Raw genomic sequence first — 116,399 nt, 5'->3', positions numbered from 1 at the left:
TCTAAAGAAATGTTCAACACATGAGTACACCATGGAAACTACTGGTATAAACTATAAATGTAATCTCAGCCTTTTTGTCTCAAATGACCTGATAATAACAGGACCTTCCTTTTTTTTATGAAAAATTGAGGACCTTTTTTTTTAAAAATTAAAAATTGAGGACTTCTTTTCTTCTTTTTTTTAAAAAAAAGAAGAAAGAAGTCCTCAATTTTTAATTTGGCACTTAAATACGGTGGAAAATGGTCTGGAATAGTCCCTGGTCAATATGGCCAATCTACATTTTATGATTACTTTTTTGATTGAGCCAAAACTCCCATTCCTTAAAAGGAACTTTGGTGGAACAATAGCAGTTTAACCGGTTCCTGATATCACAATTAACACATTTGCAAGGACAAATGTAAAATAATTTGTTGAATGAACCAAGTTAGCACTGAATTGTAGATGAATTTCTCTTTTCACCAACATATTTTCTCAATCGTTTTGTATCAGTGACCAATTTATCCTAGCTTTTCAGAATGCCTTTATATAATATCGTTGCTCTGTCCTTGACCATATGTTTACCAAATCATCAGCTACTATCTTATTTACATCTCTGATTGATGGTTCTTCAGAGTCTTAAGATTGTGAGAAAATCTTAGCGTGTCTGATGTATAGATAATGCTTAAAGACTTCTGCTTTTGTTGGTAATTGACTTTCTGAAAATTTACAGGGTTGGCCAAATACTAAGTGTTCTGTGTCACTCTTGGTTATGATGAGCTTTTTCTTCAAGTTCATTATGGAATCTAAAAAGAATAAAAATAAAAAATCATTCGTAATCCACATTTACAAAAAATAAATTTAAAAAAGCCATTTCTCTTGTGAATGCTAATATAAAGTGCCAACAAATTAATACACAAACATTCAAACAATTCTACAATGTGTTAATCTTTAACATTAACAATCAAAACATATTTAAAGTATGCGTATTTCAATATTAATATTGCAATATGCATTCAGAACATATATGTATGTATTTTTTGCCAACTAGTGACACTTGCCAACTCAAATGCTAAATGTGCCAACTCAAATGCTTATATGACTGTCATAACTTTGGGGAGGGTGGGATACCCCTTACACCCCTGTTCAGGACGCCCTGATTATCGAAAAGATTATAGAAAAGCGCTATTTAAAAAGTTTAAACAAAAGTTGCCCCCCTGAGATGTTAAAGAAAGCTCGAATTTTCATTGTTTTATTTTTATTTTTATATTATAACTTTTTGCTATAATATGAAAATAATTATACCATCCCAATATATAGATAGATAGATATAGTTATATTCAGTGACCAAATTCATAAATGTTTTATCTCAAAATAAAAATTCTTAATTCCTTTAAACTTTATGTTGAGCATTCTGGATACTATTAATAGTTTAGTTATATCATACTGATATAACTAAACTTTTTTTATACTTGAAATGTATAGAACCCCCCTCCCCCTCCCCCCCCTCCCCCCACACACACACACACAATTTTTCTCAAAGTCTTAAAAAAGCAGACTTTAAATAGTTTTTTTTCTGAAATTTAAATTTTATATTATATTATTGTTATTTTAGATAAAATGATGTTACTAAAATTTTATGTTATTTAAACAATCTTTTTTTAGCCTCAAAGTATTATACAAAAAAGATGTTGGAGTTCGATGCATGCATATATTGCTCGGTTTATACAGTACAGTCAACAAAAGGTTTGATTAACTCCGTAAATTTTTATCATGCTACATTTTGTTATGAAAAAGGGATTTCAATTTTAAATATATGGCTAAGTGAGACCAATATATGACTGAGTGAGATCAATATTCAGTATGGTTTAAGATTGTAAGCATAAGCTGAAATAAAAGTTTTTATTTTTGTATAGAGTGAGAAAGTTGGCTTTCAAAAACCTCAAGAGCTTAATCGTTCTTCTAGACCTGGTTTCCATGCTTTTCAAGCAGTTGGACCTTCGATTCATGGCAGTCCATCCATTTCACATGGAAATCCATCCATCTCTTATGGAAACGGGGGACATTTCAAACAGTTTTTACCAGACTCTTCATATTGTAACAACGCTTCTCCACATTTAACCGGTAAAATTGAGTTATTGAAATATTTCGTAAATATTTTATCATAAGGTTTTTCTTCATTGTTAATTTTCTATTTTAGGTACAAAGCAACACATGAAACAAGTGGACTACTACACTAAAATGTTACAACGTGATAACCGTTCATTATCTCCGATAACAAATGACAATCACTTTTTTGCTAACAAAATGTCTCATAATCCTCATAATAACCAACCAACTCATTCCGAAGTTGATACAAATTTTGATCCTATTACTTCACCTTATAGAGATCCAATCTTTAAGGGGATTTCTGGCTCCTTAAATACAAAACCATACATGAGAGATATTGAAAGGTTTGATAGCAAATATCGTATTGATCGACATTCAGCTTTATTGAAAGAAACAGATAGATTTCGTTTAGATTTTAGGAATACTCCTCACGATAATACACGTAACCCTTCTAATGCGTTATTCTTAGAAATGATGAGAGATAGCGGTTCGTTTTATAGTCACGACTTTCAACCTCCAAGAGGCCATTTATCACCACCTAGAGGATTACTTCGGACAGTTGATCCTGTTTATGAAAAATCTTTTATAGATATGGACCAAGAATGTTTGCTACCTAGAAAAGAAAAAGATAATTTTCGTATATCACATAATTCCTATTCTTCTATACCTGTAACCTCAACAAGTACGACTTTGACATCATTGAGGTGAAATCTACTTGCCTTGTAAATCTTGTTGTATATTTTATGAACTTATATCTTCAATAAAATACTTTTTTACGCTGTGTGGATTGTAGCAGTAAAACGGTAAAAGTGTAACATGTAGCATATTTATATTAACTTTAAGTTTAAATGTATATAATATATTAAACAGTCATTTAGATACTATTTTTATTTCTTGGGAAAAATTTTTATTTTTGTGTTACATAGTTTTTATATTTAGACATTTCTTATAGTTTATGTTCTTTGAATGTAATTCTCATTATATTTAGACATTCTTATGGTTCCTTGAATATAACAATTATTTCAGAAAAAGTATTTTCATTGTTTAGTTTTGGTCAAACAACTTATTAATTTATATTAAAACTTAAAACTTTAAATTTGAAATTTAAGGGGTATACGAGTTTAAGATGTAATCTTCAGGCTCGCATTAACATAGAATGAAAAAGATTGATCATAATCATAGAATGAAAAGGATTGCATAAATGTTCAAAAAATCAGGTTTCCATAAATTGAGTAAACATAAAATGTAAAAACTTGCATTGCAATAAATATTACTTTAGCATCTGATTCCGTCTCACAATTTTTGTCTGCAAAAACAAGATATACTTTTCTTCAAAGGCGAATACACCATCGACGATTTTAACAGCTTTTCACCATTAAAAAAACTTTTTTGTCTCATCTTTGGTTGTGATTGTATTACCGGGATATTTTACTCCTTTATTATTATTATAAATCGGCGTCAAATTTTGAATTGCAAAAAAAAAAATTTTCCCATACTAGGAAAACACTTTTATGTTAGATCATTATCCAAAATCTTTTAAAGAAATAAAAGGAACATTTAGTGCGATAAATAACGCACTCCTTTTTTTCATTCGTAATAAAACGTCCATTTTGTATTTTTTATGCTATCAAACACTATTTTTATACTATCAAGTAGTTTTTTTAACCAAACTATTAAAGTTAACATGTTTTGTGTAAACAATACACGTTTTCAAAGTATTAAAAAGTTATACAAACCTAAGTTGAATATTAATCTTCTAAAAGAATCAATGACATAATAAATTGTTTTACTTCATAAAAGATTGGGAGGCATTAAGGTTGGATGGTATTAAGATTTACTAATTCTTATTTCAATTAGATATCAACATTTCAATGCCTAAAAAAAAGCTGTTCTTAGCCTTACAAATCATGACATTTTTAGCTGAGAATCTTTACCTTTTCTTCCTCATTAATTTTGCTAATGGTGAAACATTTTACGGTTTTGATTGGTATTTTATGAGTTATTGCACCGTCTGCAGACTATTCGTTTTAGATGTTTCTCAATTCACCACCAGCATGGAACGTTTTTAACGGAAGTTATTTTGGAATATTAGAACTATTGAAAGAGTATAATTGTTTTTTGGCATTTTATTTTAATTTCGTTATCACACAGGAAAAAACTTACGTAAAGTTACTTTACGTTTTTTGTCTTAAATCGGTGCGGATATTATGAATTATCTTTCCCAAATTTTATGACAACTTTATGATTTAGAGTTTTTTAGGTGTAAGTTTGATTTACTTTCATTTATCCTTGGGATAAAAATGGGAAAATTGGAAACATTAAAAAGAAGTCTTTAGTTTCAGAAAAAATTTTTTTCATTGAATTCATTAATGTGCATAAAATATTTATTCCGAAAGTTTTCATTATATAAAAAATGTTTTTTTATTATAAAGGTCACTCCCTTTATCATTAGCTTAAAAGAAAAATATGTGATCACATTTCCTTTTTTCAAGGTTCAAGAGTTTTAATAATCTCAAAATAAAACCAGGCTGCAATATCTTTATGAAGAATTAAGTATAACCAAGATCTATAAGTTGTTTAAAATCAAGTTGCAAATGATATTAATTGATTTTTTTATAATTATCATATGAATCTTATTGCAACTTGAAATAAAAGTATTACGTCATTATATAATTCATTAAATAAGAATTAACAAAAGCATTTAAAAGCAAAATTTTAGTAATTCTTATCTAATAAATTATATAATGGCGTAATGCTTTTTTTATATGTTGTGCCTATGAATTTATTTTATTATATTGACGGAATTAGTAGATATTAGATATATACACATACAAGGGTGATCAAAATGGGTGGGTAGGTGGGTGTGGGGAGGGAGTGCTTTTTTTTTCTGAAAGCAGTCGGTACTTCTCAAGGATACGCCCCTCATTTTTTACTAGAATTGCCCCTGGACACATGTGTGTAGAGTATATTTACCACTAATATGAATATTTTTACTAATATTGTTTTTTTTTCCATTGCATTTCACCTAAATTATTTTATATAACCACTAATCATAAGATATATTGAAATATAAATAATATTTATTCGTTATTGTATTTACCCATAAAACTCATGATTTTTATTCAGATCATCGGCACGGCAGTTTCAAATTGATACTTATTGGAACTTTATTCTGAGCATGCGCAGTCAACACTTGTAAAACTAGAGAAAATTTTAGGTTATTTCAATTATTTCTTTCTGAAGCTCAGCTACTCCAACTTGATTTTACTTATGTTTGATATTTCAAAATTTTTCTTAACCGAAGCGATTTAATTCAGAGATAACTGATAAAACCTTGTTTTATAAATTTTGTTGTTGCAAATAGGATTTTCAAGGAAAACTTATAAATTAAACGGTAAAAAATTGTTCTTAAAATTTCATATTTTTTAAGCATCTATGTTATAATAAAACGAATTTTCTGTATCTGAAAGTAAATATTTTTATTTTCATCAGTTTATTGTACTTTCTTTAAACTTAATTGTAGAGACCGATTATTTTTTTTTTGGGGATAATTTTTAATTTATCTTACACAATGTTATATTTAGATATTTTATAAACATGGACTATTTAACCAAGTTAAGTCTCATTTGCAGAATATGTGGAGAATATATAAGGAAAGACTCAGTTGATGTGTGTAAATATTCTGAAAGAATCGAAAATTCATTTTATATAAACATCAACATTGATACTAAAAATGTTTATCCACAAAAAATGTGTAGGAAGTGCTATATCATTATGAGGAACATTGAAAAAGGTTCTAGCACCAGTGTTAAAGTAGTTGAATGGCCATTACCATGTGCAGACAAATGTTCCTGTTTCTCTAAAGATTCTGGTAGGAAAGTTAAAAAATGTAAACCTGGTCGGCCATGTATAATAGAAAGAAATCAGAAAAGATGGACCAGGCCAATCATTAATAGCTTAATTGCTAGTATACCAGAACAAACTTTGCGTTTAAATGCAATTGATATTGATCCTGTATCAAATCCCCATTTAGACTTATGTATATGCAATTTGTGCAACAACATTATGTATAAGCCACTAATACTAAAAGAGTGTCATCATTCTTTTTGCTCAGTGTGTATATTTAAGGAGATTGAAGGAAAGCTGGAAACAGAAACAAAATGCTTTATTTGTAATCAACACATTCCATTATTTACAATTGTAAATTCTGTTAATGTAACACAGTTGATAGAGCGCATTATTTTAGGTTGCAATAAGCAATGTAAATTAAAATTTGCGGTTAAAGACAATGAGCTTAAAAAATTGCACGAAGAAATTTGTATTGGTGATCAATTATTACTGACTCCGATTAGCAAAAAAAATAATGTTGGACTTGATACAACTCTAGCTGATGTATTTTTATTAAAAGACAATGATGCTATACCACAGATTGTTGAAGATGCTGCATTACATGTAACAAAGCAAAAGCTAGTTATCTCTGAATCAAACTTTATTGCATTTCCTTCCGGAGGACCTAGGGTAGGCGTATTTTTAATATATAGCAAAATAAAATAAACTGTATTATGTTTTGTTGTAATTAATAAAATATAATTTGATTTCACTTTTCTTTCTAGCCTTTGTACTTTACTTCCAACTTGATGGCATACAAAGAGGGCTCAGATGTTAGTAAAAGGACAATTAATAAAAGACATCAAGCTGTTTTAAATTCTTTAAATGTGACCTCTGGTATGCCCAGCACAACAAAAATTCAGCAAACCTCTGCTATTTTAAATTCATTCGAAGTAAAAGATCAAGTTAAAATATTGAAGATGTCAGACATACCTTTATCAGTTATAAGTGCTAAAGAAATGATAAGTATGAAAGCTCATATGGGAATTACATATTCAAACATGAAGATACTTGCAAGGTAAATTAACTTCATATATATATATATATATATATATATATATATATATATATATATATATATATATATATATATATATATATATATATATATATATATATATATATTATTTTTATATATACAAACTTTGAATTTGACCAAATCAAACTAAATTGAAAGTGTGAATAAATAAAAAAACAAAATGTTTAAAATTTTATTATAGATGGCTTAAAACCAAAGATATAAAATGTGCATCAAACAAAAAGCAACGAAAAGTAGCTAAATCCTGGTCTGGAGAGGATTGGGTAGTTTGTAATGCTCCGTTTAACTTTCTTTTAAAAGACTCCAGTGATTCATTTGAAGTTAAAAATGCTCCTTGGGGATACATTAAAGATCTTCCATCACATATAATAAACAAACTCAATCTTCTAAAAAAGTAAAGATAGTATTTTACATAAATGTGTGTCTGTATAAAAATGTTGTCATTGTATATGCTTTTTTATTAAAAGTTTATTTATTTTCTAAAATTATTTTAAATTCAATTACAAATTAAATAGGAAAAATTTGCTACAGCATTCCAATATAAAAAATGACGAAATTCACATTAAAATTGGTGGTGATTATGGTGGTGGATCCTTTAAGATGTGTTATCAAATTGTGAATGTTGATAAGCCTAATGCCAGAAGAAACACAAATGTATTTAGTATTTTTGAAGCAAAAGAATACAAACCTAACCTTATTGTGGGTCTTTCAATGTTTACACAACAAATTAATCAATTGCAGTCACTGTGTTGGAAGTAGGTTTTATTTTATCAAATTGTTTAATGTATTTGGATAAATAGATTTTAATCTACTTTAATAAAAATTATTTTTAGTGAGAAAAAAATAAGAGTATTTATCTTTGGTGATTACAAGTTCTTATGTTCAGCATATGGAATTACTGGTGCAAATGGTATAAATTCAAATAATAAAATTGTGCAACAAACAAATCATATTTAGTGGCTTTTTAAACGCTATGTATAAAATATATTATCATATTAGGTCGACATGCTTGCTTGTTTTGTCATATAACTCGTGCAGAGATGAAAAAGCCATATGCTCAACAAATAAGTAATTGTTCCAGTCGCACGCTGGAAACGCTTGATGCAGATTTGCAAAAATTCATTCAAAAAGGTCAAATACCAAGGTTTGCAAAGTATTGTAACAATGTCATTGATTCAACACTTTTCAATATTCCTTTAACACAAGTATTTTTATAATATATTACATTTTTATAGTATATTAATTTTTACTTATTTATATCATTTTAATATTGTTTTTATTGATTTAATGAATCTAGGTTGGCATTCCATCGTTGCATATCTCATTAGGAATTTATCTTAAATTTTTTAATATGCTGGAAGATGGCTGTCATCTCATAGATATAAAAATTGCAGCTAAAATGTGTTTAAAAAATAAAACTGTAAATGACAAAAGTTTTGATGAGTATATTGAAGTTCAGTTGAAAATATATGAACAAGAAAAAATTATTTCTGAATATTGTGAAAAAATAAAGCTAATTCATGAAGCAATGGCAACACAAGTTCTACGTTCTCCTGAAAATAAAGAATATCTCAATGAAATTTTTCAGCCCAGAGTAATTCATTTTATGGAGAAGAAAAATGCTAAGGTATAATAAGTTAATATTTGAAATAATAAAATAAAATATTCTATAGTTTTATGTGAATGAAACATTTATCAATGTAATAGCAAATGCTTCTGTGTGTGTGTTTATGTAGTGCTGTTTTTTATATAGCTTATTGAATTAGAAGAGTTAAAAACTAAAACATTTGAAAAATCGCATGGACCACTTGTGAAAAACCTTGATGAAGTTCTATGTGGTCTTAATGTTCAAAGACAAGCTTACTACGGAAAATGCTTTATCGGGAATCATGTTCATAAAATGTTAAAGGTTTTTCCATATATATTTTTGCATACTTGTAAATATAAATTGTATAAATATTTTTGTAAATATATAACGTATAGAAGTACTAATTCTGTAAATTACAAAATTTATTTTTCATCTATTAGTTAAACAGTGTCCTACATCTTTGCAATTCGATACCTAAGATAGTAACAGATCTTGGATTTATTGATATAGATGTACATAACGAGGCAAAGATCTTAAGTGAGAAATTTGTAAATTTGTTCTCCAAATACGGTACATGCTACAACTTTATGAATTCAAGTGAAATAATTAATAATAATCCATTATTAGAATTAGGTAAAAATACATATTTATAAACTGTTTGTTTTAAGTTACTTGTATTAAATTTCCTTATGCTTGCATAATTATTCTTACTTAGTTTTTCACGTTTTTTAATTTAATTTTTTTTTTGGAATCAGAAGGAGCCATTGGAGAATTAATGAGTTACTTTCGTAAAACATGGCCCAATGAGTCCATTACGCCAAAAATGCATTTATTTGAAAAACATTGTGTTGATTTCATTAGAAATTGGGGTTTAGGTCTTGATATTTATGGAGAGCAAGGCTTAGAAAGCATGCATGCTGAATTCAACAGTATGAACAGCACCTTCTGCCATATGAAAGGAAAACAAAGACTACAAAGTATTCTGTCCAATCATTACGTCAAAAACTTCCCAGAAGCTTTGGAAATTCGTCCAACTGCTCAAGAAAGAAAAACTTATAAAAGAAAAGCCTTGTGATGTTTCATAGATAATTGTATATACGATAGTAATTGCATAACGACTTAATTTTAATGTTTATTGTTAAAAATATGTGTGTGTATATATATATATATATATATATATATATATATATATATATATATATATATATATATATATATATATATATATATATATATATATATAATATATATATATATATTTATATATTTCCGAATATAATAAATATTTAGTATAATAAATAGTTAATATTTTGTATACTAGACAACAAAGAATATTTCATTTTATATTTATTAGATTGTTATTCCTTAAGTTTTCGCGGACATCTTAGAAAGTTTCTATAGCTACTTTCGGAAGTTTTAGGGGGAAAACGTATATTTTTATTTTACGAAAAAAGTATATAAAAAAAAATCGGTTCTTCAAAATTTGTCAGAATCTCCAAATACCTTAACTCCTTCTCTTAAACATTTCAGCTTTTCTCAAAAAATTCATTTAAGTACTTATTTATCAATAATTACTGACTTCCCTAAAAAATTTAAACTAAAAAAACTGAAAAGTTCTAGATCCTATAAAATAGGGATAAATGTTTTATATATATATATATTTTTTATAGAAAACTAGTATAACCTAATATTTAATAAAATAGAAAAATTTAATAAACTATTTTTATCAATAAGTATTTAAAATTTAGTTGTTAAAAAAAAGTGATTTTTATGTTTTTTTTTGCGTTCCGCATCTTTATTGAATAATTAACCAAATAAATATTTGTCAATGCGCATGCCCAGAATAAAGTTCCATTACGAAACTGCCGTGTCGGTCACTCGACATTTTAGTTATGTCTTCAGTTTTGTTCAAAATTTTTATACTTTATGTTGTAAAAATATTGTAAAGCTTATTTTGAATGATATAGTAAAATAAAAATAAAAAAATCTAACTAAGACGTTATAGCGGGGGGCAAACGGCAAAGTCTATAAAACGCCTAACATAAAAAACAAAGTCTAAAATTTATTCCACATAAAATAAAAATTAAACTTTATTTGCAAAAATGGTTAATTTAATATGCATTGAAAATTTTTACCTTTTTTGTTGCAATAAAAATATCTAAAAAATTATTTTTATGAAACTTAAAATAATTTTTGTCAACTTAAAATGAAAAAATATGCCGTTTCTTCTCATAAAGTCTCTAAATACAAGAGTATGGATCAAACTTTTTGCGCGATATGTAAAATTTTCTACAATGCACAGTGGGCCAGTAGGTGGACAAAATGGGAAAAATTTTAGTTGTCTAATCTTGAAAACCTATTTAATTTTAGTATCTACATATATTAGGAGAAATCTATTGATAATTTATTTATATTAAATCCCTTAGTTACCAGGACTCTAAGCATTTGAATATTGAGATAAAATAAAAAAAAATAAAAATTATAAATAAGTAATTAACGGTGACATCAACGTTGTGTTATATTTCAATTACATCTACGTTTTTGAAACAAAAAATTAGTACATGTTATTCTAGAGTATTTAGAGTTAAGAAAAACCAATGTGTGAAATAAATTTGTCATAGCATGTTATCTCAGTTATACTTTGAAAATCACAGGTTAAAAAAAAAATTTCTTAAGAAACTTATTTTTTGCCGCACAATAACTAATAATTACCACAATTTGCCATGTGTTGTCTTATATTTATTTGAGCTATATGATGCTTCAATCGAGTTTTAATTGATTGCTCGTCCCCTTAAATCCCCGTTCAGATTTTATGTATGTTTTAACTTGGTTGCTATGGTACTAAATTTTGCATAGCAACAACTCATTTTTACATTAACGTTGTTTTAACAGTATTTTACTTGCGCTAAATACACAATATTGGGGGTATGTGTTAAAATGAGATTCAGAATTCTTATGAGGTTAACTTTTTTTGTTTACTATGGATACCTTACTTTGCATAACATAGCAACAACATATTTTCGGTAGTTGTTAGTAATTTAATTACTAACACTGACAGTAATTTAATTACTTTTAATTTTAATTACTAACACTTGTAGTAACTTAATTACTAACAAGTATTAGTAGTCCAGGCGGCATATATATTATAACATTTTACTTTTATATACAAAATACTTGTTACAATAATTATTTAGATATGGTTTTGTTAAACTTAGACATTCATAATTTTCTCCAAAAAAACAATCTTAGTATTTCAAAACAAAATATTACTGAAGATTTATTAAAATTTATTCAGCCAAAATTTGCTGATTTTAAAGACGTTGATTTTAGACATGCTGTTCAACGATTTGTTTACTTGTATAAAAAAAAGTGGAAATCTGCAAACTATACTGTGAAAAATTTTGAAAAGAAGTTTGTGAACTGGCTTAATGAATATTTAATTGTCAGAAAAAAAGACAATGAACCAACTGCAAGTAGACGTGGTCGAAAACCAGTTGCATTTGATAATAGTTCTAATAAAACTAAAAAACGGCGTGTATCTTGTTTAATTGAATCTCATTCATCCAATGAATTATTTTTTGCTGCTAATAAAAAATTTAGAGATGAATCTGTTGTTATTGCTGCCAAGAATGTTTTAAATATATCAAATACAGATAAAGCAACTAAATATTCAGCAGACGAAGCACTGGCTTTAATAACTGATGCAAGTCTGACAAAAGCTTCCTATCAATTGATTAGAAGCGGAGCCTTGGAGAAAGAATATAACATCTACCCCGCTTACAATGATGTCAGAGATGCAAAATTGAAATGTTATCCTGCAAACATAGCAGTGGAGGACTATTCAGCTTCAGTTCCTTTAAAAGATCTAATGACTCATACTTTGCAAAGAATCTGTGCAGTTCAGGAACCTGTGCTAAGGCACTTGATATTGAACGACAAAGCAATAAAAACAATGACACTAACGTGTAAGGCTGGTTTTGATGGTGCTACTGGCCAAAGCATTTATAAACAAGTTTTATCAGAACCCGACATTAACAGAGATTTAAAGCGTGAAGAATCATTATTTATTACTTGTCTTGTCCCATTGGATTTGACTGGATTTAACAACAGCAACGAAAAAGTGCCTATTTGGAGAAATCAAAAGTCGTCCTGCACAGCCTATTGTAGACCCATAAGATTTGCATACAAAATGGAATCCAAGGAATCTGTGATTGAAGAAGATCAGTACATTAAAAGTGAGATAGAAAGCTTGGGTATGATTTTATTAGAGGTTTGCGGATCTTCTATTGAAGTGAATTGTATTATTGAACTTACAATGATTGATGGGAAGGTTCAAACAATATTATCTGAAAAAAATAACTCATACCAATGCTGTTCAGTGTGTGGTGTCTCTCCAAAAAATATGAATAGTCTTGATATCCTTCATATAGATTATACTAACAGAGAGTTCAAATATGGTCTTTCCAGTCTTCATGCATGGATTCGATTTTTTGAGATGTTATTGCACATTGCATATAAAAAAGAAACAAGAAAGTGGCAAGCAAGATCTAAAAAACACAAAGAAAAGGCATCTGTAGCTAAACAAAAGATTCAGACTGATTTTATGAACAAAATGGGACTTGTTGTTGATTTCCCTAAAAGTGGTGGTTCTGGAACAAGTAATGATGGCAATACCTCAAGGCGCGCTTTTGCAGCATATGAACAAACAGCTGAAATTCTGGGTATTGACCAAAACCTTATATTCAGATTTTACATTATCTTGGTAACGCTCTCTTCAGGATATGAAATAGACTGCTTAAAGTTCAAGGATTATTGTTTTGACACTTTTAGACTATATGTGTCCCTTTATCCATGGTATTACATGGCTCAATCAGTTCACAAAGTATTGATACATGGACATGACATAATTAAAAGCCTTACATTACCCATCGGACTTATGTCAGAGGAAGCTCAAGAGGCTAGAAATAAAGACTTTAAATCTTATCGCGAAAATTTCAGCCGAAAAACATCCAGAAAAGTAACAAATACTGATCTTATCATTAGACTCCTAGTTTCCAGTGATCCTGTTATTTCATCATTGCGTAAATCAACATCACACCAAACAAATCATAAAGCATTTCTTTCAGATGTTTTACAATTACTTAAACAATCTTCAAACGATATTATTGTTTTATAATTTTTTGATGTAATTTAAAATTGATAACGTTTTCTTGCACTATTTTTTGCTTTTATTATTCCTAAAACATTATTTACCTAAATACTCAATTTTTATTTAATATAGGTGGGTCAAAAATCCGATAAGATATTCAAATATCAATTTACCACTTTGTAACTAAGGAAAGTATCCGGTAACTAAGCAATATAAGTATCCATAACAACTAAATTTAAAAAATTATCACTTTTGTAAGAAGTGTGATCTCATATTGGTACTCATGCCAAATTTAGTGAATATAGCACTTATAAAATATCTGCAGATAACAAAGGTAGGTTGTTGCTAAGCAAAATAAAGGTATCCATAGCAACGAAATGAAAAAATATTACCTTCATAAAAAGCGCAGACATCATATTAGTACTCATACTAATTTTAGTGAATATAGCTCTAATATTAAATTAGTTATGAATTTTGTCCAGTAAAAGTGCATTCTGGCCCACTGTGCAATGGTCTGAAGTGCCGTGAAATCTTTGTAGGAGTTGGTACCAGGAAACATGTACTGTAAAACGTAAACTGAAATTTGTTTTTATGTTTTGCAACTGAAATTTGTTTTTATGTGTTGCAACTGAAATGTGTTTTTATGTGTTGCAACTGAAATGTGTTTTTATGTGTTGCAACTGCAAATAAAACTAAGCTACTAAACATTTTATGTTATGAAAATTATGAAAAACATGTTTCTTATGTTATATTTTTAAATATGAAATTCAAACATTATTATTTGTATTGTTTAGACTTGTTTTTTTGGTTGTTGTTGTTCTCATCGATGGAAGGGGATCTTTGATGTTTTTCATCTATTAGTTTAAAGCTCATTTTACGTCGTGGTCTAGATAACCTGAACATTTTTTGTTGTTTGTTAAAACTTCAAAAAGTATTTTTAAGAAAATATTTTTGGTGCTCAAAAATAAAAGTGTTTCCTGTGTAATGACCCCTAAAGATTGTTTAATCTCAGAATGTTTGGGTTCAGCATTGTTTTTGTTGATACTCCTTATTCTCTAATCTACCCTAATCTCAAATTAAATTAAAAGTACATATTATATACGTATATATATATATATATACATATATATATATATATATATATATATATATATATATATATATATATATATATATATATATATATATATATATATATATATATACCGGGTATATTAAGGTATTAAGAGCATCTTTAGCAAGAATTGGAGTATTTTCGAGAATAATAATGCTGGATCTAAGATTTTTGCGAGTAAACAATTTTTAGGGATCACCACGTATGATCCACTCAGATATTTGGGCATCAGAAACTTTTTCTTAAAAATAAAAAGGTTTTTAAAAGGTGGTTTTAACTGTTTTTTTACAAAATGCAGTTAAAACCGCTGCAATTTTAGGACTTTAGAAACTAGGCAATTTCAATAAAAAACACTGGGTAACTTGAGCATGCTCTTATAACACGAAAATGGTATCTTTAAATGAAGTTAAAAATAAATATTTCTATGGATTTTTCTCCAAACATAAAAGGAATGGATTTCTAGCTAATATACTTTTTTTTATGAAAAAATAAAATTCTATTCATCAACATCAAAATTTCGCGCCACATATTTATTCATGTAGGGGAGAACCTTAACGAATGGGACGATTATTGAATGGGACAAAATCAAATTCGCATGGAAGCATCAAAGGTTGGATATCCAAACTCCTGTGGTAGGAAGTGTTAGATACAACCATTTGACCGAACAATTCATTCTTCTTATTATGGTCTAAACATAATAGCACTGGATGCTAATGTGTTTTAAAGAGAAAAAAGTAATTCTAAAAAATAACTTTGTTTTTCCGATTTTGCAGCGGTTTCGGAAGTTATGAAAAATAAAACTCCATTTTTTAATACCCAATTGTCTCAAGTTTTAATATTTTAAACCCATTCACGTTTAGGAAATGCTATTTTTAGTCTGGCCCACCATTTGTGGATAAAGTATAAAGCTTATTGAATGGGACAAGATAATGATTATTGAATGGGACTAGACCAAAAAAACGACAGTTTGTGTAGTGAAAAAAAATATTTCTGCAATTTAGTTGTGGTCACTCGTATATATAAATTTATTAAAAGTTTATTATAGTAATAATGCTGTTGTTTTAAACAAATGTGACCAATGCTTTTTATAAAATTACATTAAAATTCAATCGTAATGAAAATTTAAAAAAAGATTTCAAGTAAAATATGTTCTTTCATATTCTTTAAACTCGAGTTCATGAATTTAAGAAATCTTTATTTAAGATTTATTTTAAATATTTCCATGAATTTAATAAATCTTTATTTAAGAAAATCTATTTTAAATAATTAATTGGATAATAAAGAAAAATAATTAAAACTTTCTTTTAAAAGTTTTGACAAACATTAAAGATTTTGTGGATTTTTTAATGGTTCGTTAAAATGTAAAAATTGTTAAACGAACTGTTGTGACACTATATATATATTGACAACACATATTTAGTGCGTAAACACGCACTACTAGTTTATTTTTTTATTTAAGTATATATTTCCAAATCTCATATATTATATGATATTTGCATACATTTGATCTTTGTAAAGTTGTAAATTTTATTTTAGATGAAACCAAACACAAAATTAATACAAAAAAATTCTTTAGATGTTGAAGATGCAGTCAAAGGTGTACTTAAGGGTATGTCTATTCGAGATGCAGCTAACAAATATAGTTTATCAAAATCTGCAGTAGGTAGGGCTGTTAAAGTGGCAAGTTATCAAAATAATCCTGAAAACTATAAACACGTTACAAACATTGGAAATAGAAAAATTTTTCATGCTTCTGATGAAAGTGCTTTTGTAGATTATTTGCATATGTCTTCAAACATATGGTTTAGTTAAACTATGGTTTAACTAAATTACAAACTAGGCAGTTAGCTTACAAGTATGGTGTTGCATTGAATTCCAAAAATATTCCTGAGTCATGGCACCTAAATAAAATGGCAGGAAAACAATGGATGGATGGTTTTTTGATACGGCATCCAAAATTATCACTACGTAAGCCAGAAAAATTAGTCTTGCTCGTGCAACTGCCTTTAATCAACATACAGTGTCCATGTTTTTTGATAACTTGTTAGAAGTTCAATTAAAATATAGATTCAAACCAGAATGTATTTTTAATGCAGATGAGACAGGGTTGTTAACAGAAACAGAACCTCCAAAGATTATTTCAACTCGTGGAACTGAGAGGGTTTGTCAAGCTGTTTCAGCAGAAAGAGGGTCATTGGTGACAATGTTGGCTTTTGTGAATGCTATTGGTAATACAGTTCCATCTGTATTTATATTTCCAAGAGTAAACTACAAAGATTTTATGATAAATGGAGCACCAACTGGAAGCTCAGGGTTGTGTAACAAAAGTGGTTAGATGACAATTTATATTTGATATATTCCTCCTTTTATATCGTTTTCTTATTGATTTTGACGGTGACCGATTTAGTTGAAATGGGTATAAATCCGGTCAAATTATAGCAATTTGTAAAATTAATTTTAGGATATAAATATTACATAAAAATTCTATTTTTTTACATATTATTTTTAGGGCTTCCAGTTCGAACATGTTCATATTCGAACTTCGAAGTTTTGCCATTTTATATGAGGTTCAAGCTCGAACTTTTTTTCTCTAATAGTTCAAATATGTATATATATCAAAATGAGGTTCTTAATTATTAATTTTAACAGTTAAACAAAAAACTTTTTTAAACTGTGAATTTTTTAGACAGTTTTTGTTACTAATAATTTTCGTTGTGCAGTACTTTTTTTCAAAAGCAACACTTTTAAGGTTGGGGCTTGGTGATAAGACTAAGTTTGCTTTTTTCTTGCCCCAGTCATGTATTTTTATTATAGTATTTTATTATAATATTTTCTTATCAGTCAAATATTTGTTTCTATAAATTACAATTGTAAATTAACTTGTAAAGGAACTTCAGTGTATAGCTTAAAGTAAGCTTAAAGTAAGCTATACACTGAAGTTCCTTAAACCGTTCCAAATTCAGAGCTTCAAAATAAAAGATGTGTTATTGATGCTTATTTTCTTTCAGTTAAAAAAACCAGAAATTTTTCAATTAATTAAACTATCATTACTTGAAATAGGTTCTGAAAAAAGATATAATGAATTACGATTACGGAAAAGAAAAGGGTTTGCTACAAAAACTTTAAATGCCAATACATCAACAGTAGTAAACAATGAATTGAGTCAAAACAAATCAGCTTCTGGAAAAAAATTAAATGTTTCATTTTCTAAAATGACCCTCCGATTCTCACCCCTAGATACAATTTTTTTATAGACAGTGATCTTTTTTTTATCTCTTATAAATATAGATGGACGATGCACTGTTTGTATTGCAGCTATAAACATTGAACATCTCTTATCAAAGAAAATGGGTCTTACCCAGTTTTTTAATGTTTCATGCACTGAATGTGCTTGGAGCATTTTGTTCTTCAAAAGAATGCAGTAGATTGCAGTCTACTTCAGGGAGAAAGAGTTTTGAAATAAATATTTAAATAATTGTTGCATTTAGAGAAATTGGTCAAGGTTTTAGTGCAATAAAAACATTTTGTTTTTGCATGATTATGCCACCGCCGATTTCAAGGGAAATAATTGATGGATGGTGAATTCATTGGGGGAGGGAAAGGTCGTTTAACTAATAAAGTGATGAACACTCTTCAAAACTATGTTGGAATGGCCATACAACAAAATAGTGGCAATTTTTATGGGATGAAAAAGGCTGTTGCTGCAGTTTTACATCATACAACAGATGAGCCAAATTTAGAAATCCGACATCAATTCTGTCCATGTAGCAATGATTCTTGGTGCAAATACCAAAGTAATTAAATTACAGGAGCAAATTTATATAGAGAAAAAATTAATATTCATAAAGCTGTTTCAAATGTTATTGCTCCAATATTTTTTCACAGAGATCTTGGAAGTGATGATTTTTTCACAAAATGTTTACACGGTGAGACACAGAATATTAATGAGTCCTTGAAAAATTTGATATGGACACGGTGCACAAAAAGAGTATACATTGGGTATGATGCATACAATGATGGTGCCCAAGGATTGCTCTCAGTTTTTAAAAAACTAGGCATAGAAAATGGGTATTTTACTATAGAAGGTTTAAGAAAATCTGATATTCAGCGTGTCAAGCAGTTTGAAAAAAAGTCAACCAGCTCAGTAAAACAAAGAAAAAAACTTCTTGTAATCAGAAAAGGTTTTAATGATAAAAATGAGGAAGGAACTTGAGGAAGGAGAGACATATGCTAGTGGAGCATTTTAATTTGTTTTTTTGAGTTTTGATGTTTTATTTTCTTTCATTTGATTTTTTGATTAGGTTTTTCTTGACTTAAATTTTTTACGATGTTTGTGGTCTCTCAACAAGGATAACTTTTGATTGGACAAAGCCGATGAGCTGAAATTTTTTATGGTGTTACCTAGTTCTATTTATAGTGCTCTGAGCGAAGCGCTTTTTAAAATTTTATAAAAAAAAGGCTAGCAATATGACTTTTGCATAAAAATATAATTCTTTTTTATGAAATTTAAAGTTTGACAGTAAACCTGGCGCGATTGAAAAATAGTTATTTTTTCTGGCTCGCTCAGAACATAGTATTACTAATAAAGATTGCAATTTTAAAATTTCAAGAGATTCTGATCATTTTTCACTAAGTTATCCTTGTTGGAATAAACGTATCAAAGTAGGTCAAAAATCTGTTTATGACGTGTAATTAATGACGTCATCATTAAATTTTTATTTTTTGAAAAAAAAAGTGTTTTTCCTGCTACCACCTTAAGTCACAAATGGAATATGTAAACAAATGATTTAGAACGTTACTTTTAATTTTTAAAGTTAAAATAGTTACGTGCGTTACATATTTTTAATTGGTAAAGACCCAGCGAGCACACAACGTTGAAATAACGTTGATCGACGTTGATCAACGTTATTTCAACGTTGTTTCAACGTTGTGTGCTTGCTGGGGAATGATACTTATAAGAAGAATGTTAATCAAAGAATGATACCCATGGTGATTCCCATAAAGTAGATTGTTTTAATTTCTAAATTAAAAAAAAAAGACGAGTTAATAAAGCTTTGACGAGCTAGTTGTACGAAAAAAAAGTTTTAGTTGTACGAAATAAAAAGTATAAGTTTAAAGATGTAATACAACTAGAAGATCTGGGACATGGGGCTATTTCGAATTTTCCGAAAAATTACAGAGTTCAAAGTGTAAACTCTGTAGAATTATTCTCGAAACGCCTAGCTCAACAACAACAGCAATAACAAGGTATTTAAAAACAAAACACAAAATTGAAATTCCTAAATGCAATAACTCTGCACCCGAGGCTGCAGCAAACATTCCTGCTACCAAAGTACTGAGAATCGAAAGTTTTTTCAAGGATGACCATAAAATTTCCTAAAATTTTGAGTCGGCTACCAGGTATTGATAGAGTCAGCTTTTACACCCATTGAAAGTTGATTCCCACAGATGAAACCAGCTTTCACACTTTCATCCCCAGGGATACCAAATCCTTTAAAGTTCTCAAACCGTTTGCGATCTTGTCATTAAATACTTCAGGTTAGTCAAGAAACAAGATATAAGTCCTTTGAAAAGAAACTTGCAGATAAACGTAAATTTAATCTTACATTTGATGAGTATACTTCAGTAAAAAACGGAAGATTTATCAATTGCTTGGAATGAATTGGAATCCGTATTACAATGCCAGCAACAAAAGCCATTAAATTGATCAGTAATTAGCTTAATTCATTTGATTTAATTTTGGACATTGTAGCTTCTGTTACTGATGGAGCTAGCTTAATGGAAAAAGTTGGTCACAACACTAAACCTGAACATCAAATGTGTTACAACCACGTTAATTATCTATGTGTGATTGATGTGCTTTTTACATTAAACAAAGTTGATGCTTATGCTTCTGATAATAACCCTGTTGATGGTGACATGGAAGCTGTAGATTATGATCAAGATTGCAGTGATGATAAAGATGGGACTAAAGTTGGTGATGAAAATCAAACTGCTCATGCAATTAGTGATTTTATTCCATTAATGAAACTTGAATCTCAAGAAATTGTGGTCAAAAATAAAAAAATTGGTTGAAAAATTTTGTAGATCACCGTGAGCAATGATGATGAACTTTAACCAAATATAATTGAGAAGTTTGGAAAAAAAAATCTTTGATTTGTGATTCAAGGACAAGATGGAGCAGTACAATTGATATGCTTAAACGTTTTTTGGAAGTGCAAACAGAAGTAAAAATAGTTCTGATTGGTATGAATATTGATTTTTCTCTAAATAAAAATGAGCTTGATGTCATAAATGAACTTTGTGTTGCTTTAAAACCACTAAAATTGGCCATTAATACTCTTTTAAAAGGAAATGCTGATTTTTTGTATTCTTAAATTGCAAATATTGATTTTTCTCTAAATAAAAATGTTCTTGATGTCATAAATGAACTTTGTGTTGCTTTAAAACCACTAAAATTGGCCATTAATACTCTTTCAAAAGGAAATGCTGATTTTTTGTAGTCTTAAATTGTGATTGAATTCACAAGAAAAAAATTTCATGAAGCTAATACACCTATAAGTCAACTTGTTAAACAGATATTTTAATGTAGCATAATTTAAAGGAGAAACATTCATTTAATTCATCTCATGAAGAACTTGTCAAATCCGAATGTCTTAAATAAAGATGATTAAATAAAAATGGTCCAACTACAGTAAAATCACGTTTTTGGACCTTGTCAAGGAAAGAAATGGCATCTTTAGAAGAACCAGCCCAAATATGCTAACAGTGTTTAATACAAAAGTGATTTATATAAAAGATTTGTTAAGGTAGAGAATGGAATTAGGAGAAAAAATAGATATAGAAAAAGGAAAACTTAGCCGAAGCTAAGTTTGTAATTAATTTTTATGAGAAGTTTATTGTTAATAGTAATTCGAGAATTCGAGAAGACGTAAAGTAGAGAACTCAGTAAAAGTGTTGTCATTCACCAATACAGAAATTTCAACAGTATTGCAATAATTGTTTGAAGTAAATTACTGAGTTTTTCAGAATAACTATAATAACTATGTAATAGAAAGAAACATTTAATGAATTTTTTTATTAATGTCCTTCCTTAGTATCAAAAATCAAATCCCCTCAACTCAACTTTGATGCATTTTTATTCTTCAATAATACAAATGATTTATTTAATGATAAACAAAAAAGAATTACTAGAAGAAATTCGCGAAAAAAGAATTATTAGAAGCTTTTTGATTAAATCCTAAAAAAGTATAGGAGTTGACAATATAAATGGTGACGTTATTTTGTCAATTTAGTAAAACTTATCCCGCTTTTCTATTTCTTTAATTTATCTTTCAAAAAGGGAGTTTTTACGGAAAAATTACAAATTGCAAAAGTTAAAAGGAATAAAAAATTATTCCAAGCAATATTTTGTAGTTTTCCTGGTAATCCTAGAAATATAAAATTATTTTATTTTTCAAAGTTTTTTCCTTTTTTAATGTTATTTCCGTTAACGCGTAAATATTGTATTTTGGAAACATCTGAAAAAATTTGAAAAAAATTGAATTTGAAGATTTGTTTCTATTTTGAAGAAACTCCATAAGAGACAATACTTTAATCGTGAGTTTCCCTTTTTTTTTCTGAGAAGAGTGTTTAACATATTTTCATTATAAGAAATATAGTAATGACATATCGCATATATTTTTATACATAAGTTCATTGTTATTTGATCAATAGATGTCGCGCAATTTCTACCAATTTAAGATGGTTTATATATAACTGGAATAAATCTTTTACGAAATATATCTAAAATGTTTTTAAGATTTTTATTAATAACGTAAACAAGTAGGTTATATTATTAAATTTCCCTCTAAGTAAGAACGTTTACAGCAAACAGCTTTGTTTTTAATTAAACCATTAATGTCTTTTAAAATATTTTAAATTATCAGAGAGAGTTTTACAAAGCAACATTTTTCGTGCTGTATAACTTTCATTGTTTATTAACATATTTATTGTTATACATGATATATTTATTGTGCTTTGGATCATTAGTTAAGAAAATACTGATAAAAACGAATACTCCTCTTCCTACACAGGCTGGCCACTTTAATTTGATAATGAAATTCCATAATTTTTCTATGACTTTTCCATGACTCTTCATAAACGTTTATGATAAATCACTCAAGTAAAATTCCCAGTACTTGCCATGCACTTAGCTGTTAGTCACTAAAAAATATGCAAACCAAAAACTTATTGGTAGAAAGTTCCAAAACTCTGATATTTGCATTATAACGACAAAAGTTTGGAGATTTAAAGATATAAACACTTTTATTTTTTAGAAAACAAGTAGCAACGATAAGAGCCTATGGGGAGGTGTTTTAACTCTAATTACAAAAGATGTTATTGTGCAAATCGAGAAAAATACTCTTTTTAATATTTTGCAAGAAAATATATTTTTCCAACAATTTGTCCATAAATTTAAAAAAATAATCTTTATTAGATAAATGAACAAATAACATTTTACATAACAGTTATATGAACGCGAAGGAAAGTATTCAAGGTGTTCGGGATAAGTTTGACATATTTATAGTTGATTATCTTTTTCTGGTCAGACTATATAAGCCACACTAATCATCATTTAAAGTTTGGACGCTTCTTCACTCATATACCAGATGTCAGAGAGGATAAATGACTGGAACCCACCTGAACCATGGAAAGAATAACTTGCATCATGATGAGCCCAATGCTCCCTAAACAATCAGGCATAGACTAGAGACTTGCGATGGTGATAACGAGGCTGTAGCAAAAAGAAAGATCAATAACAGACAATCTGATTGCGTTCGTACAGCAGAGTTCCTCAAAGATCTGCAGGAAAAGGTGTGGAAGATCCCTGGCATTAGAGTTTGGGCTTTGTCACATGAAATAAATGTTTCATCCTCCACTATGAAGCTTGCACTCAATGAAGATCTTCACTACTATTCATACAAGCGCCGCAAAGGTCAGCTGCTCACAGAAAAGGCCCGTTAAAATCGTTTGATAAAAGCGAAGAAACTTCTGAGCAAAGTGAAACATCCTTCTGAACCACAAATAATCTGTTTCTTGTCCGATGAGAAAAACTTTTACCAGGATCAAAATCAACACGCAGATTAACAGTTGGCATGCATACAGTCCAAAGGACATTCTTTGTGTAATGCAGACTCTAAACTGTGATAGTTTTATCACAGTCTCAGGAATTACATTGCTCTCAGTCCACTGAGGGCAATATAATATATCCACATTTTTTCAGAGAGGGCCTCAGATTGAATTTAAATGGCTACGTGGAGTTGCTAAAGAATGTAGTCAAGTTCCGGATAACAAGGGTAGCCAATGGTAGGCCGTATGGAGCACAGTTAAAAAAGACACCAATTGCTGTGCCAATAATATATAAGTCCAGTTAAAGGATAAAATTAAGAGTGTTTTTAAGACCCTTCCCAGGAAGGCTGTAGCATCAGCTTGTTCCTGGTTCCAAAGCAGGATTAAAACAGTAATCGATGCTAATGGTAGTTATTTAGGGTGAAACTTGTTAATAGTATTGTAATTTCAATAGAGCCTGTAAGATTTTAATAGTGCCTGTAATTTTTTTTTTTTTTTAATTCATCAAGTTACAAAGAAGATTTTTTTTTCTTACGAAACTGTCAAATTTATCCCGAACACCCTGTAATGGCGTTTTAGACGAATCTAACTACTTTACTGAAATAAAAATAAAAATTTCTTCCAAAATACAAAATGGCTTAAATGAATATACATACTTTCAACTTAAAATACAAAACAAACAATAAGAATAAATCCTAATCAAACTCTTTTTTAAATGTCTCTATCTTCACAATATCATTTAAGTTGTTCATTAGAACCTTATTGTCTTTCTTTTATTTGTCGTCTAAGAGGATTGGGTATAACCAACGAGTCCATGGAATCAAATTTTTCTGCTTAAATGAGAAATCCTTCAATTTCTTCGTTTAGGGTAGCAATACATAATTTAAAACCTTTCTCATTATTATCAACTTTCTTTTTTCTGCTTTCTTAGTAGAAATGTCTTTTATTTTATTTTTATCCAAATATTGCACATATCAAGAATAAGCTAACTTACAATTTTTTGTTAATTCGTTAGTGATTGTGAAATTGTAAATACCCTGTTTTAATGCAGCTACGTGCTCATAAACGCTAACTAATCAAAGAGGTTTGTTGCATGTTCTCAATGAAAAGTTCATTGTTGACACTAAAACCTTGCTCAACACTGACTGTGATGTAAAGTAAAAACTAAGATACAGATTTTCCTTAAAAATTCAAAATGTTTTTTCCATTAAAATAAGATATTAAAAATTAAAGACGTATTTGAAGGAAATTAATTTGTCTGAATTTATACTTATTTATTATTACAACAGATTTTCAAAGTCTGCAAACTTATCTTTGAATCAGCTGAATCAGCTGTCTGGGCGGGTATCAACTTGGAACAATACAATTTAACAACTTGTTGGCTAAAACAAGAAAATTTAACTTATTTGTTATTAATTATGTTATTTGGGGAAAGACATGCTTCATTTTGCGCTAACTTCAAAGGACTTTTTTATTGCAGTTTTTCAACAACTTTAACCAGCATGCAATCTTCTTTATACTTGTGTTTTTATCAAATTTATATATATTAATTAAACTTGACTGTTTTTGCAAGGTGTATTTTATTAATTTCCAAGAAAAAATTACGCTACGTGTAATTTTTTCTTGGAAATGAAGTGGACATTACAAAAACTAATTAAATAGTTTAAGGTTGATGTCTTCAGTAAGAAAAGCGTTACGCGCCTTTCTGTGTGCTTACAGGGTCAAATTTGGGTCCTTATTTGGTACTGATGACGTCACGCTAATTTTTTTTATTAAAGTTAAAAATACAGATTTACGTTAAATGTTAGATAACCTCTTAAGAAAACCTTATAATAAATAACAGCATCTTGAAAAAAACTTACGAGCAATTCTAAAAGTGCTTAAAGGGTCAAATTTGGGCCCTTACTTGGTACTGATGACGTCACACTAATTGTTTTTTCATATATATATATATATATATATATATATATATATATATATATATATATATATATATATATTTACGTTAAACGAAAGGTAAATTCTTCCTAAAAAATATTTCGTGAACAGGTTTAAAAGTTCGAAGTTCTTGATTGATGACTTCATTTACATCAAGGATAAATATATTTTCGATTTTTTTGCATGCGTGTGTGTTTGTGTGCATATATATATATATATATATATATATATATATATATATATATATATATATATATATATATATATATATATATATATATATATATATATATATATATATATATATATATGAAAAAACAATTAGTGTGACGTCATCAGTACCAAGTAAGGGCCCAAATTTGACCCTTTAAGCACTTTTAGAATTGCTCGTAAGTTTTTTTCAAGATGCTGTTATATATATATATATATATATATATATATATATATATATATATATATATATATATATATATATATATACAGGGGCGTCGCCTTGGAGGTTTAAGTCTCCCCCTCCCAGAATCTAGAAAAGAGAAAAGTTGGGAATTTCCTTGCCACCAGTTGGGACAGTTGGGAAATCGGTGATAAAATCAAAAAATATTTTCCAGTTAAATAAAATTAAAGTGTTTGCGAAAATCCATCAACGATCTAATTTTTTTTTGACTTGGACAAATAAACTTTACGTTTATTAAACGGCTTAAGGCTGTTTTCCACAAGACGAAATAAATTGCGAAGTCATAACGGAACGCCCTTTTGATTTCCACGTTGTTGTTTTTTTTCGCGCAACTTTTTTTGTTATCAACAATAAAAATGACAGCTGCAAGTTTATGCAATAAAAATAGCAGCTGCAATTTTATGTTTGACTAAAAGCAGTTATTCATTTTTTTCATACTTTCTACTTTGAAACGTGAATATTTATTTCCATGAATTGATTTTAACATTTCTGTCTTTGTATAAAAGATATGATAGCATTTAAAATAGTATGATTCATTTTTTGATATAATAATTTTATATAAAGCTTTTTATCAGAAAGTATAATAAAATAAATGCTAAACTCTGATATGAACGTTTTGCGCCTGTTATTACTTCCAATTATCAGTATACTAAAGTAGGATCAGAATTAGGTTTGTAGGAGTAATAGGCCTAATTAAAATATATAATAGGATTATTAGTCTTATTCTATTATTTTAAGACTCTTATATCTTATCACATTTATTAGGAGTGATAACTTTTATAAACATTGAATCATTTAAAAATTACGGTAAATTATCTGCGCTTGTTTTCCAGCACTAAATACGAATAGCAAAAGATATAAATTACAATGTTGCGTATGCAAAGCAGTATTTAATAACGACTATAAATCCAGTCATGAAATATCCGTTCATGGTGGTAGAAAGGTTCGTATACAAACAGTGGGAGCATCAGAGAATCCTTTTGTAGCCTCCTTAGCTTCAAAAAAACGAAAAATGGAACCTCAGAATGCTGGTATTGATGTCGAAGTGGATGATGAAACACAAAGTAGTGAAAATACAAAGTTAGACTTGATAATAATTGAAATATCGACTTCAACATGTGGTATATCCATAGAAGAAGAAACAACATCTTTTAATAAAAAATTTGAAGAGGACGCAAGTTCAAAAATTTAAGATAATGATGCAAAAGGGGAAAACCCGGGTTATGCTGTAGTCCAGGAACAAGCAGAGAAATTTACAGAATTAAATTCTAAATCAGATCATTTAACCCAGTTTCATGACCGAGATAAAAAGGATGACACGAATATTATTAACTTGGATACTACTGAAGTAAGCAGTGAAACAACAAATTGGACTTCGCTCATGAGGAATTAGGGTGTTTTAATAGATAATCTTAAAGATTGTAATGACATTTATAAAAAATATTGTAAAGAAGAAGTATTAAATGAAAAATTCGCTGCAATTGAAATTGTGAATGCAACAAGTTCTGTGGTGGAAATGTCAAAAAATGGTTTGAAAATGGGAAGCGCTTTTATAAAAAAACTCGATACCAAAACTCAAAATATTATAATTGACAAATCAGATTCATCAGCATTGATAAGCCATGACCCAGGTTTACGTCCACATACAATTACGGATAATCAAAAACTGTATTTAATCCAGTTAGGGCCACACCAACCAAAACTTGCTAGTTTCCCAAGTGACGGTAAAAATAGATTTAATCGCCAGTGGTACAAAGAGTTTGAACATTTAGAATACAGCACCCAGAAGGATGCCACATTTTATTTTGTCTGCCGCCTTTTTCCCAAGGGTGTTGGAAAGAAGGGAAAAACTGAAGATGCTTGGATAAATGTTGGGGTGAGATCTTGGTCTAAGATGAAAAGCTATGGGAAAGACAAACTTGGAAAGCTTCAGGTGCACTTTACCTCTCCTGCACATAAAGTTGCATTAAGTGAATATTGTCACTTTCTTATGAAAAAAGGGCATAAAGATCACCTTATTGATAAATCCAATAGAATTGCTCTAATAGAAGAGCAAAAAATAGAGGTGCAGTATAGAAAAACTGTCGAAATTCTTATTGATACATGCAAGACTTTGGGAAGCCAAGGGCTAGCGTTTAGAGAATCGGACAGTGCTAATCAAGGTAACTTTGTTGCAGTTGTTAATCTTATCGCTCGCCACAATCCCACACTAAAAGCCTGGATTGAAGATAGAGCCCTTCGTCCATATAGAGTTACATACACGAGTCCATCGTCTCAAAATGAAATGATTAGTTTAATTGCAACTGAATTAAAGAGTAAGATCATTGATAAAATTAACAGCTCCAATTTTTTTGCCGTAATGGCCGACACTACTCCCGATATGTCACATAAGGACATAATGAGTATAGTTGTGAGAACAGCCAGTGAAAACGGTGAGATTCGGGAAAGGCTTTTGAAATCCGTTGAATGCACTGATAAGACTGGAAAAGGGATGGCTGAGCTAATTTTAATCTTCTTTACATAAAGAAGGCATTGACACATCAAAGATGGCTTTTTAGTCTTATGACTACGCGAGTTCAATGTCTGGACAATTTAAAGGAGTACAAAAGTATATAACAGAAGAAGTTGGCCATAATGTACCTTACATACCTTGTCAAGACCACAGAACAAACACTGCTCTTGAACATGTCTGCAATGTTAATGCTTTAATACGAGAATTGTTTAATGTCCTCGAACAGTTGCATGTTTTCTTCACATCAAGCACAAAAAGATTTAGTCATTTAAAAGAAAAACTTGAAGACATTGAAATTGCAATACAGCTTGTAAACCTGTCTAGAACAAGATGGACCGCACGAGCAAAATCTGTTAAGGCTTTAAATCAGTGTTTGGAGAAGGTTATTGATCTTCTTTAGAGCATCTCAAATAATAAGATTTTTGATACTAACACGAGAACTAAGGCAATGGGACTTTTGAAAAAAGTAACAACTTTTGATTTCATTATTACTCTTTTCTTCATGAAGAATATCATTGAGAAGATAAAAATATTAACTGAAATCTTAGAAAGTCCAAACTTCAATGTCATTGACAGTATTAATGTAATTGAAAGTACTGCCAAGAACATACAAAATATCAGTAACGATACAGATGCTATGAACAATTTGATTGAAAGTGCAGTAATATTTTCTAGGAAATTACACATTGATGCAAAAAACGATTACGAACGACACCATAGAATAATAGCAATGGAAATGAAAGCTTTTTACCGGAAAGAATTCAAAGAGGTCATTGACTCTCTAGCCATAGTTTTAACCGAAAATTTGGCAGCATTAAAGGAAATATTTGCCCCTATCACCAAATTTTTAGTTTTCCGTTAAATAAGGATAATTTGAGTATTGAAAACTTAACAAAAGCAAGCAAGTTATTTCCTCCTGGATACAAGGGTCATATTCCAGACGTTCATGTGCTGAAAGGCCAGATGGAAATTTTGATAGATATCTGTTTAGAAGAAGGTGATGGAGATTTTAACTCATCAAGAACACCAGCCAAGATGCTGCAAGACATTTTGTACCATGTTGTGAAATTAAAGGATATACTGAAACAAGCCCATAAACTATGCATTTTTGTAATCACAGCTGCTTATGGTGTAGCATCAAATGAGCGTTCTTTCAGTCAACTCAAGATTGTAAAATCACATCTGAGAACAACAATGAGTGACGAGAGATTGGATAGTCTCATGCTACTGAAGTTCGAAAAAGAACTTTGTAAAGGAATTAACCCCGAACATCTTGTTAAACGATGGGTTCAGTTGAAGAAACGTCATATTAAAATCAAACAGTAGACAAAAAATGATAGGCTGATGATAAAATATTGTGCGTATAAGTTTTGTAATAAAATAATATTTTCTATATTCCTTTGTACTAACTCATTTCCGTTAAATTTTAAACTGCTATATATGCTGCCAGAATGGTTTGTAAAGTTTATTGAATTTGTAAATTGTAATATTTTTTTGGACTAATACAATTTCAGTATGAATGGGTAAAACTTTTAGACGTTTTTTGATTTGAATACTTTGTATATATGTAAAGGAAGCTATGTTTTGTTAATAGAAGTTAATAAATACTGATAATTGGCAATTCATGAAAGTGAGTCCAGTGTAGTATAACAATCAGTAGATTTTGTAAATAGGACAGAAATTGATTTCTTGAATTCTTGAATTATAAAAAAACAGTTGTGAAAACTATGTTAAGCAGTTGGGAAAAACAAGGTCTCTTCCTCTTTCCCCCCCCCCCACCCTGGAATTTTCTCACGGAACGCCCCTGTATATATACATACATACAGGGGCATATACAGTATATGTATGTATACATACACATATTCAGGGGCGCACAGTGTATGGGCGATCCGGGTCAGTTTCCCCCAGGCAGCACGTTTATGGGGCATCATTTATAGACAAAAATACTAGAAGTGTTTTATTATTTTTATTATCTTTATTTTAGTGATGCTAAGGTAGAGGAATTCAGTAAATTTTAAAGGATCTACCCCGGGCATCATGAAGTCTTTATGAGCCCCTGTTCATATATATATATATATATATATATATATATATATATATATATATATATATATATATATATATATATATATATATATATATATATATATATATATATATATATATATATATATATATATCATAAACAGATATTTAATCAGTTTCAGTAAATCCTGAAATTGCATCGGAATCAGTCGAATAATATTCTGTTAAAGTGTCGCCCCAATCATTTGTGTTTTCACAAGATGAATAGTTGCACAAATTCGTACAATTTAATCAGTGTCATCGACAAAGACAAACCCGTGTTTCACATTTTGACTTTTTACATGCGCAGGAAATTAATTACAAAACATCTTCTGGATCAGATGGAATGAGCATTCATTCAACCTCAAGTTGATCAGTTCTTTCAAATGTTCTTTAACTTTTTCTTCCTTCTTGGCATTTCTGATCACGATTTATAGTTTGTTCAATCCATTGGTCAGATGGAACTTTGTTTAACGTACCGCTCGTTCTTCTTACGGAGAAGTTTCCATCCCTGTCAAAAAGATAATAAATTATAAAGATTTAATTTGAAGCTATTTTTAAAACTAAAACTTGTTGAAATCTAAATAAAATATTTTGGAGTACAAGCTTGCATAAACTGTTGATAAATACTTGGATGCGTATTTATCAACAGTTAATGCAAGCTAGTACTCCAAAGTTTTAGGAGTTTGCATCATTTCGGTCCAATAGAAAGTTAAAAAGCGAGAATAATTCGGACGACCATATGCAAAAAACTACGATAGCATTTGGTGTGTTGCCTCCAAAATGAAGAGTCCAAAAAAAAATTTAATATTTCAATAAAGGAAAACCAAAGAGTGGAAGTTGGTCCGGAATTTTCAATATCATTTAACATATTTAAGTAATCATCTAAAGTTTTGAAGAAATCATCATCAAACAAGGATTTCAAATTGTCATAATTCGTCTAGAAATAATCAAAGTGTAGTTTTAATATCATCATTAAATTGAATGAACTATATAAACTGAATGCGGTAGTGATGTAGTGGTAGAGCACTCGCCTCATAAGCGAGAAGTTCTGAGTTCGATCCCCACCACGTCCCTGGTAGTACCGCGCTCAACTTGTTTCTCTGCACTGCGACCTTGTTCGTCGAGGTTTGTGTTTCTGAGTTATAGAGTTGAGAGAGGGTTGTAACTACAAAAAGTAGCCTGCCCAACTGTAGTGGTCTTCTCGGCCTTGAGGAAGTGAATAAAAATAAAAAAATTCACAGACATGAAGCCAGATATTAAGGCAAACTTATTTACCTCCTTTAAACAGTTAACGAACTCAGGTGAGAAAGAGATGTGATTCAAACGGCAAAGAAACCACCCACCGGCTATATCAGCTTCAGTCTTGTAATCTAGCATTATTAAATCTTTTGCCAATAACACCTAGAAAAATAAAAGATGTGTGAAATGCACCCATTTGGAGGACAATAAATCTTTTAAGATCAATATGATTAGGGTTCATCAGGATTTCTATCGCTTTAGCATATATAGCTTGATCCATTGCAACGTCAGTTTCCAAGATTCTCGGCTTTAGCTTTTGACTGGAGCAGAACTTCAAGCACTGTGCTCAAGTTTGTAGGCGATGAGTTAATAGCAAGAAGATAGCTAATACTGTGGATATCTTCTGGTATCCTTTAGGTGTAATTAGGTAGTTAAACAGGGGTCTTTTATAGTTGTACGTAACAAACCCAATGATAATATAAATTTAAGGAAATTATGGTTTGCCATTCTGTGCCCGATATACTAGCCATGAGTCAAGGGATGTCAGCTTTACTTACAGTGCTTTCTTTCAACATGTTTGCTGCACTTTCCGTTGCGCATTTTGTAAGCGTTTCACATCCGTTCCTATCTTTATTAGTCTTTTTGCGATAGCAAATGCAGCATTCTTTATCCGCATTCATTTTTCCTGAAACAAGGGAATTATTTTAAGTTTGAAGTAGTTCATAAAACAATAAAAAAACGTGAAAACCAATTTAAAAAACGTGAAAACTGAGGGTAATTTTTTTTGTTTTGCATTTCCCACCCAAGGGTTTTTTAATTTACCTGATCTATCTCTTTTCCGAGCTGAGATTCTGCGCTCAGATGAGGATGCATCATCCACGCCTACACTCTCTTTTTCTGCTCTATTTTTCCGATATTGTAGAATGTTTAATATCTTTATATTCACATACTCATCGTAACATCTTTAATGAAACAAGAGAGTTGTTGGGTACGTATCAGGTAGAATGTTTATGATTTTAAAGTCATTTCGAATTTGACTAAAGTAAAAAAAATATTATTATCAAATCCATGCTATTTATTGTTTTTTCTGTACCATCGTTTTAGGCATATATAAAGAAATAAATTGAGTTGGACATTTAGGTTGTGACTTACCAAGCATTCTTCACTTTCGCAAGCGCATTTTCAGTAAAACGACGCAGTTTGTTATTATTATGACCGACTTCTCCTTGATGAAGTATGCACGCATTTTTAATTTCTTTTTTAGGAACTAGATTAAGGTGCTGCGTTTTTTTGCTACTCGTCATTATTTACTTTAACAATAATAAATAAAATAAATGAAACACATTTTTTTAGTAAACAGGTTTTGAAAAGTAAACATTTTTTAGCGTAAACAAAGAACGGGGACAAATTTTATTTTTTAGATTTATTAAGTTAAAACTATTTTATAATTTTAATACAACATTAAGCAGCAATTATAAACAAATTTGTTTTTAAATAATGTTTATGTAATTTTAATTACATAAATTTTAGTAATTATATTTAAAACATTTAATTTTACAAATTATTAACCTCCTGGTAATAATTTGTAAAACTAAATTAATGCTTTTCGGTATTCAATTTATATAAACATGGCGAATATTTTATACTTCAAATCTTTTCAAAAAGATGCATCTATTTTTGTCCCTAACTAAAGTTATAAGCAGTTTCCAAGCGGCACGTAAAAATTTTTAAACTTCTTAAGTTATATGGAACAAGTCTATACAAAAATTAGAATGTCCACTCAAAATGTTTAGTTTTCTTTTTTTTTTTACATGTAGCGACCAGACTATAACTGACAATTGGAGTTCCTTTTTTGACACATCTAGCTTGATAAGTTGGTACGTAGCGGTTACTTTGACTTTCCAGTATAATTGGACCTTAACAACATTTATTGAAATATTAATGGCTTTATCAGCAACTACTTCATTCTTAAACCAGTGTGTTGAACAGAATCTAATGGAAAGTATAAAATAAAATTTGAATAAATAAATGATAGCATAAATTTTATGTATCAGATGTGGTTTACAATGGAAAGTAGAAAACTAAGGACATAATAGTTAGAAAGAAAAAAAACGAGTTTCAACGATACATGAGGAATCGTTCCAATAACAAATTTGAGTATTTATCTGTTTCTCTTAAAGTATACAATTCATAGACTCATCAAAGAAGGCATTTTACATTTTCAAAATAAAGATACACTCCAAAGTTTATTAAATAGCCACATTTTGTTATACTCAATGAAAAATATTTAACAATTTCGCTGTTTATAGACAACTCACTCAAGCCAGTACATGATCTAAGTGAATAGTGTGACACAACAACCTTTAAAGTCTGTTTTAAAGAATACATTGTTCTGCATTAAAAGCATTAAGTTCTGCAATAAAAGTTCAGGCAGGAACAATGTACAATTCAAGAGATTTTGGAATCTTTAAAGGTGCTTCAAATGAACAAGATTTTTCTAACGGAAGTGGTTGTTTTTTAAAAAAGTTTTCATTATGTTTAGTTTCTTCTGCTTTTCTCAGATGTTTCTTACCTAGCCCTTAACTTATTACTGCTCCGATCCCAATGTTACCTAAACTGACAATACATATGTCAAAGTTTCCCTATTTTGCACTCAATACAATTTAGTCTGCCGATAATTTTGCAAATTATCTGTAGATGACTTTGATCTGCAGATAATTTGAAAACCTAGAATTTTTTAGCATTATTGAAGCTGCAATTTTTCTTATTTTTATATTTCTATATCTAAATAATAAATCTAATATGTTTATATGCAACTTCTTTTAAACCATAAATATATTTAATATACTTCTTTTAAACCAAAAAGGTTTAAAATTCATAATAAAAACAAATAATTTTACTTTTGCTTTTGCTAATAACTACTGACATTCACTTATCGTAATCGCCATGTCTTTGTTATCGTAATTGCCATGTCTTTGTTATCGTAATCGTCATGTCTTTGTTAGGGTTTTTCAACGTATTTTCACTACAATTTATTTTACTTTATTCCAAACATTCATTCCAAAATGAGGTTTTAAAACATAGCTTTAGAGATAAGATGCAGAAAGCATTTTTAACAACTGCAAACAAAAATGCTTCAAAAACAAAAAAAGGCTTCAAAATGTTTTTATTAACGATTTTCTTGTAGCTAATGCAATGTAAAAATCACTCACAAGTGGACATATATAAACATTTATTTAACAATAAATGATATATACTCAGCTGCACCTCAAGGTTTAAACCTGAAACATTGCATTTAACTAAGATAGAACTAGGTATTATCAAAACTTTTGAGTTTTGAAATGTGTGAACGTGTTTTAGATGTGGTACTGTTTTTAGCAATATGCTACTAATGGGGCATAATGGGTTATGAAATATGGGGCATAATGGGGTATTCCCCATTTTTCCACAAGTGTTTTTAAACAAATTGTAGACTAATTATTTATGACATTTTTATGAAAATAAAATAATTTCTTATGCTGAATATATTTGTGTTCCAGATAAAATGTATCTTCCATTTACATTTTGAGCTCAAATATATGAACACACATTCATATATATGAACTCAACACACACACAAACATTCAAATATATAAATGTGTGTGTAAAAATATCTTGAATTGTGATGAAACAGGTATGGGAGGTACATGCCACCCATAATTTACCCGTAAACGAATGAAGCCAGAATTAATGGATGGAGGATCATCAGCTGCCTGGTCTGAATGTCACTCAAGCGGGTGGATACAAAAAGAATTATTTATTGTTTGGTTAAGAAACTTTACTCAATACTCAGGGGCCAAAATAAGCTCTCTAGTTTTACTGATTTTAACGAGAGAAAATGGTATGATTCTTCTGTGTTTGCCTCCTCATTGCACGCATCAAATGCAGCCCTAGGATTTTATTGTACCACGCTTCTCAAAAGCCAAAGCAAGCAAGCTATTTAAAATAGCTGATTTTAAATAGCTGCACTTTTTGGCTCAACCCACTTGGAAGCTGACACAATGGAAAATGCCATAAACGGCTTTCGAAAAGCAGGCATATGGCCTTTAAATAGAAGTTTTTATTTTTTTCGAAGCAGAATTTCTGGCAGCAATAACTACTGATATTAATTTCATTGAAATTACTATCAATAGTTTCCTAACATGGTTGTTACAATCCACCTCTGTACTTCTGTCAGTCATCTATCTGTAAGTACCAGTAATCCAATGGTACCTAAAACTCAAATTTCTGCTTTAGTAGCAATCTGAATGTTTCCAACGTCCATACAATTGCTTCAAAAAGCCAATCATCTGATTTTATCAGCATAATATCCACCTTCGAGGGTTTTAACCACTTCAGCGAGCAATATTAAAAACCACCATTTCAAAATCTCCAAAGTTTATCATTCCAATACCAAAGCAGTCACTTCAAAGCAGCCTACCAAGACGGAGAGGAAAAGCTGCAATCCTGACCTCCACTCCAATATAGAGCTTCGCTATTAGACACCCTGAGTAAAAAAGGAGCAAAATCCATATTAGATATAACTAAACGTTAAGTTAAGTTATTTTGCAATATATTTTCTCAATTTATTGATTAAAATATTGATAAAAATAATAATCACCTTATTTTGAATGCCATTTTTTAGATTAAATTGTTAAAAACGGCTCAGGCGGTTAGGAGAACAATCCAACTGTTTAGTTTTTTAAATAAAAACATACCGTGGTGTGACCTAACAAAATCCTATGCTTTAAGAAAGTCCTAATTTAAGAAATGACAAATTTCGTATATATAAAAGAAACATTTGCGAAAAATAATTTTGTTGTTTTAACTTGATATATGGGGTCATGATGATTTCCTAATTATATTGATGTTTTAATCATTTGTGGGTAAATCAATTTTTAATTATAACAATTGTAGTAATTTTTAATTGAAATCACGTGACAATTGAATCAAGTTACTATTCTCAAATCATTCTTTAAGCGATCATCAAATATTAAAATATTTTCACATGCTCTATTTTTTATCAAATCATGTTACATACTGATCGTTTAAATGCCTTATATCCCATAAATCAGTACAAAGACAAATCTTTTTTTCAAATATTTATTTCTTCAAACAAATTTGAATGATAAATAAATGTCATAGTTATGGAGTTTTTGAAGATTATTTTTATTATTATCAAATATATATGTATATATATATATATATATATATATATATATATATATATATATATATATATATTTATATATATATATATATATATATATATATATATATATATATATATATATATATATATATATGTATATATATATATATATATATATATATATATATATATATGTATGTATATATATATATATATATATATATATATATATATATATATATATATATATGTATATATATATATATATATATATATATATATATATATATATATATATATATATATATATATATATATATGTATATATATATATATATATGTATATATATGTTAATAATTTTGATTGTTTTTTGCAACAACTATCAAAATTTGTTTACTTTGGCAATTTTAAGTTGATCAGGGAACTCTTTGGCTAACGCAAGACGAAAAGATTTTAAATAGAATATTGTATGAATTTATATAAATATTTCTTTTGACACCGTTGAATCCTATTGCTTTATTTGGTTTAATCGTTTTGAAAGCAGCTTCAAATTCCTTATAGGATATTTCAATGCAACTAAGATTTGTTGTTTTTTGAGGTAAAAATTCAAAAGAATAACCAGTGTATGGAATAGTTTTTGCTAAGTTAGGCCCTGCTAAAATAAAATGCTTATTTAATTCAACTGCATTATAGCTTGAAGCATATAAAATTTTATCATTAACTTTAATACTTTTTTTAATAATAGCTTGATGTAGCACAAATCAAAACAAAATTAAAAATTTTTTTAATAAACAAAAACATGCAATGTGAATAATATCTAATGTAGGCCGTTTTACTCACTCCAAAGAACTATTTACAAAGCTGAATATACTCAATGTCTACCAAACAAATATTTTTCATCTTTTAATTTTCATGTATAAAGTTAATAAAAGAACAACCCTAAACATTTTTAATTCGTTATTCAAAATAAATAAACATAGATACTTAACCAGATACTCAAACAACACCTATATTCAGCCCAAAAGTTTTTATGCCACAGCTGAGTTTTCATTACCCATTAGAGGACCAAAATTATGGAATAAAATCCTATCTAATAAACTTAAAACTCTTGAAACTCTTGACGAATTTAAAGTAAAATTGAAGCAAATGCTCCTAGTTAGTGATGGAGTGCTTGACTTTTTCGGGTGACACAGATAAGTTTTTTCGATTTAGTTTAAAGTTTATCTTTGTCAACCCTTTTATGGATTTGGTTGAAGCATGCTTAAATACATATAAATATATATATATTTTTTAATTGGAAAGGTTCAATTTTTTCTCAATTCTGTGTTTTATTAATAATTTTAGTATTTAACCTTAATTAATTAAAAAAAGAAAAAAAAAAAGTTGTTAAAAGTTGTTAGTTGTTTTATTTTATTGCAAGCTTTTCTTTGTGCAAATTTATTAATCTTTACTTATTTATAATTAATATTTATTTCTAAGAATTTATATTAATCTTTATTTATTTATAATTAATATTTATTTCTAAGAATTTGTTATTTTACTTTTTATTGATTATTTTATTACTTTAAAAAAAAAATTTTTTTTAATTTTTAAATTATTAAAAAAAAAAAAAAAAAATTCTTTATGACCCTGTAACTTTTTGTTTTTGTTTTATCTTTTTAAAAATAAAGTCTTATATATATTGGTACTATTTATATACTCTATACGAAATTATTTATTTTTTACGGAATCAATCTCGGGGCTTGGCGATAAGACAAATTGTGTCTTCTTCTTGCCCCGGCCATCTATATATTGGAAATATTGGTTGTATTTATATTTTTATACGGCTAAAAATGGAGAGAAAAAAAAAAAAATAACGTATATTTTTTGAAATAATTTAATTGAAATAACAAATAAATGAAATAATAATAACGTATATTTTTTGAAATAATTTCTTTGTCTTTCGAACTCTCTAGCATAATTTTTGTAAATGGTTTTATTTTCAACTGATTTGGATTTTATGTACTTAATATATAATTTTTGTTTAATTATGGATGATTTTCTTAGTACATCGGTTATCCATGAGGATGTTATTTTTTTAAGCCTTTGGTTTATTTCAATTTTAGGAAAACTTGCGTCATAAATATCATAGAATGTTTAAAGAAAATTGCTATAAGCTAAGTTGGCGTCCTGAAAATGATCAATATGGTGCCAATGAAGCATTGATAATTGGTCGTTAAATGAAGCTGAAAAAATGAAACGGTAATTTCTAATTCTTTCAATCATGAGTTTGTTAATATAGGCCCGAGTTTGGCTTCCAAAGTAAAAAACAGCAAAACTAGCTTCGAGTCATATTTGACCTCTAATAATGATCTCATGGAAAATAATAAGCTATCTGAACAAGAACTACTTGATGCTGTAAATTTATTAAAATCAAATAAAGGTAATGGAGTTGATGATGTAAGTAGCAATATAATAATTAAATCAATATTTTATTTAAAAACTCCGCTTTTGCACATTTTCAGTCTTTCTTTAGAACAAGGTATCTTTCCTGACAAACTAAAAGTGGCCAGGGTGATACCAGTTCTAAAATCTGGAGATGCAACTTGTGTCGCAAATTACAGACCTATTTCAATACTACCATGTTTTTCAAAAATACTAGAACATATTATGTAGAAAAGATTGTACCATTTCTTAGATATTAATAACATCCTTCATAATAAACAATTCGGATTCAAAAACGGTCACTCCACTGATCAGGCAATTGCCTATCTTGTTAACGATATTCTGAAATCTTTTGATGAAAATAAATATACTTTAGGCGTGTTTATTGATCTCAGTAAGGCTTTTGACACTGTAAATCATAATATTTTATTAACCAAACTAAAAAACTATGGTATTAAACACTCGAACTTTAAATGGTTTAAAAGCTACCTGTCAAATAGACAGCAATACATTTCTCATAATTGCAGTAAAACTAACAATATGAATATAACTTGTGGAGTACCTCAAGGCTCTATATTAGGACCGCTCTTATTTCTAATATATATCAACGACTTAAGTAAATCTTGTAATATATTAGACTCAATCTTGTTTGCAGATGATACTAATCTATTTTATGCTCACAATGACATAAAAATCTTATTTAAAACTGTAAACATAGAACTTCAATATCTTTCTAAATGGTTTAGAGCAAACAAATTATCTCTAAATGTAATAAAAACAAAATATACTTTTTTCCATCGCTATCATGAAAGAGACAAAATTCCATTAAAACTTCCAAATCTTTGTATTAACAATTATGAAATAAAAAGAGAGGTATCATTAAAATTTCTAGGCGTACTCCTGAACGAAAATGTAACTTGGAGATGTCAGATAAAATATATTGAAGGTAAAATATCAAGGAACATCGGCATGCTATATAGGGCAAAACCATTTTTAAATCTAAGTTGTTTAAAACTCTTATATTTCTCCTTTATTCATTCCTATCTTAATTACGCTAGCATTACATGGTGTAGTACCAATAAAAATAAATTGAAAAAACTCTTTAATATGCAAAAACATGCTATCAGAATTGTATCCAATAAAAGCCGCTATACACCTTCTCGACCCTTATTTATTAACTTAAATATACTAAATATCTACCAAATAAATATTTATCATCTCCTAATTTTTATGTTCAAAATTAATAAAAGTATCATTCCAAAAATATTTAACCCGTTATTCAAAATAAAGGAAAACAAATATCTAACTAGATATTCAAATAACAGATATATACAGCCCAAAAGTTATTATGCAGCAACTGATTTTTCAATTTCAATAAGAGGACCAAAGGCATGGAATGAAATACTTTCAACTGAACTTAAAACTCTAACAATGCTTAATGAGTTTAAGACAAAACTAAGACAGCTAATTAATAAAGAATGATTTACCACAAAACTATTTCTGAAACTACATTATGATTTATCTATCAAATACATGAAAAGTATATTAATTTTAGAAAAAGACTGAGTTAAATTTATTTATATCCTAATATATATATTTTTATTGTTTTTGTTTTTTGCTAAGCCTATAGCGCTTCTAGCAAATTTTTCACTTTTCATTTTTTTTTCTTTTCTTTTTACCACTTTTGTACATTTGTTTAGTTAATAAAATTAACGAAGTTTCTTATTTTAAAATTAACCTTTATATTTACGGAATTTATAAAGGGGCTTGGTGATAAGACATATTAGTCTTCTTCTCGCCCCTGCTATATTTATATTTTGTTAGTAAATTACGGAATGTATATTTTTAAACGGCAAAAAAAAAAAAAAAAAAAAAAAAAAAAGCTAAATTTGCTTTGCTATAAATGCGTTTATAAAAGTTAATTTTTTTTATCTAGTGTTAATTTAGTATCTGTATTTATGGAGAAAAAAATTGGAAAATGATCTATGATATCGCATTTAATGATTCCTTTTTTAAGAGAAACGCTCCGTTTTTAAATAAGTCATTGTAAAACTCTGTTGTATTTTACGTATTTACTGTTGTATTTTACGTGATACTGTAAACAGTCAAAATTAAAATCACCAATTAAATAGTTTAATTTCTTTTCGTGGTTATTTTTTTTTAAATAACTTTTTTTTGGTTTTGGTTACGGTTTCAATTACGGTTCTACTGAACCGAAATTAACTAGCTAATTGTAATAAAGACGTTTTTAAAAACTCTCTGGGCAAAAGTTTTTGAATACTCTTTAAATTACTTAAATATACATTATAAGGCTCTTGAAATAATTTTTTTTTTTATAAGAAAAGATGTTAAAATTTTAGTTTAAATTAGTATTAAAGTTGTAAATGAACAGCATTTTGAAGAATGCCAAGGCCAAGGACCGAAATTTGGAATCACTTTGATGAAGAGGTCAGTACTACACCAGATGAAGAGCGACTTATTACTGCAAAATGCAAGTATTGTTTTGCAATTTGCAAGTTGACGGACAGAAACACATCTGGCATAAGATCACATTTTAAAAGGAAGTTCAGTTTGCAGCCCTGGAAAAATAGCGCCATGTTCCTTTTGATGAATTAGAACAGGTGCAATAAAGTTTAGAAACGATTTAATTTTTTTAATTTAAATATTAACTTTTATTTTCATATGTGTTAGTTATTATTACTATTACAATACCAAGATTTAACAAGATTTAACGATAAATATCAATAACTGTCAATAAATGCTGATGAATGTTTCAATATTAGGTATTTTAACAGGTTTCATATTAATTTTTAGACATACAATGAAGACGAGGCTTATGAGCAGGTTCGAAATGATAAGACGTCATTAGTGTTGGGCAGTAAAATTAAACAAGGAAGTATTTCCGGACCATCAGCAGAAAAGGTCCAAAATCTAAAGCATTGGGTCAAATTCAAGCCACAAGACTGTGAACAGCTTAGAGGAGACATTAAAATTGTCAAGTTTTTTTTTTTTTAATTTTTTAAAAAGCTACTTTTTTAAGACCAATTCACATCAATTTTTTTTTGGTTTTCTTAGTAGGGGAGAGAGTGTATGAAAGAGCCAGGTTTTGAAGGAGCTAATACCATTATTTCTAACTTACTGGCATCCGATCCTTATTGTATTTAACTCATTGTGTAACAACACTGGATACCTGTAACCCACAAAAAATGTACAGTTCTACTAAAATAAATAGCGTCGTAAGGGACCACTAAAGATTTTGAAAATGAAAAGTAATTTTTTGTAGGTTTACTTATTTATTTTTAAGATTAAGTGTATTGTTTTATTTGATAAAAGAAACATGCTGCATTCTTATATATATATTTGCCCTTCATTTACACAAAAAATATTAGATTAAAGCTTTTGTCAAAATTGTTTAATTTAAGGTTATGTATTTAAGCAAACAATTTTTTGAAAGAGTTTGTGCTATGAATAAGCCGAATTTTTTATTTACTTTTTTTTTATACTTAAATAATCGTTTTGCGCTTTAACGACTTCACATATTTTTCGTAATGCTTTATTAAGCTTATTCTATCGAAATTAGTTGTTTTAATGACTTTTCCAGAAGTTCTAAAACATAGCTCCGTTAAAAATTTAAAATAATATTTAATAACATTTTTAAAAGTCAAAGATCTGAAAAAGTCATTTTTTTTTAAAAGTGTAAATAATTTTTTAAAACTTTTTTTGTATTGCTCGATTCATTTTATTATATTCTATCATGTATTTATTATATTATTATGTATTTTTATTATTATGTTATTTCATTATTCTCATTCTCATTTAATTTTTTGATTTTGAATAATTTGTAAAACTATTATTAAAGCTGTTTTATCATTTGTTTTATCATTGATTATCATAGAGTTATAAAACTTTAAGTACAATCTATTTTTGAGAAGTCTATTTAACAGTTTAATATTTTTAAAAGACGTGTTCAATAAAAAGTTACGGCTGATAGTCGTTCGAAAAAAGTTTCGGCTTATTCATGACACAGAGGTGGCTCTTTCATTGACACAATGTTATGAAAGAGCAGGTGTATGATAGATTATTAGCATTGTTATCCGATTTATTTTAGTTTTAAAATATTACCCAATAATGTAATTATTGAATCAAAAAAAAAAGTTATTACATTGAGTTTTTTTCACGCCATTTTAAAACTGGCTCTTTCATACACACTCTCCCCTAGGTAACCAAATTGATATGTAACGAGAAACACTAATAATAACTAATTTTTTATTTTAATTTTAGGGTGCCGTTGTTGTACAAAAATGTGAAAATGATGACAGATGTCTTGATGATAGTGATGTTGTTGGCAAGGATAAGTTGGAAATTGTGAAAATCATCACTCCCGTGAAAACACGCTGAAATTCAACCTTTATGATGTTGGAAAGCATTGTAAAAATGCGTCGTATCCTCAGCTCCATTAGAGACATTCCTGGAAATGATGGCACCAAACTAGCTCCAGTCATTCCTTCAGAAGATGAGTTCAATCTTTATGATAAAATTTTGTCTATTTTGAGGAGAGTTGCTGAGATTTCAGAATGTTTCTCTGCTGACAAAGAAGTAAGCATTCACCTCGTTATCTCAACAATTTACACACTGAGGCAGAAATGTCTGGATTTCATCAAGGCTGGTGGGCATCACCAACAGCATAAATGTTTCACCAAAAATTGGTGGAAAACTTGGATGTTCTTTTTCCGGACACTGGTTGTCAAAACCTTTTTTACTCTATTGCCAACTTGCTTAACCCCTTGTACAAGGGAAGAGCTCTGAAAAAACTGGGTGGATTTGATAAAGCCTATGAGACGCTGATTACTCAATCCAATGCTTATCAGGAATGGATTGCTGCAACAAGATTATTTAATGAACGGTTACATGCTGAAATCCAAGATCATGTTTCAGAAGATGATCCTTTCTATAATGTTGGAATGAAAGAAGCTCCTACACTTATGACTTCCTATTTTGGTCCGGCTCCACCTGCAAAGTTGGACATTGTCACTGAATGGGAAATATTTTAAAAACTCCCAGGGGTTGTTGGTGTGAGCGTGCTGGAATTTGCTTCCTCAGCATCTTCAGAAGGAGCCTTTAGTGCCGGTGGTGGAATCGTCTCTTACAAAAGAACAAAATTGCAGCCTGTACAAGTTGAAAAATTGTTGTACATTCAGCAAAACTACCCTAAGATCCAGATCAAAAGATGGTTTCTAACCAGTCAGGATGAAAAAGAAGAATTGTTTGAAGAGGCTTCTATCAATGACTCTGAGAATTCAGCTGCTTCAAGTCAGGGACCTACCTCAACTCTTACATCAGCAATTGAAATGGATGACTAACTTAAATTGGTTCATTGGCTAAGTGGCGTCATTGATCTATTTCACTGCTTAGAGTTTATAAAAGTTGCCATCTAGTGATTTAGTGATTTCAATAAACCTTTTCTTTGGGATTAACTTTTAATATTTTTCTTATATTAAGTCACAAACACAAACCTTAACATGTTAAACATGTCAAGCCAACAATTTATCAACTAAAACATTGTTATTTTTTGTTTTTAGTTTTTTTTGCTTAAGTCTTAAATAAATTAAAACATCAAAGTTACAAATAAAGTTTTGTTTATTTCTTTTTTTACATTAAATAGTGACTTGTCAGTAATTTTATTAAAGTTATTTAGGTTTTTAAAAAAATTATTTTTTTAGTCGGAAAAAGTAATATCGTAATGAACCGATAAGTATCGTTATCGTTTGAGTTACGATATGAGTTACGATATTTATGGTAATTGAACGATAAATATCGTAATGAATCGATAAATATCAAAACTTTATCGTGCAAATTTTTTTGGTTACGATATTATCGTAATATAAAAAAACTTACGATACGCACATTCCGATATCTTATCGTATCGTATCGTAATAAGAAAAGTTTCGAGACGCAGACCCTTAGTATCTATCTTATTTGAAAAAGCAGCATAAACAAACCGCTTTAAATATGTCATTATTGTAGAATTACTACGAAATGCGTCATTAAAAATAAGAAAACGCAAACAAAATTAAAACAGCTAGCACACAGTGGGCAAAAACTTAAAAAAACTTGCCAGAAGTCATAAAATAATTGAAATCGTCTAAAAATTTGTGGATTGTAAACTTTTGATCCCCTGAACCTAAATTGATATTAGATTTTTAAAAATTTTAAAATGGCATATCAAAAATAGCGGTATTTGAAAAAAATGAAAAATTAGTGAAAATGTAACAAATGCATTTGGACCTTCCTTCTATTGAAACATTTAGTATCTATTTGACATTTAAATTCAATAGGTTAGTATGGCGAACCTCTAATGACATAGGATTTAATATTATCCATATTTGAAACCACAGAACAATGTTTACGCTAGACTCGAAATCCTTTTGGTTTAAAAGATAGTTTTTTCTATTTATTCATTTATTAAAAAAAAAAGATTTATGTACGCTTTTATAATAACTATATCGGAATCATTGCATTTTGAAATTTCTATGATAAATTTTATCGCAAACGCACGATTTTTTAAGTTTTCGAAAACAGTCGTAATAACTATTTTAAACAAACTTCTGCTGACTCTTGCATGATTGAAGATATTGCACAATCTGACGAAATTAGAAGTATGCAAAAAGCATCATGCATTGTACCGAAGCTTTTTCTCAATATTTTTTTAAAGCTTTGTTTCTAGAATTCTGAGCATTGTTCGGCAGCAAGCCATGATCTTGAAGCCCAGATGACATGGTCATGAAGCCCAAAGACTTTTATGAGTTGTGAATTCTAAATCAGATAAACGAAATGAGCATTGTATATTCTCAGTTTTTTGGCATTTGGTATGTTTACTTGCATAATCAAAGTACATAAAGGTCGATAGAAGCTTTTCTTCTTTTTTTTTTTTTTTTTTGTGCTTGAAAAATAACTTAGATGTTTATAGATGAAAAAGGAGTATGTCCAACTTACATGAAATTTTGGCCCTTTTTTTTTTTTTTGTTTAAAAATCATAATTAAGCTTAAGGATGTTAGAAAACTATTTTTTACAACGTGAAAATAATTTTGAGCCCCCTTCCCCCTCTTCGCCCCTCCCCCAATTTTTTTTTTTTTTCCTCCTTTAAAACTTATAATTACGCTCAAGGATATTAGAAAAGTACTTTTTATAACTTAAAAATAATTTTAACCCACCCTCCCCCCTCAAAAAAAATAAAAATTTAAGGCAATTTTTTATTTACAAAAAAATTGAAAAAAAGACTTTTAACTTTTCAATACGCACTTGTGGCTAATAGAATCGATATGGTATGGTTAAATTCCACATTTTAAAACGATATAAAAGGAATTAGAACAACAGTTAACTACCCCGCAACTATTTTAATTGAACTTAAATAATAAAGTTTAAAACACTAATGGTTTTTTTATTTCATTTTTATATTTCCTTAATAAAAAGTTTTGCAATTTTTATTTTTTATTTCATGTGAATTAAATCCTTTAAAGATTTTTATTATAACTACTGAAAATTAAAAAAATTATATAATAATATTACAAAATGGTATTAAATAATCTTAGAAATAGATATTGTTGTGTTTGTAAAAAGAGAGGTGAAAGTATTGGCTCAAAAAAAGTTTTTGAAATTAAAAATGAAAATATGATAGATAAAGTTGTATATCATTTTAAACTTGATCGAATAAATCTTATACATGATCAGATAATGTGTTACAAGCACTTAAAATCTTTAAACAAAGCCGGGTTTTTTCTTGATAAAAATATAAATGTCATTTCTAACAATACACTTGTTGAAGATAATTCTAATGATGAGTCAAATCCTAATATTGTTCTTGAAAACTATGATCATTTCGATTCTAGGAGTACTGATAAGGGTTCTGAAGAGTTCGAGAATGTCGATGACAACGATGACAATGATTATTGCAATAAATCTATTGAAAAGAAAAAGATCAATATAGAAATCGATAGAATTTCAAATTCACATGGTTTCTGTTTTATTTGTAAATCTGAATCTGGTTCGACTCCATTTAGTAAAATATCAAATGAAGGGATAATTGATGTTTTTATTAAAACAAATATATTTATACCTATTGATAGTAGGTGTTGTAAGTTTCATTTGACAGACAGTAAGTGGCTTAAAGATGAATATTTAAATAATATTTCATCTTTCAAAAACTCCGTAAACTTAAATAAAACAATGATACAAGATTTATTTAAAAGTTTTCGGTCTAGAGATTCAAAAACTGCATCTATATTTGCAAAATTTAGCGAAATAAATAACGTAACAACTGAGTTTTGTTTCCAAAATACCGGTTTTACCAAAGATGAATTTTTATATTTGGTAAGTGAATTAAAAACAATTAAAAACTCTTTCAAACGTTCGAAAGAGCAAGCTCTTGCCGTTTATTTCTTTTGGTTAAAGACTGGTCTTGATCAAAATTCAATTGCGTGTTATTTTGGTTTATCGTGTCGGTCAAAGGTTCAAAAGTATTGCCATCAGATAAGAACCTCACTTAGTGCTGATTTTGTTGAAAAGAATTTAGGAGCAAAATCACGATCACGAAAAGATTGGCTCTTAAATAACACAGACATGATCAAAGATTTGTTTGACTTAAAAGAAGAACAGCTAGCAATTATAGCCGATGGTACTTATCTATTCTGTGAAAAAAGTTCTAATAATACTTTACAACGAAAACTGTACAGTGGGCAAAAAAAAAGACATTTAGTTAAGCCTTTTGTAGTATGCACTGCAAATGGTTTTATTATTGATGTTTATGGACCTTTTGCTGCAACTATGAATGACGCAACTATATTAAGTAATATTTTAAAAACCAAAAACGATATAAGAGAACTAGTTGAGCCCAATGATTTATTCATTTTAGATAGAGGTTTTAGAGATATCGTTGATGAATTGAAAACTACATATAAAGTGTTTACGAAGATGCCAACTTGTTCTAAAAGTCAGTTAACTAGTTTACAAGCGAACCATACTAGGTTTGTTACAAAATGCAGATGGGTTATCGAGGCTGTTAATGGTACATTTAAACAATCTTTTAAATCTTTGGAAAAAACAAGGAATACAATGCTTCCTCATATAATGACTGATGTTAGAATAGCTGCCTCTTTGATTAACTGTTTTCATGTAAAATATATATCCGATAAAAAAGACGGTAAAGATATTGCAATTCTAATGAAAATTAAAATTAATTTCAAAAATGATTTGGAATCATATATTTTGAACACAAAAAATAAAAGTAAAAAGCATTTTGAACCAATCGACGCGTTAGATTTAAACGATTTCCCAAAGTTTTCTATAGATGATATGCGAAAATACATCACATTTGGTAGCTATCAAATAAAGCAAAGTTACAGTTATCTAGCAGAACATTTAAATAAAAATGGAAAATATATTATTTTGATTGATAAAAATATTCAACAAATTCAAAATTATAAATTGATTTCCGCTGAAATTCAGTCAAGACATTCAAACACACTAAGTATAGGTTATATATTAAATACTTGCCAAATATCGATAGTCCAGAATCAGTATTGTCTTGGGCATGCGGGTGTTTTTCTGGTTTAAGAACTTGTGGTTGTTGTAGTCACATTGCTAGCATTATACTTTATTTGTGTTGTGGAAAGTATTTAGAAAAACTTCCTAATCCAGGCTCAAGGCTTATGTTTTTTTTACAAAGTGAAAATGAATCAGAATGCGAATCTGAAAAAGAAACATTAGAGATAAATGAAACTATGAAACGAGATATATCAACGAGTTTAATACAATTGAAAGCTAAATCTAACGTAGAATTGAATATAATTGATTCTGAATTAAGTATTTCACTATTGAATAAGAAATCTGCAAAAATAATTAATGAAACAAACTTTAGATCTTTTTCAAAGCATTTACCAAAATGGGGCGGCTGTATTTTGTTAAATAAAGATGATTTTAAAATGGATACAGATTATTTTTTGCTGTGTCAATTATACCGAAGTATTATCATTCAGAACACTTGCACAATTGATTATTTTTTGTTGGCTATTTGGTGCTCATCTTTATTGTCACAAAATATCATAAGTGTATTAGAAGAGAATAAAAAAGATATCAAAATATATAATCACATACTCGATATACTTTCTCTCATTGAAACTTGTGAATGGGATAGAGTAAAAACTATATGGATTCTTCTTGTTATGAGACTAAAACCAAATGATTCTTTAACTTTCAGTACTCTTGATACAGAATGCAATGCGTTTATTCGTTTTTTAATACATTTTCAGACAATTCAGTTTAATTGTTCAACCTGTAACAAAACGATTTGTCCAAACATTAATGAGCTTATCTTAATTAAAAACGCAGAGAAAGTAACATATTTAAATATCAAGTTGAATGAATTGTGTAAAATCTGCTCTAATGATTCTACTGCAAAGTTTTTATTTCACCCATTTTGTTTATTTGTAGAGGTGTTCCAAGAAGATGAAGATAAACTTAATATAAATGATATCCCATTATCATTTATAATTGATAAACGTTGTTTCAATTTTATATGTTGCACAATATTTAATAATGAAACAAGCCACTATAGATCAATATTTTTATTAAATAGTGAATTTTATTTGGTAGATGATTTAAGCAATTCTATCATCAAAAAACTACCAAAAATGTATAATATAAAAACTATTTTTTATTATTTGGCTTAAATATATAAAATTACAATAATTTTTCTTGTTTTTTGATTTTTTTTTTTTTTTAATATTTGGCCAAAAAAATATTTTTACCAGATACCAGATTTACCAGAAAACTATGACGCCAAGCTGATCGGGTTTAGATTTTTTGGCTGGTAATCCGTAAGACACTAACAATACGTTGATGTAAAAATCTAAACACGATCGGCTTGGCGTGATTATGGGCCAAAAGGCATAAAAGTAGTACAGACTCCTTTATAAACTTTAATTTAAAGAAGCATTAAAAAAGTTCATGATAATTGCTGAGATTTTTAACCTCATGTGTATTTAAATATGTTATTTTTCATTAATTACTGTTTTTCCACTTTAATTTTAATTTTGCCAAAATTTTCGTTAGTTTTTGCTTAGTATCTTTTTAAAATTAGAAATGAATTTTTTCTTCTCACTGACAGCAATGATCGTAAAAAGTCAACTTGGTCATCTAAATCTGTTGATAACTCATTTTTCAAAATTTCAAAAATTTCCGGGCAAGTAATTTGCAAATAATCTCTCCGTGAACCTTCCAATTTAAAGCTATTAAATTGAAAAAGCATCAACTTTCGATAACTTTACAGGATTATTTGATTTTCTTCTCCGTAAAAGTACAAAATATCTTCCAAGTTACATTTTAAACATAGACTCATTGATTTTAATTGTTTTGATTCTTTTAAACAGATATATGGATAAATTTAAAATGTATTTATTAGGTTTACCGTAGTTTATCGTAGGTTTTTGTTGTTTATTGAAGATATATCGTCGTCTGATCCTTCTTGGCTCTGATGTAAAAGGGTAACGAGATAATAAACGTTTGAAAGACACGAAGGAAATGATTCAATTTGGGCTAAGTCAATTGATATCACATATGCGTTGGAATTCATCAAAAAATGTGGAGAATTTATTTTAGGTTTCCCTGAGACACTAATTTATGTTTATAACTTTTTGTAAATGATGATTCGTTAGTTCATAATAATAAAATGAAAGATTGTGTAAAACATATTCTTTGGTGAAGAACATGTTATTCTAGAATTTTCCTGAATTTGACATAATTTTTTGAAATTTTTTTTCTACTTTTTTCTAATTTATAGTTATATATATATATATTGTTATTTTACGCTACGTCGCACAGTGAAGCGAAATGGTCAAAAAGCGGCCAAAACTCAAAATTTTGTAAAGCAATAAACGTTTTTATTAAATTATTGTTCCAATTTAAAAAACAACTTAAAAAGTGGGTAATTAAAAACTTTTCAAGTTGTAGACCCTTCCCCTTACCCCCTCTTCCCTCCCCCTCTTCCCTTGAATTTTCGATGCAATTTTTTTTAATTTTTAGATTCTAGAAATTATTCTAAAAATATTTTCTAATTAAAAAAAATATTTACCTTATTTATTAAGCATTAATATGTAATCCCTGATTATATACTGCTAAGTGATAATTTTTACATGAAAAAGTTTAAATTTGAAAACATTTATTAAGAAAAAAAATAACTATTCATCTCCACTGAGGAGGTGTACGTCAGGATCAAGGTTAGGACCAGAAAGTATCTTGGGGTTCCTGAAAGCAATTGACGCAATGACAAGGTTGCTTCTTATTAGTAAATAATGGAATTGGTTCTGCATCACATTAATTCTAGATATTTTGCATGTGTGATTGAGTATTGCATTTCGTATGGCCTTATTTTTTGTTTCCTGAGCCTCCTCCGAATACGCTCCAATGGGAAGATCCAAATGCTCAGCAATTAAAAATCCATGTTCCAGAACTTTATGAATTGTAGGTGGCATAATGTACCAAGGATAGGTTTCCACAATCAGCTCTGAAGTTTTATAACACTATGCTTTAAAAGCATCCAAGTTCAGGTGGAATCCACTGCAAATGGCATTCAATATGTTTCTTAGTCTTAAAATGATGTCCAAACTAACTCCTGTTATTTCAGAGAAAGATTCTGCTGCTAGAAATGTCCTCCTTGCAGTGTTTCCTGTATTAGTATTTCCAAATCCTTGCTTAGGAGTATCAACCACTAAGCTTAACACCTCACCAAAGTTTCTTTTGATTTATTTTTTCGAGATTTTACAGATAATTTATCTTCTGGAGATCGGGACTGGTATATTTTAATATCCATTTTATATCCCAAGTGTAGAATGAATTAAAAGTTCGTATCCAACAGTGCAGAGTGGATAATCCTAAAGCTATGGCTTGCTTATTGCAAACTTTTTCTCTAATTATATCTAGCTTGTTCATTTCACTAGGCTAGGCAGAAGAAACATTGCAAGATTGAGTTGAGTTTGTGTCTGTTATAGCATTCACTGCCTTGCCGTCCAACATGGTTATCTCAATTTTTATTTTTATTTTTGCTTTCTGGTTAGAGAAGGGGATTTAAAGTTCAAAATCTTGTAGACTTTCTATTTGCTTCCTAACATCTAATTCTTCAGCTCTTGTTGACTCTTTTGTTTCTTTTTGGTATTGCAGATAAGAGGCCTGCAAAAGTGTGGGCTTGAAAGCATTGGGTTTGACCATACAGTGATTCCCCTATTGCCCCTATTTCCAATTTCAACTGAACAATTGCAGTTTGGAACAAGGATTTTTGTCATCACTGTGTCATCAAACCTTTGATTGTATACACTTTAAGATGAGGCTCCATTTATTCCAGCTTTTATATAGAATTTTCCAGTTGTTTCCGATCCATCTAGACACTCTGTATTAGATATGTTTATAATCTTGATAAAGTGTGCACACTTTATCAAGAATGTACGCGTACAAACACATTAACAACAATTATCCACTTTAGTTATAAACCACTACACATCAATGAACACTTAACTTAATATAATCACATCATGTTAACAACATTTGTATTAAAGATTCAAGAAATACGGATGAAACACTTTTCCAGGCATTACGTGAACTCCCAAATTTTTTATTTTAATACTATTGTCATTTGAGGATGTGTTACAAAATATTACGGTTATAGGAGTTTGGGAACATGAAGGTCCTAAATAACGCCCCCCCCAACCTTTGAGAGGGGGACAGTGTTTTAAACATAATTGTTTTCAAAACTTATAATAAGATTTAATTTTATCTATAGAATTCAAATTTCATAAAAAAATCTTTCGGCGTTCAAAAGTAATGACCACGTACAGTTTACAACCCCCTCATTTTGGGGGGAAAAATATTTTACACAGATTTTTATTTTTTATACTTAAGCCCATAAATCTATTTCGGGCATTTTGGGGCAGTTGATTTTTTATATATTTATCTATAATAACATCCCCTAGGATAAAAAAGTCATTTCAGGGTGGAACTCTGCGGCACTTTTGAAATATATTATTTTCAAAAACAATATTTATCCGAAAATTTATATTTTCACCTAATATTTTAATTACTCATTTGGCAAAAGCTATATTCAATATTTTAAGCTTTTTACTTTTAAAAAAGATAAAAGAATGCCTAAATAAAACTTTATGATAAAAAGAAATAAAAAAATCATCTAAATAAGTAAAAAAAATAAAAATTAGAAAAGTATAAAAAGTTCGCGAATTTTAGCGAACTTTTTTTACTTTACTACTAGGTAGGAAAAAATCTACTAGGTAGGAAAAAATGCTTCTCTGACTAGGATAGTAGACATGAGAGAACCAAAATATATATTTTTCTTATCATTTGATATTTTTCTGAAAAATTGTAAAAAAAAATTAATGAAAATGGTGTATTAAAAAAACTCCACTTATGGCCACTTTTTGAGCTTTTCGTTTCCATAGTGCGTCGTCGCTGAACGATACGCCTTACGCTAAGCAATGTTATGTAGAAATGAGAAAAATAGAAATTTTTTTTCGTGAATCTTTAGAATAGACTAATGATATATTATATAAACTTGCGAGATTTTATTGGACAAAAAATGAAGCCGCTTTTTTTTGTTTATAACTATAATATAAAAGGGCAAAATCTGAAAAGTGTGGAATAAAAGTTAAAAATGTCAGTCAAAAGTTCCCAATAAATTAAAAATAATTCAAAAACAAATTTTAATAAATATAAAATACTTATTAAAGTTTTTTATGAGCGTATGTTTATTAAAAAGTATTTTAATTTATAAAAATGCTTCAAAAGCGTTTGTCGTTTTACTTTTCTATTCAAAACTTTAATCCCTTTTTAATCGAAAATAAATTAAGGAATCATAAATTATTTTGTTACAAGTATTATAATTTCCGCTTAAAACTTTTACATAAATACTACTTAAATTTAAAATATATTTACTTCATTTAAGAAAAGAAAAGGTAAAAATATTTGTTTACAAATTTAATCCGCCATTTGTAAAAAGGGCAAAAAGCGGCTTCACTTTTCGGATCGAAGTTAGACATCTAGTTATATATAGGTCTGTAAATCGAGCCGAACGAGCCAAGCTTGCCAGGGCTCGGCTCGTTTACATATTAAGAGTGTTCAGGCTCGGCTCGAGCTTGTTTAACATGTTGCTCGAGCTCGACCGGTTTAAAACTCGAAATATTTATTGTAACCTGTTAGTTTAAAGCTCGTTTAGTAAAAAAAAACTGTTCGTTAAAGGCTCGTCTGTAAATAGTTTTTATCATATACTAATATATATAATATCTTATCAATTTTATTTATTACATAAATATTATTATAATATATATATATATATATATATATATATATATATATATATATATATATATATATTCGAGCTTTAATCGAGCCTATATGAACGAGCCTATGATGTTCAAGCTCGGCTCGTTTAATAAACGAGCCTAATTTTTTGTTCAAGCCCGGCTCGTTTACCATTCGAGCCGAACATGAACGAGCTCTTGTCGAGCCGATTACCGAGCCGTTCACGAACACGAGCCCGGATTTACAGCCCTAGTTATATAATATATCATTGGAATATACTTTAATGAACATCCAAGAAATAACCTTATGGGATCTTGCGGGTTCGCAAATTTTTCGACGCTTTAAAAATATGTTCTAGAAAAGAAACAGTTAATATTGTTTACATTTTTAAAATCACTTTTTCACTTTGCTTGCGTTATTACAAAATAAAAAATTCAAAATTGTAATTATTATTTTTGAATTTTGGCCAGGTTTTTTGAAAATTCGCCCACTGTGCAGCGGTTTATTTAAAGCTAAAAAGATAAATATTTTTTTTTAAAACTTAAAAACAAAAATATCATAATTGTTTTTTTTTTTTCATCTAAACCCAAATAAGTTGCAAAATTTAAAACCACATTTTTTTATAAATGCTTTATTTACACAAGTTCATCTAATTATATGGCTTTTAGGTAAAATTACCCATTTTTACAGGACCCAAACATTCATAAAAAATTATAAATATAAATTGTTTACGTTTCATTATACATGAAAACACGCAGTAAAATCTTTTTCATCAACACTCGTTTTAAAAATTCATTAATTATAACTCACTCTAGTTTATGTTTCATAATGAGTCATGTGCAAAAAAATTAAAATAAGATAGAATCGGGAAGACTTGTAACTTTCAAATTTGGCACATTATAGTTTTATGATCTAATAAACGTACTCCCGCTTGAAGCAATTGATTTTATTTAAAAAGTTGAAAATCGCTGGTGTGCCTATCCAATAGTCTCCCGACAAAAATCAATATAAAATATTTTATTTTAAAAAGCAATTATTTACGAATAGATGCCTATCATGGTGTTAAATATAAAGCTAATGACTTCAGAAATTATACTTTTCCCTTCTCCTTTTGGATTGCTTTAACATTCTTAGTTTTTATGTCTATTTTTATGTACATTTGTTACACAACTCAGGTGTTAGGTCATGTCTTACCCTACCGTGGTTTTTGAAAAAATAAGTAAACTTTTTAAGTTTTTTTTTTCAATATATTTTATTAATATTGTTTTATACAAAACTAACTTATTTCAGTAAAAATTTTTAAAAAGATTTTTTTTATAGTTTTGAGATGTTTCTTATCCGTGATTTTTTATTGCTTTCTTAAGAAAATCTTTTACAGTCAAAAAAAGTTTTTCTGTTTTTTTTTTACGACAAAAACGAATTTTTTTTTGTTGCTAAAAGCGTAAAATAGTTGTAAAAACATTCAATATTTTAAACTTTATCCAAAAATAGTAGTGTTTTTTGTATAACATTGTTTAATTCTTTACACGGTAGGTGATTACAAAAATTATACTAGTTATACTTATGGAAACACATTTTTCGGACGTGTTTTATTTTTTACTTCAAAATACCGTTGAGGTTAATTTAAATTACCAAGTAAAGATAATTTAACCCAAGGGAATATTCATTTATACGCTTTTTATACTTTATTTATGATATGAAATGAATTATGATAATAAGATTCAAGATTTAAAAAAGAAAAAAATTTTTGGAAAAAGTTATAAACGTTAAGTTAATATATATAAATATTTCGGCGAACAACTGCAGGAGCACTTACAGCTATAAATTACGGCGAAGAATTAAACGATAAAAAAACAAAAAACGCATAGAAAAAAGATACTTAAGAAGAAACAAAGTTCTAATTTAGAGAAAATCTTTAGTGGATAATTTTTAAAAAACTAAAAAAACAATGTTTCTTTTATTTAGTAATCGTAAAACTAACTAAATAAAATTAAAATCAAAATATACGTTTTTTTCATTCATGGTCGGTGAAGAATCAATTACGGTAGGTGGTGCCGTATCACGGTAGGTGAAATAACGTATTAGATCTTACAAAAAATTAAGAAAAACGTTAAAAATTTTTATACTTAAATTTGAATAATATAAATTAGTTAATAATTGAGTATAAATTATTAATCAGAAAACCCTAAATTTAAATCTGTTACGGTTTTGGAATTATGAAGTTTTTAAGTTTTCTTAAAGTCAGGGTAGGGGAAGACATGACTCTAATGATTTCCAAGACCCTTGTATTTTCGTATAATTTTTATTTTATCTATCCATCATTTTCTAAATGATGTAAAGTCCGTGATTGAAATAAAATTCGAATCATTTCCATTTATGGCACTTAAACCGAGCTTATTTTAGACGTAGAGTTAAAGTGGTAATACAGTAATTGGAAAAAAAATTTGTATTTAACTTTTACGAATGTTTTTTTTTTTTCTCAAATTGTATAATACACTATTATAAAGCTGAAAAAAATTAAAAAATTTTTAAATTATTATTTATTAATCATAAAAGATCAAAATTGGAGTAAAGGGCGACGAGATTTTTCAGCAACCGTTAATTTATGTTTGAAATTTTGGCTGTTGATGTATTATGCGTCATAGCGTCGTGACTAAAAGATTTAAGTTAGTTCTAAAACTCGATAAAATATTAGCATTTTTATAAATTTGGGCAAAAATGGAGCAATTTAAGGGCACAAAATGTTTACAAAAACACTAAACAAGAGAAGCAGTAAAGATTATTCTAGTGTATGTTGTAAATACTAATATAATAAATAAGTGGGCCAATTTCAAACTAATTTGATAATTAGTTTTGAAAATATCTCCATCGCCGGCCCAAAAAACATGATTTTTTGCAAGTAAAAAAAAAAATAAAAAAAAAAAGAAACATAGTTCAAAAGTCTTCAATTTTTTTACATTATACCAACTAATGTTTTATTTTGATCACAAAAACTATTTTGCATTTCTAATAACATTTTTTCCTCAATTTTGTTTTATCGTTACGTTGTTTTCCTGCTTCCGAGATTTGTTTGTGGTCCTTACTTAAACTACAATTTTGTCCATTATTACTAAATGTCATTTTGAACTCATTAAAAAAGTATTTAAAAATTGTTTTCTATCATAAAATTTAGAACAGCTGATCCTACTTCAATACATAGAGCAGTTCTTTAAACATGTAAACAGTTTAGACATCTCGTATAATATGATTTAGCGATTCATTGGAATTCCGTTTTTTTCCATGTAAACATTTTTCAGGAAAGTCATCAGAAGAAATGACAATAAGTGGTTTGATAGTGTACACAACAGCTAGAATAAAAAAATACAAATGTATGTTATTTTTCTAGCCAATTTCTTAGATTAGAATAACTAAACATGGCAATCTTTTACCCGATTCACTAGGGAACATTAGGGTTTATGTCAAACACACTTAAGTTTAACTAGATCATTTTGTTTTGCATTAGAATTCTTTTTAGCAATAGTAGTAGATAAATAAAGTTTCTCATTAAAAAAACCATTGCAACAAGTTTATAGTTCAATACCTAGGCTTACTTTTTTACAAGAATTAAAATGTAAATTTACAAAACCTCCACATTCTAGACATTTAAGAAGCATAACTATGTTTCAAGGTAAAATAAATCTCAACATAAAGTTAAAATTTTGATTTATATTTAAAAATCCGATACAACTTATTGAAGGAGGATGAGCCTGGAAAATTATTAATTGAACTTCAGTCTAAAAGTATAGGAGTGGTTTCTTTAAAAATGTAAACCCTTTTATCACTGTTTTTATGAAACTTTGATTTTACATTTGGTAAAGCTTTTTTGACGATATTTGACAAGAACATAAATTAGTACAAATAGCTGTCTTGTGTGTAATGAACGCGCACAAATCAAATCAATAAACAAGAAGCAATAGCTGAATAACAATAGTCTGTTTTATATAGTCAGTATAAGGCCGATTTGTGGTATATTTTCATTGCAAAAATGCGTAGCAACGGAAAAATCAAAGCGTTTCTATGGATAAAAATTGATACTGAATCATTTTAAACAAAGATTAGATGTAGATATAAAAGTTTTTTTTTGCAATCCAAGAAAAAATTAGGAACCTATGATTTTATTGATATAAAAATGAATTTTTTAAAAAATAATTTTTTTGATTTTAATTACTGTACTACCCCCTTAAGTTAGTCAAAAAATAATTAAACATTCTGAAATGCAAATACACAATTTTTTTTTCATTTACAATATACTTTTGTACATACGGTATAAATTATCATACATTACTAACTCAAAAAAATCATAAAAACTCTTGACTTTTTCTAACGCACCTCCTTACATTTTTTTTAAATGCCGTTTCATAGTGGTCGCGCCATTCCTTCTATAAATGCAATAAAGTTAGTTGAAAACGTTTTCAAAAAAAGAAAAAGAAAATAAAAAAAAGTTGAAAGGAAAAAAATCAATTAAAAAAACTCACAGCTGCGTCAACGTTTGCGGGTGATTCATCATTAGGTTCATTAATCATTGATATTACAGATAAAAGAATTGTTTCAACAGTATGAATAGGTAACCAACGCTCCTCAGGTCGCTCATAACCAAACTTATCTTCGCCTGGCTCGTGCAAGATTGAAATACAGACATCACCATCTTTTGCAACTAAGTATTTCAAATATTATTTTATTTTAAATAATTGTATAAAATATTAACATAAAATAACAATAATAATAGCAATAAAAAATTGATGTCACCCTTTATTTCAAGGCATATAAGTATTAGGTCACTGCTAGGAGTAAGATTTAATAAAAGTTACCCAGGAATATGTTCTCATGGTATAAATCAAAAAGTATAAGTTAAAACAAGTTGATGACTATTTAAGTAATTAAGTTGAAATTTTATCGTCATTCGTACATTCAAAGTATGAGGGATACAAAAATAATTTGAATATGAATAATTTGAATTGTTTACTAAAACTAAATGATAAGTTTTCAAGGAATTAATCAATCAAATAAACTTTACCATTTTTCTAAATTGACAGAACAAAAACCATCAATTTTTGCCCAAAAAAAAAAGGTTGAAAAGAAATTGCAATAACAAAAAAGCAGTGAAAGTAATGACAATAGCAACAAAGATATCTGAAAATCACACAAACCCAATGATAATTAAGACGACTTATCCAGCAGGTTTCAATTTGTAATGAGTGATACTATTTAACTGACTGATAATCTGCAGATAATGGCTAAGGTCCGCACCATAGTAAATTTTTACACCATTCTCCGACTAAAAATGATCAAACAATTTAAAAATGCACAGTAGACAAGTTTTTTAAAGCCCTTCCATTAATGCTCTCTCTAAAAGCTGCTGGAGTGGCTTCACACAATGATCAAACATTTCATAAAACTGAAGAATTGCATTTACAAAAAGTTGATTAGCATCGAATTAGCCATTTTAAATGCCATAGACTAAATGAGCAACTCATGCAGCAATCATATTATCATCCTCAACCTCTAAGTGTTTTATCTAACAGCAATACTGTTAGCAGCACTGTGAACTTGTCATAAAAAAAAAACGGTTGACATGGTTATTTAGAATAATACGAAATATAAAAGGGAAGATCAAACACTTCAAAAAATTTATCAAAAATAATTAGCAATCAGATTACAGTTTTTTCTGCTTATAAGCCATTGACTATTCATGTTGTTGTTTCAATTTCAAAAGAGGTCAAATAAACTTCTAAATTAAAAGTTGTTCAAAGAGGGATTGTGGCAGTTTTTATTGGTGTTTGAGTAAAGTAACTTTCAAACAGAGCAACCTTGAGTATGTTTATGCTTATAATGAGAATGTTTTTCAAACATTGCAGTGATTGGAGCCCGGGAAAAAACAAACTTAAAACTTGTGATCTTCAACAACCCCCTCCCATTCCCTATACACACAACTTCAAATATGAGGGCAATAAGATACTAAGTTTTATACTATTCTAAACAAAATTTATTTTTCACTGAAAGATTTTAAATTTCATTTAATGACAGTTCAGTGTTTAAAAATTATGACCATGCAAAGTTTACAACTTTTACATTTTTGAAGATTTGTACATCTACCAAGAAAAGACTATTGTTATTGGAACTAACTTTGATTTTAAATTAATGTCTCATATCTACCCAATAACAAAAAATCTTGGAAAAGCAAGAATTGAATAGTAGATAAAACCAGATGTAAAACACTATAGGATTTATACATCAAGACTTGATTTTTTTATCAGACCTATTAATTATCAACAATTCAACAAAAATTCTATAAAACTCTATGATTTTAACCTTGTTAAAGCAGATTAGAATAGCAACCCTCGGAATTTGGGTTAAAAACACCTAAAAGTGTTTGAGGTTGGCAAAAAATTGCCAACCTCGTTTCTATGTTATATGGTAAACCTTTTTTGTCAAATTTTTTTTGTCGACCTCTAACAGTTTGAGGTTGGCAATAAATTACTGACCGCATTTATCCTAATTCCGAGAGTTGTCTGATTTTTTGAAACTTATAACAACACATGCACCAACACAACCTCATTTTTTATAAAAAAAAGTGACTATTTAATTATAAACTTATTCCTTGAAACACGAAGTAGCAACATTTTTAAATATGAAGTAGCAACATTTTTAAAACTTGCTATAAGAATAACACATCTCTAAAAATCATAAGTTGTAGTTGCCAAATGCCTAATCTTGACTTTTCTTTTAAACCTCTGACTATAATAAAATTCCTCTTAGATGTTCCAACACATTTTTCTGAAACCCTAAAACTCTGCAATTATTTTATTGTATAAAACAGTAATAAAACGTTGCCATAAAGTTGTTTTACTTTAACGCAGGTTCTTTACATTGTCAAAACAACTTTGCAGTTTTTTTTACTGTTGTTTTATAGCTTTTTACAATAATCTTTAAAAATAAAACACATGTTTTATTGCCAGCGTGAACATAATAAATAGTTTTCTATAACTAATTAAAGTGGTTTAAATATTGTAATATTTGTGTTTTTAATTTTACTTTTTTAAGTATCATATTAAGTAAAAACAATTATCAAGTTATATCCTAATAGTATTAAATAAGTTACTTGCTCATTACATTATAACTTGCTCATTACACTTCAACAGCAACTTAAAATTATAACATAAGCTCTAAATTATAACAGTAACTTACGCTATTTTAAACTCCGCCAAAAGAGAAAATTATAAGATAATATTTAAGTATGAGATAATATGTTAAAAAAATAACAAAAATGAACTAATGTACAAAAAGACGCAACTCCCCCTTACTGCAAAGCGATATTTGGGATAAGAAGGGGGGATTTGGGATAAGAAGGGGGGATAAAATTTTTTTTTTTTGCGATTAGATTTTTTTGTGTTGATTCAAGCCATGTGCAGGGTTGCCAGATGTCCTGCTTTTACGAAGGAGAACACAGTAAAAATTTTTATTTATATAGGTTTGACATTGTATTCTCCTTCGTAAAAGCCGGATGCCTGGCAACCCTAGCCCTGTGCACAGTAACTTTAAAATCAACCAATAAAAAATTTTGTTTAAAGCTATTAACACATTATATGAAACAAATTTGATTTTTGTTAGGGGGAACTATTTGTTTAAAAATTTAAATGTTTTAAATCAAAAGTTAATTGATAATAAAAATATTGTGATAAAAAGGTATATTTTAAAATATCTTATAAGAGTTGGGCTTTTTTTATAAAAAAAAAATAAATAATAACTAAAAGTTGTTTAAATTAGTTTTTAAACTTTTCTGTCTTTAATTTTACATAAATATCTGCATTAGAGAATTAGGAGCATTTAATTGACGGTTATACTTGATTTATAAAAAAAAAATTAGTTTTAGTTTTGAATAAGATATAAAATTAGTTTCAATTTTATATCATAATTTAAAGATCAATTAAATTTTTTTTTTCTATTGAATTTTGCAATAAAAAAAGAGTTTACTGTTTTTAAAAATATAAAGTCGATAAGTTAGCATAAATTGTGATTAAATGCAGCACCCATGTTACAAAAGGTTCTCAGAACATCTCCAAAATTCATGCGCTAGTACCAGTATAACTTTCTGCAGACAAATGAGGGACATTTTTTTTTTTAAATTATTAATGAAGTTCTTTTTCAAAGTTAATTCAAAACATATTTTCAAAATAACATCTTTTTAAAAACTGAATAGTTTAATAAAAACTTAAATAACTAAAAATAAAGTTAAATTAAAAAGCAATTAAACTTTTTAAGTTACTTTGATGTTACTCTGATCTCCATATTTAATTTAATAAAAAACTCTATGCACAAGAGTTATTTTTAATTACTAAGGTTAGAAGTTAATTTGAACATTGATTATTTAATTTAATTGTGATCTTTATTTAATTTAAAATTGCTAATACGAATTAATTTTAAAGCATAAATTACTTTTTATTTTTAAACTTCAGTTAACTATTATAAATGTAAAAATTACCACACACAAAAAAAGGTGTTTTAAATTGACTATCCAAAAAAAAAAAAAAAAAAAAAGTAATTGACTGTCAAGCTTATGCATAAGCTGGTCAAATTGATGGTTCACCTTTGATTTTTGATTTTACACGCTGAATATATACACAAAAACATCTACATAAAGGGTCAAAATTGCATGTAAATTTAAACACAATTGCCTCACAATATAATGCATTTATTATCATACAAAAAACTTTTTAAAAATGGCAAACACTGGCTAAACGTCATTTACAAACCTGTGTATTTTAATATGCCATGGATTGTTGACTGCTGCTGATTTTGATAGAGTACAATAGAGAAAAAAAAGCTACAAAGGCAATTTTTGTTTAGATGACAAAAGGTCCCTTCAGATTAATCTTCTGCACCAAAAACAAAAAAAAACTATTTCGAGAGAATATATAAACTGGTGTAATTATACAACAAATATTCAAGAAAAAAACGGGAGGAAAAATTAAAAAGTTTTATTGAAACTAAATCTGCATTCTTACATCAACCTTTTTTTGGAAAAACAGTTAATAATCCAGAGAAATTAAATCTTACTTTTGAATATGGTCAAAAGTCTCTTATAACATATTTCATTTTAAAAAAGCATCCTTGTGTAAAAAAATCTTGCACAGTATCAATGCAATCTGTAATGTTATGAATACATGTGAAACAAAAATAAAAAAATATAAAAAAAAACAGTGAATAATCAATACCGTTAGGATGCCAGAATTCACTAATAAATTTCATCTTAGGAGGCTTTTGGGGATATTCTTTGGGAAATATGAGGTGTGCTTTGAAGAATCCACCTTCACTAAAAATAAATACATATGATTATATGATCCACTTTTACGCCTATTATTCAATAACTTATCAGCTTAAACATAAAAAAACTCTTGAGACATCATCTACAACTTTGTAATAAGTAATAAAAACTGAAATTGCTTTGTTTATAATTAAAGTCAATTTTGCAACATAATTGAAAATAATATTTAAGACAAGACCTAAAAAATATAACTTTATTCAATGCATGTACATTTTTTCATACCAATCCTAGTGGTAGTTTACAACTTATCCCTATAAGTTGGCACAGGTTTTATAAGAAGTTAATTTTTCAAGCTATTCCATAATAATACTTTTCAATTTCCAGTAATTAAGTTTTCCATGTTATTCTAATATATATTGTACTCTAATATACAAAGAAAAAAAAAGATATACATGCTGTATATTGCACAGTATTTTAAATAAAAAATTTATGACACGTGAGCTTAACTGGCTATTATGTGTTTTATGTTATTGAACTATGTGTGCTATAGAGTGCAGAAGTATTTTTCATTGAGATTTATTGTGTTCACTGCTTTTTTTTTGTGGTTATTTTGTTATTTTTAGCAAATAAAATTGTTACAAGTTAAAAAAGTCAAAAAACAATACAGATATTTTAAAAATTGAATAAATATACAAACTTAGTTTGTATTTGTTCATTAAATAATTAAACAGCCGATTTTTTAGGATCGGAATTTTTAGGATTTTTAGGATCGGATTTTTTATTTTTAGGATCGGAATTAAATAAAAGATCACTTAAAAGATCATTTAAAATTTTATTGAAACAAATGTATTGCCCAACTTTTGAATTGTCAAACGAATCAGCTAATTGTCGATTGCCTAATATTTAGTGTAAGATCTATGAAGATAATGAATGGATAATAATATTTAGTGTAAGATCTATGAAGATAATGAATGGATAATAATAGCTCAGCTTTCTATTTATAAAATTGTGTATAATAAATTAGCTTTCAAAGTTGTGATTAGATTTTGTTACCAATAAGTAAATCTTCTACATAAAAACTGTAAAATCGTCTAAGTTCGGTCACCATGTAACTTCTGTCATTTAAGTTTGGTCACCATGTTCATTTAACTAATATAACTTCGGTCATTTAAGAATAACAAAAATGCATGTGTATTTCAATTTTTGAAAACTTTTTTTTCTCCAATATATTTGTTATAACTTCATGCATAAAAATTATAAAAAAATTATATTGTTTATATGAAATAACTTGCTTATAAATAAGAAGTTTTTAAATTATGCATACTATTAAAATCTAAAATAAGCAAAATGTTCAATAAAATGATCATATTTAGCACTAACTCTACTAAGAGTTACCAAGTTAACAATATTTGAGAAATTCTTTTTTTGATTTTTAAATATTAAGTACTCTTTTTCTTCAAAAAAAAGTTAAATTTTAAAATACTATAACTTCAGCCACATATGGATAATGCAACAACGCGTCACTAAACAATAAAAATAACAATTAGCATAAATGCCTTTGGTTGTGAAAAATGTATGTGAACCAATTACAAAAAAAAAATTAATTTAACTGCATCGCGCTGAAATAATTCGTCTGCGTATAAAAAACTTTAAAATTATAAAACTTTATATAGGCGAACTCTGAAAGTAATTTAGTTAAATCTAAAATTTAGCATTGTATATAAAAGAGTCATCTAAATAAATTTGTTTGCTAAAAATAATTTTGGCTTTTTAATAAATTTTTTTTATCAAGTTTTTTTTATTAAGTTTATTAAGTTGTCAACTAAAAGAAAAAAACTTTTTTAAAAATTAAATTAAACGATTTTATTTCATAATTTTTGATGTTAAATTTTTGATATTGCGATATGTTATTGTGTTGTGTTTTTCTATTTGGATGGTGAATTTGTGATATTGTGATGTGTTATTGGGAAGTTAAACTTGTAATATTGCAATGTTTTGATTGGAATGTATATAGTGACCTAACTTATGAAATGATATTGAAAGTTCGTTCAAACTAGCTGTTCAAACTTGAAAGTTTTTATTTTTACATTATAAATTCACATTATAGTTGTCTGTGTAATTCATTAAAAAGATTAAAAAACGTATATTTTTGCCTAAGATATTTTCATAACATAAGTGACTGAACTTAGGCAATTTTATGGTATAGAAAATGAAACAATATCACTTTTAGTTTTTTTGAAAATATTGGTATAATCAATTTGATTTTCAGAATTTCAGAAAATCAAAATTAAATTAAAAAAAAAAAACTATTAAATAAATTTATTAAATTCATTTTTAAAATTAAATTTGTATTTTTTTAATTTAACTTTAAATTTATTTTTAAACTTTAAAATTAACATTTTCTAATAAATTAATCTGTATCACTACAGATTAATTTATTAGAAAATACTATCAGGAGATTTTATTTAAAGAGATAAAACTCAGGTTAGGAGGTTTTTTATATGTAACTGTGTGAAACATGTTTTCACACAGTTACATACTTATTTGTTTATCTTTAATTTAAATATTGTGCATCCAGTTATGTAATTCTGCAAGTTTATTTGAAAAAAAAGTTTATTTTTCACAAAGTAAGCAATGCATTGTGTTAAAAATAGAAAATGTACACTATATTTTGAGATTTTTTTTAAGATCTGAGTTTATTAATAAACATTTATTTTTAACACATTGAAATGGCTATAATACTGAAACAGTGTTGATAAGTGTACTTTATTGTATGCACTTTTTACTCTCGCTTCTCTACTAACCTAAAAGGAAGTAAAAGACTGGGCAGTATCTAAACTTATCAAATCTAAACAAAAAAAATTCAAAACAGCCTGTCACTCTTTTATTTTTAGTTGATTTTCATTTAAAAGGTTTAAACAGAAATCAACTAAAGATTAGAAAACTGAAAAATCTAAAAATTTTGCAATAGCAACATATTCTAAAATCAAAAATAAATAAAGTTAGAGTGTGTGGTTTTTTCAAGTGTCTTTGTTAATATGTGCAGTTTACTATATGATTTTATATATAAAATAACTTAATTCCAGTCACTTGCCATTTCTATTCTAACAAATTGCATATTTGACACAATGTAGTGCTCTCTAGAGGTTGACACATTGTGTCTGACTAATTCAAACACGATGTTTGACAAAGTAGCTTTTAGAGAATCTAAAATAATTTAAGCCTAGAACCAAGCTCAGCCATTTGTCATTGCTCTGGGCACAGTTTTTTAAAAGTTTAGTGTTTCTTTATAGTGAAAGCTACTTTTCGAAGATAATTTATGCTTGATTGAAAAAATAGAAAATGATGCTGTAAGAAAAAAGTAAAGATTTTTAGATTTCTTTATAGATGAAACCTAACCTAAGGTTTCATAAAGCAAGTAAACATATTCTTTGATTAATTGCACTGAAAAATATAATTCTTTTGGGTGGTCTGTTAATTAGGGTGGGTCATAACCATAGGTGTTCATGAATTGGCATAATAAATTATATAAACTATATAAAAAATTTTCACACACACACCCAGTCGTTGCACCACACACCACATTTTTTGCATAAAATAAAATTTTTTAAATTTTTCGTTTAAATCTCTTAACAATTTTATTACATTACTTTGCTATAATAAAATTTATGTTAATTTGGAACAATTAGTACAAGTTACAGTAAATTTTAATAATATTTTATTAAGTTCTTTTTAGCATCTATATTTGTTATGTATTTTATAGTATAAATGAATATATAGTATTTAAAAATAGTATATAACTAATAAAAAGCAACTCATATGCGGTAACATCTCATACTCGCAGTAATACTGATAAATTATAATTTGGGCATGGATCTAAATTACCAACAGCAATGATACCTACAAAAAGAGATATTGTAAAATATTGCTTTTATGTATGCAGAAATGAAGATGCTAAAGACAAAGAGTCAAGTTCTGCTCATTAATTTTATCGATTAGTTACTAGAGAAATTGAAAATATATGGCGTAAATTTAGTTTTCCAACAATCGAAACAGAAGGAATTTTCCCAAAAGTATGTAGAATAATGGAAAAAGCATCCAATTTAAATAAAATTTCTAGAAGCAAAAAGATAAATTTTGTGCCAAATTGAAAGCTTTTGATAAAATGTTTGATATATGTTTGTGCAATCGTTATGATGCAGGAGTAGAAAGAGAGAAATGCAGATGTACTTTGGAAGTGCCAATGAAATTTCATTGCCACTTTTTCATTGCCACATTTGCCACAAGTGCCAATAAAAGAATGGGATGCGTTTGTTGGACAAAAAAACACAAAAATCAACTTGAGCCACTTGGTAATGCTTAAACATCTACTTTAAAAAAACTAAAACACAAAAAAATAGATTTGCAACTAGGCAACAGCAGTTAAATACACATAAAAATGTTGAGAAAGAGATGGATCGCATTACTGATGATAACTTGTATGAATCTGAGAAAAGTATTGAATTAGATTCATCTAATGATAAAAATGACAAACTTTATGAATCTGATAATTTCTTAAACAAATGTAATCAAAATAGGATTTTTTATGATGAACTGACTATCATGGCAGATTGTTATTGTGTCAGTTGCAGAGCAACTGCTCCTATTGTTAATGCTGCTCTGAAAGACATGGGAATACTAAATGAATCAAATATGCTTGATAGGAAAAAAGTAGAACAAGAAAGACTTCGTGTCGGACAAAAAAATGTAATTGGGAGAAAATGTGAAAATTTGAAATTACAATATATTGGTTTTGATGGAAGGAAAGACAATACAATAACAACTACAGGAACAGTTAAAGAAGAACATATTCAACAGTTAGAGAACCAAGCAGCAGTTATATATAGATCATCTAACACCTGATAATAAAACTTCTGGCTGCATTGCTGATGAAATTATTATTTAATATTTAAAACTGGCAGTAATGGTTCCTTAAATGCTATCTTATGTGATGCAACTTTAGTAAACACTGGTAAGTTTGGAGGAGTGATAAAACTAATAGAAACAGAACTTGATAGACCAACTCCATTTTCAACTCCATTTAAATGAACTTCCATTTAAACATCTGTTTGAGTTAATTGATGGAAAAACTTCTGTCCCAGCATCATTTAAAAGAGATATTGGTAAAACATCAATGATTAAAATAATTTAGCAGTTGTTTCCTTTTCGAAAAAATAAAAGGTGCTTTTCATATACTTTCTGATAACATCCTTAATTAAGTTCAGACCAAAAATACTTATCTTATAAATAGTATCGATTTAACTATTCAATCAGGAGAGGTTTTAAATAAAATATCTAAAATATCTTATTGGCATGGTAAATGGTGAAAGAAAAGAATTAAGAACTGCAGACATACAAAGGATACTCAAGTCCAGAAATACTGATGAACACAATAGACATTTTCAACTTCCTGTAACACTAAATCTTGGAGCTAATGATTAGAGTGAATTGGTAAATTGGGACATTGAGGAAGCTAATTCATCACCTTTATTAAATGTCTTTTCAAATGAAGAAATTTTGAAAGCCAATGACAGTCCATTAAGTATTCCAAAATATCCTTGTCATAGTCAAAATATGGAAAGAATTGTTAGAATAGTCACAAAGACATCAGAAATTAGATATGGCTATGAAATATTTGAATAAAATATGAACAAAAGTAGTTATATATGTATTTTTATTTATAGCACCAAAAGTTTTTTTACTATATTTTTTTATTTTTGAAAATTCATGTTGGTGCTTATCAAAGATAAGCACCAACATGAATTCATTTTGGTTCTTACCTTAAAAGAAGCGTTTTTAAAATTATATTTCTTTTTTAAAACAGTATATTATTAGATAATTTATATTGTATAACTAAATTACAAAAATTAAATAGTATAAAACACAATTAAGATGAAAAGTGCTTACCATAACCCATTTTTCTCTAAAATGCTATAAAATCTGATTCTGTGTGTGACCCCTACGGAGGCTAGCACAGACCTCAAAACTGCTATGCAGCCTTTATATATGTGTAGGAACCCTACACATTATGCTGCTTCTTAAAAAATAAAATTGACCCACCCTACTGTAAGCATCTGTTAGCTCAAACTTCTGAATTTCTGAATATAAATTTTGTTTGCTAAGAAAATAAAATAGACTTACTAGAATGAATCTGGAGGCCCCATGACCATTACCTCCCACAATAAAAGATTTTCATCATCAACTAGACCAGCAGAAAAGCCTTCTACAGGTCTTTTATTCAACTCTATAAAGAAAAAAATTTTGCATGTTCAAACGCTAACAGAATATTATGAATAAATCCTACCAAATTAAAAAAAAAAATTATTTAGAGATTTGATCATCTGATAATAAATTGTTTTAAATCAAATTTTATTCTAACTACTTCTTTTTAATTTTTGTATTTATTGCAAAAGAACATTCTTACAAGTTCACAAAAATTTAATTTGTTTAGGACCATATAAACAACTATGCATCTTGACAGCTCCCTAGCACCATTTTTATTAACATACAACCAAAACATTAGCATTATTGGATACTTTTAAATACATCAAAAAATGATTATTCCCTAGCATTAAATCTGATTTTAGGTGGAATTATGATGCAGGGAAACTGAACCTTCAAAATTTTTAGTTCTTAGCACAGAGAACATCACCCCCCTTAATCACTAAGCGGCTATGACATCATGGTAACGAAAAATAAAAAATTTTTATAAACCTTTCATGACAATGAGGGTGTCCCAAAAAACAACATTTTTGAAAAATATCTGCTGGCACCCCCTAAATGTGTTCTATATAAAAATATTAAATTTAAAGTTTATAAAAAATATTTTTAGGGGTTTCCTAAGACCCTTGAACAATTAATACTACCTCTACTACTATCAATTAAAAAGTTTTTTTGGGTTTTACTTTAAACTTAGAGGTATATGACCATAATAAAGTTATGGTAAGTTAAAAAAATCTTTTTCAAACACGATAAGTCAAAAGAAAAAAACTTTTTTCAATAAAAATAATTATATACAATGATTAGAGTGATAATGATGCCTATGGGGTAAGTTGCATCAAATTGCTTGGGGTAAGTTGAATCATAAATTAGCTGCGGGATTTGTTGATTTTACGCACTTAACTAGTTTTTTCTAAAATAATGGATGCTTTTTTTATGTAACAGCGCAAACAAATATAAACGAAAACAAAAATTTTATGATGAAGATAAGTTTAAATAAATTGTAAATGTATATAATATATATAAAGCATATGTATATATATGTATATATGTTTATGTATTACATATTATGTATATATACATGTATTTTATATGTATATTATGTTTAATACACATATTACATACATGTATGTATATACATAATATATAATACATGAATATATATATATATATATATATATATATATATATATATATATATATATATACATATATATATATATGTATACATATATATATATATATATATACACATAATATACATATAGCATATATGTATATATGCATAATATATAATACATAAATATATATAAACACGCTTCATATATATTAACGCTTCATACATATACAACTTATATAAGCTTTTATTTTTTTTAATTTTTTAATTTTTTTAAACTTTTTTTTATCATAAAATTTTGTTTTAAATTTATATATATAATATATAATATATATATATATATAATATATATATATATATATATATATATATATATATTATATATATATATGTATATATATGTTATACGTGTATTATGTATAAATTTATAAATTTATAAATATATAAATTTATATATATATATATATATATATATATATATATATATATATATATATATATATATATATATATATATATATATATATATATATATATATATATATGTACATGTATACATATATGCAAAGATACATTAATCATTCATATACAAATAAATGATGATTTTTTGATAAAAAATGTTTTTTTATTTTATTGTTATTTGATTAAACTGTTATTTTGTGCTTAAGTAAAAATTGTAAATGAGAACTTATAGGAGAAAAACTGAAAAAGGACTTTATCCAACAGCAGTGGTAATAGAGGCAGCAAACCATGTTATTGATGGAAAAGAAATATGGATTAGAGCATCAGCAAAAAAGTATGGAATCCACTACTCAACTCTTTTTCGTTACATAAATAAAGTAAAAAAAGCTATTAATATGGGAATGCCGCTACCTATTCCTGGTTATAAAAAGTCACGCCAAGTTTTCAATTTAGAACAAGAAAAATCTATTGCTTCATATATATCAACAGCTTCTGATATTTATTTTGGATTATCACCTTATGAAGCACGAAAACTTGCATTTGAATGTGCTATAAAGTAAAGTATAACCTTAATTTTCCAAAATCTTGGTTAAAACTTTCAATGGCTGGTCCTGACTGGATGAGAGGGTTTTTAAATTGACATTCAGGATTGTCTATCAGAACTCCAGAAGCAACAAGTCTTGCACGAGCAACTAGTTTTAATCGTGCTAGTGTAGGTGTATTTTTTCAAAAATTATCAGATGTTTTAGATAGAAATCATTTTTCTGCATCTAATATTTACAATGTTGATGAGACTGGTATCACCACTGTGCAAAAACCAAACAAGGTAATTGCTCGTAAAGGTATTAAGCAAGTTGGAGAATTAACATCTCAAGAACGGGGGACACTAGTGACAATGGTGTTAGCTGTAAATGCATGTGGTAATAGTGTGCCTCCAATGTTTCTATTTCAGAGAAAAAAATTTTTTGATCACTTTATTCGTGATGGACCAAATGAATGCATTGGTGCTTCGAATGGGTCAGGGTGGATGAATGAAAAGTGCTTTGTTACTTACTTAAACCAATTTATTCGGCATGTCAAGCCCACAAAAGAAAGTCCTGTGCTATTACTTTTAGACAACCATCAGTCTCATTTATCTGTTCAATTAATAACATTGTGTAAAGATAATGGTATAGTTTTGCTTTCCTTCCTTCCCCATTGCTCACATAAGTTGCAACCTCTAGATAGATCTGTATTCGGACCATTCAAAAAATGAGTAGCTAATGCACAAAACTCATGGATGAAACAATGGCCAGGAAAAACAATGAGTATATATGATTTGCCAGGAATTGCAAAAATAGCCTTACAGCATTATCTTACACAACAAAACATAACATCTGGTTTTAGAGTGGCAGGAATATTCCCATATGATAAGGATATATTTTCAGATGCAGATTTTGCTCCATCATTTGTTACTGATCGTCCAGAAACTCAATCTAAAGCAGGTATTGATATTAGTATATCAACTTCAATCTCAGATGCAATTCCATCTCTGGCATCATTAGAATTTTCCCCAGAGAATGTAAGACCTCTGCCAAAAGCACAACCTAGGAAAGAAATACTCACTGGATCAAAGAGAAAGTATGCAGAAATTCTTACAGATACTCCAGTAAAAAAGCGACTTATGGCTGAAAAAGCAGTTAGTTCTAAAAAGAGAAAGTCTAATACTTCCACATCAACAATCAAAAAGAAAAACATTAAAGGTGAATTAAAATGGAATTAATGTAATTTTTTGCATTAAAAAAATTGTTTTTTAAACTAAATGCTATTGTGTTTTTATATCTTAAAAACAGAAAAAGCAGAACTTAAATATCCTAAATACTCCTTTTGTCTTTTTTTAAACTTAATTGACCAAGAGAACTTTTTTTTTTCAAAAACAGTTTTTAGTTTACTAAACAAGTCAGGTATTTGTGAAGTCTAGCATAATAAATGTATTGCAACTCAAGGAAAATACAACTTTCTTTTATTGTAATTATAAAATTTTTGTTGCCAAATAGAAATTACAGATTGACTAGTAATTTTTCTGTGGACTATACAAGGTTTATTCTTTTAAAGTAATGTGTTGCAACTTGCCCCGACGCGGGGTAAGTTGCAACATTTTTTTTTTCATCTTTGTATCACTATTTTCAAAAAATATTATTTTTTGGGACACACTAATAATGATAACACTTTTTAAGCAGGTGCTTTTAGCAAGGGCAACTACTAACAGCATAAACAAAAAAACTGTTTAAATGTAATATCTATCAACAATATATAAAAAAGAGGCTTCTATAGATTAAAATATCTCCCTAAACCCTAACCCACAATCAATGTATGTAAACTCCATTGTGCTTATGGCTATATCAGTAAATGTATGTTTTACTAACAAAGGGTCTATATAATTTCTTTCCAGCAAAAAGTTTGCCTGACACTTTTATTTGACAAGATATTGTCCACTTTATGATATATGTAGGGTTCAAATCAGTTTTATCTCAGAACATGAAATTTTTACAATTTTTTAAGACAGTGTCAAGAATGATTTGATAATTTTGAAAAACTTCCAGATACAAGAAGATCAAAATTCATCTTAATTGTCAGAAAGTAAGTTGTTAGATGAATGAATTGTTAAATGATGAGATATTAAAAGTTTGTTAACTAATGACTCAAAGACATAGCTAACTTAATTTAGTTATAAAATATATTCATTTAGTGTAACAGCTACTGAAACTGAGAAATAAATAATTAAAGTTACTTTGAATTCTAATACCAACACTGTCTAAAATAAGAAAATATTTTTTATATCTATATCTATATTTATATGTATGTATGTATCTATCTCTTTTTTTTTTGTTAATTCATCTCTCCAAGGCCGAGAAGGCCTACAGACGAGGAGGCTACTAAATTGTGGTTATAACCCTCTCTCAACTCTATAACTCTGAAACACAAACCTTGACAAACAAGTTGAGCGCGGTACTACCAGGAACATGGTGGGGATCGAACTCGGAACCTCTCGCTTTTAAAGTGAGAGTTCTACCACTACACCACTACCGCATAATAAATGCTATCTATCTATACATATATATATATATATATATATACATACATACATACATACATACATACATACATACATACATACATACATACATACATACATACATACATATATCCAGCCAAAAGCTAATGTAAATTTCCAGGATATTTTCAGGACTTTCAAGGATAATTTGGGGTTTTTCTAGAATATTTAGAACTTTTCTCAACCAGAAAAAAACAAAATATGTTTTATATGTAAATATATCTGATTCTTATTTTCTTTCAACACTGAATTGTACCTATTGTATACTAACCTACAGCTTTTTAAAAGATCACTGGGAAGCTCGTGCTGATGAATAACAATGTTATGGGAATTGATTTGGTCATAAACTATCCTTTGGGAAACAAGAGATCTCTCTTGTAGATTTCCTACTAACAACTGTTTGTAAACACTAAATCCTTGTTCTATTGCACATTGGCTATAAGATAAAACAAAAATGATAGCACAGACTCTCCACAATGCTGAATGCTTTTGAGTTTTGTGCAAATAGATACCAAGAAATTTATCAACAGAATCAGTTAATTCAATAAAGGATTTAAATTTTTTACTAAATCAAACACATTCTGCACCAACAAATTCATCATATTATTGTTTTGCATCGTCTGCATTGTCAGTTGAAAGCCATTTTAATGCACTTAATCTCTCACCAAGACCCTTGAATTTCAGAGTGGATACTTTCTTGCTTTAAACCATTTCATTCGGAGACAAAGATGAAGCATTCCTCACTAAAGAATACTTCAATAGGCATCTTTCTTGAAATTTTTGCAATAATATTATAATAATCTGCCTTCGTGCTTTTTTAAATTCTAATTTTTCTTCTGGTTTACACAGAGTTTAGCATCTGTTTTAGCATCTAATTTTTCTTCTGGTTTACACAGAGCTTAGCATCTGTTTTAGTGCTGTTCCTATGTCAATTTGGTCTACTCCTAGTTTGTAATTTGATTTCTCTACTTCAATTTTTGTTAGACTAAATGCTGTTGGAGCTTTTTTTAAAATGTTTAGTTTGAGAATCATTTTCATCAAATTTTGCAACATATCTTCTAAACTGTTTGATAAAAATGTCACCATAGGTGTGTCTGTTTGAAATAGAACTAGGAATCCTTTCAATTTTTCACAAGATCTTTAAAGAGATTTAAAAGTGCCGAGTCAAGTTGTGTTAATTTTAAAGAAAATGATAAAAAAAAAATGTTTGGGCACAATTTTTTAAGTAAAACAAAATAATAAATGTATATCAACAAAAAAACAACTTTGTTGTTTTACTCGAAGATCACCGTCTTCACAGTAGCAATTCTCTCAAAGTCTTTACAATATACGCCACAATCTACAGACAGATTTATTCAACCGTGTTTAATTCCGAAGAGTTTTAGTAAATGACGTCATTGTAGAATTTTGATAAGAAATCTTAAAAAATTTTTTTGTTAGCAAACTATAGATTTTTTTCCATTATAGATTATTAAAGAATTTGTTTAGTTAATTATCATTATATAAAAGTTTTTTTTTAATCATAAATTACTATAGAATTTTTTAAGTTATTTTAAATTATTATTTTTTTGTTATTTTTAAGAAGTTCGCATTAAAAATATTAATAAAATATTTCAGACATTTTAAGCTTGTTTATTGCTATAAATTAATTTTGTGTTATATTTGTTATTAAATTATCATTATCCGTATTAAGGTTTTGTTAAAAAAATTATTTTATATTTTTTAACCTCATAAAAGTTTAATTAACAGCATTTAGGGATTATTCATAAGTAGGCTTGGGTAGGGGAGAGGGTAAAAGAGCATATATGAGATGGAGGGCAGAGGATCAATTATAAAAGTACGGAGACACTAATGTGTAAAAAATATTATAAAATGTTGGGTAGGTAGGTTAAGAGCGTAAATAATTTTAGGGAGATGGAGGGTACTCAAAAAAATTATAGCAAAATGTGGAATGGGGGAACGAGGGAGGAGTAAAAGGGTCAAAATTCAGATGTACGTACATTATGGATGACCCCTTATTTGCTAAACTTTTCATTGGGTTACTTATATTCTCGAAATACTTATTTAATCAAGCGAGATATATTTAATAAATTTTATTCTATAAAACATGTACTGCTCATTTTATTTTAATTTTAAAGTTAAATAATTATTATTAAAGATTTTAAAGCCATGTTTTTTAGCGGTTTTACAGATTTTTTGCATTCTTGGTATTATTAACTAATTGCTTACTATTTGTCATTTGGTATTTTATTTATTATTTGATATTTGGTTGTTTTTTTTTTGTACGCGGTTTAACTTTTACTTTTCTATAAAAAACTTATCTTATTTTTTAACAAATATTGTAATCAAGAACAAAAATAAAAACATGTTATTTAGTTATGAAGACAAAGAAAGCAATCCGTTTTCAAGTAAAGGAAGTTTGCTGAAAAAAAAAAAGGTCCTTAAGTTTGAATTTGGGCGGCACCCAAATAGGGTCAGCACTGTCAAAAACAGTATAAAATAGCCCCCGGAAGTAAATATATATATTTTCCTATATATGTATGTATGTATATTTATTATATTATTAAACAAAGGTGTCAGTGCAAATAACATTTTTAAAAGTTTGTGGCTATGAAAATAGCCATTGTTTTTAATTTTAAAATATATATAAATACTTATTAGAAATAAAATATATATAAATACTTATATATATAAATACTTATTAGAAGTTTCTTTAAATGAATCTGGCATCCAAGCTCCTTCCCTGTCATTCAGACTGGCCATTGATATCCATAACGGATATGGTTCAATGCAACCAGTCAATAAACTTTTATGCTCTGTTATGTATTGATGATCTTTAAAAAAAAAAACTTTTTTTTACTTTACATAGCCATTATGTACAAAAAAGTTAATGTTTGTTATTATTACTGTTATTAATACTGCACACATCAGTTTATATTTCAAAGAATGTTACTTAATTTGTAACACCTGAGGCGATATTTATTTCCTTTATTTTAACACCACAAAGACATTCTTTTTCAAGTGGCATAGTTTTACAATATCCACATTTACACCATTGTTCAGCGCCAACACTTAAATGGCTTAAATTCGATGTTTTAGCAATATCAAAATTTAAATTTTCATAGCTGAAAAAATTGTCAACTATTTCATTTCTTTTATCCATACAGGCTTTTTTGTCCTTTTTTTAAAAAAGTTCGAATCGGTATGGAGTTGCTGACATTTTAATCATTTCAATCAGTTATCAAAATCCAAATGCAAAGTACAAAACTATCTTAATATTTATATGCAAATCTTAAAAATTTATCAATTTCCACTAAATTGACATACTTATTAATATTTTCTAACAATAAATTAAAGAATTCAGCTATTATCTCTAATAAATGATGTTGTTTACCAAAATTATTTATTAATTAAAAATTTAAAAATTTGTAAAATGTCATTTTGATAGGAGAACAAAAACGTCATAGCAATAAACGGCTTAGATAAACTAAAAAAAAATTCACATTATTTACATAAAAAGAAAAAAAGATTCAGAATATATAATAAGGTAAACAATGACTTTTTTATATATTTATTTTATATAAGAATGTAATATAAATATCTTAATTTTATTTGGTTTTCACGTTCTATAAAAAAACATTCTTATGTTTAGCTTCCTATAAAATTTATAGGAAAGTCATGCAATTGATAATAAACGCTATTTTAAAAAACAAATAAAACAAATAATATTGATTCAAAAAAATATTCTACAATGACGTCATTTACTAAAACTCTTTGGAATTAAACGCACTTGAATAAATTATAAATTCTGTAGATTACGGCGTATATTTTAAAGACTTTGAGGGAATTACTAATTCTCTCAAAGTCTTTAAAATATACGCCGTAATCTACAGTGGAGATAACGAGCTTCGAGTAAAACAACAAAGTTTGTTTTTGTTGGTATACATTTATTATTTTGTTTCACTTAAAAAAATTCAAACATTTTATTTTATCATTTTCTTTAAAATAAACACAACTTGTCTCAACACTTTGGGATCCCTTTAAAAAATTGCATTGGCAAAGGTACAAACTTGTCCCAGTGAGTTGCAAAGAAACTGTAACATAATATTTATATAAATATAAATATATACTTTTTTCCTAATTTTTTCTGAATACAATGCATACTTATGGTAAAGCAAACAGATCAGATTCGCAAGCTCCAATGTACTCGTCTATTTTAGCAAGTGAATCTTTGAAAAGATTATAAATTGCACGAAATTTTTTTGCCAACTCTCACTTATGAGAATTTATTTCTGTCTGCAAAACACAGTGAGCAATGTGCATACTGCAACTCCCCATATTAACTATACCACAATATTATTTTTCCTGCCAATGTTTATCTAACATTTTCAGAACCTCCCAATTAACATTAGGACCATCCATTAATACTTGAGTTAGTTTTCCAAGATCAAAAACCTCTGTTGCTTTAGTAAGTTTGTCAAATAAATTCTGTGAATTAGGGCGCCTGAGGAATTTTGAGTCAATATATCTAGCTTTTACAACACCAGAACTTAAATCCCAGTGTCCAACTCCAAAATCCATTTGTTCATTTTTAAAGATAGCATTCATACTTTCATCATAGGTCAAAACAAAGATTGGTAATGCTTGGTAATGACTTCAGAGAAAAGCTGGTCTTGATAGAATGGTGCTAATTCAAAATAAATAAGGTAACCATATTTTGTTTTACTTGATGCAAACTTTGATGCTATTGTGTGGTCAGAGATTATGAATTTAAATATTTCATTTAAATTACTTTAAAAAAAAAGTGACATTACTACATTCAAGGTTCATATTATTTCTGCCAGAGCTGGAGATTGAAGATCCTCAATAGTAGGCTATGCTGATTTATAGTTTATATATTTGAGGTACTAAATTTTACCCAAGAAGAATACTTTTTGTTGTATAGGTATTCTGCTTAAAAATGGCAGTTCTTTGTTTTTGGCAATATATTAGTTATATATTATAGTTTTTAAATAATTAGATGTTAATAATACTGACAGCAACGGTAAACAAAAAATTTTTTGCATTTCTGAAAATAGAAAATAAATTCAGTAGAAATTATACGCAATGTTAATGATATATTTGTAAAAAATAAAAACATGATAATGAAATATTGAACTATTTCAGAAAAAAGTTCCAGGATTTACAGGATTTTTTGCTAAAAGAGGTGCTTTTCTAGGACTTTTCCATGACCTATCAAGTTCCCGGACATTTCCAGGTTTTCAAGGACTGCTGGCCACCCTGTTGTCATCCTTATCACAATTCCAGTAAAAAAAATTATTCAAATGTTATATGTTTCTTTTATATGTATATTTACATTTTTGCAGACCTCAAACACTTATAGGTCAGCAGTTAGGTTGTTAGGTCAGCAGTTAGGTTGTTAGGTATTAGCTTATTTTTATTTAGGTATTAGCAGTTAGGTATTGAAAAATGCTGACCCTAATTATGAGGGCTGATACATAAACATATATATATTTCTTCTTCTTTTTTATTTTTATTATTTTATTTTAGGTACCCCAAAAAGTCCTAATGGTCTTATCACAGAGCAACCTGGAAGAGCATTTAATAGGAAGTTTACGCCTCCTTCCTAACTGATGTTGCAAAACTTGCCTAGAGGTAGGGTTCGAACAACGAATTCTTTATTTCAGAGGCAAGTGTGCTACCAGTGCGCCACGGCTGCTTATATATATGCTTATTTTATATATATATATATATATATATATATATATATATATATATATATATATATATATATTATATATATATATATATATATATATATATATATATGTATATATATATACACTTATATGTTGTCTGAAAGTTTTCTTCCATATTTTGTTGACAAAAAGTAAAAGTTAAAATGCAAGACCGGATTTTTTTTATTTTATTAATTGATAGACTGCCTGCCCCAACCAAAACCCTCTAAAAACTTCAAAAACAGTAATCACTTTAAAAAAAAAGCATGTTTAAAAAAACTATTTTTTTAAAACTTGAAAATAATGACTTTTTATTTTCAGCTTAAAAAACAATAGTTTTTATGCATTTATTTAAAAAAAAAAGTTATTTTTTTGTAAATTGATTATTATTTGTAAAGTTTTTATATAATTTCGCTTCTTTTGAGTACCAGGTTGACATACTTTAGAAGAACTTTTATTTTCAAAATTTTAGGGACCAGTCAAATTTTTAAGGGTCTTGAGCTACCCCTAAAATAATTTTTTGTTCAAAAAAATTTTAATAAACCTGTTCCTACCCCTTTACTTTGTTCTATATAATACTAAAACAATAGGTTTAAAATTTTTTTGAACAAAAAATTATTTTTGGGGTAGCTCAAGACCCTTAAAAATTTGACTGGTCCCTAAGATTTTGAAAATAAAAGGACTTCTAAAGTATGTCAACCTGGTACTCAAAAGAAGCGAAATTATATAAAAACTTCAAAAACAGTAATCACTTTAAAAAAAAAAGCATATTTAAAAAAAACTATTTTTTTAAAACTTGAAAATAATGACTTTTTATTTTCAGCTTAAAAAACAAGTTTTTATGCATTTATTTAAAAAAAAGTTATTTTTTTGTAAATTGATTATTATTTTTAAAGTTTTTATATAATTTCGCTTCTTTTGAGTACCAGGTTGACATACTTTAGAAGAACTTTTATTTTCAAAATTTTAGGGACCAGTCAAATTTTTAAGGGTCTTGAGCTAACCCTTAAATAATTTTTTGTTCAAAAAAATTTTAAACCTAGTGTTTTACTATTATATAGAACAAAGTAATGGGGTAGGAACAGGTTTTTTTTAAAAATGTTGTTTTAAGAGCCACCCTAATATATATATATATATATATATATATATATATATATATATATAATATATATATATATAAATATATATATATGTATATATATATGTATATATATATGTATATATATATATATATATATATATATATATATATATATATATATATATATATATATATATATATATATATATATATATATATATATATATATATATGTATATATATATATATATGTATGTATATATATATACCGTCACGGACAGAAAAGTCGTGCAATTGCACTCCAATCTTGACCACTTAAGTAACTGTTTTTTTTTTAAAGCTTGACCATGGCTCTTATGATAATTAAAAACAAGCTAAAAAAAACTGACAAAGGAAAAATTATAAACAGGTTAAACTATCAAAAAAGAAAGAAATCTTAATGAAAGAAAACTTTATTAAAAAATTAAAACCTATAGCTCTAAAAAAAATCAACTAATATAAATTAGTTTTTTTTTCCTCTCTTTTTTTCTTCACTTTTTTTCCTTTTTATTCCCTCTCAACAGTTCCAGGTCAAGCTTCACTCTTCTCCATAGTTTTACATTGTGTTGCTGAAATTGCAAATCGAAACCGTTACTTCCATATCTATCAGCAAAACAATTCTCGTGAAATCAGACGACTGTTTATTACCGCTAGAAACCATTGTAAAAAGATTTTGTCTAACGCCAAAGCCCGTTATTCTCAGGTCATAAAATCACGTATTTCATCACAAAAATTAGGCACTCGTGACTTTTGGGAATCTTTAATAATATCAATAATAAGAGCAAACCTGTAATTCCATCTTTCTTGTATGGTTTAGACTAAGTCACCTTACCTAAAGAAAAAGCTGAATTGTTTGCTAAAAACTTTTCATCAATATTATCTCTTGATTCCACTAGTTGCATTCTTACTGATATAGCCGTCAAACAAGTTGATTTATCGCTTGACATTTGTATCACTTCAGCTTCTGCATCAGTGATTCTCTGCTTAGACTCTTCTACAGCTTGTGGCCCGGACAACATACCTGTTATGGTCATGCAGAAGTGTTCTTCGGAGCTGTCATCTATAATTATTCAACAAGTGCTTATCAGAGTCTTGTTTTCCAGCCTGCTGGAAAGTGGTATCTGTTATCCCTATTTTCAAAAATTCTGGAGAGCGATCTGATTTGTCCAAATACCGTCCAATTAGTCTTCTTACTACCATAAGCAAGGTTTTTGAATCTTTTATTAACAAATCCTTAATCTCTCATCTTGAATTTAATAACTTACTTTCTGATCATCAATATGGATTTTTATCTTTTCGTTCTACAGCTGATTTGCTAACAGTAATGGTAAGAAAGGTAGAGAGGTTAAGGCCATCGCTCTTGACATTTCTAAAGCATTTGATAAAGTTTGGCATACTAGTCTTCTACATAAGCTTTTTTCTTACAGTGTATCTGGTAACACCTTTAAGATTATTAAATCCTTCCTTTCCAATCATAGTATAAAAATTGGCCTCGATGGACAGCACTTTTCTTCTTATTCTGTAACTTCAGGGGTTCCTCAAGGTTCAATCCTTGGCCCTATACTCTTTTTAATTTACATTAACAATCTTCCAGACATTCTCACATCTAAGGTGGTATTGTTCGCTGATGATACTACCATTTATTCTTGTCGTGGTAAGAAACCAACACTTTCTGATTGCTTGGAGGGGGCATTTGAGCTTGAAAAGGATCTCATTTCTGCTACACCATGGGGCTTACAGTGGCTGGTGAACTTCAATACAGATAAAATTCAATTTTTTTCAGCCAATCGTTATCGCAATAAGTTAGATCTTCCTAGATTTATGAACGATAATGTACTCGATGAGTCATTCACTCTTCATCTTTTAGGATTAACTCTTACTTCCAATCTTTCTTAGAAACCATATATCAAATCTGTTGCAAAATTAGCATCTGCTAAGGCTGCATCTCTTTATCGAGTTCAACACTTTCTTACTCCGGATTCTATCTCTATTCTTATCTCTATTCTTATCTATTCTTATCTTATCTTATCTTATCTATTATCTATCTTATCTCTATTCTTATCTATTCTTATCTCCGGATTCTCTATCTCTATAAATCTCAAACCCAGCCTTGTATGGAATACTGTTGCCATATCTGGGGCGGATCTTCTAATGATGCCCTTTCTCTTTTAGACAATAAATCTTTTTTTCCTTTTTTTTGTCTAAATAAAAATATTTATCAACTTGTTTTTCTGCGCAGCAGCCTTGTTTGTTAAGGTTTGTGTTTCGGAGTCATAGAGTTGAGAGAGGGTTATAACCACTATTAAGTAGCCTCCTCATCTGTAGTGGCCTTCTCGGCCTTGAAGAGGTGAATAAAAAAAAAAAAAGAAGATTGTTTTTTATTTATTTATGCATTTTTATAACAGTCAAAAAAAGAATTTTAATTAACCAATTACAAAATATTACAAGATTTTTTTTAATTCTCCTACAAAAAAGTTCACCTTTTCAAACCAACATGACGGACTATAAAACTTTGATATTTCTAATATTTTTATATAAGGCTAACTCTTTTAAATTAAGAATAACCTTCATTTAATTATCATTTAATAAAAAACTAAATGTATTTAAACTATCAAAAATTATTTTCAAAAATTTTTTATTGAAACGCATTTGTTGTTGCCGTTGTCGTTGTTTATAAAATTAAGTAAACAAATTGTTTAAAAAAAATTACATTCATCATTAAGAAAAAAAACAAACACTTTTACCATAAATATTTTATATACTATATATATATATATATATATATATATATATATATATATATATATATATATATATATATATATATATATATATATATATATATATATATATATATATATATATATATATATATATATATATATATATATCAGGCCTTGTTCAAAAGCGTTACCCAGCTCGCATTTTGCCTGCGAAAAGGCGATTTGTCTACGCATTCAGCTGTTTTGTGTTACGCAAAAACTTTTATCTTTTAGAATATATAAATTATCTTTTGATATCGTTTACGTGACGTTTATTCAAAAGAAATAAAGTTGTAAGTAAAAGCATTTAACCGCAATTGTAAATTAATAGATTTTTTGTTAAAGAAACAGTTTGTTTAATAATTTTTTTGTTGTTGCTAAAAATTAGTTAAAAATAAAAGTGTTTTAAATTTTATCTTAAGGAATTAAATATATAAATTCCTTTTAAATGTAAAAATTATTTTTTGTCATAATAGTTTAAAAAATGCACGATTTATTTTGATGTAAATATTTTATTAATAGGATATTTTCGTTTATTGTTAATTCAATAACGTAAAGTTTTAATGACATTTGTTTAATTTATGAAAATAAATTATGATCACGAATATGTTTTCGGTAACTGATAAATAATAAAAAAAAAACTCTTTATTGTTTAAAAACATTATTAAAAAGAGTTCACAAAAATAAATAAGAAAAAATTTATTTACAATTAATAAAATAACCAAAAACCAACTGTAAAATTATAAGAAAATTAACAAATATTATGTTAGGTTATGTTAGGTTTTATGAAAAAAACATTTTTTTCAAAATAAAATTTATTTCATATTTGAAAAAAATAAAAATGATTTTTCAAATAGGAACTTAGATTTTATTTATAAACTTTTGTTGTAGCGAGAAAAAAAAAACTGTATGATTTTTGATGCTAGTGACGCAATATAACTTCTAACAATACAAAATATATTTGCTGAGTTGAGTTACTTTGAAATGCGTTTTTGTTACACAGCAAAATCTTATAACAAGGCTGATATATATATATATACTGATATATATATACTGATATATATATATATATATATATATATATATTATATATATATATATATATATATATATATATATATATATTATGATAATTTATTTAATAACTTTTTAAAACTTTATTTAAAAACGTATAGCTCAATGTAAACAATTTTTATTAAAAAGTTTATTTAACATAACAAAAAAAAAATGACTTGGTTATGTTTTCGAATATTAAATCTATGAATTCATCAAAAAGTTTATTAAAACAAATGTTTTTTGATGTTATTTATAAAATTAAATGTACAAATTGTTTTAAAAACATTTACTGCACACATATATACACATATATCAGGGCGAAAAATAAGAAATTGAAGGTGAGCGGCTAATTTGACCGGCTAACACAGGGAATCAACAGTTAATTGTTTACTTTAGATGGTCAAATTTTTTTTTTTTTTCTTTGTTTAAATTTTTATCTTGGTAATAGTTCTTCATTACTGAACTTTATAAAAACAAAAACTACTAAATGCTAAAAAATTACCAAAATCCCTTTAAATTAACAATTTTCAATAAAATCAAGTAATTTGATGTTAAATTTTTTTTTTTTAAATCTAAACAATTTTTATAAAATGCGTAATTAATAATTTTAAATTTATCTATAAATCATGCATTCATTTTTTTCAATTTGCGGAAAAAACATACAAGAAAATAAATAAAAAAATTTAATGGAGAAAAATAAAAAGCTTAAGTACAATTTAAAAAAAATGTTCTTTAGTTAAATACAGCAATTATTTGTTATTAAAATAATATTTAATATTTGTTTAGGAAAATAATAATAAAATAAGAACCTCAATCATTTATGAAAAAAAGAATTAGGACAAAAATTTTAGAGATTACTAAAAAATATTTTTTGTGAAAAAAATTTTTTTTTTGGTAAGAGTATAATGCCAGTTCATAGAATTTACATACACAAGCGGATTTTATAATATTTGGATTGCCAATTATTTGTTAAGATTGATGTGGTCTCAAAACTGTGTTTATTCCACCATTCAAAAATATTTGCTATTTTTATTTTTTCAAAAAAACATTAACTTCTATTGCATATATATTTTACTGATATAATTTATTATTTAGTTTTATAGAGATCTCAAACCTCCGAGACATGCTGTGTTTATATTAAAGAGAATGATTTTTTAAAAATGTTTGGACTAAATTTTTTTGATTAAAACAAAAGAATAAATGCATACCAAAAACAACTAATTTTTTTATTTTATTCCAAACTCACCTTCTCTGTTTTGTTGAAGGCCAAAAAGTTAGCATAATATACACGGACTTGATAATTTTATTCAAGTGTGTTTTATTCCTAAGAGTTTTAGTACCTGACATCATTGAATTTTTTGTTTGTTTACATAATCGATCTTTTACACAAACAATAAAATCAATGATATTATGTACTAAAACTCTTAGGAATATATTGCGCTTGAATAAATTATTGAGCCTGTAGATTGCAGTTTATAATATGCTGACTTTTTGGTCTACAACAAAGCGGGGAAGGTGAGCTTCGACTAAAGTAAAAAAGTTAGTTTTTTTTTGTATGCATTCAGGGGTGTACCCTCACGGTCATCTGGTGGCACGGGACAACATGTTTTGACCAAGGGCAACTAAAATTTGAAAAAAAAAAATGCCTGTCAGTAGCCCGACAGGACAACCAGACAATTTGTTACTTACAAAAGTGTGTTAATTAATAAAACCATATTTATATCCATGAAGATTTTATTCCTTGGGATTATTCTAAAGAAAACTTTAAAAAGCATTTAAAGTAATTTAACAATGAGTACACTATGGTGCATTATATAATTTCACCAAACTTAATAAAAAGTAGCCGACATGCAATTTAATATTTCGAAGTGCGACTGTGCAGATTTTTTAAACATTGTTGCTGCATTTTAAAGCACATTTCTTCTCAATTTAAAATGAGTTTTAAAATTACATTTTTTTTTAAATTTCCAAATGCAATTGTATCAATTTTCAAACCTTATAGTCCATTTTGAATCACGTGAATAGCCAGTTTAATCATTAATAATGCTGAATCTTTTGCTTTTCATTAGTAAAATAAGTTTTTATTTTAACTTTGTCAATTAAAATTAACAAAATAAAAAACATTATTAAGATGCACATGAAAATTATTATTATAGCGCAATTTACGATGCACGTGGAAACTCTTTTTTTCTAAAAAAAAAAGTCTTAGTATAATGAAAAATGTGTAAAAAATTAAAAACATAATGTTTTAAGCATTCAACTAAACTAAATTTGATTGAAGGTTGAGAGAGAATAATAGAATATTTTTCTATATACAAAACATTTCTTTGTAGTTATAACTTTCAACATTTTTGCTTCACATAATAAAACCTTTGTTAAGATTGACAAAAAGAAACAAAACGATATTGACTACAACAAAAATGACAACCCATCTTTAATTAATTTTATTAATAACTATTATTAAATAAACTGTTTCTTATTAGATAAATTTTAATAGTCAGAAGTTTAAATTTTTTTTCTTAAGCATTTTCACTCAAAAAAAAAAAAAACTTTTACACCAGACTACTGATTATTATTGCGGACGACTCAATCGAGAAATAAAAACTGTTTTGGTCCGGGGAAGATCGAAGGGTACACCACTGGCATTTATCCTTTTGTTTTAATTTTAAAAATTTAGCCCAAACATTTTTTTAACATTCTTTTTAATATGAACACAACATGTCTTGGAGGTTTGGAATCCCTTTAATCAAAAAAATTAGGCTCAAACATTTTTCTTTTACCATTTTCTTTAATATGAACACAACATATGTTAGCAGTCCCTTTAAGGTAACTATTATTTTAAGTATTTAAATGTTTTAACTTTTTTCTTTTTTTGTTGACTTATTTGCATTAATGGTTTATTTATTTAAAGCGTTATGATAAGTTGTTGCTATATTTTAATAATATTATCTAAATTATTTTATATTGCATTTACCAATTTTCTTTCTCAAATTACTTTTTAAAAAATACTGGTACTTTACAGATTTTGGGTGTAGTTGGTTTCGACTAAATATATTGAAGTCCTATTTACTGCAATATGGCAGCAGATATATATCACAGGATAAAGTGTGGCAATGATGTTTTTCGGTCGGGATAAACTAGTTGTAGTTGCTGAGCCTTTTCAAAACAGACTTTAATACTGATATTTTTGTTTACCAAATAAATTTTTGCTTTGTTATTCATATTCTTTATTTTCTTTGTCTATTTTTACTTTTCTATTAGGTTTTATTTTTGTTTAGACAACTATCTAAATGTGCTTTGTTTAAGAACTAATCCCTTTTTATTATTATTTCACTTCTCTCTAAGGCATTCACTGGTCAAGTGTGACCATTTGGTAAATTTATATGGCAAAATTTTAAATATGTTTAAAAACTTGAAATTTTTTTTTTTACTTTTTAACTAAACCAACGAAAACATCCATTAAAATTTTAAGTTTTTTAATGGAGACATTTTGATAGCAAGAAGTTAGCAAACAAGGTTTATTTAATTTGTAAACCATTTTGATGTAATAATGTAGCTTTAATAGAATTTCCTTTTATTTCGTAATACTATCATTAATAAAACCTGCTATCCAGCCATGGGCAAAACAATTGCCAAAAGTTTTGATAAAAAAAAAATCTATTAAGTGAAAGATAATGACAAATGTTTTCTTCATAAGAAAGCAGTTTGTGTGTATATCTACTCTTTAAAAAGTATAAGATGCTGTTAAAATTTTTTTGATTAAAAGACTATTATATTCTTTTGTACTGTTTAGCAAACTTAAATCAACTTTTTTCAAGGACTAGCAGCATTTTTAGAGGACAAAATAACTATGTTTTTTGTACATAATGGCAACTTTTTTATTTAAATAGTTTAATGGCCTATCTGCTTTACTAAACAAATTCATATACCGTTAACCCGGACTCTGAATGGGTATACATATTTTGCCCGACTTAGCGAATGTCCAAGTTAAGCAAAGCTTTTGGTATGTATAGAAAATTCAAGGGGAATTAAAAATTTGTCCGACTTAGTAAAAGTCTAACTTATCCAGGGTCTGAGTTAACGAGATTCTACTGTATTTTGTTTTCCAGTTAAAGTTTTACATTCTATTACTTTACCTATTTCGCAAAATACAACAGTAGTCCACAAATTCAAGCAACTGTTACAAAGATACTTTTTTATTGCAAAATTTATTTTTGAACATTAAAGTGATATGTATAACAACTTATTTCAATAAAAATAACACAACTAATTTTAAATAAATGTCAAATTTTCTTTAAAGATGTTATGTGTGTTTTACGCTACCAATTTCTTCAATTGGATTCTGTGCTAGTTTTTTTAAACTTCACTTAAACACACAATTTAACTTTATTGCCGTGGGTGTTTTTTTTGTTTTTTTTTTTAATTCAATTTTTTTTTTTTTTTTTAATTCAATTTTTTGAGTTATCTTTGAAATTTTTTGTTCTGAAAACTTTGTTAGTTTTCTGACATCACATTTTCATCGAAGGTATGGATATATTTTTTAAAACATATCCTTTTTAATTTTTATATGTATTTTTTAAATACCTACCAAATTTCATTTGAAAAAATTTGTATTGCAGACACCTCACTTTTACTTGCAAAATAGGTATACGGGGCTTGTGATGAAGCGAGCATGATCGCGCTCCGCTCGTAAAACGCGCCCGTAAACGGTATTTTTAAACGTTCTAGGCGCAATAAACAATGCTCGTTCAGCTTATAACGAGCGTATAAAATAATGCTCGTCCAATAGTTCAAGATTATATTTTTATTTTCATAAAATATTTAAAAAAGATTTTTATTAAAGATATTCTGTTATCAAACAACTAATATAAAATATAAAAAGCACAACGTCGTTCTCTTTTGCACTAACGTAATGAATGAGCAGTTTAAAGTCGTTATCGTCACTAATTTCAATAATGGAATGTGCACGTGGAAACACAATGTGAATACAAAAATGCGCAAATAAAATAAGAATAGAAATTTAGAAAACCATTATAAGAAAACTAAAACTGTGGAGTATTTTTAATCTTGTGAAAATATCAAGTAAAATTTATTTGATTTATTGTTTGTAATATTCCACACATCGTTTATAATAAAAATAAATATTAATAATAGAGTAATTTTTAAAATTAGTTTTTGTTCATAGTACAGATTTTTTATTAACTATTATTTATTTTAACTCAAATTTAAAATGATTGTTGTTTAGAATGTTCGCAATTAAGGACATTCGAAAAGATAACTAAGTAATGATGTCAATATTTATTAAATGAAAAGTTATTATTCTTATTTATTATTATTTCAAATTATTCTTGTGTTATATTTTTAAGATAAAAAAACGTAATTTAAAAAAGAAATTTTAGAAAAAAATTAAATAATTAATTTGAATAAAAAATATCAAGAAATGTAAAAACCATTAACCGTTAATTAAGTTTACAGAGTAACATTTTAAAATACATATATCAAAACAACGAAGCAAAACTAAGTCACTAAATTATACTTCAATACTAAATCAATAAAAAGTTGCGTTTTTGTTTGATATTATTTTTTTATAACATAAATAGTTAAAAATAAAATCGCGATCTGACTATATAAAAGAAGTTTGGAAGTATAAAAATCTCTTTCGTTGAAGTAGTTTCATAACTGTGATACTAATTCAAACATTTTTTGACAAAAGAATTATGTAACAAATAAAAAAAGATATAAAAAAGAAAAAGCTTTTTATGAGTATCGTCTTTAGCAATTTTCATGATCGCGCTCGCCGACGTTATCTTGAGCGCACATAATCACGCCCGATAAAAACATATTCTAATTTTACGAGTGTGATATAACACGCTTGACAATTTTCTTCATCACAAGCCCTGGGTATACAACCATCAGCTTTTTTCACCATTATTTTTGTTATCTTTTAAAATGTCAAGTTAAGTCACATGACCTAAACTTTCTAATACAATTGGTAACTACTACAATCAGTAACTATTACTACCAAAATGCTGTTGACCAAACGGAATATTTAGAAATTAGTCACAGTTTTCTTAAGGACTCCTTGTTGTCAACTTTTGCTATTTAAATGCACAGAACATTTTGTAGAATGATCCAATTTCTATGAAATTTTCACTTTTGTAATATTAAGTTACTTTTTAATGATATATAATAATGTATTGTTTAAACAATTTAAAATTTTTTACACATACATATTGTTTAAGAACATTTATAAGAAAGTTGAATAAATTTTAAATAAAAAACGCCAAAGTAAAAAATTGTTTTGTTTTAATTAAAAAAATTTTTTTTAAGAATTAGAAAAAAACATGAAAGATTGATTAATAATGAAATTTTTTTTAATTTTAAATTTAAAACAAAATGCTAACTTTTAACCCTTTGCAATGACATCGCAAATGGCAGAGGTGGTTTTTAAAGGTAAAAATTGAAAAAATAAGAAAAATGAAGATAAGGAAAATCAAAATTATTTAGAAAAAAGACGAATAAAAAAACAGCAACAAACAATGTAAAAAAAGATCAAATAATATAAATAGAAAAATGACTGAGGAGAAATAAGAACAGGTAAAAAATAAAAACTACCATAAACTAAATACAAAGTTTAAAAATGTTCAAAAATAGGAAATAATAATTAAAAAGAACAACGAACATTACTACCAGCCAAAAAAGAAAGAAAAAGAATAATTTTTTTAACTTTAATTTTTTTAAATTATTTTCGTACATTGTTATTATTGTAATGTATTTTTGTGTTTTGTTTAAACTATCCTGTATTTTTTGTACATTGTTTATTTTATAATGTAATTTTTCAATGTGTTTTGAATTGTTTGTTGGTTTACTTTTGTTATTGTTGTTGTTGTTTTTTGTTTTGTATTCTTGTGTATTGTTCATTGGCCATTGTACTGAATAGTTCATATAGTTATATGTTTTAGTGCATTGTTTGCATCAATATGTATTTTTTTTAGTTTTAAATTGGTTGGACATTTTTTTAAATGTATATATTTTTAAAGCTGTATATATAACTATATATGTGTTTACATATGTGTGTTTATATACACGCGCATGTGTATTTATATGCAAGTGTGTCTGCATGTGGGTAAGTATGTGTATATATCTTTATATTTACGATTGTGTATGCATGTAAAAATATTAAACTTTCTCATTTTTTTAATGCTTTTTTGTTTTTCTTTATTTTATCTTTAATTTTTATCATATTTTTGTTATGTTTTTTGTTATAGTATTATTTCTTTTTATTTTAAATATTTATTGTAAACACAATTATTATTATTTTGAACTTTACTATCATTATTTCTACTTTATTATTTACAATTTAAATAACTGTTTAATGTCCTTGTTAGTTGTTACATTTTATCAGTCAACTGTTTGCAACTAACTTATATGTATACTTAGCTATTGTGTTTATAAAAACAAATTACTTATTATTATTGTTATCATAATTGCTATTATAATTGTTATTGTCGCTGTTTTTTTTATTATTATTGTGGTTCTTATTCTTATTACTACAAATATTATTTTTGTAATTATCATTACTACTCCTATAATTATTACTAATTATATATATAAAAATCTATATTTTTCGTGTTTACTAAAGACTAGTGGAATTATTATTTGTAAATACCCATGAAATTATTTTTCAGAATATATATGATTGATTGGTTGATTGATTAACAAAGAATAACACAAGTTCCTTCACCCTATTTATTTTTATCAATTATTTTAATAAATCAACCGAAACAGGTTAATAAAAAAAGTAAACTGCATGAACAAACTTACTCGAATACTTAAAAGTTACTTTTATTAACAAAAACTCATGAAAAAGATAAATATTCATAATTTAATGTAAAACAATAAATAAATTTATAAAAACCAAAGTTATTTATCTAATATACTAAACCTACCTTGGAGTTGCCGTTTAAGTAACAAATTAGCTTGGTCTATTGCCATCACTTTTCTTTAGTACCAAATTAGAACACAATACTAAAGAAAGAGAATAATCAAAGACTTTTTTTCTTTTTATCCACAAACATATTTCATATGTATAACGTAAGCACTCCGTGAATCCGTTTATTTTTTATTTTGGTACCATTTTAATGTTAAGGCATGCGCACTAACATAACATTTGTTATGACATCATTGGATCGATTAAAAAAGAAGTTCTTTAAAACATTTTTGACCATTTTTTAAAACATTTTATTTTACACTGTCGGTTCCTCTATCATATTGTGTCATAATCCAATACCCCTTCCGCTTATTCATATGAAGTAAATAAAATAAAACAAAGTTGTTTTGTAAATGATTCCATTTTATGTCTACCTACCAGAAGCTTCTAGAATGATAACTAGAATGAGAATATTTATAAAAAACCTTTTAATATATATATATATATATATATATATATTTATATATATATATATATATATATATATATATATATATATATATATATATATATATATATATATATATATATATATATATATATATATATATATATACTAGCTGTTATGACCCGTAAAATACTGATTTAGGGGAGTTTATTTCGCATCTACCTTTATTTCAATACTTATTCAGCTATTTATCTATCCTCTATTTCTTTACTTTAATGTTTATTAAACAAATGGCAGAAAAACAATTTATTTAAACATTGCTCTTAGAGCAAAAAAAAGTATACACATACTTTATTTGCAAGCATAGAACTCATTAGATCTCTATTCCCGTTTATTTATTTTGAAAAACAAAAGTCTGAATTGAATGAAAACATCTATCTACTTTAAAAAAGAAAATCGTTTTTTTACTTTCCTAAATGCGCAAATTAACCTTATTGATTGCGTAAACACTTAGGGTTCGTCCATAAATAATAATACATAATAAATAATACATGCAAAAATATTTTTTTATAATAAAATTTTCATACGAACTTACGAGCTAACGTGGCTAAGCGGACTCCGCTTCAAACTTGTAATCCTTGGGTTCCAGGTTCGCTTCTCAGTATCAGAATGATTTGTTTTCTAAATTAGTGCACAAAGGTTGTTTTCTTGTTGCTGCACACTTTTGTGCCCCAACTAAATAAAGTTCTACACTTGGGTCCATTTAAAGTCAAAGCGCAGAATGTGCACTGCACATAGACTGTTACAGCCGTAACAGTCCGTTAACAGGATGTAACTACTCCGTTAACGGAGTGTACACATCGACTATGTAAGATTTTGCTGTAGTTGATTTTATAATTAACATGTAGATACATCGATAGAGGGTTTTGGTTTGAACAGGTACTCTTTTAATTAAAAGAAAGTCTTTTCTAGATTTGAAACTAAAAAAAATAAATGTTGCGTCACAAAATCGCTTACCCCCTCCTCCCTAAAGCGTGGCATAATTTATAAACGACTCCTCAACAGAGGGATCGTCCATAAATTACGCAATTGTTTTGTAACTAGTGAACTTTATCGTTGCGTAATTTATGGACGGTCCCAGATGGGAGTTGTGTGCCATTTCTCTCAGCGTTTTTCGAAATTCAGAGCTTACAAAATAAAATTTCAACCATTTATTTACAAAACAAAAGAGGCAAGGAAAACGGGTCACGAGATCTAGGTATGCCAAATCCTCTCCTTATTACAAAACATTTTCAACTTTTTCAATCTGGACGTATATATTTATAGCAAAAAGTAAATATAGCAAAAAAGACTTTTAATAAGTTATAAAAATAAAGCTTTAAAGTTAGTGCTAGTTCCGGGCTATTTTTTTTTGTCTCCACAGCAACACCTTCTGGAGCAGCACAAGGTTTTTTTTTTCAGACCTTCAGCAGCCTATTAGGATTAATTCCGCAGCTTATTAGGACTAGTTACCTGATAATATTAATAACATCTTGAAATTGTGCAACAAATTTCTCCCAGTGTTTCGATGTTTTTAAAAATTTTAAGCTTTTTTAAAAACTCTCTTCCTTTCTTTTGTTACAATGTGTAATATCTTTACATATGTTATGTAAAGTTATTATACATTGTTATGTAGCCACACGATATTTAAAATCGATATTAAAAATACGCTGCAAGGTTAGTCTTGATGTATAATCTAAAATATAAATTTAAAACTTATCTCTTTTCGTTTTTCAAAGAGTTTCTTTTAAAATGGCAAAAAAAAAAGATACGGCACAAGATAAACAGAAAAATTAATTTTAACACTTAAAAGTTATGTCGTATTTTTCTATTTCATAAGGTGGCCTTTATCTGTGCAGCAAAGTAATATCTAGTAAACAAGTATGCCAAACTATAAATATCTAGCTTAAATATAGTAAGTTCAAACGTAACAATATACTTATCTAGTTTCAGTTTTTCTAAAAATGAAAATAAAAAGGCTATTAAGTAAGTTTTTCTTTGCGAAGGCTTTGATGAAAATCCTTTTGCCACTTTCTGTATGTCTGCATCATCTATTAGCTTAGCCATGTCTTGATCCACAATATAATGTGCATAATATGCACATGGTTAAAGTGCAGTGGTTAAAGTGGTTATATGCACTGCATATAACCACTTTAACCACTGCGGCTGTGGCGCAGTGGTTAGAGCGCTTGCTTTAAAATCAGGAGATCCAGGTTTGAAACGAGTTCTGGACAAATTTTCGTTCCACGGTAAGGAAGAAGGCTTGAACTTCCCGGTTGAATGCACTTCCCGGTTAAATGCACTTCCGCGGAAGCTCTGATACAAGACCGTTAGGAGCTCTAACCACTGCACCACAGCCGCAGTGGTTAGAGTGGTTATATGCACATTATTTGGTGGATCAAGACATGGCTAAACTAAAAGATGATGCAGACATACAGAAAGTGGCAAAAGGATTTTCATCAAAGCCTTCGCAAAGCAAAAACTTACTTAATAGCCTTTTTATTTTCATTTTTAGAACACTACATGCGAAATTTTGTCATCCCTGCCAAAAATATTTGTAAATATTTATAAATTTGCAAAACAACTTAAATTTTCTAAAAACATCATTAAAAAACTTAATCAGAGACAATTTTATAAACTTTAATCCAAATAAAAAATAAAATTAACCTCAAAATCAAAATCAATGAAATAAAACTTCAAAAATTACAATACAAGTATAATTTATAAATACCGCAAAAAACGAGGAAAAAGCAGAAATATACTGTTAATAAATATTAGGTTTATTTATACATATTAATTAAACCACTTTACTTTCAATATAGGAAATCATGTACTATCATATTTAAATGTATTCTAACACAACGTTTACTTAACATTAGCTATTTTCTTGGAATCTTTTTATTTATATGTTATTAATAACAACGTCATGTTCTCAGTTTATTCTCAGTTCAGATATCTGAACTAAGAATAAACTGAGGACATGACGTTGTTTATAAATATGACACTATTGTAAATGAGATATGATATAAGTATATCACAAGAAACGTATAGCTGTTTCTCGATCACAAGACCATGCTATCCTAAAATGGTCTTTTGCGTTTCTCAAATAATGATGCTTTGTTATTTTTCGTATTATACAAATTTTGTGGATTTTAATATATTATTATAAAATCATAATAATTAATATATATATCATAATTAATATATTATACACTTCGTAAATAATTTTATTTCTTATTTATCACAAATTCGTTTTGGTTAAAGAACAAAAAACAAATGTTAAAAAGTAACAGTAAAATTGAATGTGGAATTAAGATCTTACACAAACATATAAAGTTACTGGGTTTACCCTTTATTTTCACGCTATTTAACGCGTGTAAATAGCGTGAAAGTTTTAACTATTTGAAATCCAAAGTTAGTCAAGTAGAATTGCGCAAAGTAGCAACTTTGAGTAATTCTGAATTTATTTCAATAAGTTACCATATATATATATATATATATATATATATATATATATATATATATATATATATATATATATATATATATATATATATATATATATATATATATATATATATATATTTATATATATATATATATATATATATATATATATATATAAATATATATATATATATATATATATATATATATATATATATATATATATATATATATATATATATATATATATATATATATATATATATATATATATATATATATATTAGGAAATGTTAATTAGGAGATTTATATTCCTTATTTTTTTGCTGAGTCAGCTTTTCTATTTTTAATTAAGAAGTTTTTGTTAAACTTTTTTTTTTAGATAAGTAATTCATACAAAGTAAAGTATCAGAAAATAAAAGTAATGTCCAGATACCAATTACAATTATGATTATAACTAAACGTGATAGTGTCCTTAAATTTTTTACATCGTCCTACTCGCATCTTTCATATTCATAGAGAAGTTATTCTTTCATATTCATAAAGAAAAAATTAATTAATAATTTAGATCTTAGAAAAATGTTTAATAGCTCATATTGTTAAAAATGCAAACATATAGTCTTAAGCAACAAACATATAGTCTTAAGCAACAAACATATAGTCTTAAGCAACAAATATATAAGCAATATATATTTTTATATAATCTAAATATAAATAATATAAAGCAATATATATCTTTAAATATATAAGCAATATATATTTATCAGCAAATATAGTCTTAAGGAACAAAACTACATAGCCTTAAGCAACAAACTACATAGTTTTAAGCAACGAACTACAGAGGTTTTGTAAAATTCAAGAAAAGATATCAAGGTGAAAGTGAACACCAAAATGCTTATAATTTTGATAAAGTGTTGTAAATTTTTATCACAGTTGTTAGAATGCAAAACAATTCTAAAAATCTTTTAAATCAATTTTAAAGCAAACGTTTGAAAAAAAATTTATATATTTTGGTTTCGCTCTTTTTTTTCGCTTGTGAAAACTATCCAAACCGTAACGTGACGTTTTTTAAGAAATAATATTTTTTAAAAACGTTGCAAAAAACTTCTCTTTTTTTTTCTTTGTTTTTTATTTTAATTTTTATTTTTTTGCAACATTTTTCTTATTTATTTAATTATTGATTATTTAAAAAGTTATTTCGTATTTTAAAAAAAAATATTAAAGTGTTTATCCTTAGCTTATGAAACATTGTTGTGACTTACTAAGTAAAAGGAACTTACAAAGTATTTTTTAAAACAGACACTAAAGTTACTGATTACCTTTTTTTGTGATCTGCAGTAAAAGCTTAAGCAGAAAAGAGTTCTTCTTTTTTTATTTAGAGATTTGAGATGAAGCGTTTAATTTTTAGAAAACGGCAAAAAAAAATTTTTAAACATCCTCAAGATTTAAACAAATGGTACGCAAATTGAGTTCTTTTTGCGTAAATGCCTTTATTTTATTATTCTAGAGAATGTTACGTATATTGAAAATGATATTACAAAAAAAAATCATCATAATCCCCTAAATCGAAACGTTTTATGAGACAAAAAATCATATTCAAAGCTGATGGTAGATTTTGCATTTTTAGTTATTGCCATAAGTTATTTATATGGTCACGGTGCCGAAATAATATGATTTTCAATGATAATGATAATGAAAAATATAGATGCTTTTTAAAAAATAAAGTTGATTAAAGCGAGAGAAAAAATTTGGAATTCCTGCGCCAATTTGTGATGGCTTTATGATTTTTAAAATATTATTATAGTTTTTTTTTTTCAAACTTAAGCTAGATGAAAATTTACCAATAAAATAAAATAATTTCATATTTAGGCATTTAAAAGTTCAGTGAGCTGTGTCAAAATAACGATTTTGAGATTTTGAAAAAATTGAAGTTTTTGATGTTTATGCAACTTCTTTACATTTGCATCTGTAAATCCAGTATTGCAAAACCTTCTAAAAAATAAATTATCTTTCTTTTATTTGTTTTACTATCCAACTGTTTAGACTTCAACCTTATAGACCAATAAACTTGTTCTGAATGTCATTGCTCAAAGTAGTGGTCATTAGTTTCTTTACCTTTAGTTCTTTGCAAAAACCTGTCGAGAATGGTATTGAACTTAACCAGTAAACTCAAGTACGTTGAAAAAGTTTCCATTGTTTTTGCAATTAATTATCTTCTCTAAATCACAAAATGCACACAAAAAATATCATTCATCTTTTGGAACACAGCTCTCAAAGTTTCCGCTCTTTTTGAAGCATTATTTTGTTGTTCGTATAAATAATATAATGCCTTTGTAATATAAAATACATAATGTTGTAATATAAAATACATAATGTACAAACTGTTGAATCATTAAACAAATCTATAGGTTTTAATCCTAGTCAATAAAATGTCAAAATATATAAGAAATTACCAATTACCTTTGACGGTACGTTTAATATAGAAAATTTAGATAGAAAATTTTGGTGTTAATATTAAAATCTATGAAAAACTACTGGCTTCTTTTTATGAATTTTAAAATTTAAGTTTAATTTTTTTTTGAGAAAGCACAAAGTGGAGGTTATTTATACCTAATATGTCATATTGTGTAAAACTCAATTGCAAAGTATAAAAGCAAATTTATCTTAAGAGAAAATTTAGAGGGAATTTCCAATCAATTACAAAATCTAGTAACAAACAGTAGTGGTAAAACGTGGAAGAAAATCAACTAAGTTCTGTATTTTTGTTGCATGTCTTGTGATTATCTCTATCGACTAAGTAATAATGGGATTTTTTATACCAAATGGCATCTCTATCGCGGTGGCCTCACCGCAAATTCTCTTGATGACCATGGGTAAAGACGGCACTGTCATATATTTTGTTTAATCTTTTAAATCGTTTTTCATAGTTTTGTATAATTATATTTGTCATATGTGTTAATAATTGTAATATAATGTTTTTATATGTGTTAATTAAGGTTATATGTTTTGAAAGTGGTGTGACTTTATCACAACACTTTGAAAACATGGAAATAGCGTTAAGTATCAGTGTTTAGTGTTACTGCTTCAGAGCTAGATAGCGTTGTCTAGCCTTTTTTAAATATTGTGAAAACACACGCCTGTTGATGTTTAGCGTAATGTGTACTCAGTGCCGTGAGTAAGAGGGTAACCCAAAACCTTCCATGAGGGTCCGAAAATCTTAAAAAATTTGCTGCCTTCTCCCCATCCCACCTTCTCAAACTGGTAGATGTGGGCTTGTTGCAGTTCTGTGTGCACTTACAAATATATAATGTTTTCTTGCAAATATCTTCTACTATGTGCTATTATTGTGTGTTATCGCTGTAACGTTATTGTTCATGCGATAGTCATAAAAAAATGATCAAAAAATGATTTAAAAAAACTTTTTTTTAATAAAATAGCATCCTGTATATCACTACTTCCATTTCAAAAAAATAAATTACCTAACATATCTTTTTAGTTAGTTTTGATAACTTTTTAGGCTTTTCATTTTTGAAATTTACCTGGCAACGCTCTTAGCTAATATTTAAAACGTTTAAAAGTAAGACATATGAGTCACTAAGTTTAATTCCTCCGTCGATAAAAAATCTCATCTTTCCAATTTTTAAAGCTTTAATGACAGAAGAGCTATTGGGAAAGATTATGTCAAAACATAAAGTACAAACGCGGCTTCGAATGCAATCAGATGGTCTCACCAAAATCTATATTAGTTGGAATAGAAACAATGAAATGGGTATCTATTCAGCTGTAATACATTTTAACAATGGCAGAAATGGAATCCTTGGTAGCTTAGAAAATTTTGGATTGACTGAAACAGTTTCGCACCGAATTGGACAGAAAGTGGATATTTCACGAGTAAAACTCATGACCAAAAAAGCAAATGACTATATAAAAAATTCATCAGAGCAAAATAGAAAAGTTCAAGTTACATTATAAAAGAAAAAGTATCCATTCTTATGCTACAGTAAACTATGAAAAAATTTATTTTTTGAGATTTTTACTTTTTAAACTTTCTTTTGTCTTTTTCTCAGCTTTGCGTTTCGATCGTTTCTTGAAAATTTAAAATGCGATAACTTGATATTGGATAGATAGTTTTCAAATTTTCAATATATGTTCACAAGATATATGCACTCCATTCAACTTTTAGAATTTTTATGAATCACTCTAAATACTGATTTATAGACCTAAACGTTTTAAAATTTTCTACAAAACTATTGAAAATCTATAAGTTCATATAAAAAAGTTGATAACTTTTTAATACCTTAATTTAGGTAAAATCTTACGGTTAAATAGAGTATCTAAATGCACTCTAAAATATCCGAAAATTTAATTGAAAACAGATGAAGACAAATTGACGTGAAGCATTTTGAAATGTGATCAATTTTGCTGATTATGGATCAACTAAATGTAATTGTTTTATTTTTTTTTTAAATCAACTTCAATAAACACTTAAATATAGTAGATTTCTTTTTATTTCTCAAAATTATCTTTTTTATATGACTACCACCTTAGTATGTTTCGTGTTGATAGACTTGCCATCCTGCTCATATCTATCGTTAAAAATGATCAACTCATTCATGGAGTTGTTTCAATCATTCACTAAAAGCCAAAATGAAACATTTCGCTATAAATAAAATTTGTTTATATATATATATATATTTTTTTTTACTATTAATATTTATTATTAATAAAAAAGAATACAATGCCGAATTAGATAAATAAAATCTTCATGACCGGGGCTAAAGGAAGGCAATACTTATTTGGAGTTATCACTTCGCCTCCGATATCTTAGTTTAATATTCTTAATTTGATAATTATATCTTAACTTGATTTTTTTTATCTTTAATGATGTTCATGTTTTTGTGCTTTGAAATATTTTATAATTGCCTTTTTAATAAATAACATTTAGAAACCATTGCGAAAAGCCAACAATAGGCTCATTAATAAACGCCAACAAAGACTTTGTTAATTTGTAAATTTTTGTTAATTTTTTAAAGACAAGTATTTAATTGCAAATAAATTGGTTATTTTGCAATAATCAGAAAAGTCGGAATTTTAAAAAAATTTATAAAATTTTTGATGTTGCTGCAGCCCCAGGTCCTTAGGAAGAAAAATATGCCCTCCATTTGGTTAATCTGAAAGAAAAAAAAGGTTACAACCCATAACCTTTTTTTTTCTTTTAGAGAACCAATAACTTTTTTTTTTGTATGTTTTAAAATCAGTTTCTTGGGGATTTGGGTGGTGTTGTAAATAAATTAATAGAAACATAGTACACTATTTATATATACAGAAGATATCGACTATGTTGATCATCTTTAAAAATAGTCTCGTTCCCGCCGGCATTTTTAAATGATCATCACATTTACAGCCCAAGGCCTAAAAATGTCTTAATTCGGCCTTCCTCAAAGCTATGATATAGTATACTTACTAAAACCTATTGAAAATGATAGACTAAAGAATAAGTATATAACCGGATAAGTTTAAATATCTAAAAAACAGGGAAATTGAGCTTTGAGTTGAACTTTAAAAGTCATAGACAATTGTTCTGCTTCAAACTGACATGACCTATGTCAGTTGTATATTATTCAAATAATGTAAGATTTTAATTTAAGATTATAAATGGCAAATTTTTTTATAACTTCTCTATACTTGTATTGTAGATTTTATTTATGTTTTTATATTTTGCAACTGAATAGCATTTTTTTTTAAAAATTTTAGCCCAATTTTTCTAAATTTGAGTTTTCGTAATAATAAATTAAAAACAGCTCGAGGAACGAGGAAAAGTCACTGATCTCTATAATAACCTCTATAATCTCTATAATAACCTCTATGATCTCTATAATAATCTATATTGTTATTATTGAGGTCAGTGGGAAAAGGCAAGAAAATCGAACATAAAGTTTGTAGACACCCCGGAGACCATAACCCGGTACAATATAACTCCGATTAGCATCCGAATCCCAGTTGTATAAAAGCCCAAGTATTTATGTACTAAGTATTCTGATAAACTAATAATTAGACTTTATTTATTATCTGCAAGAATTAAAATTAATTTTATTTTACCTGATTCCCTCAGAATAAGGTAGTTGTTGGGTTGTTCATGGAAGAAAGCGACGTTGAAAATAAAGAAAATCGTGAAAAAGTAAAAGCTAAAAAAACACATTTTATTTATATTGCATACATTTATAAATATAACAATTTTAAAAACATATACATATGTTCAATTGATGTTAATAATATTTACAAGAACAAAGAGTAACTAAACCAGTTGATGTATTACACTTTTTGCTTATCTTTAAACAATTCTGTTAATAAAACAAAAATTTAATAAGAAACCCTTTATTTACAGCTTAAGATTTTGGGATTTTACAATTTAAGCTTTTAGGTTTTAGGCTTTACTAACAGGGGTGAGACATTTGCATAGGTTATCGCTTAGGGTATGAAGCGATTTTTACATTTAGATCAAGTTTTTTTTTAACTGTTCCTTTATGCTCAAAAGTTTTTATTTGATTAATTTTTTTTTCCTCCACAAACATCAATACTATAAAAATCTCTCCTTTTTTCCTATCAACCGCTTTTTTGCTCTTAGATTACTTATTTTATATGCTTGTAACTTTTAACTTTAATAGTGTTTTTTAGTTTATTTGTATTTTAAAAAAATTTAATAGTTTTGATTTCTATTTAGATTCTCTCCTGTGTAGATTTTTATGACATATGGAGAAGATGTTCATGTAAGTTTTTTAATGTAATGTTATTTGTTAACCTATTTTTCATATATTGTAATATAAGGTGTTATTTACCTTATTACTATATTATAACTTATTTTCTTATTATCTTTTAATTTTAAATGTTTGTGGAGTAAAATTTATTAGGAAATTTTCCATCTTGGAACTTTTTTCATCTAGTCTAGAGTTCCTTGCTACCATTTTACATTTTATTCCAGGTTCAAAAAAAATAGGTTTCACGTCTATTAACATCTTTACATTTGCAGTCAGCACATTTTTTCAGCAGAATTTTGAAGATAAATATACCTTTTTTATGTTACTTGTTCCATACCTTTTATAAATTTTGATTCTAGAGTTATCTCTTGCAACCAGACAAGCTCAATTGCATTTTTAAATGTATCAATTGTTGTTGTTTTTGCAAGGACAACTCTTTTATTATGCTCCACAGATTTTCAATGCAATTTAAATCTGGTGAATTTGGAGGCCATGCAAATGTTTTAATAGTATTGCTTTCCAGCCATGCCATAATTGTTATAGCAGAATGGCATAGTTCACCATATTGCATAAAGGTTTTTGCATGATGAATGTTGATAAATAGCAATAGACGATCTTCTAATACTTTTACATCTGACAGCATACATCCTCTCTCACTTTTTAGGAAAGCATTGGCCAGTTTGTCATGCAGCATACATATACCCCCATATCATTATTGATAAAGGATACTTAACAGTTGGTCTTGTGTAGATTGGGATGCAAGGATTCAAATGATAAGGTTGTGTAACATATTATTCTGCATGTACAGTTAGCTGAAAGGTACTCTCATCACTCCAGATCACAATAAAAGATTGCTGTGGTGTCTCATTTGAATGTGATTTAAGGTCATTACTGTTTTTTTAAGGGTTTAACAACTGAAGAATCAAGATTATTGTTTAATGCAAGACTTATAATTGACTTAGAAACATTTTGCTGTTAGGAATATTTTGTAATGCAAGGTAATGTAAATGCTAGTCTTAAGTCCGAAAAATGTTTACCTTTTTGAGATATAACTATTTTTCTAAAAAGCAAAAAATGTACATTGAGAATTCAGTGAAAAATCTTTTTTTTTTTTTAAATTCCTTGTTATAATTTTATTCTAATTTATATATATATATATATATATATATATATATATATATATATATATATATATATATATATATATATATATATATATATATATATATGAAGACCTCAGTGGAAAAACCGGCGTTGTCACATTTAAAAAGTATTGAGAAAGTATTTATTGATCATTAATAAAAGTCTTTATTTAAAGCAAATGAAACTAAGCAATTTAAAAAAATTTATATTATAATTATTTATTTAAAATATATTCAAAAACAAAACATTTTGTAATTTTTTATACAAAATTTTTTTTTTCTTTGCTTTAAATAAAGACATTTATTAATGATCAACAAATACTTTCTCAATACTTTTTAAATGTGACAACGTCGGTTTTTCCACTGAGGTCTTCATATATATATATAAATATATATATATATATATATATATATATATATATATATATATATATATATATATATATATATATATATATATATATATACATAAAAACCAACTTAAAAGTTGTAAACTTTCTTGATGTCACGTTTAATCTGACAGAAAAAACTTTCCAGCCATTCACAAAACCAGGTGACCACTTACATAAATATAAATTCTAACCACTCTCCTAGTGTTATTAAATTCATACTAACCATGATGTTCAACTGTATTAGCATTTTATTTAGCAAGGAAGTTAGAGTAACACCATTTTATTACAGGTCATTAGCAGCTAGTGGGTATAATGAAAAGATTACTTTCCAAAAAAACTTTGCCTCAACAAAACCAAAATCAAGATCACGAAACATTATTTTGGTTTAATTCCCTGTATTCATACAATTTAAGCAATTTAAGAGTCAACAAGAAGTTTTTAAAATCTAATTGAAAAACATTTTCTAAAAACACGTAAGTTTCACTAAATTTTTAATAAGTGTTAAAAGCATAATAAAAAATAAAATAAAAAAAAACATAAAAAAACATTAAGAAAAAAAAATATAAATTTTTTTTGTAAAAATGCATGTTTTTAGTTTGAAAATGTCGTTTTCTAGCCATGAAATCTAAAATAAGTTTTTATAAAATGATGATTATTTTTTGAAGTTTTTTATAATTTCACTTCTTTTGAGACCCAACACAATATACTTTTGAAGAACTATTTTTTTGATAATTATAGGGACCCGTCTAATGTTTAAGGGTCTTAAGCTACCCCTAAAAAAAAATTTTTTTTGAAAATTTTTTAATGCTAGTATTATTTTATTATATAGAACAAATTTTTAGTGGTTGAGCAGACATTTAAAAAAAAAGTTGTTTTAAGGACCACCCTAAGGACCATGTCAGCCAGGTCTACATGAATCTTTTAAATTTCCAACTGATGAAGCCGACCGTTAGTTATAAATTTCTTCGTATACAAAAAACTATTGAAATTAGGATAATTAAAGAAGAAAGAAAACAGCTTGTGTATTCACGTAGCAGTTATAAAATGTCACATTTACTGGTTATTTGCTGATTTGAAAACTGAGAATTATAGCAAAGAATGATTCGATCCAGAATTCTGGAAAATAGGTATAGAAAAGTTGTGTAAACACAAAACTTTTCATCAGCATAAAAATGAAATATGCCAATAATTGCTGACTAAATATTGCATTTCAAATGATAAAACTGTAATTTCTGGTTTCATAAATCAAGAGTGTCACTAATTAGTAAAAAATAGAAAAATCTTAAAACAAATGATAGTTAAATAAGGTTTGCCATTTAGAGGACACAGATAACAATAACATTGCAGAATGGGTGGTGGTTAGGGTACAGCTAATAACTCTAGCAATTTGCTTAAGTTGCTATCTCTTCTAGTCAAATATGATCTGACTTTAGACAATAATCTTAGGTATGAAAAAAGCAATTAACTGTGCTTATGTCACAATGTTTAAAATGATTTAATTCTATTGCTTGCTTCTGAAATCTGCTTATGAAGTTCTGAAATTGACTGCACTTGATTTATAAAATGATTTAGTTCTAACGCCTACTTCTAAAATTTCAGCGACAATCAATGATGAAGTTATGTTTACAGTAATGACATGAACATTATGCCAGGTCTCCCTAACTTTTTATACTCTATAAAATCTATTTGACTCTTCCTTTTTCATTTGCTAGTACTAAAAAAAAATTTTAGTAGGCAGAAAACTATCAAAAATTATCAGCAAATAATAATGATAGGCAAACATATTTCCGGATTGGCATAAATTTCAATTAAAAATGAGTTTTCTGAAACTATTGACTTTGAATTGTCAATAATTGTTTTGCTTCAATGAAATCTTGCAGAAATTTTTTTAGTTAATGCTTGCTTCTAGTAATATGTCTACATAATACTAGAAGCAAGTACTTTTTATATTAATCAAACATTGCAATTCTTTTTTTATTAAGGATAATTGTGAAATAACTTTTAAAAAAACTAAATTTTTTTCTTGCTTAGTGTCTTAGATATAGGTAATACTTATGAGAAAAGTCACTTGATAACGTTGATAAAATTTGTTAATCATATATGCAATATTCAGGGGGAAAAAATGTGCCTATTACAGTTGCTCATTCTCTTTGAACCCCCCCCCCCCCTCACACTTACCCATGACACCTAATATCAATCCGCCACTGTATATAACATTTAATAATATAAATATTATATATATATATATATATATATATATATATATATATATATATATATATATATATATATATATATATATATATATATATATATATACACATCATTGGCCTTAAATTAGAGCTCACTTTTTTTTTTTTTACAAAACATTAATTCAAAATAAAATGAATTGAAAACAAAACTTATTTTTTATATTTTTTAATATTATAAGTAAAATCTATATACATTATGGAAATCAAAAAAATAAATTTAAACATAATGGTCTTGATACCAAAAAATGAAAAATAATGAAACTTGTTATATTATTTTGAAAAAAGATTGGACGAAAGTTAAGGTTATATTTCAAATAATATATAAGAACAACAATTTACAAATGGAAAACCATAAAAAAAAACATTCTAATATTTTGTAGAACCTCCTTTCTCATGTAAGCATTGGTTTACTCTCTTTGGCATCGAATTTACAAGATTTTAAGTTATTTCTTTAGGCACATTGTCAAGGAGTTTCCTTATTTCAATTTTTAATTGCTCAACATTTAAAATTTCGATTTTTCCAAGATGATGATCTAACCATGACCATAAATTTTCTATACAATTTAAGTCAGAGCTGTTAGCAGGCCAAGACATTATCGATATTTGGTTGTCAACAAACCATTGTTTGCATATTTGTGCTGTATGGCATGGAGCACCATCTTGTTGATATATGATATTACTGTTACTTTTCTTTAAATATATCAATTGAGAGAAGAAGGCAATTATCTAAAATTTCAATATATCTATCAGCATTAAGTCTACCTTCAAATAATTGATAGCATCCAAGTCCTGCATAATTCATGCAGGTCCAAATGCCTATACTCCCACTACCTTGCTTAGTTTGTTTTAATGTACAATTCGAATCAAATCTCTCTTTAGGTGATCGCCTTAGCATATCTACTTCAACATTCATTTCGTCAGAGAATATAACATTTTGCCACTTGCAATCAGGCCAATTTTTATGTTGATTGCACCATGCAATCCATGCTTTTTGCTGTTTCTTTGAAAGTTTCGGCTTCTTGCATGCAGATCACCACATATAATTATTTCTATGAACAATTCTAACAGTTCTTGAACTCACTTTTATTCCAGATGTATTTTTTAATTTATGGCAGAGAGCGCTTGACGATAAGTTTCTGTCATGTTTCATTAAACGAATTAAACGTTCATCTCTTTGTGTTGTTACAGCTGGCCAACCAGATCGTCGCCGATCCTTAATGTCACCTGTTTCAGTAAAACGTTTTAAAATATGTGCAACAATTGAATATGCAATATTTAATTGTTGCACATATTTTAATATGCAATATTTAACTTTTGACCAACATAAAAAAATAAAAATTTTATAGTAGTTGTTATCAAATTATTTATAATTAGGAGTACAAAATAAATTTTAAGGAAACCACATGTCAATTAACCAGTAAACATGATACTTATTATTTAATACTAATAAAATATTGAAAAAATATAATAGTTTTTAAAATAATTTCAATCAAACAGGATTTAAGAAAAAAAAAAATAGTGAACTCTAATTTATGGCCAATGATGTATATATACACTATTATTGATGTTGTTTTTTATTTAAAAAGAATTTAAATATTTATTGCTCTATTATTGTAATATTGAGTGCTGTTTTATGTTCAAGAGTTTTTGTATTATTTTAATATGATATAATACGTAAACAATCAATATATATACATACATATATATATATATATATATATATATATATATATATATATATATATATATATATATATATATATATATATATATATATATATATATATATATATATATATATATATATACATATATATATATATATATATATATATATATATATATATATATATATATATATATATATATATATATATATATATATATATATATATATACACACATATACATATATATATATATCGTAAATCATTTTTAATATTCAATAAAATAATTCATCAAGCTATATCATCTCAGTTTCATCGTTACTATCAATATGGCGAGTTTTCCCCTTGTATTAGAGAAAAGAAAAATTTTAAATCATGTCTTTGGTATAAAGTAAGCAAAACTCCTGAATTAAAGGTATGTTTTTTTCTAGAAGGAATTTTTTAAATTAATTGTCAAAAACTAGTTTTTGATTAAATATCTTATATTTAATTTTTCTTGCTTCACTATAAGTATTTACAATTTATATTACATTATATTTAAAGCTTTTATTATATTTATACGTCCTTTATTATATTAATACACTTTCAAAAATAAAGTCACGATTTTTTAGTTATTACTTAAATTATTTACAAGCTTTTATAAAAAATTTTAGTTTGAGCATATGTATAACAAAAATAAATTAAAATTTTTTTGGAAGTATATCATATTGATATTTTCTTGTCCATCCAAAACTAAATATTTTGTTTTTGGATGGACAAAACAAAAATACAATTTTTTAACATAGACTGTTAAAAAATTGTATTTTTTAACAGTCCTGATAAAAAATACAAATTTTACGCCTTGCAAAAAATGATCTAGCAGTAGGTAAAAGCTTATTTTCCAAGTAATTGTAATTACTTGGAAAATAAGCTTTTACTTACTTTTTTAATCTGTATAATTTTAATTATACTGATTAAAGCTATTTGAAATCTTATCCTCTTATGAGAAATTCGCCATATACGAATCAAGCCGCCAGCACTTGTACTTCCCTTCTCTAATCTTTTAATGATAATTCTTGATTTATGATTAACTACATCAAATTTGATTCATTGTTAAAAATAACCTTAGACCAATCTTCTACTGACCAGTAAAGTCTTTCAATACACCACCAATATCTTTTAATTCTATTTGTCACCCTCGAACGCAACTTTCTGGCAGCAACATAACCATCAATGTCTTTTTTTTAAGACACCTAGCTGTGCTAACACTGATGTAACCAGTCTTATTACTAAACTCAGCTGACAGTTCTTTGTAGCTAATAAGTGCTTTATATCATTAAAAAGCTAATTGATTAATAAACTCAGAAATTAAAAAAGTTGTTTTAACGACTTTTCATTTAAAAAATTAAGAAATAATTATATAACCGTCAAAAAAAAATCAAAGTGACATAATTTTGAGAGCCACTGTATAATGTTGTAATTTGTATGATTTTCATAGTTTATTAATTAAAATTTAATTTAATTTTTAAACATTCAAATATAATATATAATATAAAAAAACAGTAGAGCTTATTATTATTATTTAGAAATATATATAGTAAATAATATTTTTTTAATATTTTATCAAGGCGGAACTTATTGCTGAAACAAAAGAAATAGACGATTTCCTCAATTTTGTTCATAAACCATCGTCTTCTGTGTGGGAATTTCGAGAAAACCCTGCGGCTGATTGGCTTAAAAAAGAATAGCTTCATTAAACCACATCTAGATTTTTATGAATTTGATTATTATTACTATGATGTAACTTGTTTTTTATATTTTTGTCCACTAATTTTTATTTTTTTTTTATTTACAATATTTCTGCACATATTTTTATTTACGATATTTTTTATTTATTACAAGAAAATAAAAATAATGAACTCTTATAAATAATCGCTTAATAAAACTTACTGATCTTTGTAATAACAGGTTATTCGTTTTAGCTAAAAGTTTTGTAAACAGTTATTTATGTTTTAACGCCAAATTTAAGATCTTACTGAAGCCAGCATAATTATAAGAGAAGTTTAAAAATATCCGACCTAGTAAAGATACAAGTCATTTTTTCTGAATTTTTTTTTTTTGTTTTTTAAATAAGTCTCCTAGTAACTCAACACACTTCTCCGAGTGGTGCTCCTATTTCTGTAACCCGTCCAAATAGTACTCAGAGATTTTTCTATGCAAATTAATTGTTAACAAAGGTGGTTGCCTCCTCATTTGATGAAAATATCTCTCCTCCGAGTGCAATTTTTAGATAAGAAATAAAAATGATTCGATTGAGGAGTTAAACGGTGCGTTGTTTTAGTGAAACAAGCACGGTTGTTTATGAGCGCTATGTTTAGGCACGCATGCGTTAAATATTTCGAAAAATTTTGAGCTATTAAAATGGCTGCGGATCTTAACTACATAGACATTACGTTTAACTACATAGTGTATTTTATATAACAACCGTTACTTTGTTAATATTTTCTTCTAAATTTAATGTTGTATCTTTATTTTTGACGTATATCAGCATAATAATAAATCTAATTTCGTAATAACATTATTAAAGTAGGATTAAAATGGTTTTAGCGAGCTTAAACTTCATTTATAGTTTACTCAATTTTAGTGCAAAACACAGATTTGTTTATTTACTCAAAATAACTTTCTAAAATTCAATAATTTTTTTTTTAAACTTCAATAAGAATTCAATATTTTTAAACTTCAATAAGAATTCAATTTTTTTTTTTTAAACTTCAGATAAAGATGTTCCCTATTACTAATATTTTTTTGGTAGATGCTTCAGGATTTTTTCGATATAAAAGTATACCTTTACTGTTCACAGTTTGTAGATTTTTGACCTAACCCCAACGAAAACACCCGGAAAAATCCTTTTGAGGGATGATAGTATATACCAATAGGAGTTCATAGCAATAAATCTTAAAATCAGGGATTACCGTCCGTGGGACTTTTTTGCGTTTAAAGTTCTAAATTAGAGTGAAAGTTAGTTTTCTTTATTTTCCGAATTCAATAATTAGTTTTACAAAAAACTTTATAAAACAAAAAATGTTCTACATAAAATTCTAAACAACTCTTATCTTATTCATATTTTCACAAAAACGCGTTTTTAAGCTTCAAAATTCGAGACAAAAAATCGGCATTTTGTCTACCATAATGTCACGCTGAAAAAATATCTTTTACAACCATCGTGTCACACTGAAAAACAATTGTTTGACGATCTCATCTAGTCGCACGGAAAAAACAACGCTTTGTTTTGGGAAATGGCACTTGAAAAGATTGACTAAGCTTTAACTTTTGACTCATTACGAACAAAATGCCTAATGCATCAAAAACACATGATGAATGCAGAAAATCTGTATGTGTTGTGTGCATGAAAAAAAGTGATAAAGAACTAACAGTTGCAGCAAAGGAAAAGATTCTTCAATTCATTGAACTTGATTTAGACTTCAATGATGACAGGGTTCCATTAGGAATTTGTGTCAACTGCAGATTTCAACTTGGAAAATTGGATGGCTCCATGAAAAAAGTTCCGACACTTTTCAACTTTCAGAACATCTCAAAAAAGCCTTCAACTCGCTCATCACTTGTTTGTGATTGTTTGATCTGCCAAATAGGTAAACTGAGAGGAAAAGAGCAACATCCTCTGAACAAACTTGAGGACTCCTCTGAAAAATCAATCAAGCCTGAAAACCAGAGCGTTGAAAAGAGATGCACCAAATGTCTTTCATCAATTGGTCGTGGACTTCCTCACAACTACACACCGAGGACTCGCCATGAAAATTTGAAAAAAATTGCTGAAGCTGATGGAAAGGGCGCAGAGCTAGTAGCTTCAGCAGTTATTACTTCAAAAGATTCATCTCCTAATGGAACAATTCGTCTAACTCAACAAGCTGAAAGCAAAGCCATTCCACTGCTAAGAGGGGCATCAGTAGCACAACAGCTGTTCAAAACCCCGCTTTCTACTCAGGATATGGTTCACATTCAGCAAAACACTGGACTCTCCAATAATGGTATGCGAAAGCTTGGCTCCACTTTGAATCAAATCAGTCCCTTACAGTTGGTAGAACCCAACTTTCAACTGAAATTTGCTCAGGCAGGACAAAAAGTAGCAGACCACTTTACAATTAGCAGCATGAACCTGTCAGAAGACAACCAGACCAGGGAGGTTGTGCACTGCCATAGTCTCATTGACCTCAGTGTCAACGTACAAGTTTCAAGAAACTTGGGAGATTCAGTCATCTTGAAGCTGGGAATAGATGGAGGTGGATCATTTTTGAAGGTCAGTTTCACTCACATTGAACTGGAAAAGAATGAGTTGGAGCCACAAAGTCCTGTTCAAAAAAACATGACTTCTCCACTTTCAGCCAAAGCAACAAGTGTCAAGCAGCAAATGCTTGTTGCTCTCTCTCAAGACACACCTAAAACTTACCAGAATGTCAAGCAGATTTTTAATCTCATCAAAATCCATGAGAAGTCTTTGCTAGACTCTTTGGTTATTTCCTGTGATTTGAAGCTTGCTAACATTCTCTGTGGAATTCAATCACGTAGTAGCAAACACCCTTGCTGCTGGTGTGAAGCAGAGAACACAAACCTCATCAGATAAGGCCATCCAAAAACCTTCGGTCAAATTCGGAAGCATTTCGCAAAGTTCATGAAATCAGGCGGTGACATTCGCAAGTTGAGAGATTTTAAAAATGTTGTTCATCTGCCCTTGCTTGATTTTCATCATGACATGCTTGTGCTGGAAGCCATCCCACCTATGGAGCTTCATCTACTTCTTGGTGTGGTCAACCATCTTTTCAAAAACCTCTGTGATCTTTGGCCAGATGCAAAGCAATGGCCAATCACACTGCACCTTTCTATTCAATCATTCCATGGGGGCCATTTTAATGGAAATGATTGCCTTAAGCTGCTGAGAGGATTAGATTGCCTGAAGCAAATTGCAGAGCAAAAACACTTCAAACAGGTTGATGGATTTATTCCAACTTTGTCTCTGTTCAAAGATGTTGTTACATCTTGTTTTGGAACCACTTTGGATCCTGATTTTGAAGCAAAAATTGAAAGCTTTAAACAGAGCTACATTAATCTTCCTGGCATATGACCGTGGCGGTCATATGCCAGAAATTATATTTAAAATGTAATGCCACAAGATTATCTTTCTAATAAAAAAGATTCTTGTCAATCGAATAATCCATCGTTGTTTTATTGCAATTTAAAGTTCTATACCTCTAAAAAAAACACCCTTTATATATATATATATATATATATCTATATATATATATATATATATATATATATATATATATATATATATATATATATATATATATATATATATATATATATATATATATATATATATATATATATATATATATATAATTTTTTTCTTTCAGATGGCGGTAATATGGTTTAGTGTATATACATTTTGTTGTGTCAATAGGTACAAAATCAATTGACATTTGTTGATTGATTTCTCTTGATTTGTTGTTGAATTCTCTATAACAATTTTTTTTTTTTTTCTTTAATTCATATTCAATTTTTCTATGCTTGAAAAATGCTGGATCACAACAAAACTCCTATGACTTCTACTTCTTTGACTCTTCTTCCTTTCTTTCCTTCTTTTTACTGTTATATTTTTTGTTATTGATATTGTTATGATTTTTATATTTTATATATATATATATATTTTTTTGCATTATCCTTATGATAATCACTATAATATATATAGATAAATATATAGTAAAATATATACCTATATATAGTAAAATATATAGATAGTACTTATTATATTACTGTATTTAATATTATTATTACTATTTATTACTATTATTATTACTATTTATTTTTATTTATTTTTTATTACTTATTATTATTATCATTATTATTATGCTATATTTATACCATCATAGGTCTTTACGCGTCATCAGTTTATAACTGTTTGTAAATGTCCCGCACGATTGTATATATACAGTTATTATTAAAGTGAAAATATATTGATTTGATTTGATTTTGATTGTTGATTCGTTGACACACAAATTTAAAAAAATTTGTACAAAGGTTATGGTATTTTTGGGAATTAACTTTTTGGGAATAAAATCAATTTTTTTTACGTCTGGATTTGACTATTTAGTACAAAAGACAATATTTTTTGGTGGTAAGTTCTGTAAATTGTGTTAATTATTAGCAATATAAAATGGCTAATAAACTATTTTGAATACATTTTGCTATTATGCCCAAATTTTTTAATTTTGAATAATTATAATTTTT

At 27.5% G+C, this 116,399-nt stretch overlaps 4 protein-coding genes and 1 long non-coding RNA gene across 10 annotated transcripts in view; 3 read left to right on the top strand and 2 right to left on the bottom strand.

Annotated features, from left to right (window-relative positions):
- The window catches only part of LOC101240335 (LIM domain-containing protein A), a 17,696-nt gene extending 14,580 nt beyond the window's left edge, over positions 1–3,116 (top strand). For all 4 annotated transcript variants that reach the window (XM_065807604.1, XM_065807607.1, XM_065807606.1 and 1 more), the window contains 3 exons: positions 1,642–1,722; positions 1,893–2,100; positions 2,177–3,116. In XM_065807604.1, coding sequence (XP_065663676.1) covers positions 1,642–1,722; positions 1,893–2,100; positions 2,177–2,793 — 906 coding nt within the window. In that variant the 3' untranslated portion in view covers positions 2,794–3,116. The remainder of the gene's footprint in view (positions 1–1,641; positions 1,723–1,892; positions 2,101–2,176) is intronic.
- Positions 3,117–5,243: 2,127 nt separating this feature from the next.
- LOC136085867 (uncharacterized) lies at positions 5,244–9,726 on the top strand. 2 transcript variants are annotated; one of them, XM_065807602.1, is made up of 11 exons: positions 5,244–5,479; positions 5,670–6,603; positions 6,699–6,991; positions 7,194–7,406; positions 7,528–7,767; positions 7,846–7,922; positions 8,012–8,217; positions 8,310–8,639; positions 8,766–8,921; positions 9,041–9,233; positions 9,356–9,726. In XM_065807602.1, the coding sequence occupies exons 2-11, from the start codon at positions 5,683–5,685 to the stop codon at positions 9,673–9,675; spliced, it is 2,949 nt and encodes a 982-aa protein (XP_065663674.1). In that variant the 5' UTR covers positions 5,244–5,479; positions 5,670–5,682; the 3' UTR covers positions 9,676–9,726. The 2 variants fall into 2 exon arrangements, with proteins under 2 accessions (XP_065663674.1, XP_065663675.1); XM_065807603.1 differs by having other exon boundaries at positions 5,247–5,479; positions 9,359–9,726.
- A 49,649-nt stretch (positions 9,727–59,375) lies between these two features.
- LOC100211869 (ubiquitin-conjugating enzyme E2 G1) lies at positions 59,376–94,182 on the bottom strand. The gene is made up of 5 exons (XM_065807601.1): positions 93,992–94,182; positions 70,616–70,718; positions 64,386–64,483; positions 59,649–59,827; positions 59,376–59,552 (listed from the first exon to the last, which is right to left on the bottom strand). Exons 1-5 carry the CDS (start codon positions 94,035–94,037, stop codon positions 59,472–59,474), a joined length of 507 nt encoding a protein of 168 aa, XP_065663673.1. The 5' UTR covers positions 94,038–94,182; the 3' UTR covers positions 59,376–59,471.
- Positions 94,183–94,640: 458 nt separating this feature from the next.
- Positions 94,641–112,416, bottom strand: LOC136085866 (uncharacterized). Its single transcript, XR_010641232.1, has 3 exons — positions 112,044–112,416; positions 104,006–104,091; positions 94,641–95,101 (listed from the first exon to the last, which is right to left on the bottom strand). It is a non-coding gene; the product is annotated as an uncharacterized LOC136085866 (long non-coding RNA).
- Positions 103,495–111,892, top strand: LOC101238146 (synaptic plasticity regulator PANTS). 2 transcript variants are annotated; one of them, XM_065807600.1, is made up of 4 exons: positions 103,495–103,536; positions 104,628–104,673; positions 110,411–110,529; positions 111,722–111,892. In XM_065807600.1, exons 1-4 carry the CDS (start codon positions 103,510–103,512, stop codon positions 111,839–111,841), a joined length of 312 nt encoding a protein of 103 aa, XP_065663672.1. In that variant the 5' UTR covers positions 103,495–103,509; the 3' UTR covers positions 111,842–111,892. The 2 variants fall into 2 exon arrangements, with proteins under 2 accessions (XP_065663672.1, XP_065663671.1); XM_065807599.1 differs by lacking the exon at positions 103,495–103,536 and adding an exon at positions 103,983–104,084.
- Positions 112,417–116,399: the final 3,983 nt, after the last annotated feature.

Source organism: Hydra vulgaris, chromosome 10 (assembly GCF_038396675.1).
Source record: "Hydra vulgaris chromosome 10, alternate assembly HydraT2T_AEP".
In the NCBI taxonomy this organism is placed as follows: Eukaryota; Metazoa; Cnidaria; class Hydrozoa; order Anthoathecata; family Hydridae; genus Hydra; species Hydra vulgaris.
The sequence above is the reverse complement of the archived record's forward strand: the minus strand, read 5'-3'. Positions and strand labels throughout refer to the sequence as shown.

Coding starts and splice junctions, on each gene's coding strand:
- LOC136085867 (XM_065807602.1), top strand. CDS start 5,683: ATGGACTATTTAACCAAGTTAAGTCTCATTTGCAGAATATGTGGAGAA. Junction 8,218..8,309: donor TCAATATTCCTTTAACACAA/GTATTTTTATAA, acceptor TAATGAATCTAG/GTTGGCATTCCATCGTTGCA. Junction 9,234..9,355: donor TAATCCATTATTAGAATTAG/GTAAAAATACAT, acceptor TTTTGGAATCAG/AAGGAGCCATTGGAGAATTA.
- LOC100211869 (XM_065807601.1), bottom strand. CDS start 94,037: ATGGCAATAGACCAAGCTAATTTGTTACTTAAACGGCAACTCCAAG. Junction 64,484..70,615: donor GGGCCTCCAGATTCATTCTA/GTAAGTCTATTT, acceptor ATTTATTTTTAG/TGAAGGTGGATTCTTCAAAG. Junction 59,828..64,385: donor TGAATTCTGGCATCCTAACG/GTATTGATTATT, acceptor TGAAATACTTAG/TTGCAAAAGATGGTGATGTC.
- LOC101238146 (XM_065807599.1), top strand. CDS start 104,043: ATGGAAGAAAGCGACGTTGAAAATAAAGAAAATCGTGAAAAA. Junction 104,674..110,410: donor CATATGGAGAAGATGTTCAT/GTAAGTTTTTTA, acceptor TAATTCATCAAG/CTATATCATCTCAGTTTCAT. Junction 110,530..111,721: donor GCAAAACTCCTGAATTAAAG/GTATGTTTTTTT, acceptor TATTTTATCAAG/GCGGAACTTATTGCTGAAAC.